This window comes from Gobio gobio (genome assembly GCF_949357685.1).
Source record: "Gobio gobio genome assembly, chromosome: 2".
NCBI lineage: Eukaryota > Metazoa > Chordata > Actinopteri > Cypriniformes > Gobionidae > Gobio > Gobio gobio.
Window position 1 is genome coordinate 65,166,675 of NC_137098.1, and position 144,179 is coordinate 65,310,853.

The following is a 144,179-nucleotide window of genomic DNA, read 5'->3' on the forward strand; positions in this document are numbered from 1 at the left end:
TTATTATTAAATAAATCAACAAAGATTATCACATCAAATCAGGCATTTAGAAACTTCCTTGTGAGAAGTAATTTCGGCAATACTGCGCGTCTCCCTTCTCTAGCTCTCAAAATTTGCAAATTGCTTCTGGCTTCAAAAGACATCGCACCTGCACTATAAAAGCGATCTGCACGCTCAAATTCAACTCTTTCGCTGTCGTTTCGGGAGAGCTGATGGAAATCCCTTGCCCACGTCTTTTCAAACCTTGCAAATGTGAACATGCAAGCAATTTTATCACGTAATACATGGGATGGGAGCTCTTTGAGAGAGAGTTTTCTTTGCGCTCATACCACCAAAACAAACACACAAGCCTAAAGAGCTCGCGCATTACAAATTAAGTTTGTTTTTCCTTAGTCAAATAAACACAAAATGATGTAAAAAATGTCCATCTTTAGTGAGTAGTCACATAAACACAGTCGGTTGTGTCCGGTCGGGTAGTATGCGTGCAAATATTATGAAATCTAAATGTCACTGGTTGAAATTGAAGGCTGGAGATTTTGTTATATTTAAACAATATGATCTTATGAACCTCGGATTCAGGAGGAACAGTGTGGTTTTCGTCCCGGTCGTGGAACACTGGACCAGCTCTATACCCTTTCCAGGGTGCTGGAGGGTTCATGGGAGTTTGCCCAACCAATCCACATGTGTTTTGTGGATTTGGAGAAGGCATTCGACTGTGTCCCTCGTGGCATCCTGTGGAGGGTGCTCTGGGAGTATGGGGTCGTCGGCCCCCTGCTTAGGGCTGTTCGGTCCCTGTACGACCGGAGCAAGAGCTTGGTCCGCGTTGCCGGCAGTAAGTCAGACTTGTTCCCGGTGCATGTTGGACTCCCGCAGGGCTGCCCTTTGTCACCGGTTCTGTTCATAATTTTTATGGACAGAATTTCTAGGTGCAGCCAAGGGCCAGAGAGTGTCCGGTTTTGGTATGCTGAAGCATTAAGAGTTCCTTGCAACTAAGGAACTAAGGGGCCAAGCCCAACCCCTGAAAAACAACCCCACACCATAATCCCCCCTCCGAAATCGGACCACGCGATTTCGACTAGGGCTGTGTTGAAAAAATCGATTCACCAATTCTGAATCGATTTTCATATTAATTTCTAAAGATCGATCCGTAACTCAGAGGATCGATTTAATAATAGGCTTACATTTTCCCCGTGAATTTTAATTTGCCGCGTCATTGAATTCACGTATTCGCGCGAGGTGGAAGGACATTAAAACAACGAACATGGCATCTTTGAAAACTCCAGAAACGCTAAAAGCTGCGATCTGGCAGATTGTGGTTTCTCTTGATTTCAGGCGTTTATCCTCCGAAGCCGTACAGGGTGCGTCCCTGCCGCTTCAGCGTGTACACAACATCCATGACGGTCTTTCTCTTGGCGTGCTCGGTGTAGGTCACGGCATCGCGGATCACGTTCTCCAGGAACACCTTCAACTCTCCGCGGGTCACCTCGTAGATCAGACCGGAGTTACGCTTGACACCGCCGCGGTGAGCCAGACGACGGATGGCGGGTTTGGTGATTCCCTGGATGTTATTGCTCAAAACTTTACGGTGACGCTTAGCGCCTCCTTTACCTTTGCGATCTTAATGTCAATTCTTAATGTCATTTTTAATAATATATCAGGTTCGCGTCTAAATAATTGGTCTACTGCTGCTGATATACCTCTGCGTCCTCTGTCGTCTACACCAGTGCAAGTTTGTGAAAGCAGTTGTACAACACTCTGGAAGGGGGATTGTTCTTTGCAACCATCCTCCATTAATTTGCAGTTGAATGTCTATAATAATAGTATCAATATGTTGCATAACTACAATCCTGTAATTCAGGTAACAGCTGGAAAAAAATGCTTTCTTAAAAAACACTTATCTAAATCTCGAAGATCGGATCAGATCGGATCGAATCGAATCGAATAATGATAATCGATTCAAGATCTTGAGAATCGGAATCGAATCGATTCTTGAAATTTGAATCGAAACCCAGCCCTAATTTCGACGCTGCTTTTTGCTGATGATGTTGTCGTGTTGGCCTCCAGGACCAGGACCTTCAGCGTGCACTGGGACAGTTTGCAGCCGAGTGTGAAGCGGCTGGGATGAGAATCAACACCTCCAAGTCCGAGGCCATGGTTCTCAGTAGGAAAAGGGTGGCTTGCCCACTTCAGGTTGGTGGAGAGTTCCTGCCTCAAGTGGAGGAGTTCAAGTATCTTGGGGTCTTGTTCACGAGTGAGTGAGGGAAGGATGGAACGGGAGATTGACAGACAGGATCTATCTGTCGTGGTGAAGAAGGAGCTGAGCTGTAAGGCGAAGCACTCGATTTACTGGTCGATATACGTTCCTACTATCACCTATGGTCATGAGCTGTAGGTCATGACCGAAAGGACGAGATCCTGGATACAGGCGGACGAAATGAGCTTTCTCCGCAGGGTGGCTGGGCGCTCCCTTAGAGATAGGGTGAGAAGCTCAGTCACTCGGGAGGAGCTCAGAGTAGAGCCGCTGCTCCTCCACATCGAGAGGGGTCAGCTGAGGTGGCTCGGGCATCTGTTTCGAATGCCTCCTGGATGCCTTCCCAGGGAGGTGTTTCGGGAAGAGACCCCAGGGAAGACCTAGGACACACTGGAGGGATTATGTCTCCCGGCTGGCCTGGGAATGGCCTCCCCCGGAAGAGCTGGAGGAAGTGGCTAGGGAGAGGGAAGTCTGGGCGTCTCTGCTTAGACTGTTGCCCCCGCGACCAGGCCCTGGATAAGTGATGGATAAAAGATGATGGATTGATGGATGGATTGATGGGGCTTATGTATGTGCGTTGATCAGTGTTAAAAGAAAATAAATGTCTAAATTAGATCGTTTGAATTATGCACTCACCTGTCGATCTCTTAATGTCTTGTACAAATTAGGAATGGCAAGTGACCGATGCTTCACAAGGTTTGATGGTTTTTCAGCAGTTTTATAATCAAAGTAATTCCAAATTCCACTTCTACTCCTCTCTTTATTATTAGTTTTGAGCGTTTTGAGTGAGATTCAACTGCTGTAAAACTGCTCATTTTGGTCTATGTTGCCACATTTGCTGGTTTTACGTCAGTTTGTGTAGCGCTCTTCGGAACAGCAGCATATACCGAAATGAGCAAAATCATGATATTGTACTGTTTTAAATAAAATATATACCGGTATTTTCCCAGTACCGGTATACCGTGCATCCCTACTATAGACAGTCTATACTCACTAGCCCCTTTCACACACACAGTTTTTACCGGTAAATTGCAGTTAAGAGTTTGAACAGGACCTGCTGCTGATTGGCTACAAGTTTGTTTGCTCGGTCCAATCCAAAAATCGCTTACTGCACCTTTAACTTGATATCCAAAAACAGAATTGGATATTCTGCTATGTATTCTCATGTCTGTGCAATAATATCTACAGTATGTGTAAAATAATCTTTACGTATTACCTTTGGACAAGCAGAAATATCTGATCACTGTCTATATGCATTTTCCACTATTTTTGGGACATTTTGTGTGCAACCGTTCCTGGAGACTGCCATGCCGCAATATAGATAGATTTTTTTTTTCACATCAGTCTATTATTGTGTTATCATTTATTTCAGATAAACGCAGATTTACATGTCGATCTTCCTGTCTAACCAGGCAGAATTGGCAACCAGACTCTTTATCGTCTATAGCACATTTTCTCCCTGCTAAGCAGATTTTTTTCTCATCTGGTTAGACAGTGTAAAGTATTACCATAGAAATATGAAACTGTGCGATTCTAATCTGTATTTATGAGCCATTTGTTTTTATAGATGATCATTAATAAATGTCAGGCAGTTGCAAAATATTATAAAAATTTTGTGAATTCTGAAAGGCTCAACAGGAGTGCAGGCATTGTGTGTGAGTGCTTCTCTCTCTTTATTTCTCTGCTGAAATATTCCCAATAATGAAGAAAAAAACATTATGACGTTAATGTATAATTTATTGTATTCATTTATTTATGGTGTGAGTGAGTTATGAATGCATGAGTCCATCGCTTTCACTTCCATCACTGAACCACTGGCAGTTTTGACTGGCAGCTTTTTTTCTGGGCAAAGAAAGGAGGAATTTAGAGACAGACAAAGAGCAGGGTTATCTGGCTTTAGAGGAGATTGTGGATGTACTGAGGGACCACTGGCACGGTGCATGTAAAGAATGGGCAAAATCGTGAAACCTTTAAAGAAAATGTCCAGGTAGTTTTTTCTTTCTAACTCAAAAGACAGAAATGAGAAAATATATTTTGTTTACATAAAATAAAGCCTATTTGTTATTATTTCCCACCTCAAATCCTCATCATTTTGATGCAAAATAATTCTAGTTCTCATATTATCATTACTGCAGGGCCGTGAACGCAACAGGCATTGAGACAGGTCCCCTCCAATAATTGGAAATCGCCAAATTGCCAAATATTTGATATTGCTGCTCTCCTTTACACATGTTTGTTATTAAGTCTGCCTCAGTGGTCTAATAGTGCTCATCAATGTCAAAATGATTTCGATGCCGGGGCTTAATAAGATGAGTGTGAATCCCAACGTGACGCTTTTAGTTTTTAAAGTGAAAGAGTGCATGCGTGGTAAGATATTAGTAGCCATATATTTTATATTTGACAACTGTTTTTTATGATGGATACCTTTAACAACCCACAGTAGCATACAGTGGTGCAAACTACTCAACTTTTATAATGTAATTTTGCTATTTTTAATTGAAAATATGTTATCATTTAACTCATGTAATTCATAACCGAATGTGATGAGACAAGAAAGGTGTTTTTTTTTTTTTTACATATTAGACATACTAACAAGAGGGAATGGGTGCATATTTTCAAATAAAATATGATTTGCAATGAGTTTAAATTGATTATTTCACAACCAGTGTTGGGCACGTTACTTTAAAAAAGTAATTAGTTATAGTTACTAGTTACTTCTTACAAATAGTAACTGAGTTAGTAACTGAGTTACATCATTATAAAAGTAACTAATTACCAGGGAAAGTAATTACTGCGTTACTTTTTTTTTTTTCCCCAAATGTTCAAATATGTCAAATAACTTGGATGCCCCCAATATTAAATATGTTAAATGAATGAATTGGACACTAAATAGAATAAATTATTATTATAAAACATTGTACATTAATGTACATTAATTAATTGATCATTAATGTACACTAATGAACACTCCAGAATAGCACTTATCATTCTATTCATTGTCTGTCTGTCTAATTTATTTAAAAAAAAAAAAATAATTGTATACTTCTGTGCTAGACTAACTGAGACTTGTTACAGCACTTACATATTGCTGATATTGTTGCCCTTCGACTGCTCTAGCTGCTTCTATTGCCCCCATTTGTAAGTCGCTTTGGATAAAAGCGTCTGCTAAATGACTAAATGTAAATGTAAATGTACACTATTGTAATGTTGCTGTGGGACAATGTAAGAGACACCTATCAAATTCAATGCATTATTGTAAATATTATCAGTAGGCCTACTATAGTGTAAATATTGTGTAAATATTATCAGTACTATACTTTCCTTTGGTAGTGGAGCTCACGTTATCACCTGGGTTTTTAGCCACTAATTTTAAGGCTTATGATGATGTGAGGCGCTTCAGAATCACTAGCCACCGATGTGGAGAGAGAGACTCTTTCTTCCTGGGCATAAGTTGCATGTTACATAAATATTCTTACCTTTCACCTCAACGAGGGAAAAGTAGCGCTTATACTTCCAGTTTGCGAAAGCTACCTTTGAAGTCGTTGGACCATCGCTGAATGTGCATATGCGTGTGCGACATTGGTGTGTGTGTGTGTGTGTGTGTGTGTGTGAACCATAGACCGTGAAAAAAATAGGTGTGAACTCAACCTATCAACTTCAACCTTGTCTCCCACCCACCAATCATCATCAGTTATGTGTACCACCGCACCCACCCCCAACACGCATGGCTGGTGCGCGCGCGCGCACACACACACACACACACACACATTGCAGGTCCGACTGACAGAGAGCCTGTTCGGATGAAAAGCGCTTCAGTGAGCTCAATTATAGTAACGCGACTAACGCCGCTTTTTTTTCCCTCAGTAACGCTAACGGCGTTGTAACGGGAGGAACAGTAATTCGTTTGATTACTCGTTACTGAAAAAAATAATTCCGTTAGTAACGCCGTTTATCTGTAACGCCGTTATTCCCATCACTGTTCACAACTATATAGGCTAAAATTAGATCTAGAACTTCTTTTACCATTCTTATTTTATTCCCTTTTAATCCTTTAAATATGCACTGGTAAAAATGATTGTGATTTTAATGGTAAAAGACTGTAAAAATGCTACGGTTAAAAGCAATTAACTGGTTAACAGAGAGTTTCCTTTCTATACACAGTGAATAACTGTAATAGAACGAACCTTACGTTTAATTTAATTTTATAGTAAAATACCATTCAATTTACAGTTTTTGGAGGTGAAAAAGAACAAGTCATTGTGTAATTTACAGTGAAAAACTGTAAATTGACATTCCCAGAATTCCCTGCGTGACACTTCACATTTGATGTATTTTCGTTGAAATAACTGTTTCTTCTAAGTTTTTCTTAGTTGTTTCTAATCAGTTATGTACATTAGGGTTTTATGTTACATTTAATGTTGTTAAATTAATGTTTATTGCATTTTTTAAATTTGTGTTTAGTGTTTGCGTGAATGACACTGTGTACCTTCTATATATTAGAATTGTCCTCCTAAAAGCGGTATATCGAAGGTACATAACAGATATTAGTATTCCAATAGGTTGGTAATTCAACATTATTTCAGTTAATGAAATACGGTTATTTACTGTAAATGTAACTTAATTCTGTAAAAGCTAAAATGTTGCTACTGTATTTTTTACAGTAAAGTTCTGGCAATCACAGCTGCCGTTTTTTACCGTAAATTTTATGGGGATTTTTTTGTACAGTGTGTAATTTCTTTGAATAAAAACACCACCCTCAAAAAAGAAAAAAGAAAAAACTAAAAAAAAACATTGCTCAAGACATTGTTACGGCCTTGCATTACTGTAATGTGAGAATGAAAGAAATTTAAAAGGAAATTATTTATAACCTCTTAACCTGCGCCCCTATTTTTGAGAATTCTTTGAAAACGATATACCCAAATGAAAATGTCAGCAGCTCTTAAACCCTATGGTCTATATTCATAAATCTGGTCTTATTTTAAACTAGACACTTGAAATGTTCCTACCCAAGAGTCATAATAACTCAAAGTAATATGGGAACAGAGTAATTTACATGTAAATATACATGTAAGTGACTCACGTTTTTTTTTTTTTTTTTCACTTAGGGAAAAAAATATTATAATTTAATGTTAAGAGCCTGAAAATAACTTAAATATAAAACTGAATGTCTAATCATGTATTAATACATATTATTAATACATCATGATAGTATTTGTTAGACTGCTTTAATTTAAATCTGGTCCCATTATGGTAATGAGAAACGTAAATGCAAAACAATCCTAATAGTCCATATCAATACAGTTCTGACTAGGGGTGTCATCCCGTCACGGTAGACGTCACGGTTCGGGGCATACAGTCAGACGATGAATACAGTCACAGGAGATCCTCGCTGCTCTCCAGAAGGGGGCGGTAATGCAACACTATTTGCTAACCGCCCAAACAGAAAAAATAGCAGATGAATAAGAGATGATCTGTGCACCAACCCAAAACAAAAAATCAGATGGCGTGCAAGAGCTTACTAGTAGCCTATACGCTGAGTTTCGATACATTTTTGTGACACGCTCCACAAACCTCAGGGAAACCAAGACGACAGAAAGCAGCATTCATGTTTTCTTTATTTTACAAAAGCACAATGTTTTGTTATTATTGTGGTTCACAAATCAAAATAGTCCCTTTCCAGTTTCTAATGATGTCTTACTCTTATCGTATGACCATAAATGATGGAGTATTTTAAGTCGTTTCCGCTGTTATAAAGAGATGAAATCATTTGGCATTGTGCCGATTTGTGTGGTGGAAGTCTTACTACAGTCCAGTGATGAAATATGTGTCTTGGAAATGGCTCAGGTGCTGCTTCACTCGCTGTCTCCTCGTGGAAAGGTGAAGTCGGCTCAGATGTAGACGGCACTTTTTCTCCTTCTCGCTCATCTTCCCGTGATTTCTTGAACTTCGTTGAACTTTGTACCGAATGTACTGAAGTACACACCGAAGCGTGACTTCTGTGTAGCGTTACACCCAGTTCTGACCCTTTGACTTTAGATCGAGACTCTAGATCCTCCACCTTTTTACACCAAACAGATGTAGCCTCGTATTCATCTTCATTTCATGCTTATCAGCACACACAGCTGATATCAGACAGATCTGATTCACCACGTTCGATTCGACTCAAACAGCCACAATCTGCAGCATCAAAATGAACTGTGGTGTATCATATTATTTGCATTTTTTAATCATGCTGCAAGGCAAGAAAGCAGAGAGTGAGAGGGAAAAGATTTGTTTGAGTGCATGAGCCACTGATGGCCTGAGTGCCGTGAAAGTGAAGAGAAAGAGGTGGGAAAGTTGTGCGCTGTGGGAGGAAACGCAGCGTGGGATCACAGGAAGTCACGCAACCGCTGAAGCATGATGCTGCACGGACACTCTCAGGGAAGCGGTCACACGGGGTCAGTCTCTCACATTGCGGAACAAAATGTGACAGTAATGCACAAAAGTTCAGAGGAGACGGAGAAAGACAGAGTCAGGATGTTAAGAGATGGTATTTATGGTTCAAACGCCATCTGTTAAACACAAAGGAGCCTGAATGTTAATTATTAATCATTAGCCATCCTCAGTTCCACCCACAGTCCTCTCATCTCAAAATAAAATAAAATGTATTTGATTTACTGAGTCACAGAATTTGCCATTTAAAACCCTTGAAGTTGGAGGTTTATAGGCAGATCTGTCTGTAAAAGTTTAGAAAGAAGTTTTAAATCCTTGAATTTTCATAGGCAGAAAACTATATCTATCTATTAAGGGTGTAACGATTCATGTATTCGCCCCACGGATCGGTGCATACAGTCAGACGTTGAATACAGTCAGTCCAAGCGGCAACCTCCCGCAGTTTCTCTTGAAGCCAATACGGAAGTGACTTAAACTGCAGTTCATCGACTGGCCACTAGAGACAGACTCCAGAAGAAGCAGAATCTCATTGAGCTCATGTTAAAATGCCCAACTTTACAGCAGAAGAACACATGTTTACAGTCTGGTACAAATTGTGGTTTTGGTCTATAAGGATTTTCCATCTATCTATCTATCTATCTATCTATCTATCTATCTATCTATCTATCTATCTATCTATCTATCTATCTATCTATCTATCTATCTATCTATCTATCTATCTATCTATCTATCTATCTATCTATCTATCTATCTATCTATCTATCTATCTATCTATCTATCTATCTATCTATCTATCTATCTATCTATCTATCTATCTATCTATCTATCTATCTATCTATCTGTCTATCTGTCTATCTATCCGTCTGTCTGTCTGTCTGACTGTCTGTCTGTCTGTCTGTCTGTCTAACTATCAAAGCCAATATTTAAAGTTTTTAAATTTACTATTGTAGTTTAGGTTAAAGGTTCTGTATGTAAGTTTTTTACTGTACTACTGCATAAAAATACCATAATATGTTTGCAGATATTTAGGAAAGAGGAGTCTGAGGAGGAGGGGGCGGGACAAACAATATTTTGAATTTGGACTGCAGTACCCATTTCAACCACTAGCTGTCATTCTTACATACAGCACCTTTAACAGTAATATGAATTTCTTCACAAATAATTGTATTTACTTTCTTCCATTCAAATTTGAACTGCATACATTCCCATTCAAATTCAGGAACTGAACTGAAATTTAAATGGCTTTCTCAATTCAGCTCTGAATGGCACATTACTTATACACCAAGCACATCTGTTCTCAAGCACATTGTGTGCTGGCATGTAGTGTTTAAATAAGTGCTTTGTGTGTGTGTGTGTGTGTGTGTGTGTGTGTGTGTGTGTGTGTGTGTGTGTGTGTGTGTGTGTGTGTGTGTGTGTGTGTGTGTGTGTGTGTGTGTGTGTGTGTGTGTGTGTGTGTGTGTGTGTGTGTGTGTGTGTGTGTGTGTGTGTGTGTGTGTGTGTGTGTGTGTTTTGTTTAGTGTGGAGTGTGTGTGCTTAAACACATGACGCCTTTACTTTTTTCGAAAGCCTTGATATTGCAGACAGACTGTGGCTGCCCCACTGGCATTTAGAGCACCTGTGGAGGTGTGTGTACGAGCGCTTGTGTGTTCTGTGTTCCATCATGCAGTGCTGGACTACAAATGCCCACTGTCACCCCTATTTCACCCCCCATTACCCTGGGCAGGAGGGCCAGTAGAGTGTGTGAGGGCACAGCAAATGAGAGCAAATGGAAAAGGGAGGCAGAGAGAAAGAGAAAGAGAGAAATAGAAAGCAAAGAGAAAGAGAGAAATAGAAAGCAAAGAGAAAGAGAGAAATAGAAAGCAGATGAATAAGAAAGAGATCCTAGCTTATTATTTTGGTTCAAATCTTATTCTGATGGAACAGTATACAGACCCATGAACACATCTCTGTGTATATGTGTGTGTGTGTGTGTGTGTGTGTGTGTGTGTGGGAACTGATATAAGATTCCTTCAGAGCCAGATAGTATCTGCTGCATGAAGAGACAACAGGTATAGTTTAGTTCAATTACGGTTATAACTCATGTTGTCCTCTTGCTTTTATGACATGCTATTGCATTTTTGTTCGTACTGTATTGCAATAAATGTGAAAATACAGATGTGACAGCTTGAGCAGACTCCCAAATGTGCTACAACAACTCTTCCTCTTCTCAACATTGCCTTTGTTGTGTGTTCGGGTTTATGTAAATTGTAGGGTTAGTGATGTCACTAACCCGGGAAGAAGCTTGTTGTAGTCCCTACAAGCCGTTTCTTGTAGTCCTTTTCTTTAAAAGAAAATATCTCCCTTTGCATTGAACTTTGAGCGTCGTAACTTTTCATATGTTATGCTCAAACAGCAACTTTACACACTAACTAAAGTTAAAAAAGTGAAATCGTAATCAACCATCACTTTAAAGGTTTTTGGAATCACAGATGCCAATAAAAATCCTTAGCTTTTAAGAGTGTAGGAGGCAAAATAAGGGTCATTCTTGTTATGCGGCATCTCTAACTCTTCAAAAACTTAATATTCTTGTGTTCTTGTGTCAAGGAGGAGTTTCTGTGAAAGGCTACAACAGACTTTTGGAAATATGCCCTGGTTAAGCTTCAGCCGCTTTATTCACTTTTTTTTTTACACCATTACAAGAAAAACTGCTGGATGCCTAACAGAATCTGACAGGATGAAAGTTAGACTTTGCTGTGTGAGTGATTGAGAGTTAGCTTACATAACGGTGCTGACTTGATATTTTTAACATCTTTTGAAATGTAGTCATACTGGTGTCTCTAGTTGTATCAAAAAGAATGGAGTGTTTAAGAGTTAACAAACCAAATGCCTGACAAGATGTTTTCCTTTCCTGGAGGGTGAACGGAACTGGCTTATTTAAAGGGAGATTACAAAAGACTAATGGAAAGTGACATTAAGTTATAAATTGAATAACAAAATGAAAAAGCCCAAGAAAACATTTCAATGAGGGAAAGGGGAAAATTAAGGAACATCTGTACATTTTATATTGTAGCACCCGAGGATATGGCAAATACAGAAACATCTGTTAAAAGTGTTACAACGATTTAAAGATTCACCCTGTGTTTATTTAAATATGATATTGTGGTAAAAAGAAATTTGAATATAGTGATTTGCGTCTCACATAAATGGTGAGTTTCTTTGATCAACTAATCATATACACTATATTGCCAAAAGTTTTGGGACGCCTGCCTTTACATGCACATACAAGCGCATTTGTGAGGTCAGGCACTGATGTTGGACGAGAAGGCCTGGCTCTCAGGCTCTAATTCATCCCAAAGCTGTTCTATCGGGTTGAGGTCAGGACTCTGTGCAGGCCAGTCAAGTTCCTCCACACCAAACTCACTCATCCATGACTTTATGGACCGAAGCTTTGGTCACTGGTGCACAGTCTTGTCGGTACAGGAAGAGGCCGTCCCCAAACTGTTCCCACAAAGTTGGGAGCATAAAATTGTCCAAAATGTCTTGGTATGCATTAAGAGTTCCTTTCACTGGAACTAAGGGGCCGAACCCAACCCCTGAAAAACAACCCCACTCTAAACAGTCAGGCAAGTCCCGTTCTCCTGGCAACCACCAAACTCAGACTCGTCCATCGGATTGCCAGACAGAGAAGCGTGATTGGTCACTCCAGAGAACACGTCTCCTCTGTTCTAGAGTCCAGTGGTGGCGCGCTTTACCCCACTGCATCCCACGCTTTGCATTGCTCTTGGTGATGTAAGGCTTGGATGAGCTGCTCGGCCATGGAAACCCATTCCATGAAGTTCCACACACTGTTCTTGAGCTCATCTGAAGGCCACACAAAGTTTGGAGGTCTGAAGCTGTTGACTCTTGACTTCTGCGCACTGTGACCCTCAGCATGTGCTGACCCCGCACTGTGATTTTACGTGTCCTACCACTTCGTGGCTGAGTTGCTGTTGTTCCCAATTGCTTCCACTTTGTTATAACACCACTAACAGTTGACAATACTTATGACAATATAGTGTAACTGATGATAACATGAACATTTACTGTAGGAATGACCCGTCAGTCAATAGGCAAGTCAGCTGGATTCCCATTCATTGGTTTCCAGAGCTGAAATCCAGACATTATTTTTTTCTGCTCAAGTCTAGGCATTTAGAAAATGAGCCACAAATGTCAAATGACAGAATAGGTATAATTTAACATTATGGTTATATAAAATAAATGGTTGTGCTGTATTGCAAAAGCAAATTATCTCTTTAAAGCCATTATAGGAAATGTCACCTAAGGTCTTCAGTGCGGTTCATCAGGTGTTGTGCACACACACATACACACACACACACACACACACACACACACACACAGAGAGAAGCACAAAAGCTAATCAGAAAAGTGGGATCTTATTTTCTTTTCCAATCCAAATTTCTGCTGAGGATTCTTTTAGAGTCAATTTTACAGAGTCGTTTAAATACTGATGGCAATGCACACACACACACACACACACACACACACACACACACACACACACACACACACACACACACACACACACACACACACACACACACACACACACACACACACACACACACACACACACACATATACAGACGGAGACAGACAGTTCTCCAGGATAATGTGGCTGACAGGACCTAGAAATAATGATAATGAAGATAAATCTAAAGCTGAAGATGTTAGGGGGTGAAATCTCAGTAATGACCGTGGTGGTTTTAATGGCTGCTCAAAGCTCAGGCCAAAAAACAATTTAACTTTGTTATTTTAAGGAGATCTGAGGCCAAAGGAAGAGTTTGAGCAAGAGGTTGCATTGTTCTAGCAAATCATTTGACTGCGGTGAGAAATCTACTAAAGGTGACGCAATGAATCTTAACAGCCGCGGATAATCTCATTTCCGTAACTGACGCTCTTTGATGTGGCGCTTTTGCACAGTCTATTTTGATGCTCTTTGAGGAATAATCCTAATATCTCTCTCCACATTCTGTGTGTGGATGTGGACTGCATGCTAACAGTGTATTGAGGGGCTGGAATTGATAAAAAATTGTCATAATAATGGTACAATTTGGAAGCGGTTCACTAGGAATGAATTGTGCCCCGCTGTTAGCAGCGTTTATTTCACTCAAACTGTTTATTTCACTGTTTGAGTTGTTTTAGCACCCAATTCACTAAAGAAATCATGTAAAAGAGCGTGATGGCTCCATCATTTGATCATGGACATGTTAACCTGGCACAAGGTTTTAGTGAATTCGCCCCTTATGCTTTCAATAAAAAGCGACAAGAATTTGACTAAATTGTTTCCAAGCCGTAAATTTCAAGGGCCTTTTTCATGAAGCATGAGCAAATTGATTTTATGTAAATGATACATAAAACAATTTTTATAGAAATTGTCAATGGAAAATTGTTAATATGAATGAATTTAAGAATGAGTTACAAAGACATTTGGGGTTGATGTAGGCCATGTTCACACAGCAGCCGGATACGGTTGTCAGTCCACACATACGGTCATTTACGGGAGTGAGAACCGTATTCTATATCCGAACTCACAGGCGTAAACTGAAAACACGTGATCTGTGAACAGAACGGGGAGAGCTGCGCTGCACAAACGCGTGTCTACTGTGTGTTGCAGGTTTTCATGTGTGGTTTTGGTACTTGCTGCTTGATTGGACTCTGTTACGTGTATCTGTGTGCTATGTCCATTTTAAGTCTAGGAGGCGTTGAGGGGGAATCCTCAATCTGTGGGATTAAATCAGTTCCGGATAAATAGGCGTTGGTGGCGGCATGGAGTTCTCTCTCCTTTCCCGTTGTTCTCACGGATGCCGCTCTCCTCGCCTCTTTGGAGCGATTCTCTTCTTTTTCATTATAGTTTAATTTGTGTTTCTTTGTGCTTTTCGTTAACTACTCTTTGTTCATTATTTCAGTGACTGGTAGTGGATTTATGTATTACTTCACGTTTTGGTTATTTATTTAGTCTTGCGAGTTAAGCAGAGACTCGAAAGTTTCACATGTCTTTGTTTTATCGAGAGCCAGGTAAGAACTGCTTCTGAGAGCAGGTGTAGGCAGGCGTTCTTTGTTTTTTATTGTTGTTTATTTCTTATTTATTTGATGTGTTTTCGTAGCCTGGTGTTGTCATACTCAGATTCTAGTCAGAATATGAGTCTGATGCTGCTCCATTGGGCTGTGATTATAGGGCGTGTTTCAACCGAACCAGGAAAGAAAATGCCTCAGCACTCAGTTGGTTAGACCTACAACCAATCAGAGCAACGCAGTAAGTGACGTGTTGAGCGACGCACAGTTGTCGACAGAACTCAACTGCACACACGCTGGAAGAAGTAGAAGAAGAAGAAGAGTGTAAACGATCTTTGCCGGTGTTGTAAAAATAATTTAAGGATACACGTTGTGCTTACCAACACGATCATCATTTCTGAGAGAAATAGTAAAGGTGAATGCATATATGAACAAGTTCTCCGTTTAGGATTAGAACAAATTCAACCCAATCGCTCTTTGGTGACGTGGATGATTACGTTACTGTTTATCATCTGCCCATCATCGTATAAAGCCCGCCCTGACAATTTGATTGGTCCGAACAGCTCTGGTTCAAGCATAGTTGCTCCACAACGGATCAAGTCCAGACTGAACTTCCCGACCTCAAATGCTGTGGGCGGGGCTAAGTTCGGCTGGCATCCAGGCTAGTGTTTTTTCGTCAACAGTTTGTGTGAATCATTATGTAACTATTGGTTGTTTAAGTTGTCTTTTTCGTTATTGAACTAGTAAATGAAGGCGTACATGGCGTCTTGAAACAAATGTCTGTGATTCACTCATAATTAATAATAATTAGTTACATTTATATAGCGCTTTTCTAGGCACTCAAAGCGCTTTACATGGAAGGGGGAATCTCCTCATCCACCACCGATGTGCAGCACCACCTGGATGATGTGACGGCAGCCATATTGCGCCAGAACGCCCACCACACACCAGCTGATGGTGGAGAGGAGACAGGGTGATGAAGCCAATCATATATATATGGGGATGATTAGGAGGACAGGGGCCAATGGGCAAATTTGGCCTTGATGCCGGGGTTACACCCCTACTCTTTATCGAAGGACATCCTGGGATTTTTAATGACCACAGAGGGTCAGGACCTCGGTTTAACGTCTCATCCGAAGGACGGTGCTTGATACAGTATCGTGTCCCCATCACTATACTGGGGCGTTAGGACCCACACAGACCAGAGGGTGAGCGCCCCCTGCTGTCCTCACTAACATCTCTACCAGCAGAAGCCTAGTTTTCCCAGTTGGTCTCCCATCCAGGTACTGACCAGACTCAGCCCTGCTTAGCTTCAGTGGGAAACCAGTCTTGGGCTACAGGGTGATATGGCTGCTCATGTGTTCGGTCTGTATCCATTTAATTTAGTTTAACGAGTCATATTATTTGGTTATGGCCGTAACAGACTCTTATCGTGTCAAAAGTAAAAAGACTTTTCAGTTTAATGGACATTCCCATCTTTGATAATACTTTAGTCACGGTCGCTGTAGTAAATGCGGATGTCAATACCAAAAACTGGCACTGTGAACTTAGCCTTTGACAGCTTGGATATCTTAAAGCGATCCTGAAAACATAAACATCTACCTGTAGCGCCAATACTGAAAAACATGGTGAAATATTGGGAATAAAATGTGTGTGTGTGTGTGTGTGTGCATGTGTGTTTATGGTCATTTTATGCACAGCAACCGATTATCATGCAAGTCACAGCTGTCACGCTGTGATAGATACATCTGATAGACAAAACTTTAACTGTCCTTCCACAAGCTCTCTTATCTCCTCAACCTCACTCTGTCACACATCACTTCTGAATTCAGGTAGTCTGATGATATTCACAGAAATCCAGCTGAAGGGTCTTAGGTGAGAAGAGTAAGAAGAGTTCTGTGCTCATGTATTTTTGAGAAGTGAGAATACAGCTGTCTGAAAGCTGAAAGACGCACTCTCACAGGCGGTGTGTGGATGTAGGAAGACATCAAGGCACCAGTTCAATATTTGCGTCCTTCATTGGGTCGGTACTTCTTTTCATTCTTTCTAGCCTATTATAAGACTGAAAAAAGCAGTAAATTAATACTATTATTAATTTTATATTATAATTTTATTTTATTCAGCAAGGACACATTCAATGGATCAAAAGTGACAGTAAAGACAGTGTTCTTTTGAACTTTTTACTCATCAAAGAATCCAGAAGATCATGTATCAGTTTGCACATTATGCAACGCTGTTTTCAACACTGATAATAATCATATCAGAGTGATTACTGAAGGATCATGTGACACTGAAGACTGGCGCAATGATGCTGAAAATTCAGCTTTGATCACGGGAATCAGGGTTTTAACACCCACACTTTTCCCGGTGAGAGGGTTCAACACCCACACTTTTTCTGCAGTTTTCCCGCAGTTTTGCACAAATGCTTTAGGGATGCCACAATTCTCATTATAATATTAAACCGTTCGGTACGGCATTCATGGTTGTGAATTGCGTAGTTTTTTTTGTTTTGGTTTTGCAGTGTGCCTGTGAGTCTACGCGCTGATATGAGCAAAATATCCAATCACTATACACAGTGCTAGACACGCTTGCAATGCTGGTGTCAGAGAGTTATACTCACGGAACTATAGTTATTCACAATCACGAAAGTTCATTATTTGCATGCGTTTTAAAGCATTGCCGGTTATTCGCGTGCTTATGCACCGAACGCGCTAAGCGCACGCACTAAAAGCCTGTCAAACACGTGATTACTGGACTAAGTAGTCTTACTGTGCTAATACTGTCAAATACACACAAGGTTAACATAAACACATTCGGTTATGTGTAAAGTGAAAGTAAATTCGCGTGTGTCTGTATTAGATGCGTGCAAGTCTTAAATTGACAGCAGCGCAGCCTAGTGAACACGCTGTCCTTAAAGGGACAGTTCACCTCTAAAATTCTGTCATTATTTACTCATCTAATGTTGTTCCAAACCTGTATTAATTTATTCTGTTGAACACAGACAGCTGATGGTAGCCACTGACTTCTATATTATTTCCTACTATGGGGACTTTAATGTTAATAAAACTACAAAAGACATAGAAAAGCACTCTCTGTTCTTGACTGAAAAACATTAATACAGTAGCTTTGATAAGAATCAATGTATATTTTATAGTGAAGTCTATGTATTGTTTTATTTTTACATTTATTCATTCAATTTCATACTTAAATGCTGCTGCAGCTTTGAGCTGCCAGTGTAAATATTTATATATATCTATTTTATATTATACTATACACTAGGAATGTGTACAAGATTTTTTTAAGTAAAGTTTTAAGTTTAAGGGTTTTCAAGTCTTTTAAGTAAAATAAAAAATTAGCATTTTTTTTTCTCCTTAACCTCTTTCTGTTCCCGTCGCCTAAGAATAGAATAGCAAAAAACTGATGTGACTAGCCATCAGAACCTAACCGAACACCGTGGTTAAAAAAAACATAGGTTGTATATATATATATTATATATCTTGTGTGTTATACCTTTTGTACCCTTCTGTCATTGTATTCATCGTTTTTATTGTTAAAAAACAAACCACATCCATCCCCCACACTTTTGAAAAGCTTGCTACGCCTCTGACGGGAATACATTACACTTTAACAAATGCAGCCTTGGTGAACATGTTTTCTTTCAAAAACATAAAAAATCTTACAGACCACAAACTTTAAATGTATTTATGTATGTATGTATGTATGTATTATTATTATTCCATTTATACTATGAAATAAGCTTTTTAGTCAATTAATAATTATTTCATAATGAATTTGCTTGTGATCATTATGATCTGTGGTAGATGCTAGTGAACGATTTATTTCAATTATATTAAGGTTTTGTATATGAGCTTGTAGTCAGTTAATGTTAGGCTAATTACTCACCATTTCTGACAATTATAATATCTGTCCAACTCAAAAATAGAAGCTTCTCAGGTGTGTTTAATGTACCATTATGGTTCCTTTGAAATCGCACTGCCTTCATTAGCTGTTTCCACCCACCTGTTTTTAATGCGCATTTTGGGATATTACATAAAAAACACTGGATGAAAACGGCAAGACGCATATCAATTCTAAAAATGTGCATAAAAAACATATGTGCTCAAATGAGGTGGATACATTTTTATCTGATAATAAAACGTGCATAAATAGAAACACATTTACCGAATAAATTCCTCGATGCGCTTCAAAAAAGACGTGACTTTGCTGTGGGACGGCATAACTGGACACAGCGTCTGAAATGCTGTTCCCATTGTTCTGGAATGCCTGAGCAAAGTCTGTCATCAAAGCGGTTCGGCATAATTACCTCGCAGAACTATATTACACGACTGCGCTCCCAAACAGCAGCATCCGCCTCCGAAAGCAAGATAACATGACCACGTTTATTGTGTTTTGTCTGCGCGCTCTGAGCCGCAAGTCATTGACTGACCTGGCACCAGTGCAACAATGCATTTGGTTTTGGACACTGCCATGTATGAGGCAGTTTGTTCCAGGCATTGTATTTCCAGTGGAATATTTTTACATGCACTCTGGAGATCATATCATACGCTTCTCTCTCTCTCTCTCTCTCTCTCTCTCTCTCTCTCGCTCTCTCTCTCTCTGTGTGTGTGTGTGTGTCAGACTTTGATCAGTAAAGTTCCTGGTGACTTGGAGGCAGATGAAACAGTTTTTCCAAATTAGAGCACCCACTCATTCTCTCTCTCTCTCTCTCTCTCTCTCTCTCTCTATCTCTCTCTCACACACTCTTTCGCTCTTCTTCTCTGTATTTTCTACTGCCTCACATAAACTCTCACCTCTATTCTTACACTGCTGTTATCAGCAAACATTTGACTAAATAAGATTAGTTGTTCATTGCCAAATCATATGTGGGGGTGGGGGTTCAGTCCAACATTTTTCATAATTTCTTCTCCTCTTCTTCACTGAGCTACTGTCCAGCAGTCCACTTCAGTTTTATAGATAGATGATTAACTGGTTGCACTTTATTTTACAGTATGTGCACTTGCGTGTACTTACAGTGTTACCTAAGAAAATACTGGGTAATATAAGGTAACTACAGTTATTACCCAGTTATTACAAGCTACTGGGCCATCTGACCAATCAGAGCAGGGTAGACCAATCACAACAGACTAGGCCATCTGACCAATCAGAGCAGGGTAGACCAATCACAACAGACTGGGCCACCTGACCAATCAGAGCAGAGTAGACCAATCACAACAGACTAGGCCATCTGACCAATCAGAGCAGGGTAGACCAATCACAACAGACTGGGCCACCTGACCAATCAGAGCAGAGTAGGCTTGTGGAAAGGAGAATCTTCAAACTAACCGTTTTCAGACTCTTTGAGAAATGAAGTGATGTGCATGTATATTATTAGAAAATTAAAGTGTTTATTGACCTTTGATGTTTGTAAACCTGTTGAAGGACACTAAAACAAAATTAGGAACCTTTAAAAAAAGCAAATCTGGTAAAGTTTTTCATATTTTGATTCTTTAAAAATTCTATATACATTTATAATGCTATACTTTTTGTGTTATATTGCCTTGGCAGTAAATGACACCAAAAAAAAAAAAGAATGAACGCTGCAAGAGGGTTTCTATAACGGCTGAGGGAGGGAGGGCAAATTTGACATCTTTCTCTCTTCTGACTGCTGTAATCAATCTCTATATTTTTCCCCTCTTTTGGAAAGTCGTGGAAACGCTGTCATGTATTTCTTATTTTGCTATTGGAGCAAGTGGGAATACAAAAATTATATTTGCGTTCGTCTCCAATTCACCGCTATAGAAGTTTAAACAACTATGAAGACACTTCTGAGAACCCTGGGAATGTGAAAAGGGTCCATATTTATTAATTTTTTTATACCAGCTGTATTGTAATGACTGGAAACGTTAATAGTTTTAGTTAACAATTACAACACTGCTCTGATCTGTATTTTTTCTTGACTGCAGGTTTCCTTAGCACTGGAGATCAGTCTGCCAAAGGGAACTATGGCCTTCTGGATCAAATCCAGGCCTTGCGTTGGCTGAATGAGAATATTGGACACTTCGGTGGCGACCCTGAACGGATCACTATCTTTGGCTCCGGGGCCGGAGCGTCTTGTGTCAACCTACTCATCCTGTCCCATCACTCTGAGGGTAAGAGAAAAAAAATGTGTGTGTGTGTGTGTGTGTGTGCGTACAATACATGCATGTTAGTGCTTTAACAGACTAATACTATGCCTATACTTTCCATCTCATGTTTAATGGTGTGTGTGTGTGTGTGTTTTACCTCACAAAATATCTCACCGTCCTGTCCAACTCTGTTCTTTGCAATGCTCGTCCACCTTCACCCACCCCATCTTCATCATCACTGTCATCCTCACCTAACATCAGTCCTACAGCCCTCAACTGTCAATCACATCGGGTAAGTCATGACAGTCGTTATCCCTGGAGACACCAGTCATGTCTTCTTAAGTCATTTCCCTGTAAGGAATCCAAGCCAACAGAAATAGGAAGAGAAAGAGGTTTGTGGGTAAGTGTTAAGATGAACACTTCAAAAAAATGCTTTTGTTGCTTAGTATTTTTGTCTTGTTTCCAGTCCAAATATCAAAACATTCTTAAATCAAGATGCTTTTACTAAGATTTGTTTTGTTTTTTCAAAATGAAGTGAGTTTTTGCTTAAAACAAGCTAAATGGGGTAAGAACAATTTGTTTCTGTTTGAGGCCCTAGAATGAAAAATGTAATTAACCTTGGCATAGTTAAATAACAATAGTACATGGACATCACATACAACCCCAAATCAGAAAAAGTTGGGACAGTATGGAAAACGCAAAAAAAAAAAGAAGTGATTTCTAAATTTACTTTGACTTGTATTTCATTGCAGACAATATGAACACAAAATATTTCATGTTTTGTCTGGTCAGCTTCATGTCATTTGTAAATATGCATCCTTTCCTGTCATTCAGACCTGCAACACATTTCAAAAAAAGTTGGGACAGTAAAGCATTTACCACTTTGTAATGTTGCCATTCCTTTTCACAACACTTAAAAGACGTTTAGGGACTGAAGACACCAAGTGATGAAGTGTTTCAGGTGTAATTTTGTCCCATTCTTCCTGCAAACAAGTCTTAAGGTGGGCAACAGTACGGGGTCTTCGTTGTCGCATTTTGCGATTCAAAATGCGCCACACATTCTCTATTGGAGACAGGTCGGGACTGCAGGCAGGCCAGTCAAGTACCCGTACCCTCTTCCTCCGCAGCCAGGACTTTGTAATGTGTGCAGAATGTGGTTTTGCATTGTCTTGTTGAAATATGCATGGACGTCCCTGGAAAAGATGTCTTCTTGAAGGCAGCATATTATGCTCCAAAATCTCTATGTACTTTTCAGCATTAATGGTGCCTTCACAGAAGTTCAAGTTACCTTTGCCAAGGGCACTGACACAACCCCATACCATGACAGACCCTGGCTTTTGGACTTGTTGCTGGTAACAGTCTGGATGATCCTTTTCTTCTTTGGTCCGGAGCACACGGCGTCCATTCCTCCCAAAAAATACCTGAAATACTGATTCATCTGACCACAGTACACGTTTCCACTGTGTGATGGTCCATCCCAGATGCCTCCGAGCCCAGAGAAGTCGACGGCGCTTCTGGACACTGTTAACATAGGGCTTCCTTTTGGCACAGTGCAGTTTTAACTGGCATTTGTGGATGTAACTACGTATTGTGATACTTGACAAAGGTTTGCCAAAGTAGTCCTGAGCCCATGTGGTGATATCGCTTATAGATGAATGACGATTCTTGATGCAGTGCCGCCTGAGGGATCGGAGATCACGGTTGTTCAGCTTAGGCTTGCGCCCTTGTCCTTTACGCACTGAAATTCCTCCAGATTCCTTGAATCTTTTAATTATGTTATGCACTGTTGAATGTGAAATATCCAAATCTCTTCCTATCTTTCTTTGAGGAACATTGTTTTTAAACATTTCAATAATTTTCTCACGTATTTGTTGGCAAACTGGTGATCCTCGGCCCATCTTTGCTCCTAAAGGATTAGACCTTTCTTGGATGCTGCTTTTGTACCAAATCATAATTACAATCACCTGTTGACATCACCTGTTTCAAATCACATCATTATTGAACCATTTTACCTCATTACTATCCCTAAATTGCTCCTGTCCCAACTTTTTTTGAAATGTGTTGCAGGTCTGAATGACAGGAAAGGATGCATATTTACAAATGACATGAAGTTGACCAGACAAAACATGAAATATTTTGTGTTCATATTGTCTGCAATGAAATACAAGTCAAAGTAAATTTAGAAATCACTTTTTTTGCGTTTTCCATACTGTCCCAACTTTTTCTGATTTGGGGTTGTACAATGAGTCTCAAACACCATTGCTTCCTCCTTCATATGTAAATCTCGTTTGTGAAAAACACTACGGAAAAACCGGCGAATCTCAACATAACACAGAACTGTCGGGATCATTAATATGTACGCCCCCAACAGCCAAAGTTGAGACTGCTGACATTATGAGTTAACGTGTAAAGTTAATGTTATATGCTAGTTCACATGTAGGCTGAAGTTATAGTAACTTTACTGACGTTACATTTTGCAGGTCTTAATGAAAATACTAAACTTACCACTCAGAGGCGTCCATTTACAATCTCAAAACAATTGGTTGTTCCTCAAAATCTTCGCCAGAAACAGGATCAAACATATAAAGTTGGATGCATAATCTCTCCATTTTCATGACGGACAGTGTAGATCTGTTTGTTGTCACTGAAGCTACTGAAAATAGCCGTGCAGTGAAACAGCCAATCAGAGCAGAACTCATTAATATTCATGACCCTTCCAAATAAGGCAAAAACAGACCATTTCATTCTAGGGACAATTTCTGGGGTTGTAAATAGACCTGTAAAACCGTATCTGGACAATGTTTGTTAAAATATTGTTTCAACTCATTCTAGGGCACCTTTAAGCAGAAACTCACTTCGCTTGGATTTTTTCCCCCTAGAAAACAAGAATAAATATCCTATGTCATTTTACTGATTTCTACTGATCTTAAGACTTTTTCGATATTTAGACTGGAAACAAGACAAAAATACTAAATAAGAAAAGCATTTTTTGCAGTGCAGATAAAGTTCACTGAAGTGGAGCAAAGAAAGAAATTAACAAAAATACTTTTTGAGCACCACTTAACTAAACATGTGTTTGTGTGCCTGTTTGAACAAGCCGGGTGAAGAGAAAAGCACAGGCGTGTTAGCAGAGACAAAGCTACAGTAGCTCCGTATTGATTTCTCTGGGAAAGGTAACATGCTTTTCAATAATTAAAAAGACAGAAAGAGAGGAAAGAGGGCAGAACAAGGAGAAGAAGAGCCCTTCGGTAATATGTTTCTACTCTTCTCTTGAGAGCAAGAAAACGGCTTTGTTTGTAAAGTGTTTGTAAGAGAAAAGACAACAAGAGAATAATAGATTTAGTGTTATTATTTCAATGCAAGATGGAATTTGCACAACTTTAGTTCAATAATAGCAAAAAAAGTCGTTTGAGCCAAACCAAGTCTTCATTTTCATTTTTCCCTTCTGTTTTTTCTTTGATGTAATTCCAGCTGACACTGTTCTGAGCACTATTGGAATTGACATCAAAATAATTCCATCCCATTAACAAGTCGGATATACTGAAAATACAACATAGCATTTGAATCACCACAGTACTACAGTACACCATCAGATCACTGTAAAATGGGTTGACATGAAATACTTTTGGAAAACTGACATGTCCTTCACTGTGACATTAACTCATTTTAAAACTAATTTAACTCCATTGACGTAATTTTCTGCCAATCCATGTTTTCACTGTTATACAGTAGGGGGTGCTGTTACGCATCTTCTGAAAGAGTACATAATATCGGGATCAAAACACCGGCAAAGAAGAAGCGAAAAACACACACATTTTTGTGTGTCCTCAGAGTGCCCCCAGATATAAGCGTGTCAAATATGGTGAAAATATCTAATTTCATTTAGGAGTTATAGAAATTCACATTTATGACCCAAACCCGACTTTGATTGCAGCTTTTTGCCACTTACTATCAAAATGTTGACATTTGGCCATTAGCTTTTAGTTAAACCCGCTAAGATTTCGATTTTCCTATGGCGGTTTCGTCTCGATCGGACTAACGGTTCCGAAGATATTCGCGAAAGTTGTTTAAACGCTAAATCCCAACATTGCACAAACCATAAGGCAAAACCTACCATGTTTGTTATCGTTAGACTCAACAAAGATCAGGAATCTAAGGAGATGACTCCTGTGAAAAAAAAAAGTTATAATGATTACCACTAGGTGGCGCTGGCTCGAAACTTCTCAAGCTTCTTCAGGGCATCGTGCCGATGACCCATACCAAGTTTCGTAACGATACTCTAATGCATTTATAAAATACAGCATTTTACTAAAGAGAAGCTAAAGAGACCAGTTTTCTGGCCAAATAGTTCAGAAGTTATGAGCAAAAATGTCAAAATCTCCTGAGCACTAGGTGGCACTGTGCTGAAACTGTGCATGTAGCCTCAGGTCATGGTTGCCATAACACACACCAAGTTTGGTCAGAATACGCTAAAGCGCCGCGGAGATACAGCCTCACGTTCATTTTGGGGTGTTCTTTGTCAAATTCGTTTGCGCGTTATTCGAGAATGGTTTGATGAATTAACTTGAATTTCTTAGCTTTTTGTCGGCGTGGTCTGAAGATGATCTGGTAAATTTTTTTGTGGAAATCGGAGTAACGGCCTAGGAGTTAGAAAAAGTAGGTTTTTCAGAAAATTCAAAATTGCAGTGAGAGGAAAGCGTTTCTGCAAAATAAAACCGAAGATAACGCAGATATGACGCAATCGACAGGCGACTCCCTCACACGTCCCGGTTCCTTGGTTAAAATAGCAATTTTCTCACGATTTACAAATAGTTGGAAACATTTGGGATATTGGTACTCAACTGCACAAAATATATAACACTAGCCTAGTGGTTTTTGGATATTTTACTTAAAAAATGTTACATAGTGCAGCTTTAAAACCAGATTAAAATAGTTTTTGTTTAAAAGCGGAGGTTCTTTCTGTTTCTGTTCTTTCTTTTGATATATTGCATGTTCATGTATTCATACAACTAAATATTCTGGGGGCCAAGAAAGTTCATAAAGGGAAATAATCTAGTCACTTATACTTAAAGAAATGTATTTTAGTATTAAATGTGCTTTTTTACCTACTAGCCTGTTATTCAGTTCATTATATTTAGCAGACTGAAAGGGTCCTGTAAAGTAAATTACATTGTATCAAACCTGCCCAAATCAAGTCACAATTAACACAGCATTGGTGATTTAAATCTTTATCATCCAATTATCAATCAGCAAAGGACACACAAAACCCTGACTGAATAACTTTTGTAACTTTATAAGGATTAATTAATAAGGATGTTTGATTCACAACAAAGACTATTTAGTGTTATTTTACATTTCTTTATTTTATTCAGTTTCTGTACCTGAAAACTACTGTCAGACCTACCTGAAAAGCACTGTTTATTATTTGTATCTTATTTATTTGTGCTTTTGCTTGCAATTTGATTATTAGTTAGGCTAGTAGTCTTAGTGGTGGTCTTGAAATTTGAATAGAGAATAGTGAGTCTTCACTGGTACCAAAAGCATCATGACCGTTAATATTTATGGCCGGTACATTTTTCTTAAGTCACCGGCCATTGGTAGGTGTGGCAAAAAGTTAGTTTTAGGCCCTGTTTGTACTATTAAAAATTCACACCCCAGTTGCAGGACACTTTCAAAATACATTTCAGACTAAAATGTTGACGTAAAAAGAAAACTGTAACGGACATGTTCAACATGCGTAACCCAGGTCTGTTATGCTTACAGGTTGTCTTGTATGTAGTTAACAGCTTGCTATTGCTCCCTCCCAACCCAGGCCTGTTCCAGAGAGCCATAGCTCAGAGCGGTTCAGCCATCTCCAGCTGGTCCATCAGCTACCAGCCCCTGAAGTACACCAAGATTCTGGCCCGTAAAGTGGGATGCACATATGGGGAGACAGCAGACCTGGTGGACTGTCTCCGCAGGAAAAATTTCAGAGAGTTGGTGGACCAGGACATCCAGCCGGCCCGCTACCATATTGCGTTTGGACCTGTGATGGACGGAGACGTCGTGCCAGACGACCCCGAGATCCTGATGCAGCAGGTGATTTTGAGATTACTGTCATTTGTGTTGGTGGGTTCAGTTTGAATTTAGCTTACACATTTTCCACAGTGAATTGCCACTTTCCAAGCAAAGGATTCGGTTGTTCAGTAAACCACCCAAACTACCTTTTAAACCAAATCTTAGGGAGGCTTCAAGCTCAGGATTGTAAATACAGTAACTGCAGACATATTCTGCGAAAATCATATGATTTTGATATGCAGAATGAGGTTATGCAGTGATGTCGCATATATAGGTGATTGAATTAAGGCCAATAAAATCTTAAAAAGTGATGTCATACATTGATATTGATATAAGTGTGCTAAGCTTATAAGATCAATTCACTTTACTATCATACAACTAAATATAAAATGGCCTTTTTAAAGTAATTTAAAAAAATATATATTTTCAACTTATAAAACTCATTCAAAACTTAAACTCACTCACTACTGCTCTGCATTTCCATCATATCCACATATAAACCTTGTTTTGGAATAAAATGTTTTCAAAAAGAAGAAGAGGAATTATTTGTATTTATTGACATTTTTCTTAAAGATCTTAGGAAAAAGTGACCATTCTCTGATGTTAACACTTTTTTATAAATGTTTTAAATTTAAAAAGTCTATGTAGGCAACAAGCCTGCATTTGAAATTTTGGCTAATGTTACATTTCAAAATAGTAATGAGTAATTAAAGATACAGGATGTAACATTTAAAGCTATTATAATCTACCCTTTAAAACAAATATGTTTTTCATTCTAGAAGATAGAAAGCTTCCTCATTTGGAGAAAGTGTGTGCGTGGGTGTGTTTGGCTATACTTCTGAGGGCCAAAAGTCCTCACTTATTGGGAAACATTATGACATGAATATTATTCTTTCTCCACTAGGGGGAGTTCTTGAACTACGACCTTCTGATTGGTGTAAATCAAGGGGAGGGGCTGAAGTTTGTGGATGATGGAGGCACTGAGAGTGAAGAGGGGATTTCAGCTGCAGCTTTTGACTACACCATCTCCAACTTTGTGGATAACCTCTATGGATACCCTAAAGGTAGGCTCTTTTCTGAGGTAATACTTAGGTTGTATATCAGTATATGCCATTGTATTAAATAGTGAAAATGTAATGTTTTGATAAAAAACATGAAATTAAAGCCTATAACAAGGGGCAATACAACAATAAAAGTGCTGTTACTGCTTGCTCTTTGATTTGGTGCTGTTCTTAACTTGTTCCACCAGAGGGCGATAAAAGACAAGCAATGTCAACCATGACTGTGCTTTGAATGTTTTTTATGTGACATGTCAAATGGAAGATTTTATGCCTGGTATTTGATGTACCTATGCGACATATGTTTTCAATGAAATGCATGGACATTTTCAAGTTTATTAGACAAGCATATGCATACACACACTCAAATAGGCCTATGTGAATTTGTCAAATGCTTCCACTTTATTCCTGTCTGTCCTCCCCTGATTTTCTCGTCTGCTTTTTCTTCAGTGTAATTACTCTCTGTCTTTTTGTAGGTAAAGACATCCTGAGGGAGACCATTAAGTTCATGTACACAGACTGGGCGGACCGAGACAATGGGGAAATGCGGCGCAAGACTCTCCTGGCATTATTCACTGATCACCAGTGGGTGGCGCCAGCCATCGCTACTGCCAAACTCCATGCGGAGTATCAGTCTCCCGTCTACTTCTACACGTTCTACCACCACTGCCAAACAGAGACTCGACCCGAATGGGCAGATGCGGCACACGGGGACGAGATACCGTATGTGTTTGGCGTGCCCATGATCGGAGCAACTGACCTCTTCCCTTGCAACTTTTCCAAAAATGATGTCATGCTTAGCGCTGTGGTCATGACCTACTGGACCAACTTTGCCAAGACCGGGTGGGTATACCTACTAACTACCTTCCTACCTACCTACCTACCTATCCATCTATCTGTCTGTCTATCATCTAGGTCGTATAGATGTAAGTTAAATATTGAAAATCACTCAAATTTTTCGAATAAATATCAGTTTATCACCCAGCCCTAAATCGAATTGCAATTATGTATCATGTTTTAAAAAATGCAATTTGATCCTGTTTCGAGATTTGCAAAAGCATTCACAATTCGGTTCTGAATGTCTCACATCCTCGGTGTGTAATTCATTAAAATAGCCTTTTGACAAATGATATCTGTTGTCTCTAGGGATCCCAACTTGCCTGTTCCCCAGGACACCAAGTTCATCCACACCAAGCCCAACCGCTTCGAGGAAGTGATCTGGACCAAGTTCAACTCTAAAGACAAGCAGTATCTCCACATTGGCCTGAAGCCTCGCATCCGGGACAACTACCGAGCAAATAAGGTCGCCTTCTGGCTGGAGCTGGTTCCTCATCTCCACAACCTTCACGAGGAGGTCTTCAGCACCGCTACAACCCGGCTGCCTCCGGGTACCGCCCGTACCCCACGTCCTAAGTTACGCCATCCCACCCCAACCTTCCCTGCCGAACCGGACCCAGATAGCTCTGAGCCCCCTCGTTTCACTCCCTTCCCAAGCGACACCCGGGACTACTCAACGGAGCTGAGCGTGACGGTAGCCGTTGGCGCATCGCTCCTCTTCCTCAACATCCTTGCCTTCGCCGCGCTTTACTACAAACGCGACAAGCGGCACGAGATGCGACGGCACCGGTTGTCCCCGCAACGAGGCGTACCCGCCAATGACTTGGCACACAGCCAAGAGGAAGAGATCATGTCCCTTCAAATGAAGCACTCGGAGCACGACCCCCACCACGATATGGAGCCATTGCGACCGCACGATATTTTACGTCCCGCATGTCCACCCGACTACACGTTGGCGCTGAGGCGGGCGCCCGACGATGTTCCGCTCATGACCCCGAATACTATCACCATGATTCCTAGCACCATCACCGGCATGCAACCCCTCCATGCCTTCAACACCTTCCCCACAACCACCGGGCACAACAACACCTTACCCCACCCTCACTCCACCACCCGTGTATAGTAGCGCCACCCAACGAGAGGACTAGCTCTCACACATATCCGGTTTTCTCTCTCCGTCCACCTTTTCAAGCTCCTGAACTTAAGATGCTTTCGGTTGCGCTGACAAGCGGACAAAATCAAAGATTTGGTAGAAGACTAGAGGAGCTTTGTTTATAGACTCTAATGTGAGACTCAACAGATTCGGCCGGAAGTGACAAGTCATCGGCCTCGTACTCGATTCAACTTGCTGTTTGTTTTTCCACAATGTCCTTAAAGAAGAGAGGCAATTTAGGGAGGCGTCGAGGATTGACTAAGCTGATCTGATGCCATGAGAGGAAATGAAGACATTTCCCACTAAAGTGCAGATTTCATCCATCCTCATCCTTTGTTATTCCACTACCAGCGAAACGCTCTGTCCGAATGTGATCTGTGTCCTTGGATTATGTTTTACACCAATCGTAGGGGCATTCGATACAAGACAGAAGCTGGATGTGTTGTGTCACGTATTAAATCATACCTTGTAACAAGAGACACAGGGAATGAGAGAAAATGACAGCGTCTGACAGAAGGCGGAAAACAAAAGTGCCAACCTCCTCTCTTTTTCTCTCGCTCTGCCCTGTTTGTGTCATTTTATCACATGTATTTGATTTGCCAATGTGTTGTTTCTTAGGGAGATTTTTGTATGTATAAATATAAAGACAAATATATAAAAGAATGATATAAATATATATTTACATGGATTGCTCTGGGGGATCTATGCATGAAATATTTTAAAGCACCAAGAAGGACACTTCCTGTAAACTCCCACAGCATTTTGCTTATTTGCATTTTTTTAAAGTTTGCTTGCTTAAAAATCGTTGCAAAAACCTTCTCCCCAGTGGTGTTTTCATCCGCATTACTCAAACTGTAACGTCCTCCTCAGTCTGACCACTCTTTAGGACACATCTAGAAACAGATCTATTGGCAATATTCTTCAACAAATTTTATTTTTTATTATTCATATGCAGTTGTTGGTGCTATTATTTAAACCATCAACCATGTAGTGCTCTACCAGAGCCATCTGTGATGGTCCGGACAGTTGCTAAAACACAAATGGCGAATGCATATGTAGCTTTGCATCTCTTTCATGGGCCTGTGACCCATATTCAGCTTTTATTGGCTTATTTTTCACAGAAACAATTACAAATGACGACCTCAGCCCATCTCTCTCTCTCTGGCTCGGCGTCTCTCGTTCTATCTCTGTCCTCTTTTGGTTCAACATCATTTGGTATTTGACAACCCAGCGTCTTTTCTGTATTGGTGTGTGTACACACACGAAGAGTGTGTTTTCTAGCCAATATGTCTCTTGCCAGGTGCCCTGTACATTTGTGTTAATGTGAATGTGTGAGGTAAAGAGTATTTGTGACAGAGGGCCTGTTTACACCTGGTGTTAAGATGCGTTTTGGTGGATCGGATCACAAGTGGACGAGGGAGACACATTCCCGTTTACACCTGGGGTTTTAATCCGTCTCTTTTGCCCCCTTTCAACCACTTTTGTCCTGATTTCTTCCAGGGGAGGGTCTATGGGCGGGTAAATGTATGGGCCTTTTCAGATCTTTCGATCTAATGGATGAAATAAGCTCACACAATTTACACATGAACACGACTCGAGACGACAGAAAAACACACGACAGACTCAAGGCCAGCCGAACGCTGTTGAGTTTGTGTTAGAAATCAGGAATGGAGAGAGAACATTGAGCTTGGGACATTTTTCATCTTCAAACCAAACTTGGGTCTTCCGCCGACAAAGTTTAAATCCCGTCTGGCTAGCGCTCTTCCCATAATGTTCACGCATTAGGTCAGTAGCGGAGAGTAGACGTCTTTTGTGGCTGTTTGAACACATTCAACCACATGACCACGATCCGGTCGAATGTGTTTTTGACTACCTCTGGAAGTGGTCGCAAAAGTGGACAAGCTCAAAACATTTTAGACGCTGTTTACACCTGTATTTAGCGTCGTCCACTTGTGATCTGATTGACCAAAACGCATCTTGATATCAGGTGTAAAATGGGCCAAAGTGGCACAAAGAGAGAGAGAAAGCTTCAATAGTCATGACACAAAAATCACAGACTCCCTTATCTGTCATTCCTTCATGAAAACCTACCTTTAGGCCATTTTACATACAAAATAGTTGTATGTTGTGCTATAGGAAGAGGCTGGAAGCACCTCATAATATCAGTTTGGTGTGTTTACGCACGTCTCTACATATCACACATCCGTCTGCGCTGCAGTGCACACTTGACCTTTTTTGGTTACGACAAGCACAGCAAATAGAGGTTGCGGCGATCCAGATCTATATAAACAAATGTGACATGATTGTCTCGTGTTCAGGTTAAAGAACGAACGGCTCAGAATCACTGGACAGTAACTGCGGGATTAACACGATCACTTCTCTTCTGTTCATGCCTTGTTAGTCTTATTTTTCCGCCACTGCTGTCTGCGTCACGGGAGGATGACGGCTTGTGTCAGGAAGTCACTGTTGGCTCGGCTTGCCAGCGTATTGAGTCTGAGAGGACCATCATCACGGAGCAAGAACTAACGCCAGTATGCTGTACTAAAACAGGAACTGGCCGAGTGAGCATACTGGCGGTTTAGTATGTCATAAAAACAGGACTGTATTCTGTGTTGTGGACTCACAGCCCAATGGACGCCAGCGACAACTGGACTCTAAACAAGGGAGACTGTCACGAGCTTCGGTTACTGAGAGTCTAGATTGGACCTGTGGATAATGTACCATCTGTGGACTTTTGTGTGGTTGTAGGTATATCTTAACTCCATTTTAAACAAACTACGAGGAGTTGACTAGAGCTGCGTACGACACAACCTCAATTCTAATAATCAATACTGTTTTAAGGGACGAGTCGAGACTCTTTTGTTATTTTTCTCGTTTGGTTTTGTACGCTCAACCACTAGAGTGTGATGTTGTGGTACATCCAGAATAAAGACTCTACATCCATTATGAGCCATTCATTGGGTCTTCGGTAGGCGTACAGTGAGAGGAGGATACATAGAGTTTAACTGTACATTTTTAAGTGTGAGAACAAATCAACTGAAAATATTTGTAAATATTCAGTTACTTGTTTAATGTTTTTTTTTTTCTTCCCCCTTTTTGTTTTTTTGTTTTCTGGTCGAATGAAATATAAAATACTTTGTGACCAGGACAACAGGTGCAAGTTGTAATTCAGCCACCAGCAAAATTGATGAATCCCATTCGTTGGAGGTTAAATTCACTTTCTGTTGCTTCATTTAGTTTTGGGATTTGTGGGTAGAGGTGATTTATCGCTCTTGTGTTTGAGCAGATTGTGTATCATGTAGCATATCAATGTCACTCATATTTCTGCACAACTGTTCGTTTCAGATGCAAAGCCTGCCTGTTTTCAGAAATCTTTAATGTGGAGACTGGGACTTCTAGTTTATTTAAGCACTGGAAACCATTATGAGGAGTATTTCATCTGCCATGAACTTGTAGCATTAAATTCTTACCAAAATGCAACCGAGACTTCATTAAACATCTAAAATAGAAGAAAAGTATTATTTTGTGGTCACATGTTTAGTATATACTATTGTTAATGACTTAAGCGTCTAGTAAAGCAATGCCAAAATAAAGATGGCATACGAGAGTCTCAATATGTCAAGCCTGATGATTACCGAATAAATGAAGCACATGTTATTTCTCTAACAAAATAAACATTTTACTGGGTCCTAAAGCAAATTTACACCTGTTGCCCTGTTTTACTATATGTTCAGAATCAGAACGCCACACATGATGAAGAATAAACATGTTAATAATGGTTCTTTAAAAAAAAAAAGGGTAAAATATATGAATAAGGTGATGATATTTCTCTTTATTTAGAAGTTATTACACACTGTATGCTGTGACTCTGATCTGGGGAACATTAAAGAAATTCATAGCCAGATATCAGACTCTGTTTCCTTTTAATCGAATTGCTACACTCTAAAAAGTGCTGGGTTAAAAACAACCCAAGTTGGATTGAAAATGGACAAACCCAGCGATTGTTTTAAGCAAACATTTAACCCAACCGCTAGGTCAAAACAACTCATTTACTTGAAACAGCCCAATCGCTGGGTTTGTCCATTTTCAACCCAACTTGGGTTGTTTTTAACCCAGCACTTTTTAGAGTGTAATCATCTCAACGATTTAATTGAAAGTAGTGCATCAATTAACTGCATTAAATTGCTTTGATGGACAACAGAATGGTCAACACACTATCAGGAGATCAACATGTTCAGCTTTTCGCCACACGTCACTGGTGAGTCGTTTGTGTCGCAAGTGCAAATGAGAAGCAAAGTTGACTGGAGAAGAGAAAGTTATTATAAAGTGTTGAATAATCAAAAGAAATTCATGAACACATATAAAACTCTGTTTAGTCAAACTATTAAAAAACTTTTAAATTGAGAGGCATGTGATTATAGAGCTGCATAATTCTCAAGCATTTTTGGCTTAGAATAGACATTTTGAACAAAAACGTTTATTTCAGTGATTTAAAAAACCTAAACACGAGGCCACGAAACAAAATAACGTAATTTACTGGAGGTTCTTTGGTTCAGTGTATTAAAAGGGTTAGTTCACCCAAAAATGAAAATGACCCCATAATTTACTCACCCTCAAGTCATCCTAGGTGTAAATGACTTTCTTCTTTCAGACAAATAAAATCAGAGTTATATTAAAACAGTCCTGGCTAATCCAAGCTTTATCATAGCAGTGACTTGTTGGGTCATTTTTGAAGTCCATAAAAGTGCATCTATCCATCATATAACTGCTCCACACGGCTCCGGGGGTTTAGTAAAGGCCTTCTGAAGCGAAGCGGCGCGTTTGTGTGAGAATAATATCCATATTTAAAACTTTATAGACTAAAATAACTAGCTTCCGGCGGTCAGCGGTACGCATGTCGAGTTATGGCGAAAGAGTAACCCTTGAACCCTTATAGAATTGAAAATAATCGAAGATATTTCATATTTGAAATTGAACAAAGAAATTTGCTTTACTGTTGTCAACCCCCATCTTTCTTATCAGAAGGGCCATTTGGAAGAGATGCTAAAGGCCTGTAGGCCAAATGTGTGTCACACCTTTTCTACAGTGGGGGAAGGTCTGATTGGTCAGTTAAAGGTTTACATTTATGTTTAGGTTTAGTCACATGGTCAAGAAAAGGCTAAAAGAGGATTGTAACTGTTGCTCTGGCTCTTTCTCTTCTTAGGGCCTTCTCTTTGGCTCTTCTCCTCTCTCTCTCTCCATTCTATTCATGCTGGGTACGATTAATGGTATAAGTTTATATCATCTCATACATCTATTTTGAAACTATTTTAAGTGTAACTATAAACAGATTGTCATTAAATCCTTTATTACAAATACTGTGCTAACTAGTTTTGATTTGGTATTGACTTTGAAGTGCTACCTCTATTGCAATACAATATCATCACACTATAGCAACGCTCTCCCACATATTTTGCTATTGGAACTACGCTTATTTCCGTTGTTGGTATAAGTTGCAGTGGGTGGTATTAGATGAGAAAAGTACACTTTCTTTGCTGATAACGTTTCTTTAATCATTCGGCAACCCTGCAGCCTGAACCACTGTAGGCGATCCAGCCTTGAACCCTTGACGCATGCGTATTGACGAATGCAGAAGCGCAGAGGATACAGCAAAACAAAACACCGGTCATGAATTACTAATTATTAATCATGAATTTTTAAAGAGAAATGGCGGAGGATTTCAATATAAGAGAAGACAGGTTTTAGTTTGTTGCCCAGCACTATCCACGAGAGGCGTCAAAGCGTGCAATGCTCCTGTACATCACGTCAGGGGTTACTCTTTTAGCGCAAGTCCACTTGTGTTCGGCTTTCCGCTGGAAGCTAGTTATTATAGTTATAACAAGTCACTGCCATTATAAAGCTTGGAAGAGCCTGGACTTTTTTAATATACTGTAACTGATTTAATTTGTCTGAAAGAAGGAAGTCATATACACCTAGGATGACTTGAGGGTGAATAAATCATGGGGTAATTTTCACTTTTGGGTGAACTAACCCTTTAAAGGTGCAGTGTGTAGATTTTAGCGGCATCTAGTGGTGAGGTTGTGAATTGCAACCGCTCACCCCTCCCTTTCAAAGCACAGAAGCTACGGTGGCTGACACAGGGCAAAAATATCGTCATCTGAGACAGCAGAGAGTAGCTAGCTAGTGTGCTGTAGTGAAGTTTGTCCGTTTAGGGCTACTGTAGAAACACGACGGCGTAAAATGACGATTTCACTGTAGGGGACCCGCGGTATGGAGATAGAAATGGCTCATTCTAAGGTAATAAAAACATAAAGGTTCATTATGTAGGGTCTTTATACTCCACTGAAAACATAGTTATGTATATTATATTGCATTTCTTTCAATAGATCCTCATAAATACTACACACTGCACCTTTAAAGCTTATTAAAATAAATTTACATAAAATGTTTAAATTGCATAATTCTAAGATAGCGTCCCATGCCTAAAAACATTATAAATAAACAAATCGGTTGAATGAATGATTCAATGACTCATTTCATTAAAAAAAACATCAGGTGCATCCCCATTCGCATAGTAATAGACTTTTCTATGCCGTTTTGAAGTATAAACCGAACGAGTTGTGTGTTCAACTGTTTCAGCTTTAACATAGCGGAGGGGCTATCAGACTTTGATGTTGAATGACAAAATAACCTTATAAAGTTCATACACAACACAGTTTAGTTCACAGTGCATAGTATGTAAGTGCATAGTGTCTAGTGCTTCAGTTGTTTACCCAACTTCAGTATTTTGAACAAATCGGTTGAATCGAGACTCATTAATGAAGTCCTTTCTCACCATCTACTGGTGTAATGATGTAACCTGCAGAAAGAGTCCCTGAAAAAAATATTTATTTAACAAGCATTTTATTCCAAAGCAGAGGTTTGTTTAATTGGTTACATTAGATTATTTTAACAAAAAAACAACAAGAAAATAAGATTTTCATCAAACAAACTACATGCAAAATTACATGCACAAAAACATTTCACCACTGTATGTTGATTTTGTATGTTGCACACTGCATACATCACGTTTTTCTTTCACCTAGTTAAACTGTGTTTCACCTTTTAAATGATTAACCCATATCCCCTCTCCCAAGTGTGAGAGTGCTGGCAACATACTGAATCTATGGTTGTGAAACAGTAATTGTTTATTTGATGCTGAAAGACTCTTTTAAACTGTTCTCTGCTTGTTTCTTTGTGATAGATTTCCACATCAAGGGTATATCAGCAGGGCGAGCATTGTACTCTTCAGCAAACTTATCATTGAACCGGGCCATCACATATTTCCAGTAATCTGAGGCCTGTATACTGGCATCTGCTGGGATGTGCCAGTCAGGAAAGATCTCTCTGTATCTTTTATAAGGATGAGACTCAAAATTAGTCTGGAAACACTTAAAACACTGTGCTTCACTGTGGACATTTGTTGAGCAGATGTTAGTCACTAATTTTTTTTTTTGTTCATTTATGTATCGACCGAGTCCCTGAGGTCTGTGAACTGAAGCACAGTGGTCAGTGTGAGCTTCTCCACCAGCCTCACAAGGAGCACTGCAGAATGGACACTGTTTCCCACATCCAAACACTCTCTTGAAGAGCTCATCCTGAGGTTTCATCTTGAGCTTGCAGAGTTTGCCCTGTATGTCGACTTTCTTCAGTTGTTCCTTCAGTGTCTGTTCCATCTCCTCTACAGATTTATTTAGCCAGTCAGCAAATGGCTCTTGAGATGCATTGTTTAGGACCATCACTGTTTCTAGAGCATCTTTGGGAATTATTAGCTTTTGTTCAAGCTTCTTGCATATGCAATGTATGAATCCTTTGATGCCATCTTCATGTGTCTCCTTCTGTGCCATTTTGACAGCTTCTAGCATCTCTTTGGTTATTCCTCGAAGGTGACCTGCCTCCAACTCAAACACTTCATGTCCGTTTGAAAACTGTTTGTTGATTTGATCCAATATCCAGCCCTTGACGAAAAGCTCATAGGAGCTGATGTATTTTACATACTGTTTGAAATCATCTTCAGTCACAAGTTCCTTTAAGAGGGAGTACTGGAAAAATGCACGAGTGCTGAACTGAAATGCATTTTTACCCTGAATCATTTTGTCAACAATGTCTGGACCCAAGGAGCTGTAGATGAAAGTCTCAACTGCAGGCATCAAGCACAGTTTGGTGAATTCTTCTGCCTTTCTCTGACACTGATCACGATCGTGGAACAGGTCCTTGAAATCATTCTGATATTTGTCTTTAAACTGATTAAGGCATCTGCGTGGGTCATTCTCCTTGATGAAACATTCGTGCATGTCTTGGAATGTTCTTGCAGAAAACCCACAAATGTGCAATTTCAGGGACAGTTCAAATTCCTCTGAAAACCCTATGTTCTTGTTGGACATTAATCTCTCATCAATTGTGTGAAGGATCTCCTCAATGTAGGTGCCATGGTAATCTAAACTTCTTTCTCCCTTGTCCTGGACAAACTGGTAGCATGTCTGAAAGATATTATCTGCTAACTGTTGTAGGTCCTCTGCAGAGTTGTCATGGATCATACGTTTAAACCACCTTTTGAAACAGAATTCTTTAGTGATTTTGAACACCTCTCTTCCATAATTCACCAGTTTTACATTCACTAATTGCTCAGCAACAGAACCGCTTTTCTGTTTCATGTTTTCTCGGAGTTGCTTGAAAACACAATCATATATATTTCTTTTCTTCAATCCAGTAAACGACAGCTCATTTATGGTTTCTTGCCATATTTTTTCAAAAAATCCATCAAGCTCTTTGTCAGTGATTTGTGCCTCGCTCTCTGAGCTGTTGTTTCTGCGTAACTCCTCCAGCAGACCCAGCACTTTTTTCTCCATTGTATCAGTGAATGTTTTCTTGATGTTGTCCAGATTATTCATTCCTCTCCTAATGTCCACTGTTGCCTCAAGCTGCATCAGCAAAGAGCTCTCGGTTTCCCTTCTGAGACATTTCACACTGTTCACAAAGTCTTGTTTGTACTTTTCCACAAGGTAGACATGACCCTCAGTTTGTTCAAAGTACTTGGAAAGATTTTCCATTGTGGTCTTTTCCAAGGTGTCAAGCTTTGTGACAGCTTCTTGCTTCAGTTTGCATAAAAGATCTTTCATATCTGATTTGTCAGATTTCAGTTTGAATGTCTCAAAATTTGACACTCTGGTTTCAGCTTGAGTTGACCAAGAGTGCATCTGCTTCTTGAAAGACCATTCCCATTTGTGGAATTCTGTGCACAGTCTCATGTATGCATCCGCCACCAAGCTATTCCTAAAGCTAAATATGAAGTTTTCAAATTTGACTGCATTCCACAAGCTTTTTATCCACTCCAAAAACTCTGTTATGTTGTTTCCAGATGTTTTGTTTTTGCATTTTCCAATTACTTCAATCATGTTCTTTTTAAGGTCATAGACGGCCTCGGAGTAGCCAGCGTTCACTGGTGCCATTGGAGGATTTCCATGCCAGAGCCCAGGGATATACCAGTTGCATGTCTCTGGATCATACTCAATCACATCAGTGAACTTTTTATACTCCTGCTTGTTCTCCATTTTAGCTGCTGCTTCTGTCATCTCATTCAGTTGCTCCAGCAGAAGCTTTCGATCTCTCATGTTCTTGTCATGGGCTGATACATCAGCAACATTTTGATGGACGAACAGACACTTTGGTTTTTTACCTACTTCCTTCATTCTGATGAAAGCATGGACTACAATCTGCAAAATGTCCTTCATCTCTGTGGAATTCTCCATTGCGATGTTGATGATTGTGATGTCACTCAATCCAACAACAAGTGTGGCTAATTCATTATCATGTTCATGACTATCATCTAGTTTTGCCAGTTCAGGGGATTTCAGGCCTTCAGTGTCAATTATCACCAAATAATCACAGCCAAGTTTTTTCTTGATGTCCTCTGTGACTTTGATCAGCTGCATAAAAGCTCCTCTGGTGCATCTTCCACTGCTGACGGCAAACTGAACTCCAAACATGGTGTTTAGCAAAGTGGACTTCCCTGTGCTCTGGACTCCTAAAACTGTGACCACCATGATTTTATTGTTGGGCTGCACCAAAGAGTTCAGATACAGAAGCACATCCCTCACCCATCTGAGAGGAATATTTGATGCATCTCCATCAACCAGTTCCAGAGGAAAGCCATCCAACATCAGCTCAGCACATAGCCGGGGTAGGTGTAGCATTTGTTGACGTGATTCTAAGTTTTCTGGAAGCAAAACTGCGGCTTCATAGAGTTGGCCCATTTCACGCAGGAAGTGCTCTATTCCTAAAGAACTGTTAGAGATCTGTTGGTCAAGCTTTGCGATTTCCTCTTTGTTTTCTGAAAATTTCTGACACTTTTCTTTGTACTGTTCACGGAGGCTTGAGAGGCTTTTTCGGGAGAGATTGTCAAGGTTCATCCGCATCCACTTCAAGAAGTAGGACCTCTCCTGGCTCGAACTTAGTGCACTAACAAAGCAGGACATTGCCTCTGAGATGTCATATTTACTTTGTTGTTTTCTGAGTTCAGTCTTTTTAATCTGAAGATCACTCTTGTATGTCTCTATGTTTTGATCACCAGCTTTCCGGAGTCTGCATTCCTCTTTTTCCAGTTTTGCTAAATCTTTCCAGATTTTGCCTTGAAGGGGAAGCTGATCTTCCTTGAACTGCAGTGTTTCCTGTATATTTTTCGTTAAGACATCTGCATTATTTTTTGCTTTCTGACATTCTTGAATGTCTTCATCAACTTGAAATCCGAGTTCATGTGCTATAGTGTCCATTCTCTCCAGACATGCTTTTTCTGGATGATTATTAATTATGTGATTTACTACAGAATGCAGATTTTTGACAAAATTTGCATCGTTTTGATTGGTCTTCAGAATTATGTTGTTCTTCTTTAAACTCATTTCAGATGCTGTCTTTTTCAGCTGCTCCAAATTAAATCCTTTGCTTTGCACGTTGCCCACTAAGAAAACCTGTGCTTTAGCATGTTGGTCGGTGAGTAACTTGTAGTTTGTGTCCAGATTGTCAAAGAACACAAAAACTGCAGTGGAGGTCTGGCATAAGAAGGAGTACTGTGTTTCAAAGGTCCTGATGTCACCTCTCAAGTTTGCAACAGCCACAGGTTCAGGAAAAACATCAATGTTTTTGTTTCCACAAGGTAGATACCAGCCCATCTCCACCAATCCATTTGATATCTTTCTTGGAACGTCTCCACAGTCCATGTCACAATGTACAAAAGTGTCATGATATTGTTGGGGGTTGCTGAGCAATTTGTTTAAGATCTGAGATTTAGAAATGCTGCAGTCACCAAGTCTAACAAAGGACACTAGGGGGAGCTCAGAGTGAACAATTCTGTCCTCCACAAAACCTCTTTGGTCTGACAAGGAATGAGGTCTAAATTTTTTCACAATATCTCTCATGGCCCAAAGCATGTAAGTGCACTGTTGCGTGTCACACTTTGGAAGAAGCAAAGGAACAGAGAACTGACACATTGACATTTTTGAGACCATTTCCTGTTGGAGGAAACAATCTGAGCAAAGGAAAAGGGTGGTCACTATGTCTAAAGGGTTCACACTGCTGTTCTGGTCTTTAAAAAAATCAAATGTATCATTGTAAATATCAACGTCTGACCAATCTTCACTTTCATTACATGAATATTTGACACTTCTTGCAGTCACATTCACCATCATCAGTTTCTTCAGGAACAGCCATGGCAAAGATGATAGCGACTGGGCTGGCTCATCTGTCACTGACCTTGAGTCAATCTGTAGCACATCGCTGAGTGACAGTTTGTTCGGGTAGTACTGCTCCAACCCCAAATCATGTAAGAGGCTCTGGATGTTTGTTTCTGTTGAAAAAGCAAGTGTTTTGTCATTTGTTTCATAATAGACAAGACGACAAAATGAAGACTGTAAAATGTCTTTAGTGAAAATTTGCTATATTATACTAACTGGTTTGAGCATATGTCACTGCTTCTTTACTTCGGCTGCCATTTGGAAGCACTGTTGTAATGTGAAAAGAGTACTTCTTCCCAGGACTTAGGTCACTGAAAACCACACTGCCTGATTCAGCCATCTCTTCTTGAATGATTCTTCCATTCTGGAAGCAGACTACTTGAAACTTCTTCTCTTTACAGCCAGATGCATCCCACATAAGAGTAACTGATGTGGTGCCCACATTCTCAACCTTGAATTTGTCAGGTGGGACTGGCCCTGTAATAAAAACATGAAAATACTTATTTAATGTTGCTACTTTGTTTAGTCACAAATGACACACCTTACACAAGTTAATATTGCATGAGTAGATTAAAATACAATTACTGGTGCATGCAGTCACTTCAACTCCCACACTCCGATCTCCATTTGCTGAAACTGACACAAGACTGAATGTGTACTCAGTCCCTGGACATAGATCTTCTACTTCTATGGCTGTGGCATTGGAGATAGAGGTCTTTGTAGTTGTAGGACTGAAGTAAGTCAACTCAAATGTAGATATGCTGTCTGGGCCATCCCAAGAAAGAGTAATAGAACTGGTCCCAATACGATGCACTAAAATTTCACCTGGTGCCGGGACATCTGTGGAAACAAAAATCATACATTTCCAGCATCTTGATAAATTATTGCCAGTACTCACTTATTTATTACAGTCAATATAGGGATACAGTCACCATTGCTTTCTATATGTGATTCAACCACATAGATGTTTTAGAAAGGCTACAAACAGTTACCTCTGCCTGGACAAGACATACGTTTTCTTTGTTATTACATGACCAGAGAATCATGCACAATAAGAACTTCTCAGGGAACAAGGGTTAAAGTCAAAACCTGAAACGTTCCCTTTCGAGGGAACTTGTGCTGCTTTGAAGACGACACTATGGGGAACGGATACGCATTGAGCCACACTGACTAATGCCTGCCCTGGTGTGAAGCTGTCCAGGCACAACTCAGGATGAAAGCACTTGTGATCCGGGTGTGTAGGGAAGCCCAGCCTGCCACGTCACAGACTTCCTGCAGGGAAACCCCAGACAAAAGAGCAGGCAGACCTCGTAAGCCAAAGAGATTGCCTCAACAAATAATTTGCTAAAAAGACTGCTTTTAGACCAGGGAACCCTTCCTAGGCGACCCAAAACACACTAGTAACTGATCTGACTTTCTCCAACGAAAGGATTTATGCACATAGGCCTCTAGGGAAACAAGTGAAGCTTTTCTTGGGACACCAACACATGAGGTGTTATAGAACAACCCACGTAAGTTGGAACCTTATATACATAGCCCAGTGTAGGGTGGCGAATGGCTTTCAACCTCCTGGAAGCGAACTCCAGACAGAAAGGAGAGACAAAAAGGGCCTGTAAGTCCCTCACTCTCTCAAGGAACATAATGTCCAGAAAGCTCTTTTGAAGGTTAAGAACTTCTCTGATACAGACTCTATGCATTCATAGGCTGCCAGGGATAACCTTTCTAGAACCAGAGCCAGCTCCCAAGCTGGAACCCTGACATGAGCTGCTGGCCTCTTAAATGCACCACAAAGGAAACCAAGTGGTGCCTCCCCAAAGGTCCATCACTTAATGGTCCGTGGAAGGCAGCTTTGGCCACCATATAGACCTTAAGTGTGGATGGGAAAAGACCACCAGAGAAAAGGTCTTAAAGCAACTCCAGCACTGAAGCCACTGGGCAGTTAACTGGGTCTAACTGACGCTCTCTGTACCATACAGTTTCCTAGCTCTAGAGTTTATGATGGTCTCAACAACCTCAACCTCAGCCTGGTCCAAGTTCAGTTTGAGATCTCTTATGCCGAACATAACCTGCTCCGGAGCAGGTTAGCTGTGGAGCTTAAGTTACTATGACGATGAACACAGCTAAAAGCCAAGCCACTTTCATGATACCTAAAACCCAGGATTGGCGCAATCTAAACTTACCTGGCCAGCCAGCGAAACTGGCTTCATGGTACAGGCCCCAGATTAACTCCACTGTCTCGGGATGGAGTCTCTATCCCCCAGGCCTCAGCCCCTGCCTCAACAGGAATTCTGGTCCCCAGGGATATACATTGCCTTGAGAGACAACAATTTGCTCTGGGACCACAGGAGGATCTGATGCACCAGTCTGAACAGAGGGCACAATCTCAGGTCCCCCTGATGATTTATATAGGAGACCACCAACATACACTCACCTAAAGGATTATTAGGAACACCATACTAATACTGTGTTTGACCCCCTTTCGCCTTCAGAACTGCCTTCATTCTACGTGGCATGGATTCAACAAGGTACTGAAAGCATTCTTTAGAAATGTTGGCCCATATTGATAGGATAGCATCTTGCAGTTGATGGAGATTTGTGGGATGCACATCCAGGGCACGAAGCTCCCGTTCCACCACATCCCAAAGATGCTCTACTGGGTTGAGATCTGGTGACTGTGGGGGCCATTTTAGTACAGTGAACTCATTGTCATGTTCAAGCAACCATTTGAAATGATTCGAGCTTCGTGACATGGTGCATTATCCTGTTTGTGAAATACTCAGCCTGGCCCGTCTGGCACCAACAACCATGCCACGCTCAAAATTGCTTATATCACCATTCTTTCCCATTCTGACATTCAGTTTGGAGTTCAGGAGATTGTCTTGACCAGGACCACACCCCTAAATGCATTGAAGCATTGAACAGGTGTTCCTAATAATCCTTTAGGTGAGTGTATTGTCTGTTCAACCTAGAACATGATGGCCCCTGAGGTCTGGGAGGAAGTACCTCAGTGCTAGAAATACAGCCATCATCTCCAAGCAATTTATGTGTCATGAAGTATGATGCTCTTTCCACAGACCCCTTGTGAAGCGGCCCTCCATGACCGCTCCCCAGCCCGTGAGGGACGCATCTGTTGTCACAATCTTGACAGGGCACCCTAAAAACTGGGCCTTGAAACAAGAAACATGGTTTCTTTCATATGACAAGGGTACGAATGCATCAGCGCCCGTGTTGCTACAGTTTCTTTGAAAAAGTAATCTGATTACTGATTACTCCTTTAAAAAGTAACTTAGTTACTTTACATATTACTTGATTTTAAAAGTAACTAAGTTTGATTACAAGTTACTTTATGAGTTACATTCAGCAACTGCCGACAACACCCCTGCCGCCTCAACATAAAAATGACAACCGTTTTAGCCAACGCTCACTTTATTGGAAGTGCATTTTTAACAGTAACGTCAACAATGTGTCTCCTGACATTTTAAGTTGTCAGTTGAAAAAAAAAAAACCTTTTTTAATAAAAAAAATTATAAATACAGTCTTTCTTGACTTCACTTAACATAAGTACTCTCCCAGAGATGCAAGAAGAAAAAAATTTACAAAAGAAAATGACAAAAATAGTAACACACAGTGACTTGGCTAAATTACTTTAATCTGATTACTGGTTTAGAAATAGCAACGCGTTAGATTACTCGTTACTGGAATAAGTATCATAATATCGAACTATTGATTGACATACCCCTTAATCGTACCGCAGAACTTTTTGAGGTATCAGAAAATATTGTATCAAATCATGATGAACCGTCCAATTTACACCCCTATAAATAACTGTACTGTGTGTGAACGTAACCGTATTAAGGACTCAAATACAGGACTGACAACCGTATTCTCCTGCTACCCCAAATCTTTATTTGTTATATAATATATGATATAACAGGCAGATATGAACAGTGTCACAATTTATTCCAAAAATATCACATTTTCCAAGTGTTCCAAGGCCAAACGATTGATTTGTGTACACTCTAAAAATGCCAATTAATAAAATTTTGGAAGAGCAAAAAAATATATGTTGAACTAATTTTCTTTCTTGTGCTTAGTTAAGAAGACTATTATATTAAGTCCGCAGAAATATATTTGAAAAACATTCAATTAATTGATATTTTCAAATCCAGTTAACATTTAGAATTGCAAATGTTGACTGGACTAAAAAAAACGCAAATCCAGTCAATATTTTATGAAAGTAGGCTATTAAGGCCAACACAATATTTTACACACAATATTTTACGATGGAAAATATATTTTTGTTTGTGCTGTTGAAATGGGCTGTTAGAAATATTTGATAATATATCAAAACAACATTTGTGAAATTAGATGTATTTTTGATGTTTTGTTTATGATGGTAGGCTTATCTGCATTATGATGAGAAGATGGATAACACTTTACACTTCTATATACATATTTAATATAAATATATAGTTCATTAACATATGTAGTTAATTTTTGAATTTAATCTGCCTAATTTTAATGAATAAATACGTACAAGAGTTCATTGGACTTCTCGGAAGGATCTGTATTGCTCGTTTGACTTCGCGGAAGGATCTGTATTGCTCGTTTGACTTCGCGGAAGGATTGTTACAGATCAAAGGACTTCGCACAGTTCGCGGGTTTCTTTCACCCAGGGCCGTTTAAAGAAATTTGGGGGCCCCAAGCAAAATGAACATGGAGGCCCCCCCAATACCCAAACACACCCCACCCGCACGCACGCAAAGCCTACAGGAACCACAGCATAGCCATACAGTTTAAGTTCACCCACACTTTATATAAATAAAAAGGTTTACAGTGCAAAATACTGTTGTTGCATATACTGTGCATAAAATTAGAAAACATTTGCAAAAAACACCACTGTATCATTAAAAAAAAAATTGTAAAATAGTTACTTTGTTAAATAGTTAATAAACAGTACCAGTAAAACGTGGGTTGTCCTGATACTGTACTTCAAAATGTAACAGTGTAAAAATTGCCACAGAATAAAGTAATTGTTCAAGATCCATTGGTAACTTATAAAAATAATGTCATATATGCAAACTGTCACTACCGTATATCCCGACACTAGCACATTAATATAAGCTATGAAAAAAGCATGTTCCTCTGCCTCTTTCTGGTTAAATAATGTTTATAATAATAGTTAATATAGCATGCTATATTATTAACTATTCCAGGTTATTTATGCATAGCATAAATAATAGTTAGTATAGCATGCTAAGCCACTTTCATCAAAACCTATTACAAAGCTATAGCAATGTCATGTCATTAAATACGATAAACAGTGATTCTGGAACAGATCTGCGTCTTCCTTATCCCGTTAAAAAAACATATTACAGTATGTAACCATATTCCGTCCGTTCTGAAAAAAAAAGTTGCACTAGTTCGTTACAAGCAGCATTTGCCCTCAGGCAGGTAATGATAGCTAAAATAAACATATTTTTGCTAGCCTAATGTTACCTGCTGCAAACTTACACCATTTTTGTACAAGACAAGTAGAGCTATTTTATCCAGTGTAATTTATCACTTAACACTATCTTGTTTTTTCTTCTTTTCTGGCTTCCTGAAGCATAAAATGCTGCTTCATGATAACTGCCGAGGAGGTTTTGTATTTTGCCGGCAGCAGAGATCGCGCGTAGTTGGCTGGCTGCTGTCAGCGACTACTAAGAGGGGCCCCCTTAAGGGGGATCCCGATAACAGTGTCATTGCTGCATTGACTATCAAAGGGGCGCTCACACAGTTTGTCGTTTCATTTTATTCTTAACCTGTCGTTGTCTTGGGGCGCCAGGTCAGCTCGGGGCCCCAAGCAATTGCTTGTTTTGCCTGCCTTGCCGCGACGGGCCTGCTTTCACCAGGAGACAGCATATCAGCAGCAATTTTGAGGGTGCACTTCACGCGTCAGGTAAGTGGTAATGATTAAATTGCAGACAAAATGGGCCCTATCTTGCACCCAGCGCAATTGACTTTGTACACCGACGCATGTGTCATTCCTATTTTGCACCCGCGCAAAGCGCGCTTTTCCCTCCACAGAAGCACGTCGCTAAACTAGTGAATGAACTTGCGCTCCCTGGGCGGTTCAGCGCAAAAAAGGAGGCGTGTTCCGGCGCAAACAATCCCTGGTGCTATTTTGCTGTTCCATTAAACAATTGCGCCACTGACCAGAAAAAACCTAGTCTAAAGTCAGTCGCGCGTTGCGCGTTGTTCATTATGCTATTTTAAGGGCGCATGCTTGACCATAATGTATAACGTGCACAACGCGCATACACTTTGCTCATGTAATCTACACAGATGCAACAGTTATTTTTGCAAATCATAAATTGTTACACTAAAAAAATATTAACACATGAGATGACGGAAATCATTGTGGTGTGCCACGAAGATGTGAAAAAATAGGCATAAATCTAGCTTACAAATGATTCAGGCTAATTGTAAAAATTAAGGATAAGACCTGTTTGCCCAATAGTGGCAAGACATATATGTATATAAGGACATCTGACAAATTGGTTTGTCCGTCAAGAACCAGGAAAAAAAAATCGACTGAAAAACTGAAAAAACTGAAAGACTGAAAAAAAAAAGACTGTGAAATCACCTTTACCATAATGTACAACATTACAACTTCACTTCTCTGTCTTTCACTGCTCTTACAAGAACATCAGTCTCCTCGGCTGTGAACCGCTCCTGGCGTGCGCCTGGTAAATACGCCATAATAATAGCAATCCATAATGGAACTTGCGCACCTGCTTTTAAAGGGAATGTTGGATGACGCTCGGATTGGTTTATTCACGTTACGCCCAAACCACACCTATGAATAATGAAGCTACTTCAGACCAACCCATTTTAGTATCATTTCCCGCCGGGAAAATAGCAACAGCGCCGAGACCCGCCCACAAAGTTACTTGCGCTTCGCGCTTTGACAGTTGCGTTTCAGATCGTTAAAATAGGGCCCAATGTGTTGATAAAAGCGTAAACTAAATTTAATGTTATTTGTGTAGATATTTAACATTAGAAGTGTTTTGTAAGTTATATATCCAAGGGAAATGGAGATATTTAAGTGATGTCTATGTCAAGTTCACTCGTCACCGAATAAATGCTCATATAAAACTAACGTTAATGTTAATTATTTTATGTAAAAACTTACAAAGTTGAACATATTCGATGTTTTAGTATTTATCAGCGTTTTATGAGGAATCATTAACGATATGTCCCATGTCAATGAGAGCGAACATTATTTAAGCCGCGTTTCCACCAGCAGTCCTACATCACCGGACTAATTTGCCTAATCTTCCCAGTACTTTAGACCGAGAGGGAGTAAAATCTTTGCGTGGCAGGGGGAGCTGCCGTAAAAACCTGCCAGGACTGAAGGCACCTGTCACAAAACCCGTCACTGATCAAGGCAGCTCCTCTTAAACCTGCCAGTGCTGGAGGCAGCTGCCAGTCTAGTAGATGCGTGTGAATGAGGACAACGCTGTTCTTTTTTTCACAATATGTAATTCCGCCGTTTTTACACAAACTACAGTACGCGAGAGCCACTACGGTACGCACAATAGGTCAATATTCACCACTAACCAAACGCTTTTCGCCTGCCTCAAGATCTCTCACTGTTTTAAAGCTGCCAGACACACAGACTGAAGCACGAAAGCAACGTACAGTGCTTTCATGCTCTTATTTTAGTTATTCGCGACCTTACCATGTATTTTATCCACTCATTTGTCTGTAATGGAGCCCGCGTCCCGTCACCTAAGCGGTGCGTCCGCCACAGCTTAACGTTGCGCCTTCCTCGAGATCAGCAGGCAGTGCAATCATGCACTTATTTATCTCTTTAATTAACATTTTATTCCATTATTTGTGTTTGTATAGAACGTGCGTCCTAAGTGTTGCGCCAGCCACAACTTAGCGTTGCGCCTGCCTCGAGATCTCTCCGTGTTTTACAGCTTCTTAGACCCAGATTGAGACAGGAGAGCAACAGACAGTAGAATCATGCACTTATTTACCACTTTAATTTATATTTTATTCCGTTATTTGTGTTTGTATAGAACGCGCGTCCTAAGCGTTGCGCCAGCCACAACTTAGCGTTGCGCCTGCCTCGAGATCTCTTCGTGTTTTACAGCTTCTAGACCCAGATTGAGACAGGAGAGCAACAGACAGTGCAATCATGCACTTATTTACCACTTTAATTTATATTTTATTCCGTTATTTGTGTTTATATAGAATGTGCGTCCTAAGCGTTGTGCCAGCCACAACTTAGCGTTGCGCCTGCCTCGAGATCTCTCCGTGTTTTACAGCTTCTTAGACCCAGATTGAGACAGGAGAGCAACAGACAGTAGAATCATGCACTTATTTACCACTTTAATTTATATTTTATTCCGTTATTTGTGTTTGTATAGAACGCGCGTCCTAAGCGTTGCGCCAGCCACAACTTAGCGTTGCGCCTGCCTCGAGATCTCTTCGTGTTTTACAGCTTCTAGACCCAGATTGAGACAGGAGAGCAACAGACAGTGCAATCATGCACTTATTTACCACTTTAATTTATATTTTATTCCGTTATTTGTGTTTATATAGAATGTGCGTCCTAAGCGTTGTGCCAGCCACAACTTAGCGTTGCGCCTGCCTCGAGATCTCTCCGTGTTTTACAGCTTCTAGACCCAGATTGAGACAGGAGAGCAACAGGTAGTGCAATCATGCACTTATTTACCACTTTAATTTATATTTTATTCTGTTGACAAATGAGTGGATAAAATACATGGTAAGGTCGCGAATAACTAAAATAAGAGCATGGAAGCACTGTACGTTGCTTTCGTGCTTCAGTCTGTGTGTCTGGCAGCTTTAAAACAGTTAGAGATCTTGAGGCAGGCGAAAAGCGTTTGGTTAGTGGTGAATATTGACCTATTGTGCGTACCGTAGTGGCTCTCGCGTACTGTAGTTTGTGTAAAAACGGCGGAATTACATATTGTGAAAAAAAGAACAGCGTCGTCCTCATTCACACGCATCTACTAGACTGGCAGCTGCCTCCAGCACTGGCAGGTTTAAGAGGAGCTGCCTTGATCAGTGACGGGTTATGTGACAGGTGCCTTCAGTCCTGGCAGGTTTTTGTGGCAGCTCCCCCTGCCACGCAAAGATTTTAGTCCTACTGTTTAGACCGCAGTGGAAACGCAGACAGTAGCAAGTCAGGGGGGAAAAAGTTCCTGTAAAAAAGTTCCTGGTACAAATTGTTCCGGGTAATTTCGGTGGAAACACGGCTCAAGTCTCACCACCAAAAGTTCCCTAACTTTGAAAAAGTACTAACGTTACCCCGGGAGCAGGGCCGTTCGGAGGGGGAAATATTTACCCGGAACTTAATTTAGACCCTGGTTCGTGCGGTCGAAACACACCGAGTAGGCTACCACCCCAAAGTTCCTAGTTCCTGGGGAAAGTTACTGCGGTGGAAACGCGGTTTTACGTTAACGTGGTCTTTAACCACTTTAAATAATAAAATTTATGTTAGTGTTAAAAAAACTGTAATACTATAATGTATTTTAGTCTTAATCTCAGCATGTTGTGTGCTATTAATTCTTCTTAAAGGGCTCCAATGGCGTTAAGACGTATTATTTACTTTTCACTTTAGATATAACCAACTGTGTTTATGTAAACCTTGCATGTATTTGACAGTATTAGCATGAATGATAACTAATGGTAAACATACTGTACTTTTTAATTGACCTGACAAACAGTACATTATTAATAAACATTTAGAACACAGAATTTCTCCCCCAGGGGATTCCGACTCCACCCGACCCCCACCCTAGTAAACATAATTTATGTAAAGTACCTTATTCACGAGAGAGAACCTGCATTTTATATTATATTTTAAATGGGTAAAATGACCATTTTGCTGATTCTTCAAGGTGCTTGTGAACACTTGACCACAACTATTTAAATTTGTGTTAACCTGTGTATTTCTATTTCTTTTATCTAACATGCTTCAAACCACAGAGGCCATGATATTGAAACACTGACCAGAGGGATGCAAATTGGTCTCCTTAAGACAGTGATTGAAGCTGGAGGCCTAGATTCAGCGTTGGATATGGCTGTAGTGGTGGAGGAAAAAGTGATCCTGAACAACCTGGTGGATATTCCGACTGCCTTTGGTGTTCTTTTTGGATTGATGTATGCCCAGTACATTGACTATCCCAAACAGTGGAAGTACCTGTTTGAAGCTGTGCAGAAAGTCTTTCTGGGCCTTGATTGTGAAGTATGTTCTGCTCGGGTGCAGTCACTGAGAACCAGATTGCTTCAGATGTTAAAAAAATTATTAGAATATTTATAATTATAATATTGTGGCGAACAGCGAGGCCGAGGGACCGTGAGGGCGGGACGAGGCGGCACTCATCAGGGAGGATGAGCGCCAGCTGCACGCCGCAGCGATCTCGGCCCTCACGGAGGAGTGAGGGACTATAAAGGAGGAGCGACGACAGTGAGGGACGAGAGAGGACCAGGCCTGGATTTTGTGTTATGTTTTGTTTTAGTTGTGGTATCCACTGCAGTCGTCCGTGAGGGGCTGCAGCCTTTATTTTCACTTTGTGTTTATTTGTGTTTGTGTGTAGGCGGCAGTCGGCCGCGAGGGGCTGCCGCCGCCATATTTATTTTGTCTTTATTTTTGATTAAATACATTGATTGTTCGCCGGTTCCCGCCTCCTTCTTCCCGTACAAACAACCTTTACTACAAATATGTTTAGAAGGCATAGGAAGTTTATGGATTGTTATAATGCCAAATAATAATCAGTTGTTTGTTTAATGTTGTTTTTGATTACTTTTGATAAAATAGTCGACATGTTTTTTTTTATTTTCATGTTTTTTAAATGTATTGCAATATCAAACTAACTTTCTACCATTTTACTAGAGTTTATTATTTAATATTTCATTTATTGTTCTCAGTTCATGAAATATTAGTAAATGTTTAGAGATGAATTGAATTGTAATGAAAATGAATTTTGGATGATAAATGTTATAAATGCAGATGATACAATGTGTTTTAATTTGTTTTTGTTGCCCTCGCTATAACATTTTTTAATATGTATTCATCAAACTAACCTCCTCGTTGAACTGCCACCTTAACGTGGTGGAGGGGTTTGAGTACCCGAATGAACCTAGGAGCTATGTTGTCCGGGGCTATATGCCCCTGGTAGGGTCTCCCAAGGCAAACAGGTCCTAGGTGACGGGTCAGACTAAGAGCAGTTAAAAAAAAACCTTATGATGACCAAAAAAAAGAGGACCGTGACGTCGCCCGGTACGGCGCAGCCGGGGCCCCACCCTGGAGCCAGGCCTGGGGTTGGGGCTTGTATGCGAGCGCCTGGTGGCCGGGCCTTCCCCCACGGGGTCCGGCCGGGCTCAGCCCAAAGGAGCGACGTGGGGACACCTTCCCGTGGGCCCACCACCCACAGGAGGGACCGTAAGGGGCCGGTGCAGAGAAGATCGGGCAGCAGTCGAAGGCAGGAGCCTAGACAACCCGATCCCTGGACACGGAAACTGGCTCTTGGGACATGGAATGTCACCTCACTGGCGGGGAAGGAGCCTGAGATTGTGCGTGAGGTTCAGAGGTTCCGACTAGAGATAGTCGGAATCACCTCTACGCACGGCTTGGGCTCTGGAACCACACTCCTCGACAGAGGATGGACTCTTCACCACTCCGGAGTTGCCCATGGTGAGAGGCGGCGGGCTGGTGTGGGTTTGCTTATAGTCCCCCAGCTCTGCCGCCATGTGTTGGAGTTCACCCCGGTGAACGAGAGGGTCGTTTCCCTGCGGCTTCGGCTCAGGGATAGGTCTCACTGTTGTTTGTGCCTACGGGCCGAACGGCAGTGCAGAGTACCCGGCCTTCTTGGTGTCCCTGGGAGGGGTGCTGGAAAGTGCTCCGACTGGGGACTCCGTCGTTCTACTGGGGGACTTCAACGCCCACGTGGGCAATGACAGTGACACCTGGAGGGGCGTGATTGGGAGGAACGGCCCCCCTGATCTGAACCCGAGTGGTGTTCAGTTATTGGACTTCTGTGCTAGTTACGGTTTGTCCATAACGAACACCATGTTCAGGCATAAGAGTGTCCATCAGTGCACATGGCACCAGGACACTCTAGGTCGTAGGTCAATGATCGACTTTGTGGTCGTTTCATCTGACCTGCGGCCGTATGTCTTGGACACTCGGGTGAAGAGAGGGGCGGAGCTGTCAACTGATCACCACCTGGTGGTGAGTTGGATCCGATGGCGGGGGAGGAAGCTGGACAGACCCGGCAGACCCAAACGTACTGTGAGGGTCTGCTGGGAACATTTGGCCGAGTCTCCTGTCAGAGAGATCTTCAACTCCTACCTCCAGCAGGACTTTGACCGGATCCCGAGAGAGGCTGGAGATATTGAGTCCGAATGGACCATGTTCTCCACCTCCATTGTCGCTGCGGCCGCTCGGAGCTGTGGCCGTAAGGTCTCCGGTGCATGTCGAGGCGGCAATCCCCGAACCCGGTGGTGGACACCGGAAGTAAGGGATGCCGTCAAGCTGAAGAAGGAGTCCTATCGGGCCTGGTTGGCTTGTGGGACTCCTGAGGCAGCTGACATGTACCGGCAGGCTAAGCGGACTGCAGCCCGGGTGGTTGTGGAGGCAAAAACTCGGGCCTGGGAGGAGTTCGGTGAGGCCATGGAAAAGGATTATCGGCTGGCCTCGAAGAGATTCTGGCAAACCGTCCGGTGCCTCAGGAGGGGGAAGCAGTGCCCTACCAACGCTGTTTACAGTGGCAATGGGCGGCTGTTGACCTCAACTGGGGATGTCGTCGGACGGTGGAAGGAATACTTCGAGGATCTCCTCAATCCCGCCATCACGCCTTCCATTGAGGAAGCAGAGGCTGAGGAGGACTCGTCCATCACCCAAGCTGAAGTCACCGAGGTGGTCAAGAAACTCCTCGGTGGCAAGGCACCGGGGGTGGATGAGATCCGCCCTGAGTACCTCAAGTCTCTGGATGTTGTGGGGCTGTCTTGGCTGACACGCCTCTGCAGCATCGCGTGACGGTCGGGGACAGTGCCTCTGGGATGGCAGACCGGGGTGGTGGTCCCTCTTTTTAAGAAGGGGGACCGGAGGGTGTGTTCCAACTACAGGGGGATCACACTTCTCAGCCTCCCCCGGGAAAGTCTATGCCAGGGTACTGGAGAGGAGAATACGGCCGATAGTAGAACCTCGGATTCAGGAGGAACAGTCTGGTTTTCGTCCCGGTCGTGGAACACTGGACCAGCTCTATACCCTCTACAGGGTGCTGGAGGGTTCATGGGAGTTTGCCCAACCAGTCCACATGTGTTTTGTGGATTTGGAGAAGGCATTCGACTGTGTTCCTCGCGGCATCCTGTGGAGGGTGCTCTGGGAGTATGGGGTCCGGGGTCCTTTGCTAAGGGCTGTCCGGTCCCTGTACGACCAAAGCAGGAGTTTGGTCCGCATTGCCGGCAGTAAGTCAGACTTGTTCCCGGTGCATGTTGGACTCCGGCAGGGCTGCCCTTTGTCGCCGGTTCTGTTCATAATTTTTATGGACAGAATTTCTAGGCGCAGCCAGGGGCCGGAGGGTGTCAGGTTTGGGGACCACGCGGTTTCGTCTCTGCTCTTTGCGGATGACGTTGTCGTGTTGGCCCCTTCTAACCAGGACCTTCAGCATGCACTGGGACGGTTTGCAGCCGAGTGTGAAGCGGCTGGGATGAGGATCAGCACCTCCAAATCCGAGGCCATGGTCCTCAGTCGGAAAAGGGTGGTTTGCCCTCTTCAGGTTGGTGGAGAGTTCCTGCCTCAAGTGGAGGAGTTCAAGTATCTAGGGGTCTTGTTCACGAGTGAGGGGAGGATGGAACGGGAGATTGACAGACGGATCGGTGCAGCTTCTGCAGTAATGCGGTCGATGTACCGGTCTGTTGTGATGAAGAAAGAGCTAAGCCGTAAGGCGAAGCTCTCGATTTACCGGTCAATCTACGTTCCTACTCTCACCTATGGTCATGAGCTTTGGGTCATGACCGAAAGGACAAGATCCCGGATACAGGCGGCCGAAATGAGTTTTCTCCGCAGGGTGGCTGGGCGCTCCCTTAGGGATAGGGTGAGAAGCTCAGTCACTCGGGAGGAACTCGGAGTAGAGCCGCTGCTCCTCCACATCGAGAGGGGTCAGCTGAGGTGGCTCGGGCATCTGTTCCGGATGCCTCCTGAATGCCTTCCCGGGAAGGTGTTTCGGGCATGTCCAACCGGGAGGAGGCCCCGGGGAAGACCTAGGACACGCTGGAGGGACTATGTCTTCCGGCTGGCCTGGGAACGCCTCGGTGTACCCCCGGAAGAGTTAGAGGAAGTGTCTAGGGAGAGGGAAGTCTGGGCATCTCTGCTTAGACTGCTGCCCCCGCGACCCGGCCCTGGATAAAGCGGAAGAAGATGGATGGATGGATGGCATCAAACTAACTTTCTACCATTTTACTATTTCATATTTAGGGCCCAAGCCCAAAGGGCGCAGAGCCCTATTGTTCTTCCTCAGATTATTCTTTGTTTTTTTTTTTGTTTTTTTTTTCGACTTCTCGGGTACTTTTGGGGCACTTAACATGCTCGAAAACTCTTGAAACTTCGCACGGGCGTCGGAATGCGCGGCCATCAGAGCCGGGCTGAAGCTGGTACCCGGGCGTGGCAGGGGGGCTCGACAGCGCCCCCTAAAGTGGGGTCTGAAAACTTGGTCCATATATCAAACACACTTGCACGTACGTATGAAACTCGGTACACATATAGACCTCATTGGGCCAAACAACTTTCGTGCTCTAAGTTATGCGTCAGCCCTACAGGAAGTGAGCTATAATGGGTTGTTCGGAAAACGCATGCTCTGGAATTTAATATACTCCTCCGAGGCCATTGTTTCGATCATTGCCAAACTCGGTCAGCATCAAGTGAACATATTCAGGATGCTAAATTGCGAGCGGATTTTTGATATCTCAAATGGTTTGGCCGTGGCGAAGCAACGAATTTATGGCGAGAAAAGGGAAACAGGAAGTGTGTTATAACTTGTGCAAACATTGACTGATTTGGATGAAACTTCAGCTGTGTGTTCGTTGTAAGAAGCCGATCACATGGATATGACTTTTGTGAGTCAAAGTTATAGCGCCACCAACTGGCAGCAGGAAGTGTGTCACTTTCAAAAATGCTTTAAATCACCATCTTATTTTGACCCGATTTATTTCAAACTTCATCAGTATAATGTGAAAACATGACAGATAGAGACTTATGAAATGGATTCCTGAAATTTCAAATACTGTTGCCATGGCAACGTGTCAAAGTTTAATAATCTTTTGGCTGTTCTGAGGCTCTTAGCATGCTTGAAATTGCTTGAAACTGCTTGAAACTCAACACACACATCAGAGATATCAGTCAGTACACAATGGCAAAGCCTCAGAAACGGGTGGGGAGGAGGGGCTCTCTAGCGCCACCTTTTGACAAAAGTGAAGGGCTTCGTTTCATCTACAATCACCAAACTCAGTATATATATTGACCTCATCGAGCCGGACAACTTTCTAATTTACAGTCATTAGCTCCGACCAACAGGAAGTCAGATATTTTTGTTTGAAGGTGAATTTTTGATTAAATCGGGGTCTGAGTTTTTACGTTCTCCTCGTAGGCGATTTATTCAATCTCCACCAAACTCGGTCAACATGAAACAATGATACTGAAGATGCTAAAATGTGAACGGATATTGGATATCTCAAACGGTGTTTCCATGGCAAGGAATTAAATAAGGACAAAAAAGGGGAACAGAAATTCTCTGTGTCTGCTGCTCTCCCCTCAATGAACACAAGATGGCAGCATTGTATTAGTTTTGAAGCAGGATAAAAAAAAACTTGTTTCTCTCTCTCTCTCTCTCTCTCTCTCTTGTTTGTGATTTATGAGGACACAAATTTGTATAATGACATGGGTATTAAACTGGTATTACAACGTGTATGTGTGTGTGTTTAAAAACATACTAAAACAATGTTTTATTCAAATGTAATCAAATAGCTTTAAAATAATCATACTATTTTTCAGATCAATATATTTATTTTATTTAATATATTTCTTCTGAATATTTATTCTCTGTCTGCCCTCCCCTCACTAAAAGGTAGCAGTGTTGTTATTTTTGAAACTCTCTCTCTCCGTGTGTGTGTGTGTGTGTGTGTGTGTGTGTGTGTGTGTGTGGGCATGTTTTTGTTAAATATCAGGACACAAATGTGTATAATGAGTGTGTATATATAGTGTGTGTGTGTGTGTGTGACTTTCTATTTATTTTTTATATTGGACCACACATATTGATTTCAAATATATTCAACATATTTTTTTCAGAGAGCGAAATAAAAAAAACTTTCTCCCACCATTTAGATTTTATTTCTTTTTGTTGTTAAAATCTTGTGAACCTTGTTCAATGTGCAGAGTGCATCTCTCTCAGTCCTTCCCCTCCCCCCTCACTCTCAGGCTCACCCTGGGTGTGTGTGTGTGTGTGTTTGAGTGTGTGCGCGCACGTGTGGTGTGTGTGTGTGTGTGTGTGGGGGGGGGGGGTGTGTCTCTCTCACCCTGTGAGTTTGTGTGTGTGCCTTTCTCTCTCGGAATGATAATTTACCCCTTTCGTATCATAGACTATTACAAAAAACTATCACTTTAGTGTGAATAAGTAAAAAAGAACTACAAACACCTTGAATTAAATACTGGCCTTCTGGACTTACAAAATTTTGAGCAGGAAAATATAACTTTTATTTATTTTATCCTATGACATTAAAATGAATCTAGATTTAAATTACATCATGGGTGTGGCTTGTGGTGATAGTGGCACCAGTTGCTGCGGTAAATGTGGCATATTCGAGCGATTCTAAAATATTCTCCTGTTTAAATGCATATTGCCTGCCGTGCACAGTTAAGCTGATGCCACCGGCGTGGCGGTGCCACCGGCTTGGGCCCGTCATCGCTGCTCGCAGCTTTAATTTATTTATTGTTCTCAGTTTATGAAAAATTGGTAAATGTTTAGAGATGAATTTTGTTGTTGTAATGAAAATGAATTGTTTGTATGATAAATGTTATAAATGCAGATGACACAATGTGTTTTCAATTGTTTTTGTTGCCCTCGCTATAACATTTTGTTACTAGTTCCACAGCAATTTCTAGTAATGATTAAAACAATTTAAAAATGACAAAACCCCTAATTAAAATGTTTTAGTTGAATTAATTATGAAACAATTTGAATAAACGTACATTTTAATGTTGAAGTCAAGTTTAAGCCAACTAAAAAATATTAATTCAAGTAACTTTAAAACTAATTGAGTAAACATACATTTTAATGTTGAAGTCAAGTTTGAGCCAATTAAAAATTATTAATTAAGGTAAGAATTTGTAACATGAAATTGAGTGAACATAAAAAATCGTTTCATAAATAACAGTTGTTGTTTTTTACTTTAATACTTAATTACATTAAAAATGTAGTACGTTCTTACTTTTACTCAAGTAAAAATAAAATTACTTGGAAAGTAAAAATACTTCACTACTGTCTTCTGCTGACTACTGAACTAGGGAGCTGATTGAGACACACCGATTGGTTTTCATGTGTCTTGTAAATGATTGCGTCATAAAATGCAGGCAGCCTATATCTTTTGAATGAGAGATATGTGTGTGTGCGCACACAGAGCAGGATCATTTTCAGCTATTAAAACCCTAAGTTTCACTCGTTTCATCATATAAACAATTATTTTCATTAAAACAGAAATGACAGAAATAAAGTCAGTCTGGTCAGTAATAAGTGAATCTGGTAATGCTCTTTGTGGAGTTGTTTAATCCTCCTCTGCTGAGATCTTGAGTTGAGAATTGAGAATTACAGCGCCACAAACTGGTCTGGCATGTATACTGAATCGTTTTGTGTCAGTATCAGTGGTTTCGTGTGTACGCAGATATTTCTGGAGATCGGATAGAGAGAGCTCTGGCTTTGTGTGGATGTGGCGTTAATGCCTTCTTTTATCTTCAATTGATTTCACCTAAAGCTGTGGCTGAACTCAGTTGTAGTTCTTTGCTGCGTCCCAATTCGCCTACTTATACTACGTCCTAAAAGTATGTACTCTTTTTGTGAAGAAAAAGTACATACTTTTGAGTGTGTAGCAGAAAAGTATGCAAGCTTTGGGACGTACTACTTCGTCATCTTTAACGGACTCTGTTGCTTAGTTACGTGAGTCCCGTCACCGTAAACTACCCTGTCAATCATCACCACAGTTCAAATCCTCCACATTCAATTTAATTTCCTACCGTATCGGAGAGAAATGTAGTAGCACGGTTGTCTGCCATTCGTGGGTCTTTAATGCAGAGACTCCTCTCATGTGTTTGCAAAGTTAATGGCCAAACGTATCATTACAAAAGTTCTCAATGCTGCTGCAGGTGAAATATAATGTGGCTAACATTGAATAAATATCTTTTCGTCAGGTTAAATACTAATAATTGCTCACTCAAACCACTTTATCTAATCCTCTCCACTTAACCGTCAGACTCGCGTAACCATCATGTTTGTAGTTTTTTTTAACACTTTTTAGCCGCGTTTGTATTTCTCGCAATGGGTTGTGGGCAATATCAGCCGTTAGAGTGCGCATCGATCTGCACTTCGAATTCTGACCGGAAATAGTAGACCATCCGGGAATCTTTGGAATACTCTTTTCAACATACTACGATTTGGGACATACTAATTCTTTTTTCGAATACTATTTAGTACGGATAGTATGCGAATTGGGACGCAGCACTTGTGTTTCTCTTTCCTTCAGTGATTCTGCTCATTATCATCAGGTGTTTGTCACTAATGCTCAATCATCACTTTATCTCATTGACATCAACACTGCTTCAATGGTACTTTAACTCAGATTCAATGATCTATGCTAAGCTATGCTAGAAGTGCTACTGCCAGACCCGGAGATCGGCTGAATGGATTCGAAAACTGTAAAACTCAACTGTTTAACTCTAGGGGAGCTGGGAAATGAGCCGATTTTCAAAAATAGTGGATTGTTCCTTTTAAGTTTATTCATTTGTTTATGTTAAAACTATGTAATCCAAATGCATGGAAAATTTATATGCAATTCAAATACATAAATATTATGTTTAGACATAAAAAAATGTTGAGTGATGTGAGTGCCATCAAAATAAAAGTCCTGCTTCTAACACAATGTCCAATCAGAAAAATGTATCAGCCGATGACGAGCATCAATATGTGACGAGTTGAGAATGAGAATGTAGAGATGATACAAGGGTAATTTTGTTACCTTGTAATTTGGCAACTTCTTTCTTTTGATGTGACTCAACAGAATGTGTACATGCTTGTTTGTCTTCAATGTCTTCACTTGCAGCTTCATTTGGAGTTTCCTTCATCTGAAAGTTTTTCAATTGTTAGTGGCATGCAAACTGTGCGTTGAGACTGCATTTGTTTAAATCTAAATATGTCTCTGAAACTCTAATTTTTTCACAAGGCTGTTTGGAAAATCTGCCTTGTGAAAAAAAGAAGCTTTAATGCTTACGTCTTCTTCACTGGGGCAATCCATTGCAACTGTTTGGGAATTGTCTAAGACTCCTAAGAAGAGAAAGCAGATGAAGTAATTACTTAAATAATTCATTCAATAACTGTTAAGTGAAGTAAAGTAATTTAAATGGTGGCTTGATTTCATGTTTACAATAAATAACCTCACTTTACAATCTGCAACACTCCCTGGGGTCATGGTTTAGTGTGGGAGAAAATAACTCCCATAGTTGATATAGTTACTCATTGTTAAAAAAAAAAAAAAAAATCTGTTCTGTGCTAGACTAACTGAGACTTGTTACAGCACTTGCATATTGTTGCCCTTGACTGTTCTAGTTACTTCTATTGCCCTCATTTGTAAGTCGCTTTGGATAAAAGCATCTGCTAAATGACTAAATGTAAATGTATTTAAGCTGTTGTGTAATGTTTTTTAAAAATTACACAAAAACGCCAGAAAACCTACCTTCGGATTATATACCTGATGAATAGTTTAAAGTGGCTGTAAAACATCAAACATACTCGGTTACTTATGTAACCTTGGTTCCCTGAGAATAACGGGAACGAGTATTGTGTCTTGTTAGAAGCATATGGGAAAACTCCTTTTCTCGAAAATATTGAGGCCTTTATTTTAAAACGTAGTGCTGCTGCACAGCCAACATAGTGCAGAGCTGTAAGAACGCTGATTGGTTGGGCTGTGAGAACTGCACAAAACCTATGGTGAGGCAGCATATCTGCGCCAACCAATCGAGGCGCGTCCTGCCAACAGAGAGCAGAGGCCGCCAAAATGGGCGAGGCCTCTGACTGTATTGGCCCATTCCGCCATAGGATTCAGGTTAATTTGACTGAAGCAACAATAGCTAGTCGTGAAGCTCACTGATTAAGCCGTCTAACAATACTCGCTCGTGTTATTCTCAGGCAACTGAGGTTACGTAAGTAACCGAGTACATTCCCTTTCAAAAACGGTTCACTCGTATTGAGTCTTGCTAGATGCATATGGGAACACAGTTCAATCACGTCGTGCTATTAAAGCTGAAAGACTTTGCTCTGAACTCCAGCCTGAGGTAGTAAGGCCTGAAGCATTAGAGTAGAACTTAGTCAGAACGGGGCCCAGACAAAGGTCTACTGGATTGGGCTCCTCAGAGGCCTACACTCACTTAAGGCGTTTTCACACCTAACTTGTTTGGTCCGGATTTTCGGACTTTTCAGTTTGGTCCTGTAGATCATTGTGATAAATGATCTGTACTTAAGTACAGTGCGATTTGTGTACTATAATATGTACTGGGCTCTTTAAGAACGACCTTCCCCCTTTGGTGCGCATGTACCAAGTTGACACGCGAGTCATGCGTGTGTGTGATGTGGATAACTCTGTTAATAAAAATACCATCGCGTTCACATGTTGCAGTTGTTATTATTGGGACGTACAACATGGTGTCAGAAGACGGAGCGGAGTTTTCGCCTGTGAGTGAACCAATTTTGTAGAAAACAGAGACTGAGCTACACGTGAAAGTTTTCTCAAGACCGCGCAGTATGGCGGACTGTTTTCGAAGACCGGACCCGCTCACTTTTGATGGGAATATCGCCGAAAATTGGCGAATCTTCGAACAAGAGTATGACATTTTCGTCGCCGCAGCGCACCATGATAAGCCTGCCAGGACAAGGGCGTACATCCTCCTCAATCTCGCAGGGCCGGAAGCCATTGAACGGGAGCGTTCATTTGTCTATGCAGCGGAGGTGCGTGAACCGGGCGAGAACGGCGCGATCTTAACTCCCGCCGAGTCAAAGGAAGATCCGGAGTGTCTGAAGAGGAAATTTCGTGAAATATGCAACCCACAGCAAAATAAAACAATGGAGAGACACAAGTTTCACTCTAGAAGCCAGAAACAAGGTGAGACAATTGAGGCATTCATCAGTGATCTCAGGATTAAAGCTAAAAGTTGTCATTTTGGAGAACTGACAGACGAGCTGATCTGTGATAGGATAGTATGTGGCATCAACAATGATGGGCTTAGGAAAGCACTGTTAAGAGACGGTGATTTAACTCTAACCAAAGCCATCTCAATTTGTCGCATACATGAAATGACAGAGGAGAATAACAAAACGTTGGCTACGCCACAGACTGCAACTAATGTGGATGCAATACAGCCATTTTCCAGTAGGAGGCGCCAACACACTAGACATAATCAAAGAACAGAACAAAATGATTCACCAACCATAACCAATTGTAGAAATTGTGGAAATAATCATGCAGCAAAGAAAGAGAAATGCCCAGCTTTCGGACAACAGTGTCATAACTGCAAGAAAATGAATCATTACAAGAAATGTTGCAAAGCGCGTAGTCAATTCAGTCAGAAGAAATTTAACTACAGGAAAGCAGTACATGAACTCGAAGTAGATAAACCCCCTGACCATGATGACACATTTTATGTTGATGGCATCGAATTTGACAAGTGCGTTAATGCTGTTAACCCACACATGCCAGAATTGGAAGAGGGATTTGTCACTTTACACATAAACAAAGCTTCAATTGAGGTAAAAGTTGACACCGGAGCAAAATGCAATGTAATGTCACAAAAGACTTTCGGACAAATTACTTGCAATGAATGGCCAATGAAGCAATCAAAGACACCCAACCTTGTAGCTTATGGTGGAAGTAAAATCGAAACGAAAGGCTTGGTCTCATTGCAGTGTGGCCTAAATGGGCAAAATCATTCACTTTCATTTTTCTTGGTGGATCAAGATGTCCAAACGCTGTTAGGATTTCGTGCATGCCTCGACATGGGAATTGTTACAATCAGCCCGGACGTGCATCATGTCAGTATGGAGGGCAGCACTGAAGACGTTCTTAACGAGTACAAAGACTTGTTTACAGACGAGCTCGGAGAACTCCCAATCACATACTCCATGACAGTAGACCCCAGTGTACAGCCAGTAGTTCGCCCTGCTCACCGTATTCCTCTGGCAATGCAAAACCGTGTCAAAGCAGAACTGGACCGCATGCAGAGCCTTGGAGTCATAACGACAGTCTCAGAGCCAACGGATTGGGTCTCGTCCATGGTGGTAACACACAAAAAGGACAGACAAGAAATCAGGCTGTGTATCAATCCAAAAGATCTTAACTCTGCCTTAAAAAGACCCCATCACCCTATGCGCAGCGTAGAGGAAGTAGCATCTCAGATGTCAGGAGCAACTGTATTTTCGGTGCTGGATGCAAAGAACTCTTTCTGGCAGATTCGTCACGACCACAAGTCCTCCATGATGACCACATTCAGCACTCCATTTGGGCGCTATAGATTTCTTCGTATGCCCTTCGGCATAAACTCTGCAAGTGAAGTTTTCCAGCGCTCAATGGAGCAGTTGTTTTCAGGGTACCCCTGTGCAATCATTGTCGACGACATCATCATCGGAGGTCGTAATGCTGCTGAACATGATATTAATCTGAAAAGGGTGTTGAACAGAGCATGCGAGATCAAGCTCAAGCTAAACCCTGTTAAATGCAAATTTCGCCTGGACCAAGTCAGCTATGTGGGCCATATCTTTACGAGCAAAGGCCTAAAAGCAGATCCTTCCAAAACAAAAGCAATCTCGGAGATGCCAGCCCCCAATGATGTCCCTGAATTACAGCGTTTCCAGGGAATGGCAAATTATCTGGGGAAATTTATCCCAAACTTCAGCGACATTGCTGCGCCCCTCAGAAAGCTGACACATAAAGAGACAGTATGGTGTTGGTACCAGCAGCACCAACAAGCATTTGACACCCTCAAGTCGTATTTGCTTGTACTAAGTTCAGAGACTATGTGTACGGGAAACCCACACTCATTGAGACGGACCACCAGCCCCTGGTGAGCATTCTGAAGAAACCAATCCACACAGCTCCTGCTCGACTACAGAGAATGATGCTCAGGTTACAGTGCTACGACATCACTCTGGTGTACAAGAAGGGTAAGCTCATGTATCTTGCAGACACCTTATCTCGAGCTCCAAACACAGAAGTCTCTCCAGACACTGAAAATGACTCATTTGAGGTCATGTCCGTCAATTACATTTCCACAGCTCGCCTTGAGGAACTTAGAAAGCATACGGCGGAGGATGAAGTGTTGCAGGCTCTTTGCGCAGTAATTCAACGAGGTTGGCCAGTTAAAGAACATAGCGTGTGGCCCACTGTACGTCCATACTTTCCATACAGAGATGAGCTGGCTGTGGAAAATGGAATAGTGATGAAAGGCCACAAAACAGTCATCCCTCGCTCATTGCAGAAAGAATATATCAGCATAGTCCACAGAGGTCACCCTGGGCTGGATGCTACCAAGCACAGAGCAAGAGGTATCGTCTTCTGGCCAACGATGACGGCTGATATTACAGCGGAACTCCTCTCATGCTCGGTCTGCAACAGCACAAAGCCACATCAACAGAAAGAACCACTAAAACCACACCCAGTTCCAGACCTGCCTTGGTCTACTGTGGCAACAGACATGTTTGAGTGGCGTGGCCAAAATTATCTAGTGCTTGTGGACTCATACTCGGGATGGTATGAGATCGACCTTCTCCGCGACATAACATCCTCAGCTGTAATCACGAAACTAAAGAGACATTTTGCTGCGCATGGCACACCTCACACACTAATTTCTGATAACGCTAGACAGTACACAAGTCAGCGATTCAGAGACTTTGCCAAACAGTGGGACTTCATCCATGTCACCAGTAGTCCAGAGTTCCCACAGTCGAATGGCCTGGCAGAAAGAGCGGTTCGCAGTGCAAAACAGCTGATGGAGAAATCTCACAGAGATGGCACGGACGTGTTCCTTAATCTCCTGAACTTGAGAAACATTCCCAGAGACCCAACTTTGGGCTCCCCTGCGCAACGCCTGTTGTCACGACAGACACGGTCAGCCATTCCTATTAATTCTAGACTGTTGGAGCCTGCCCCAAAACTTGCCCAGCAAGTCACTGCACAGCTGTTTAATAAGAGGATGACCCAAAAGCGATACTACGACACATCAAGTCGCCCACTGCAGCCATTGGTAGAGGGACAAGTTGTCAGGATGCAAACCCCGAAAGGATACGAGCACCTAGGTACAGTAAAGGAGGTGAACAAGGAGCCTCGCTCATACACCATCCAATGCAATGGGAGAACATACAGGAGGAACCGACGCCACATCCTTCCTGTTGCAGAGCCTCCTCCATCACGGCTCACCCCCCAGAACATTGACTCTCAAAGCACCATTGCACATACAGAGAACTTTGCTTCCCATACACCACACTCACCACAAATACACCTTCCACAACCAGAATCCACACCTACAGACCTTCCAAAGCACACAGTACACTCTCCCACTAAGGTCAGTAATGCACCTTACAGAACACGTTCAGGCCGCATTTGCAAGCCGAATCCAAGGTAGGAACAGTGAGTTCCAGCAATGGGAGATTCAGTGACACTTTGGTTCATAATTTGAATGCCTCCTAAATGTGTTTATTATGGTTCTTTTCATATTACTAATATCATTCTTTGTTTATGCGTTTTCTTCATTATACAGATATCATCTTGAGATTTGTATCTGTTGTCGTTCAGTTATTTACTGCAATGGATACATTGTTATAATGCAAGTCATTCTTTTTCTTGGTTGTCAAGTTGATGTCATTATCCCAATATTGATCACTTGAGTATGTTTACTTTCTTTGATAGGAAATTTCAGCTAAAGGAAGGGGATGTAGATCATTGTGATAAATGATCTGTACTTAAGTACAGTGCGATTTGTGTACTATAATATGTACTGGGCTCTTTAAGAACGACCTTCCCCCTTTGGTGCGCATGTACCAAGTTGACACGCGAGTCATGCGTGTGTGTGATATGCTCTGTGGATAACTCTGTTAATAAAAATACCATCGCGTTCACATGTTGCAGTTGTTATTATTGGGACGTACAACAGTCCGAATCAAAATTACAGGTGTGAAACCTCCCCCGTACCACGGTCTGGACCAAACAGACGAAATTTGGTCCGACGAAAAGAGGTAGTCTCGGTCCGGATCAAACTGAACAAAGGTTCGGTTCGTTTCTAGTGTGAAAGCATTTTCTGTATGGTTCGTACTTTCAGACCATTTACAGGAAGTTCCTGTTTATGTTTAAATATTATAATGTTATTTTTAAATTCAATCTAGGCTACATTGATTATGAAAAGTGAAAAGATGCGCAATATGTCAGAAGACAGAAGGTCAGAAATGATTTTGAACGAAATTTTGCATGATTTTGCTTATGAACCTTTCTTTAATGTGAATTTCGTTTTGTATAAATTGTATCTTCATTTTAATCAATGTTTCATCAGATAATTACCTGGATTTAATAAATAAGAAGCAAATAGTCTATAGCAGACAATAATCACGGGAGTGATCACATGCTTTACACATGAACTTGAGCGCGTCTCAAACCCAAACTCAGCAGCTACTTGTCTCACAAACATGAGACATATGTGGATATAAAGCTTGAAATGTCCACTTTTAAACGTGACGAAAAGAACATAGTCAAGCAATGCGCACTGTTCAATAGTGGCAACGATATGCGTCCATTCCACTGATCTATGGCATCCATACTTTATCTGAGAGTAGTGAGGATGTAACAGCTTTAGACACTGATTTGGATGCGAATAGCTTAGTGAACTCTGTACATTCTTCGGTTCCGGCTGCAGGGCCCTCGCAGCAGGGAAACTGGGTAACAGTGAGGCAGCATAGTCGCAGACCAAAGAACCGCTTTTCCGTTCCGGTTAGAACATCAAACAGGTTCTCCCCTCTCAGTGAAGCACCCACTGAGTATCCTGTTGAAAGTGCCCTAGTCATTGGCGATTCTATTACACGGAACGTGAAGATAGAGACACCAGCTACCATAGTCACTTGTTTAGCGGGAGCCAGAGCACCTGACATCAAAGCAAATTTAAAAGTGCTGGCTAAAGCTAATCGTAAATTCTCTAAGATTATTATTCACGTCGGCACTAATGATGTTCGACTTCGCCAGTCGGAGATCACCAAAATTAACATTAAAGAGGTGTGTGAACTCGCTAGTACGATGTCTGAGGCTGTTTTTTGTTCTGGACCGCTCCCGGTAAAAAGGAGTGATGAGATAGTTAGCAGACTATCATCACTCAATGGCTGGTTGTCTAAGTGGTGTCTGCAAAATAACATAGGGTTCATAGACAATTGGAAAAGTTTTTGGGGCAGACCTGACCTGTTGAAGAAGGATGGCATCCATCCCTCTTGGGGTGGTGCCGCTCTTCTCTCTAGTAATCTGGCACATAGTCTTAGAGCTAAACCTTGACTCACTAGGGCCCAGGTCAGGAAGCAGACAAACTGGCTAAACCGACCGTCTGCTAGCTGTCTCACGTTACCGGAGTCAGATAAATCCCAGCACATAGAGACTCTTTCACCTAGATATTATCATATAGAGACTGTGTCTGTTCCCCGAATTAGTAAATACAAAAAAACATCAAAACCATTCAACAGTAAAAATTTAATTGACGTCCAACAAATAAACAAAATATATAATACAGATGAACAATTGATAAAGCTTGGGTTGCTGAATATTAGATCCCTTTCCCCAAAAGCGCTTATTGTTAATGATATTATTACAGATAATAATCTAGATGTGCTCTGTTTGACAGAAACCTGGCTAAAACCTGACGACTACATTACCTTAAATGAGTCCACCCCCCAAGATTATTGTTATAAACATGAGCCGCGTCTGAAAGGTAAAGGGGGAGGGGTTGCTGTAATTTATAATAATATCTTCAGTATTACTCAGAAGTCTAGTTTCAAATATAATTCCTTCGAAGTTTTGGTGCTTTATGTAACGCTATGTAGTGTACATGATAAAACCCGTTCAACATTTGTGTTAGCTACTGTATACAGGCCACCTGGGCATAATACAGACTTTATCAAAGAATTTGCTGATTTTCTATCAGAGTTAGTACTGGCCGTAGATAAAGTACTAATTGTTGGTGATTTTAATATCCATGTTGACAACGGAAAAGACGTATTGGGATTAGCATTTAAAGACACACTAAACTCTATTGGAGTTAGGCAACACGTGTCAGGAGCCACTCATCGCCATAATCATACTTTAGACCTAATATTGTCACATGGAATAAATGTTGATACCGTTGAAATTCTGCAGCAGAGCGATGACATCTCAGATCATTACTTAGTATCATGTATACTTAATTTAGCTAAGGTTGCAAAGCCGCCCCCTCGCTTTAAAAATGGCAGGACAATCACTGCCGCTACTAAAGATTGCTTTTTAAATAATCTCCCTCATCAGTATCATCTGCTCAGCATCCCAGATAGTATAGAAGAACTCGATGTTGCAACAGAAACTATTGACTCTCTCTTTTGCAGTACTTTAGACACAGTTGCTCCTCTGCGCTTAAAGAAGATTAAAGAAAATAGTCCAACGCCGTGGTACAACGAGCACACCCGGGCCCTTAAAACAGCAGCCAGAAAAATGGAGCGCAGCTGGAAGAAAACAAAATTAGAGGTATTTCGTAATTCGTGGAAAGAGCACATGATCACATACAGAAAGGCTGTAAAAACTGCTAGATCTGCTTATTTCTCAACTCTCTTGGAAGAAAACAAACACAACCCAAGGTATTTATTCGATACAGTGGCTAAATTAACCAAAAATAAAGCTTCAACTTCTGATGATTGTAAACAGCACAGCAGTAATGACTTTATGAACTTCTTCACATGTAAGATTGATAATATTAGGAAAAATTTTTTAACCATGCAGCCGTCTAATACAGCATCACATCAGACAGAGCATTGTAGTGTCACTGAGGAAAAATTACACTCATTCACTGCTATAGGAGAAGAAGAATTGGCTAAACTCGTTAAATCATCAAAATCGACAACATGTATGCTCGACCCTATACCAACTAGGCTATTAAAAGAGATGCTACCAGAGGTCATAGATCCTCTTCTTAATATCATTAATTCATCTTTGTCATTAGGATATGTACCGAAAACTTTTAAGTTGGCAATTATTAAACCACTTATTAAAAAACCGCAACTTGATCCTACAGATTTAGTCAATTATAGACCAATCTCAAATCTACCCTTTCTGTCAAAAATACTTGAAAAGGCAGTGTCTTCACAATTATGTTCCTTTTTAGAAAGAAATGGTATCTGTGAGGATTTCCAGTCAGGATTTAGACCGTATCATAGCACTGAGACTGCTCTCGTGAGAGTTACAAATGATTTGCTCTTATCATCCGATCGTGGCTGTATCTCTCTATTAGTGTTACTCGATCTTAGCGCTGCATTTGATACTATCGACCACAACATTCTTTTGAATAGACTCGAAAATTATGTAGGTATTAGTGGAATTGCATTATCATGGTTTAAATCATACCTATGCGACCGTTATCAGTTTGTAGTAGTAAATGAAGATATGTCACACCGATCGCAAGTTCAGTATGGAGTACCGCAAGGCTCAGTGCTAGGACCGCTACTCTTCACCCTGTACATGCTACCACTGGGAGATATCATTAGGAAGCATGGCGTTAGTTTTCATTGTTATGCTGACGATACTCAGCTCTATATTTCTTCACGCCCTAAAGAAACTTACCAATTCACAAGATTAACGGAATGCATAGCTGATATAAAACATTGGATGACTGGTAATTTCCTGCAACTCAATTCAGAAAAAACTGAATTTTTAATTATTGGACAAAAAAGCTCCACAAGTAGTAACCTAGAATACTGTCTAACACTTGATGGCTGTTCTGTCAAGTCCTCGTCGTCAGTGAGGAACCTGGGTGTGCTCTTTGATACCAATCTTTCGTTTGAAAGCCACGTTTCTAGCATCTGTAAAACTGCTTTCTACCATCTTAAAAATATATCTAAATTACGGCACATGCTCTCAATGCAAAATGCTGAACAGTTAGTTCATGCGTTCATGACCTCAAGGTTAGATTATTGTAATGCTCTACTGGGTGGTTGCCCTGCTCGCTTAATAAATAAACTCCAGCTGGTCCAAAACGCAGCAGCTCGAGTTCTTACTAGAACCAGGAAGTATGACCATATTAGCCCAGTTCTGTCAACACTGCACTGGCTGCCTATTAAACATCGCATAAATTTTAAAATCTTACTTATTACTTACAAAGCACTAAATGGTTTAGCTCCCCAATACTTGAGCGAGCTCTTAACATATTATACTCCATCACGTCTACTGCGGTCTCAAAATTCTGGCCAGTTGATCATACCGAGAATATCCAAATCAACTGCAGGCGGTCGATCGTTTTCCTATTTAGCACCTAAACTCTGGAACAGTCTTCCTAACATTGTTCGGGAAGCAGACACACTCTGTCAGTTTAAATCTAGACTAAAAACACATCTCTTTACTGTGGCATACACATAAAACACTTTTTCAATGAAATGATTGTTAGGCTGCATTAACTAGGTCAGCCGGAACCGGGAACACTTCCCATAACACCTGATGTACTCGTTACATCATCAGAAGAATGGCATCTACGCTAATGTTAGTCTCTCTGTTTTATCCCGAGGTTTACTGCAGTCAGCTGGATCCGGGCCGTATCCAGATCAGATGGTGGACCTGCGCCCAGAGAAGACCAACACAGGACCCCGAAGTGTCTGGGAGACCGTGATTAGACTCCCCCTGCAACTGCCTCATCGACACGGCATCTCAATAAACCCGTCTCCTGCGTGTTGCCTCCGATCATTCGAATATTGCACTTTAATAATTATTTAATCAACATCATCCTCAATAAACCCGTCTCCAGCATGTTGCCCCCGGTCCCTCGAATATTCTGATCTATTATGACCTCCGAGCTGTAAAACTGCCAGAATAATAATAATAATACGCTGTTTGTTAATTGGCCAGAGGAGAACTGGCACCCCGACTGAGCCTGGTTTCTCCCAAGGTTTATTTTTCTCCATTAGGTCACCTAATGGGGTTTTGGTTTCCTTGCCACTGTTGCCTCTGGCTTGGCGTGCTCAGTTGGGGACACTAAATTTTTCAACTAAACATCGAAATACATCTAAATAATAAACTAAATTAACCATTTAAACTAAATTACTGATCAAATTATTGATCTAAAGCCCACACTGTCACTGTATGATACTTGAAATTTTTCCAGAATGGCTATACAGCTGAATAAAATTATGCTGCATTATTTTCCTGTTTAACACTGTAAAGCTGCTTTGAAACAATCTACATTGTTAAAAGCGCTATATAAATAAAGTTGACTTGACTTGACTTGACTATATCAGTGGTCCGTTCATTCACTGTTGTCAAAGACGCTGACGTCAGACGCACGTCCGTTTACAAACCAATCAATGTCAAGATGCAGCCCACATAGATGATGACGAGTGGACGCAAGTGTGTCACGTAAAGTTCTTTAGTGCGCTCGCATAATTGCAATGTGAAACCAAACCAAAACTAACCGAAAGTATCAAATGTATCAAAATGTGAACTTCGGTTCGGACCTTGGTGCGGACTTTCGGGTGTGAAAACGCCCTTAGACAGATAGGACTTGTGCCTGCAGTGCAGGTACTTTCAAATTGTAAAATCTAAAAAATGTGGACAGTAAGGACCAGCCAAGTGGTGCACAATGGGTTCTCCACTGGATCAGACTCTGAGAGCTCTGACAGAGCAGAGTAGGTTTAGCTCTCTGTCATCTTCCGGCGAGGGAAGGGCAGACAGTTAAATGACCTGGGCAATAAACGGAGTTTGAGAGCACTTCGGGTACATAGCCATGTCTTGGTTTGAGGAGCCATGGCCGCCACATATACATGGAGCGTGAAGGGGGTACGGCCCGCATCCAGAAGCTCTTGTAAGAAGGAAAGTACCAGTGGTACTTCACATGAAAAGGGGTCTTGGTTCCAAGCTGAGCACTAGCTGGTGAACACGGATCATTAAGGGCATAGAGGCGTCACATGGACGGAGCTCTAGCCTCAGTAATAGTGTTCAGGACTCTTTCTCGGAGGCCTCTTGGTACCAGTTGAGGGGACATATTCGGAGGGCCCACAAGTCGGGATGGGGGTGCCAGACTGTCCTGTTCGTCTGAGTGAGGAGGTCCTTCCTCAGGGGTATTGGCCAAGGAGCCTTGAAGAACTCAGGGAACTATGTTTGGGTCCGCTAGAGAGGGGCTATTAGGAGGACTGCACACTTGCTTTACCCGGATCCGTTTGATGACCTGAAGGAGCAACAAAACCAGAGGAAATGCATAGAGGGGAAGGCTGGCTCATTCGTGGGCCAGCACTTCCCTGTTCTTTGAAAAGAATATTGGGCTGTGAGAGTTGTCTTCTGAGGCAAGGAGGTCTACATCTGCCCTCACGAAGATACTCCAGATTTGTTGAACCGTTTGGGGGTGGAATGTTGTCTTGAGACAGCATGTCTGTCCTTTGGTTTAATTTGCCCAGCACATGTGCTGCTCTCAGCGAGCGCAGGTTGTTTTGTGCTCATAGCAGGAGGTGCTTGGCCATGGAGTATGAGGAGCCCGACCGGAGTCCGCCCAGGCGATTAATGTAGGACACCACTGCCATGTTGTCCGTCCAGACCAAGATGTGGTGTCCTGCCAAGTTTTGGAGGAAGGTATTTAGGGCTAGAGAAACTGCTCTCATATCGAGGCAGTTGATATGCAGCCGTTTCTCCGAGCTCGACCAGAGGCTGGAGGCTGGCCTGCCCTCATACAGAGCTCCCCATTCCAGGTTGGAGGTGTCCGTTGAAACAACCTTCCTCCTCAAGACTAGACCTATGCTTAAACCAGTCTGATACCAGCTGGGCTTTTTCCAAGGGGACAGGGCTTTGATACAGCTGCGGTTTACCCTGATGTGAAGGCGGTCGGACCAGGCATGAGTCGAGACTCGGGGCTTCAGCCAATGCTGCAGGGGTTGCATACGCAGTAGGCCAAATTGGAGTGAGAGCTCGTTCTGGCGTGAGCCAGGCTCTCATTTGAGCAAAGTCGAGAACTGTTCCCAGAAAATAAATCTGCTGGATGGGGAATAGTGCACTCTTGGATAGGTTGATCCTGAGCCCAAGGCATTCTAGATGGCTGAGGAGCCAGGATTTGTGAGTTTCTAACTCTGCCTCTGACTGCGCCAGAATCCACTAATCATCAAAGTAGTACAGGATGCACATTCCCCGCTGTCTCAGGGGGGAGAAGGCTGCATCCTTTCATTTCGTAAATGTATGAGGAAGCAGTGACAGTCTGAATAGGATTTGTTTGGATAATAGCATCCTGAATGGCCATCTCATGAGGGCCTTGTTCAGGTGCCTGAGGTCTCTGAGGCCGCCATGCTTTGGTACGAGGAAGTGTTAGCTGTAGAAGCTTGACTCGCTCTGGGAAGGGGGAACTGTCTCGACAGCTTCCTTTGCTAGCAAGTTCGCAACTTCAGTGTGGAGGACGTTAGCTACGTTGCTCTTTGCTGAAGTATTGACCACGGCATTGAAGCGTGGAGGACTACAAGCGAATTGGAGCGAGTAACCTCGTTTTGTTTTCAGCCCCCATTCAGACACATCAGGATGGCTTCTCAGACCTTGGCCCGAGTGGCTAGGGGCTAAATTAATTCTGGAGGCGGGCCGCCATAGAGAGGGGGCCCGGCCACAGTGATGTTTGTAAGAGGAAAAGTGCTCTTTCGTTGAGAATGTTTGTGTTTTATTTTGTTCGCTATAACAGCGTTTGGTTGCAAGGATGCATGAACTTTAACAGGCCTTTTGACTGCAAACAGGACATCTCCAGCCACCTGAACTGAAAAGGGAGGCTGGGAGAGAAACAAGCCTTTTTCGAGGCTGGTTCAGCCACGGCGAGACCTAACCCTCTCCTCCTTTGCGTGGGAGTGGCCCTGGCCACTCGCGAGAGCATCAGTCTTCAATGAACACGGCTTGCAGGGGCAGGGCCCGGCAAGTGATGTACTCAGATGTGAGGCGTTTCAAAACAAACGCCGGTGAAGATGCTCTTATAGAGAGATATGCTCTATGAGTCTCAACTGATAGTCACAGGGGAGAGAGTCATAGTCAGCGCTGTACTCGTTTGAGTAAAATCCCTTCGCTGCAGGGAGATGTCATGCGGGGAATAAACCGGTGTCAGCTCACTTAGTACCAATTCACTCAGCTTTGCAGCTCCGCTGTTTCTTTGTCTCATGCTTGAGAGAAAGAGAACAGCGGAGAATATGCAGGAGCTGCTTTATGAACGCAGCAAGACGAGGCCTGTAGAGAAAGTCTGTCTTCAATGAACGCGGCTTGTGGGGCGGAGCCCAGCAAGCGACACGCTCAGAGATATGGCATTTTGAAACAAACGAATATAGAATATATGCTCTTTTAGAGAAATAAGCTCTGTTATACTCACCTGGTAGTACAGGGGAGAAACGTCATTCTCAGCCACCGAGTGTCAGCAGAAGGCATTTGAATTCACCTGTAGTAATCACCGGAATGCCGAGCAAGGCTGCTTGTTGCTGTAGTCTGCTCGATTGCAGCGAAGATTCACCCGTTCTGCTGCTGAGCTTATTCGGCGCAGAGACGGCTTTCAAGCAGGAGAGTCAGTGAAGAGGTAGATCGTCGCTGAAGGAGAATAAATCTGAATCCTATGGCGAAATGGGCCGCTTATATAGCCAGAGGCCCCGCCCATTTTTGCGCGCTCTGCTCTCTGTTGGCGGGACGCGCCTTGATTGGTTCGTGCAGACACGCCGCCTCGCCATAGGTTCATGCAGTTCCCACAGCCCAGCCAATCAGCATGCTTATAGCTTTGCACTATGTTGGTTGTGCAGCTGCATTGCGTTTCAAAATAAAGGCCTCAATATTTTTGGGAAAAAAAGGAGTTTTCCCAAATGCACACAATAACGAGTTAACAGTTTTCAAAAGGGAACCAGATAGAATCTGCTGTGATCGCTCAGCCTCCATTAACACTTTTCTTCTGACGATACCAAAATCTATACACTCAAAATATTTGTTTCCATCTCTCTTTGTTGATGGCTCTGTTTTGGAGACTCAAAGTAAAATGAAGAACCTTGGAGTCATTTTTTTATGCCTGTCTAACATTTGGTTCTTTTGTACAGAGTGCTGTTAAAACATCCTTTTTTTTTAACCTCAGAATTATATCAAGATTGTGCCTTATGCTAAATTTCTCTGTAGCTGAAAAGCTGATAAACTCATTCGTTGAAAATTATGAAAATAATATGAAAATTAAAACGTTTCTTAGTTCTGTATTATCTGGACTCATTATAGTTAATGTTTTTTTCCTTCTGTTTACCTTTTACTGTTTTGCATTAAATCATACTGGGATGTTTGCTGAAATTGTTGGATTTGGCACAGCCTGAAAACTTTCTAGCCGCCACTGGCACCAACAACAGTTACTGGAAACAGGTTTAAAAAAAAAAAAAAAAAAAAATACACTTATATAACATTCTAACTCTCTAACTGAATTGAATTAACATTGCAAGATTAAAATACTATATGACAGTGTTTTTCATCTGGGAAAGCTTATGTTGAAATCACAATTAAGACAGGATAAAACACTAATAATTTCCAGTTTATCTAATAATTTATCTACTAATACTTTTCTATTTCTAATTTTCTATTTCAAGATGAACAAGGGAAACAAGTATGTCGAATTCTAGTTTAGAATTAAATTCTTTTAGCCTAAAATTCTTATTTAGAAAAATCACCAAGTCTTGTCAATGTAAATAATTCTCAAATGCTATACTTACAACTGATATATCACATGCAGACAGTAAAGGAAAACCTCTGCATTTCAAAGTCGTAAAAGGATCTTCTAACGCAGCTTGCCTGCGTGGGTCACATTATGAACAAGCAGACTAAACCATGCTGTAGCTATGCAAGTCTATTTGAAATACATGCCGTTAGGGTTTACACTGTTGGTTTAAGTGCTTTACAAAAGCATTTATTTACATTTGTATTGTCTCCGAATTGATGTAGGGTTTAAAACCTTATGTTTGTCCAAATAAGTAACAACATTTTTTTTCAGTGGTTTGGTCCGAACGCAAAAACGAAACTATCATTTACAAGTTAAACGAAACGTATCAGTTCCTGGTAAATCGCAGCCCCACCCTGAATACTGGACAGCTGAAACAAGGATATTATTATTATAGGGCGAATTCCAATCGGCGTTTGTCTACTTGACGCGTGCTCCCGTATCCCTCCGCGATATGGGCCCTTCCACAAGTCCATTTGCGAAGGGAAATCACGCGTGGCCACTTCAAGGATGTAGATCAATCATTTATGGTCATATTCTGCCCTTCGTAGCTTGGGCATAGATGCTCGCTTCCGATAGGAATTAGGCCCATACGCGTCATCGTGTAGACACGGGCTGAATCCGAAATCGCCCCCTAAACCATCATTCACTATTCCCTAAGTTATCAATACAGTTCACTTAAGGAGTGAATGAAAACGAGTGAGTGAATTCGGACAGCCGTCTTGTGTACATCGGCTGTATGGGGTACACTCGTTATTGCAGTGCGTGGGATAGAATGAGTGCACTTAATAACGTCCACTATGGTTTCGTAAACCACATCTACTTTCTCTGTGTAGTCGGTGAGGTGGCTACTGATAGAATTAATGGGCGTGGCCAGGTTTTTTTAAGCAGGCACCTGAAGGGAGATTTGAAACGGGGTCCGATTTGTTGTGTGGTCTGGTAGCACTTCCGGGTTTTGTGCGGACGCGGTCTGGGTGAGCAGGTAGGCTAAAGTGAACCTCGATTTGTTTTGTCACTTTTATTAAATATTTTTTTTTTTTTTAAATTTAATCAGGTGTTCTTAACGTAGACACAAACATTGTGCTTTTCGGCAGTACCGCTGTGTCTAAGTGTGCGCGGACATGGTCTACTGAGCAGGTAGGATGAGTAAACATTAATCGATGGGATGCATATTCATAAAGCCTTGTTTTACTAAAATAGGGTATCATGGTTTTTTTTACAGTCTATGGTTTTAGTGCACTGCAGATGCAAAGAGCGTGGGTCTGCATGCCGTTGGTCACGCCCGTTCTCGTGTGATCGTGGACGTTAGTCCGGAGTTGGTAGCCGTGTGGCAGGTAACTGTAGAAGTTTTTTATATAGCGTCTGTAAATGTTTTTATTCTTCTTAGGATTAAAAAGTAAAATTAATTGTGTGGGTTTTTTTTTTTGTTTTTTGGTGTAACGTTATAGTAACTTGTGTTTTTGTTCATTTATTAGGCTTAGTTGATCGCTTTTCCTCCTGTGTTTGTTTTTGTTTTATTTTCCTCAGCTAAGCCAGTCCCTGGGTCTGCCTCCAGCGCAGTGAGAAATTATGGTTGTGATGTACTGGGGTCCGTTCTTCGTACCTCGCTTAATACATCTGAGATAATTAGACAGATCCCAGATCTTTTGTGATAACTGATGGCTGGCTAATTTGGTTCTTCAAACGAATTTGCGGATTGGATTTAAATATCTGGATTAAATGATCTAAATTCACTGCGCGTTCTTGTGTTCCCTGAAGAGGGCAGATGCATCGATACGATACGTGATTGTCCGGTTCGCGAACGAATCGTTCTTTTGAACCGGTTCTTTTTAGTGAACCGGTCGAACCAGTTCACCAAATCGGACTGAATCGTTGCAGCGGTTCTCGGATCACCGTACGCGGACCGGTCTGTCACAGTTCTCGTTCTCGAGTCAAGAATCGGTTGCAGCGGTTTTCAGATCACCAGTCCACTAACCGAGAACTGTTTATTTCGGACATGTCCGATTTGAGAACCGATGAGCTGATGCTGACTGAGCATTTTTTTTTATTTTTATTTTTTATTTTCTTCAAGTGAACGAAAAGCAAATTTTGTTGAACATCGAGACCGACTGATCTCATGAAATAATATATGTATGACACGCCAATTCGCTATACCATTTTGGTGTGCTATCAAAACGCATAATCGCTTTTTAGCGTGTTTATCAACGCCGTTTCATTCTATCCCCCTACACTGCCCCTACCCCTAAACCTACCCATCACACACACACACACACACACTGCGCCTGCCCCTAAACCTACCCATCACACACACACACACACACACTGCGCCTGCCCCTAAACCTACCCATCACACACACACACACACACACACTGCGCCTGCCCCTGCCCCTAAACCTACCCATCACAAGAAACATTCTGCATTTTTACATTTTCAAAAAAACATAATTTAGTATGTTTATAAATCCATTTACATTCACGCGGAATCACACGGCGTACGCACACACGCGGAATCCATATATATATATATATTATTATATTTATATTATATATATATATATATATATATATATATATATAATATATATATAATAATATAAATATATATATATATATATAATATATATATAATAATATAAATATAATAATATATATATAATATATAATAATATATATATATATAAATATAATAATATATATATAAATATAATATATATATTTCGATTATTTACAGATATTTATTTAAATGTTTTACAGACTGTAGTTTGTTGTTTCACTGACGGAAGTAGGCCTACTAAAATAAACACGCATGTTTGAGATATATATATATATATATATATATAGCTCAAACATGCGTGTTTATTTTAGTAGGCCTACTTCCGTCAGTGAAACAACAAACTACAGTCTGTAAAACATTTAAATAAATATCTGTAAATAATCGAAATATATATATATATATATATATATATATATATAGGCTACCTCAATTAAATAGCCTACATTTTGAAAATAAAAAATATAAACGAATAATATATTTAACGAATATACACGGGTTTCCTGTTTACAAACATTACAGGGTGCGTGCGCATCCTGGAGGCAGAAAGACAGATCGCTCAGCTGGTCCGCTACTGCAACAACCTTAAGTATTGAAGCTTTCCTTATTGTTTGTATATAACTGCTGACTCAATAAAACGTGATTTTAGTTGGATCTGTTTGTCTGTCTTTAATTTTGCAGTGTTGCTGTGATGCATGTATGAATGATCATGTTAGGCTAGTAATGTAACGTTACTAGCCGCATACAGCGCGAATTTGTTTTTATTTACGTTAAGCTTGTTTACGTTACTTTACGACCTGCCACATTTCATGACTGCACATATATACACAAAATACTAAACTGTAAATAAAATATTTGACAATGGATTACGTGGGAAGCCTTAGTACCTCCGACCGTGCCGATTATATAAAAAAAAACTTACTCTCAGCAATGGTGAGATCTTGCCAGATCCTTACGCTATACATGACGATCTGTGGATTGTGGATGACAAAAAATGGCCAGCAATTGAATGGCCTGATATATACAATTATCTAATTCAGACACCAAGTGTGTATACTAGAGAAACAGAGCGTACAAATCCCTCAATGCATACAACTACGTGCGGTCATGTGCAGCTTGTTAAATACTTTGATGCTGCACCGGATTTTTGCGTGTTTAGGTCAGGTGTGCTTCCTAGTCAAAGGCAAGGGATTAAAGCCAAGCCTTATGATGCCTGGGTGTATGTCCACAAGGCCCTTGGGTACATCCTCACAGCTAACTGCAAATGCATGGCAGGGTACGTCAACCTATCAAAATGTACCTGCAATAACAAAAATATTTTTTTGGCAAACGCATGCTTCCCCCTAGGTATGTTAAACATCAGGCACCCAGCACTGGCTCTGTTGGTACAATTAACCACGCAGCAACTCCTTGGCATTTTGACTTACAAACACGCCGCTACCAACCTACAACACGAGAGGTTTCTTCTTTCTGCCTCTCGGGTGCGTGCGCAAGCAGTGATGACGTCGCCGAGAAATCCATGTATACAACGAATTTATATATATAATATAGGCTATATATAAAAAAAAATATATAGGCGTGCGTGTATAGCCGCCACTCCAACCACCGCGGCACTGCACAGTTGCACTGCTGTTATATTTCGTTCTCCCTTCTCTTTCTTTAATATGAAATGCTGTTTGAATTTCCAAGATAGAAACGATTTCTTGCCCTGGCTCTGTTGTTCAGTTCTGGCTCCATCTCTACCTCCAGCTCCAGCTGCTCCTCTCCGACTCCATTGTGACTGATCACGCAAACCATGCATTTTTTCGTTTTCATATTGGGGCGTTCTGAGAAATGCATTGAGTTGCCTTAATTTATTTAGAGAGTAAATAAACTCATTAAACAGAGAAGTATGGTTAATGTCATCCATTGATTTCAACAATGTAACTGTATTCTAAATATCAACTATTTAAATTGTAACTGTAATGGAATACAGTTACTCATATGTATTCTGAATACGTAATGCCGGTACGTGTATTCCGTTACTGCCCAACACTGAACACGACCTATTAAAGCACTAAGACATGGAAACAGTATAGCTAACATTCACATTTGAATATTTATCGCAAGTTGTGCAAAAGGCTCAAGTGATGTGAATCGGTACGGAGCATGTACAGCGAGTGTTCGCCCAGACCACGCCCCCTTTCCGACATGTTGCGACATGTCCTGGCTTGCAGAGAACGGCCGTCAGTTTAGTTTCACTTTATAAGTTAAGCTTCAGGTTGTGTTCGTGTGCGTCAGTGACCACAAGTAAGTTATAATTATATCACATATATAGATAAGTTAATATAAGTAATTTATGGTTGAGTTTACAGTCAGTGACAGCCTTTATCTCTGTTGTACTGTATGTGTAGCTTGTATGCTATTCTTATTGTAGTTTACATTTCAGGACATGTTTAGCACTGTTTATTTAAGTAGCTAAGGAGAGTTATTAGCCTCAATTGTGCTTGTGATAGTTAATATCTATGTTTATTCCTTTCCTTTAGAACCATACTTACACTGTAAAGCACCAAAGAGAATAGTGCCTGTGCATCTGTATTTCAAATGATATATATTAAACCCTTCAATGAATATCCCTGCCTTCCGTGTCCTGACTAGACACCCCATATTGGTGACTAATTTTCATAACCAGTAGATCCCCATTACAATTTATGGTCCTTCGAGCCGGATAGAGTCAATGATATGGCAACCAGAAAGGAAGGAATCAGCCTACCTGTTTCACCTGTGCGCCCCAAACGCTCAGTGCAACGCCCAAGATATCTGGATGATTTTTTAGTTGAATATACAGATCAGAATAGCTTAGCACAGATGCACAGGCACGAAGAGGAGAGGGAGCTACTCAGTCCTGCTAAAAGCATATCCTCAATGCCACCAATGCAGACTGCAAATGAAGCCATTGTTCATCAGGCTTTGGAGACAGCGCGGCAACAGAGTGAAACGGCCAAGAAACAAACAGAGCTTCTGGAGCTTTTCCTGCAGCACCATTCCCCTCAGACCTCAGCTCAGTGGTCAAGGAGGTCATCACGGCATCAGACCCCTGTACGCCAACTCTATACAGACAGAGGAGGTGAACCACAGCCTTTCCCAGTCCTTACTCCTCCTCAACACCACAGAACTGAGGATCACCCAAGTGTAGCTGCAGAGTTAACCCACCAGCTAGAACAAATGACACTTCCTCCACCTCTCAGCCGAGTCATTCAACCCCCTCCGCACACGCTCGATCCACGCTATGATGTTCAAGCTATCAAGCAAGATACTGAACATGAACCACACAAAGGGCCATCCCAGGGCCTACAGCAGTCAGCAGGTGCCTCATCATATGGCTCACTCTCATCCTACCCCATATCAGGTATTTTTAAGCCCAACGCAGCCACACTCGGCAACCAACATGAGAAAGTTAGGGAATCTCAGTTGGGAAATACACATCTGGTGCTACCTGAGCCTCAAATCTATCTTCCACATGTTGCCCCTCCCAGATCGCTACATGTAAATCCAGCTCTCGATCAGATTATGCCTTCACCTGTGCACCAGTCCATACATCAGCCTCCTTATGTACCCCAATCCTTCTACCAAGGGAACCCAGCCATGTTGGCCCATTATCCCTCCTACGGGTATCAGCATGTACCCCCCAACATAGAAGGCCCAACATTTCCTGACTTCAACAAGGAGGATAGAGCTCAATATGTGGAGCTACGCCTTTCCCTTAGCACACTCCTTCATCCTTCTCAGTCCGAGCATTACAAGTATGCCATCTTGCTGAAGCATGTCAAGGTGCCACCTGCACATCGCCTTGTGCTAGCTCATGCAGAATCTAATATGCCCTACTCTGAAGCTCTAAAATCACTGGATGAACGCTATGGACGACCATATCAGTTTGTGCTGAAGGAGATAGAGGACATGGAATGCCTACCCCCCATCCGTGATGATAGAGCTCTTGATGAGTTCTCCATCAGAGTGCAGTCGCTTGTTGGGATGCTGAAAGCTCTCAGAGGCGAAGGCCATGAGGAACTCCACTGCGGATCCAACGTGAAGCGCCTTCTAAGCAGGCTCCCCAAACACCAGCAAGACAGATTTCGTCGTCAACAGTATAGGAAGGACCCGGATAAACTGAAGCTAACGCTCACTGACTTTTCAGAGTGGCTGAAGGCAGAGGTCAGATGCCTGGACATTGAGCCTTCACTTCAAGCTCACAGTGAGAAGGATAAGAGAGAATTCAAGCAGCAGAAATCCAAGGTTAAGATTACTACTGTTATGCATGGGACAGGTAGTTCCAGTAACCATCCATTCGACACACCCTCCCAAGCAACTCATTCTAACCGAATCCAAGGGAAGGGTAAGATATACTGCCCTTACTGCGAGGCAGAACACTACCTCAGCCAATGTGAGAGTTTCGCTAAGCTTACTAAAGCAGAGATGGTGGACTGGATTAAAGTCAAGAGAAGGTGCTGGAGATGCGGACGATCTCACCTAGCCTCTGCCTGTGACCTCAAGAAGCCGTGTCGCCTTTGTAAGTCGAAACACCTTTCCATTCTTCACGAGGTCAACCAGAGGAGTGAGAACGAGCCCACCATCACATCGGCAGCAGAGACTCACTACCTGGATCAGCCAAATAGAGATAGCCATGTGCTGTTAAAGATTGTAAGAGTCAATTTGCAATACCAGGATAAAGTGCTCGACACGTATGCAGTGCTGGACGATGGCTCTGAGAGAACCATCCTGCTTTCGTCTGCAGCACGCCGCCTGGGAGTACAGGGCCAAGCAGAAGACCTCACACTCCGTACTATCCGACAAGACATCAAGATACTGTCAGGCTCACGTGTGTCCTTTACGATCACTCCAGCTTCCCAACCAACAAAGAGGTTCTCCATTCAAGGCGCATTCACAGGTGAACACCTAGGCCTCTCACAGTACAGCTACCCAGTTACCCAGCTCCAGAGAAGATATCGACATCTACGAGGTCTGGCAATCCCAGCTATCGATGGAGCTCAACCAACCCTCCTGATTGGATCGGATAATGCTGATCTGATCGTTCCGATTGAGCCAGTGCATCTCGGTCCCCCTGGTGGTCCTGCAGCAGTCAAGACTAAGCTCGGATGGACACTTCAGGGTCCAGCAAAATACCTACAGCAACAGCTTCCCTCCACACGGTGCTTGTTCACCACAGTTTCCTCCCCTTCTGTTGAGCTGTTCAGTCAAGTTGAACGGTTGTGGCAGTTAGATACACTGCCTTTCAAAAGTGAGAGATTGGTGACTAGATCCAGACAGGACAAGTACTCAGTGGACCTTTTAGAGTCTGAGACCATCCGTGTAGAGGTAAACGGAGTGCATCGGTACGCTACACCCCTTCTACGAGTACCAAACATGCCCAAGCTGCAAGTTTCAAAGGAAGTTGTGATGAAGAACCTGCGAAACACAGAGAAGAGGTTAGTACAAGACCCACTGCGTGCATCTACCTACCAAGAGGAGATCAAGAAACTGGAAATTGCTGGGTACGCCACCAAGATTGACCCCTGCGAGGCGGACTCATCAGAGGAGTCATGGTTTCTGCCCCACCACATGGTCAGACACAATGGGAAGGAACGGATTGTTTTCAACTGCAGCTTCCAGCTTGGCAGACAAAGTCTGAATGATTACCTACTTCCTGGTCCAGCCTTAGGTCCCTCACTCCTGGGAGTCCTCCTGCGCTTCAGAGAGCATCGAGTCGCAGTAAGTGGAGACATTAAAGGGATGTTTCACCAGGTCCGCCTGCTGGATAGAGACAAGCCCTTGTTGAGGTTCCTTTGGAGAGATCTAAAGACGGACGAACAACCATCAGTTTACCAGTGGGAGGTCCTGCCATTCGGGACGACGTGCAGTCCCTGCTGCGCGATCTTTGCGCTTCAGAAACACGTCAATGAGATGAGTCAACCAGGGGAAAATGTCCACCACAGTGTAGAACAGTGTTTCTATGTCGATAATTGCCTGCAGAGTCTACCCACCGTAGTAGAAGCCAGGAACCTTGTGACGAGACTTAGAACCCTTCTAGCTGCAGGTGGCTTCGATATTCGTCAGTGGGCCAGTAACCAGCCAGAGGTGATTCGCAACCTTCCTAAGGAGGCCAAGTCTGACAGCAGCGAAAGATGGGTTTCTCAGACGCATGGTGAAGCTCAAGAGATGACTCTAGGACTCAGTTGGCACTTTATGCAGGACACACTCCATTACAGGCATCGCCCGGTTGCCCCAAGCAAGACGACCATGCGAAATATCTATAAGATATTAGCGAGCCAGTATGATCCCCTAGGTCATATCCTGCCCTTCACCACAAGGGCCAAAGTTTTGGTCCAGAGACTGTGGACCAAAGACCGCGACTGGGATGACCCAAACTTACCGGTCGACCTCCTGCAAGCTTGGACTACATGGGAAGAAGAGCTCCCTCAGCTCCCGATGGTCAGTCTCTCCCGGAGTTACTTCCCACTGGCCGTGGATGTAAGTGCCATCACCCTCGAGCTTCACGTCTTTTGTGATGCATCAGAGTCTGCTTATGGGTCAGTTGCTTACCTACGAGGTGAGGATCCTCATGGCCAAGTCCAAGTAGCCTTTGTGCTGGCACGCTCAAGAGTGGCACCGAAGAAACAGCAGTCAATACCACGCCTTGAGCTCTGTGCTGCCCTTACCGGAGCTCAGCTTGCCCAGATGATCCAGAGAGAGCTCACCCTTCAGTTGAGAGACACAGTGTTGTGGTCTGACTCCACCACAGTACTTACCTGGATACAGTCAGAGTCCTGCAGATACAAGGTGTTTGTAGGGACTCGGGTATCTGAGATTCAGGAGCTGACGGATCACCGATCATGGAGGTATGTGGACACACAGAATAACCCTGCCGACGCTATCACCAGAGGGATGACACTCTCCAACCTAGCCAAGCCGAACCAATTCAGCCAAGGTCCTGCCTTCCTTCGGTTACCATGTGAGAGTTGGCCAGCCACAACTTCTTTCGTGGAGGTTCAAGATGAGACAGAAGTTAAGAGGTCTGCGTTCTGTGGCATTATGTCAGTCATTACTGCTTCAGAGATCCCAGCCGCTGAAGACCACTCTACCTTTGAAGATCTCCTTGAAGCAACGAGTAGGTCACTGCATGGGGCGGCCTCCCAGTCAAGCGCCCTCAGTGCAGATGACTATGCAGAAGCAGAACTCCGAATCCTTCAGAGAGCACAGTATGATAGCTTTCCAGACGAAGTCAAGTGCTTAAAAACAGGGAAAGCACTTCCATCCAGCAGTCGGCTCTTGTCACTTGCTCCAGAGTACGACATCTCTAGGGGCCTTATACGAGTAGGTGGTAGATTGCGCCGTTCTACCAGTCTGGAAGAAGATGTTGTACACCCAATTGTGCTAGAACCTAAGCACCATATTACCAAACTTATCATACGACAGTATGACAACAAGTTACTCCATTCTGGATCTGAGAGGGTCTTTGCAGAGCTCAGACGCAAGTTTTGGATCCTCCAAGGCCGCGAAGCTGTGCGTCGTCATCAGAGATCCTGCCCGGAGTGCCAGAAATGGAGAGCAAAGCCTGTTATTCCCAAGATGGCAGATCTGCCCCCTTGTCGCCTCCGCCTCCTGAAGCCTCCATTTTATTCAACAGGAGTAGATTGCTTTGGCCCGTTCCAGGTCAAGCGAGGTCGGAGTACCGAAAAGAGATGGGGAATAGTTTTTAAGTGTATGACCACCAGGTGCATTCACTTGGATGTGCTGCCCAACATGGATACCGACTCGTTCCTTATGTCACTCAGAAGGTTCATAGCTAGACGGGGAACTCCCTTCGAGCTTCTCTCTGACTGTGGGACCAACTTCCGTGGAGGGGAGCGTGAGCTCAAAGCAAGTTTTGAGGTCATGTGCAAAGAGCTGCAGACCAAGTTGTCTAAGCACCAGATCCGTTTCCAGTTCAACCCACCAAATGCATCTCACTTTGGTGGAGCCTGGGAGCGGGAAGTCAGATCCATTAAGGCTGCACTCTACGTTACTCTTGGAGCACAGACAGTGACCGAAGAAGTCTTGCAGACAGTTCTGATTGAGGTAGAGGGAATCCTCAACTCCAAGCCACTGGGCTATGTGTCAACAGATGTAGCCGATGCGGATCCCGTAACCCCTAACTACCTCCTCATGGGGCGGCCCGACTCTTCACTTCCTCAAGTGGTGTACCCTGAGTCTGAGATTCTCAGTCGGAGAAGATGGCGGCACAGTCAGGTGTTAGCTGACCAGTTTTGGACCCATTTCATACGGAACTACTTACCTTTCTTGCAGTCAAGGCAGAAATGGGTAAAGGATACAGAGAACCTCACTGTTGGTACAGTGGTGATGGTAATTGACCAAAGGTTACCTCGTGCGTTGTGGCCCGTGGGACGGGTCACCAAGACCATTAGGAGTGTTGATGGTAAAGTTAGGACTGCTGAGGTGCAGGTGGACAAGAGGACCTACACCAGACCAGTGGCCAAGCTCATTGAGCTGCCGGCCATCCCGGATGATGCCTCGACAACAGTTCCGGTGGATAGTTGAGCCTTTCTAGAAGATAATTCACATCGTGAATTATGGGGCGGCTGTGCAAAAGGCTCAAGTGATGTGAATCGGTACGGAGCATGTACAGCGAGTGTTCGCCCAGACCACGCCCCCTTTCCGACATGTTGCGACATGTCCTGGCTTGCAGAGAACGGCCGTCAGTTTAGTTTCACTTTATAAGTTAAGCTTCAGGTTGTGTTCGTGTGCGTCAGTGACCACAAGTAAGTTATAATTATATCACATATATAGATAAGTTAATATAAGTAATTTATGGTTGAGTTTACAGTCAGTGACAGCCTTTATCTCTGTTGTACTGTATGTGTAGCTTGTATGCTATTCTTATTGTAGTTTACATTTCAGGACATGTTTAGCACTGTTTATTTAAGTAGCTAAGGAGAGTTATTAGCCTCAATTGTGCTTGTGATAGTTAATATCTATGTTTATTCCTTTCCTTTAGAACCATACTTACACTGTAAAGCACCAAAGAGAATAGTGCCTGTGCATCTGTATTTCAAATGATATATATTAAACCCTTCAATGAATATCCCTGCCTTCCGTGTCCTGACTAGACACCCCATATTGGTGACTAATTTTCATAACCAGTAGATCCCCATTACAATTTATGCTCCGGGCAGGATCTCTGCTGCTTGTCCGCGCCGCCGAAACGCCGAGCCGACAATGGCACAACTGGTGGGACCTCTCCGCAAAGACCTCGCCGACTCCCTCTCCTCATGCCGGGTGTTGGTGGTCGGGGCGGGAGGCATCGGTTGCGAGCTGCTGAAAAACTTGGTGCTCACCGGCTTTAAGAATATTGAAGTGATTGACCTGGACACCATTGATGTCAGCAACCTCAACAGACAGTTCCTGTTTCAGAAGAAACATGTTGGGAAGTCCAAATCTCAGGTTGCCAAGGAGAGCGTGCTTCGATTTTGCCCATCTGCGAGCATCACTGCCTACCATGACAGCATCATGAACCCCGACTACAATGTGGAATTCTTCAGGAATTTCCAGCTTGTCATGAACGCTTTGGACAACAGAGCGGCCAGGAATCACGTCAACCGAATGTGTTTGGCTGCAGACATTCCCCTCATTGAGAGCGGCACGGCTGGCTATCTGGGACAAGTTACAGTTATCAAGAAGGGTCAGACGGAATGCTACGAGTGCCAGCCTAAACCTACACAGAAAACTTTCCCAGGTTGCACCATTCGCAACACGCCCTCCGAACCCATTCACTGCATTGTGTGGGCCAAATATCTCTTCAATCAGCTTTTTGGCGAAGAGGATGCGGATCAGGAGGTATCGCCTGACACGGCTGACCCTGAGGCTGCCTGGAACCTTGCAGATGCAGCAGCCCGAGCTACGGCCTCAGATCAGGATGGCGATATCAAGCGGGTGTCCACTAAAGACTGGGCTCGTTCAACAGGCTACGATCCCGTCAAACTCTTCAACAAGCTTTTTAAAGATGACATCATGTATCTGTTGACCATGGATAAGTTGTGGAAAAAGAGGAAAGCCCCATTACCTCTAGACTGGGCGGAAATCCAGCAGCATGCATGTTCTCAGGAGGAGGCTTGTGGCACAGGTCTGAAGGACCAGCAGGTGTTGGGTGTTCAGGGTTACGCTCAGCTCTTTCAACGCAGTGTAGAAACACTCCGATCTCAGCTGACAGAGAAGGGAGATGGTGCAGAGCTAGTCTGGGACAAGGATGATCCTCCAGCCATGGACTTCGTAACAGCAGCTGCAAACCTGCGCATGAACGTCTTCAGCATGGACATGAAAAGCCGCTTTGATGTCAAATCCATGGCAGGGAACATCATTCCAGCAATAGCCACCACTAATGCCGTCATTGCCGGTCTCATTGTCCTGGAGGGGCTGAAAATTCTCAACTCAGACTTCGAACAGTGTCGCACGATCTTTCTGAACAAGCAGCCGAACCCCAGGAAAAAGCTTCTCGTACCGTGTGCGCTGGACCCTCCCAATCCCAACTGTTACGTGTGTGCTAGCAAACCTGAGGTCACAGTCAAACTTAATGTGCACAAAACCTTTGTGCTAGCTCTTCAGGACAAGATACTAAAGGAGAAGTTTGGCATGGTGGCACCAGATGTGCAAATTGAGGATGGAAAGGGAACAATCCTCATCTCCTCGGAGGAAGGAGAGACTGAAGCAAACAATAACAAGTTTTTGTCCGACTTTGGGATTCGGAATGGGAGCCGTCTTCAAGTAGATGACTTCCTACAGGATTACACTCTTTTGGTCAATGTAATTCACACAAGTCATATCGTCATCGCAATATTGAACAATGTTATCGCACATCGCAGCTTTTCCTCATATCGTGCAGCCCTAAATCACACGGCGTAGACATACACGCGGAATCACACGGCGTAGACATACACGCGGAATCACACGGCGTAGACATACACGCGGAATCACACGGCGTAGACATACACGCGGAATCACACGGCGTAGACATACACGCGGAATCACGCCGTAGACATACACGCGGAATCACACGCCGTAGACATACACGCGGAGATGGTTCGTTTCGGCGTACGCATACACACGGAATCACACGGCGTACGCATACACACGGAATCACACGGCATAGGCATACACGCGGAATCACACGCCGTAGACATACACGCGGAATCACACGCCGTAGACATACACGCGGAGATGGTTCGTTTCGGCGTACGCATACACACGGAATCACACGGCGTACGCATACACACGGAATCACATGGCGTACGCATACACGCGGAATCACACGGCGTACGCATACACGCGGAATCACACGGCGTACGCATACACGCGGAATCACACGGCGTACGCATACACGCGGAATCACACGGCGTACGCATACACGCGGAATCACACGGCGTACGCATACACGCGGAATCACACGCCGTGCGCATACACGCGGAATCACACGCCGTGCGCATACACGCGGAATCACACGCCGTGCGCATACACGCGGAATCACACGGCGCGCGCATACACGCGGAATCACACGCCGTAGACATACATGCCGAATCACAAGGCGTAGACATACACGCTGAGATGATGGTTCATTTAGGCGTACGCATACACACGGAATCACATGGCGTAGACATACACACGGAATCGCGCGGCGTACGCACACACGCGGAATGACACGGCGTAGACATACACGCGGAATCACACGCCGTACACACACTCGCGGAATCACACGGCGTACGCACACACGCGGAATCACACGGCGTACGCACACCCGCGGAATCACGCGGCGTACGCATTCACGCGGCGTACGCATACACGCGGAATCACGCGGCGTACGCATACACGCGGAATCACGCGGCGTACGCATACACGCGGAATCACGCGGCGTACGCATACACGCGGAATCACGCGGCGTACGCACACCTGCGGAATAACGCGGCGTACGCATACACGCGGAATCACGCGCCGTACGCATAAAAAATAAAAATAAAAAATTATCTGCATCTCCTGCGCTGCATCAAGCCACTCCTATAATATCCGTCATCACTTCAATTAATGCACGGCTCAGATTAACTGTACAGCATGTGTGTAAACCTCCAATAAAATTATAAAGTAATTATTCCATCACAAATAAATCACTCAATCAAGTGGCTGTGTCTATTAGGGATGCAACAATACAGTTAGTCCACGGTTCAATACATACCTCGGTTTTTAACCACGGTTTTCGGTTCGGTTCGGTTCTGATGGCTTGTCACGTCAGTTTTTTGCTATTCTATTCTTAAAGGGGCTATATGCGTTTTTCTGAAATTTAAACTCGCGACTGACACCTTTGGCCAAAAAATAGAACTGCTCTTATTTTCTGCTCGCTCTCGCAGCGGTGGTGACGTCACATCCGCAGACAGCGCGGGAAAAAACGACCAGCCAGAAAATAGGAAAAATAGGATACAGGCTTATAGGTGCACCCACTGTGAGCGGACAAGGTGTCAGTAAGCTCATCAGGAGATGTTTGAGTCATAAATGGTAAAATAAAAAGGCTATTGTTACGTTTATTTTTGGGAAAAAGTTGCATATAGCCCCTTTAAGCGACAGGAACAGCGAGAGGTTAAGGAGAAAATACTTTTTCTTTATTTAACTGAAAAGAATTGAAAAACCTTACTTAAACTTAAAACTTTACTTAAAAAAACCCTTGTACACATTCCTAGTGTATTGTAAAATATATATATACACTGATTCTTATTAAAGCTACTGTATTACAGCTGTTCAGTCAAGAGCAGTGAGTGATTTTCTTTGTCTTTTTGTTGTTGTATTAACATTAATGGGATCGTTCACTCAAAAATGAGAAATGAATACAGGTTTGGAACAACATTAGAGTGAGTAAATAATGACATAATTTTAGAGGTGAACTGTCCCTTTAAGGACAGCGTGTTCACTACTGCCCTGCTGTCAATGTAAGACCTGCGTGCATCTAATATACAGACACACGCCGATTTTACTTTCACTTTAGACATAACCGACTGTGTTTATTTAAACCTTGTGTGTATTTGACAGTATTAACGCAGTAAGACGACTTAGTCCTGTAATCACGTGTTTGACAAGCGTTTAGTGCGCGCGCTCGGAAAAAGCGCATGTTTAAACCGCGCACACGCCGGCAAGGCTTTAAAACGCATTCAATTAATGAACTTTCGTGATTGTGAATAACTATAGTGTTCTGTGAGTAGGCTATAACTCTACCACTAATGTGTGATGTGAATGTATGTCGCGTTGTTCAGTATATTGGGATGGAGGCAAATTATAGAATTTGTAGAAAAATACTTAATTAAATACAAAACTGAAAAACTGCAATTCACAGGCGCGTATTGAACCGTGAAGGCCGTACCGAACGGTTCAATATTATATTGAGAATTGTGGCATCCCTAGTGTCTATAGTATTATACACAACATTATAATATTATATACATTCTCATATACATATACAATATAACATTTTTATATTATTATTATTATTGCCCCTGGGGCCTATACCATGAAGCCGGTTTAGCTGGCTAGCCAGATATGTTTAAGCTTAGTTTGTGCCAATCCTGGGTTTTATGTACCATTAAAGAGGTTTGGCTTTTAGCAGTGTTCATCTCCATAGTAACTTGCGCTCCACGGCTAACCTGCTCCAGGGCAGGTCATGTTCTGGATAAGAGATCTCAAACTGAAATTGGACCAATCAGCTGTGGGCAAAGTGACACACCTCTGATGCAATAAAGTCACTCCCCCTTTTTCTAATTAAAGGTCACTACATAGCAAATGGTTTTAAAGACTAAAGTGTCTGGCTTTTAACAATGCTTATTTATTATAATAATAATTTTGAATGACTTAGATATCATTTATGTAATTATTATACCCGTAATCAATTACACATGTATCATTTTAGTTAATCAATCATTAATAGGCACATAGTTAAAATTAATATAAATAGCCTATATAAAGGTCATACAAATAAGCTTTAAAATCAATAAATAAAGCTATAAAAAATTACATGTGAGCTTAAATGTTCAATTCTCTCTATATATCAACTAAACTAACGTCATAACGTTTACTTGCACTGACTAAGTACGATTTTTCTTAAAGTTGTCCACTTTCATAGGCAGCTCTTTTCTTCTTCCTGTGTAAATTTGTTTAAATTCTTAATATTTTCAATCATGTAATATTCTGCAGAAGAGAGAAATCAATTTCGCTGCTTCTCTCGTGAGATGTCAGTTTCACTGATCCACAGCCTGTGATTGGCTGTTCACTACTGATGTCACAGCTAAAATCCTAAACTCAGGATCAAAGCCTGAGTTGACAGAGAAAGCTGATGATCAGCATCATGGGACCAACAAAGCCTGAATAGATTGGTTTGGTTTTGTCAACTCGAAACTAAGTAACCCTGAGTTTGTTAAACTACCATCATGGTACAGGCCTCTGGTTCAGTAATGAACTCTTGTAATATAGTGGCTGGGACAGATTTTAAGTATCACCTCAAGATAGGGCTGTGCAATTAATCGAATTTCGATTTCGATTTCGATTTTGCCTCCCAACGATCACCAAAATAGTACAATCGAGAAAAAACGATTATTTTGCCTTGCGTTCTGAATGAAACGCGCACGCGCTCATCCGCCCCTCCCGAAGCCATAAACTTTCTCAGATCGTGAGTCTCGTGTGCATATCATCCGCTGGAATTTAAAAACTCGGCGCGAGTAAAGATGGCAGAAGGAGGGCAGTTACAGCAGCGTTTGGTGAGCAAAAAAGGCAAAACCAACTCCGTTGTCTGGGAACAGTTTGGCTTCGAGGAATCAGACGACGAGCAGAAACATGCTAAGATTTTCTACATGGTAGTGGCTGCAACGCAAGCGGGAACACCACGAATTTGTTTAACAACTTGAAAATTAAACAGAGTGACCTATGACAATCTAATAAAGAAACAAAAACTGACGAGAGCAGGGGAGCCGTGTAAACGTCCTTTTTTCCCCTTATATTTTTCAAATAATTCTCTCTTTGTAAACTTTGTTCAATGCATGCGAGTGCTGCCGTATGTTTGAATATGACCAGTCGTTTTCACCGTCGTCACCCGGGTTTTGTGCCAGAAGACGCGAATGAGAAGCCGCGCGCGCTGTGAGGAAATGTATCTCTGTGCCCTCATCCGAGAGCGCGCACATGTCTCTCAGCGCGCAAATATTGAGTTCTCTTTCAAGTCTTGCTCTTGAACGGACAAACTCACACAAAACGTATGTCAACATGTCCATCTTGATGAGTATCCTAGCAGACATAGTCTGTATATGCCTTAAGTGAACTTTATACAGTCGATAAAGACGACGCATATCCGATCCGGATTGAATAGCTTTTGTAAGTTTAATAGGATTCATCTTTAATTTATGCACTCAAATATGCAATGTTATTTTACATTTGAGACATTTCTGTACCTGAAAACTAATGTTAGACGTACCTGAAAAGCATATCTAGCCGAACCATATTGTTGATCTTATTTATTTGTGATTATCATTTTTACATGAATGCTTTTATACTTTGATTTGAATATGTTATATTATTTATTTTAATAGTTAAAAAAGTACAACAAATGTTACAATTTCAATTGAATTGTTGAAAGGTGTATTTTTAATAAATACAACACATTCCCAAAGTCATGTGAAATAATCGTGTTACATAATCGTGATTTCAATATTGACCAAAATAATCGTGATTATGATTTTTTCCATAATCGAGCAGCCCTACCTCAAGATAGGGCTGTAACGATTTGACCAAAAATAAAAACCTCGATTGTTTTTTTTGTTTTCGTGCGTGCATGCGTGCGCGGGGACTGGTAATCCCTACGTTGTGGGGACATTTTTAGGTCCCTATGAGGAAAATATCTTATAAATCAGACTAAGTGATGTTTTTTGAAAATGTAAAAATGCAGAATGTCTCATGTGATGGGTAGGTTTAGGGGCAGGGGCAGTGTGTGTGTGTGTGTGTGTGTGTGATGGGTAGGTTTAGGGGCAGTGTAGGGGGATAGAATATACGGAATGTACGGTATAAAAAACATTATGCCTATGGAAAGTCCCCATAAAACATGAAAACCCAAGTGTGTGTGTGTGTGAGCACGTAGGCTATAAGAACAGCAATTAACTGACCTAAACTGTGTTAAACATACAGTTACTATAGTGATTCTGGGCATCTATAAACACAGATAACTGCTCCTGAATCTCTGTGTACCTGCAAACTGCACTTGATGTGACTGACGGGGCGGAGTCACGTGAAAACCGAAATAACCGACATGGGAAAAATACGTCGGTTAGTGGTTCTGAATGTCGGTTTCGGTTATTTTTCGATTAATCGTACAGCCCTACCTCAAGATGTAATCTTATCCTGTTTAAATGAAATAAGCCGGTTTAAGTTTACGGACCTGTTGCTATGACAAGTCCAGGATGAGCGTCGAAGAACCAAAGAATCCAAGATCATGCCAAATCGTCAACAATCAAATCCGGTCAACTGAGTTGGCGACGTACGAAGAACTGGCCCCTGGACTGGCTAACGAGGTGCTTTTTTTGTGTTGTTGTTTGTTTTGTTTTTTGTCTTTATTTGTTTTTGTTTGTATGCCATTTCCCAGCCAACCTTTTATACCCTTGTTACCATATTAATGCTTTGAAACCACATTAATTCATTTTCATGAGATTTATGGTTGCCGTGGAGTGTACGTTTTCCTGGTTTGATTTATAGTTTTTTTTTTTTTGTGTATTTTTCTTTTGGTGTAATATGATTTTTGGGAACGCTTATGTAATTTAGTTTTTCTCTTTATTTTGAATTTATTTGTGATTTTAAGCTGGGATTGTGTTGGGGTTCATGGAAGGTTGGCTGGTCATTGACATCTTTGGAGGGGGAATTTAACTTTTTGTTATTTATTGTATTTTTTTGTGTTGATCAAATTCAGTTTGTTATAATTGTTTCTGTATTAATAAAATAAGTTATTTTTGTGAGATTCGTTGTTGTTGTTTTTTGGTCAGGAAAGTGGTCACCCTTGGTTACATCTGTCATGATTTTAAACAGTCCTAGACATGGCCGTACAGGACGATAACTATAGGCTAGTTCTAAAAATCATTCTCAATATTAAATAGCAGAGTTCACACCAGGGGTTTTCAAACTGGGGTCCGGGGAAAGTTCTAAGGGGTCCCCCGTCCCCTTCAAAGACGAAACAAAAATGGATAAAGTCTACCAAATATTCTTACGGTTTAATTTCTAAACATTTCTCTTCTTTCTTGCCGTATACTTTCCAGAATTGTATATGTTTGCTTCGTTTAGTGAGTTTGTCTCACTATACCTAGTCCCCTTTACCTTGCTCACACTGGGGTTGTAAGGTTCTTAAAGCAGCACTAGGTAACTTTTCAACCTTTATAATATATTTTCAAACCTCTTGTGGTGATACATCGACTTACAATAGGTTGAATGACATGTCTGCCATAGCCTGACGGGGTCTGTATCGTTTTTAATCGTACTTTTAAACTTCGGGTTTCGGGTAGTAACCCGAGAAAAAAAAGAACTACAAAATTCGACTGCTTTACGGCATATACGTCACTTCCACTTCCTTAAATTCGGACGTGCGAGCCAAACTATCATTTGTTTGCCGAATGTTATAGTCATGGCCGAAGCAGCACAGAAAAATAAGAAAGCAAAGGTTTTGTCGGATGAAAGCAAAAAGAGGAAAGGAGAAAGTGATGGGATTAAAGGCAGGGCGAGGATCAACATTGGGCCAGCGTTTGCTCATTGGCGTGAGCTGGAGGAGGAGGGGCTACATTCTTGCAAGAAAATACGTAAGACGTACAAAATCATATTTTAGGATACCTAACATGTCTGTGATATTGGTTTATTTGTCTTTCCTCAAGCTATAATGCAAATCGATTTTTCAAATTTGCAGATTCATCTATGGTAGCTTGATATTATAATATTGACGATATGGTTATTACCTACCACTCAAACATTGAATTGAAGTATCATATAGATTCCGTAAAACGGTAACCAATAGACTAGGCTACTATAATAACGCTGGCTTGTAAACGTGAGCATCGCGATCATTTGGCGTTTGAAAAAAAATAAAACCCATGAAATGATATTCATGACATGCTGAAACATATGCCACTGTACCTGGGATGAAGACATTTCACACGCGACGCCAGCAGAACTCCTGCATGTGAACTCCCGCAGTGTTCAGGGCTATCATGGTTGTCATGTCAACAAATGCACGTGCGATGCATCCCCTGATGTAGAATGACAGTTTACGACAGTAGTAGAGGACAATACTGTTTCACAACTGTAGGGGGAGCCCGAGAGCAAACCTACCTAGTGCCACTTTAACGTAGATGATTACATACATTTATTGTGAAAGTTGCTTATACAAACACTATTTTTTTTAATTAGGGGCCAAGCACCGAAGGTGCGAAGGCACCTATTGAAACCGTTCCCGTTCTTATTATTAGGGGCCAAGCACCGAAGGTGCGAAGGCACCTATTGAAACCGTTCCCGTTCTTATTATTATTATTAGGGGCCAAGCACCGAAGGTGCGAAGGCACCTATTGAAACCGTTCCCGTTCTTATTATTATTATTCATCTTCTTCTTCTTCTTCTTCTTCTTCTTCCGCCACGAAGTCTATGGCAGCCCATAGAACCGTATGGTAAAAAGTTGTGAAATTTGGCACACTAATAGAGGACAGTCTGAAATGTCACCGTAGCAAATTTGGAGTCTCAAACTCAATCCATCTAGCGCCACCATCAGTCCAAAATTTGACTCATGTTTATGCTAATAACTTTTGAACCATAAGGGCTAGAAACAAAATTCCCTTTCCCTCTGATTCCTTGGCTCAAGACGATTCGATTGCACCCTATGACGTCATTTTCCGTCATAAAAATTTTCCCGCCATTTTGAATTTTCCGAAAAACCTACTTTTACGAACTCGTCCTAGACGGTTCATCCGATTTGCACGAAAATTGAACCAGATCATCTTCAGACCATGCTGACAAAAAATCTTGCAAATCAAGTTGATTCGTCAAATCATTTGCGATAAACGCGCAAACAAATTTTACGTAGCGGTTGCAAAAACACTCTTAAGGCAATATATCCGCAACGCTTTATCGTATTCAAACCAAACTTGGTACATGTCATCACAAGCATGACTTGAGGCAACATACAGCGTTTCGGCGCAGCGCCACCTACTGGTCCGGAGATACGAAAAATTGCTATTTTTGCTTATAACTTCTGAACTGTTTGTCCAAAAATCATAAAAGTGGTCTCGTTACATTCAGGACGGCATGCCGAGTCGTCTGATATTCAATTTTACCATATCGGCCATTTTGCTTGTCGGCCATTTTGAATTTTGTCAAAAAATGCTATATTTTACAAATGCATTAGTGTATTGTTACTAAACTCGGTATGTGACTTCCATGCCATGCCCTGAAGGTACTCAAAAAGTTTTAGGGCAGTGCCACCTTGTGGTCAAAAGATATAACAAACTTGACAAAAATGCTAATAACTTTTGATTAAATTAGCCTAGTATATTGAAACTGGTCATAATAGAGTCATTGGCTCATGCCGATTCAATTGCAACCTATGATGTCATTTTCGGTCATGATAATTTCCCCGCCATTTTTAATTTTCCAAAAAACCTACTTTTACGAACTCGTCCTAGACGGTTTGTCCGATTTGCACGAAAATTGAACCAGATCATCTTCAGACCATGCTGACAAAAAATCTTGCAAATCAAGTTCATTTGTCAAATCGTTTTCGATAAACGCGCACACAAATTTTGCGTAGCGGTTGCAAAAACACTCATAAGCCTATATCTCCACAACGCTTTATCGTATTCAAACCAATCTTGGTATATGTCATCACAAGCATGACCTGAAGCAACATGCAGCGTTTCGGCGCAGCGCCACCTACTGGTCCGGAGATACAAAAAATGGCTATTTTTGCTTATAACTTTTGAACTGTTTGTCCAAAAATCATGTCTTCCGCACCATGCTTTGAAGGTACTCAAAACGTTTTGGGGCAGTGCCACCTTGTGGTCAGAGGTTATAACAAAATTTACAAACATGCTAATAACTTTTGATTAAATTAGCCTAGTTTAATGAAACTGGTCATAATACAGTCATTGGCTCATGCCGAGAACAGAGATACTAATTTTTCCATATTTGGTCAAACATCCTGTCCTCAATGTTCTTATTTGATCAAAACCTACTTTTTCAAACTCATCCTAGACCGTTTGTCCAATTTCCACCAAAATCGAATCGTATCATCTTCAGACTGTGTCAACAAAAAGTTAGGGATTTTGCATCAATAGATGAAACCGTTTTTGTAAACCGCAGTGACGAAGTTGAGCCATTATGCCAAAATTACTCTTGAGGCTGTATCTCTGCAATGCTTTGACATATTGGCATCAAACTTTGCATGTGTCATTGTTCCCTTATTCTGACCACACCACATCAATTTCGTATCTGTGCCACCTATTGGTCAAAAGTGATAAACCATTAACTTACATTATCAGTGACTCAATATATGATATTTCAGCCATTTTGCCTAATCTTCTTAAACTGTATAATTGTTCATTGTTGCAGTTGGTCTGACACTCTCAGACTACAATGCATTTTCAGCCTTTTGCTTAAAATCATCTTAAAACGTGATTAATTGCTCATTGCTCCAGTTGATCTGACACTGCCAGCCATTTTGGCATGTCTTGTCTTCTTCTTTGCGCTTGGCCCCGGTATTGCTGCTTGCAGCTATATTTCATCTTCTTCTTCTTCTTCCGCCGCGAAGTCTATGGCAGCCCATAGAACCGTATGGTAAAAAGTTGTGAAATTTGGCACACTAATAGAGGACAGTCTGAAATGTCACCGTAGCAAATTTGGAGTCTCAAACTCAATCCCTCTAGCGCCACCATCAGTCCAAAATTTGACTCATGTTTATGCTTATAACTTTTGAACCATAAGGGCTAGAAACAAAATTATTTTTTCCTCTGATTCCTTGGCTCAAGACGAATCGATTGCACCCTATGACGTCATTTTCCGTCATAAAAATTTCCCCGCCATTTTGAATTTTCCGAAAAACCTACTTTTACGAACTCGTCCTAGACGGTTCATCCGATTTGCACGAAAATTGAACCAGATCATCTTCAGACCATGCTGACAAAAAATCTTGCAAATCAAGTTGATTCGTCAAATCATTTTTGATAAACGCGCAAACAAATTTTACGTAGCGGTTGCAAAAACACACTTAAGGCAATATCTCCGCAACGCTTTATCGTATTCAAACCAAACTTGGTACTTGTCATCACAAGCATGACTTGAGGCAACATACAGCGTTTCGGCGCAGCACCACCTACTGGTCCGGAGATACGAAAAATTGCTATTTTTGCTTATAACTTCTGAACTGTTTGTCCAAAAATCATAAAAGTGGTCTCGTTACATTCAGGACGGCATGCCGAGTCGTCTGATATTCAATTTTACCATATCGGCCATTTTGGCTGTCGGCCATTTTGAATTTTGTCAAAAAATGCTATATTTTACAAATGCATTAGTATATTGTTACTAAACTCGGTATGTGACTTCCATGCTATGCCCTGAAGGTACTCAAAAAGTTTTAGGGCAGTGCCACCTTGTGGTCAAAAGATATAACAAACTTGACAAAAATGCTAATAACTTTTGATTAAATTAGCCTAGTATATTGAAACTGGTCATAATAGAGTCATTCGCTCATGCCGATTCAATTGCAACCTATGATGTCATTTTCGGTCATGATAATTTCCCCGCCATTTTGAATTTTCCGAAAAACCTACTTTTACGAACTCGTCCTAGACGGTTCATCCGATTTGCACGAAAATTGAACCAGATCATCTTCAGACCATGCTGACAAAAAATCTTGCAAATCAAGTTGATTCGTCAAATCATTTTTGATAAACGCGCAAACAAATTTTACGTAGCGGTTGCAAAAACACACTTAAGGCAATATCTCCGCAACGCTTTATCGTATTCAAACCAAACTTGGTACATGTCATCACAAGCATGACTTGAGGCAACATACAGCGTTTCGGCGCAGCACCACCTACTGGTCCGGAGATACGAAAAATTGCTATTTTTGCTTATAACTTCTGAACTGTTTGTCCAAAAATCATAAAAGTGGTCTCGTTACATTCAGGACGGCATGCCGAGTCGTCTGATATTCAATTTTACCATATCGGCCATTTTGGCTGTCGGCCATTTTGAATTTTGTCAAAAAATGCTATATTTTACAAATGCATTAGTATATTGTTACTAAACTCGGTATGTGACTTCCATGCTATGCCCTGAAGGTACTCAAAAAGTTTTAGGGCAGTGCCACCTTGTGGTCAAAAGATATAACAAACTTGACAAAAATGCTAATAACTTTTGATTAAATTAGCCTAGTATATTGAAACTGGTCATAATAGAGTCATTGGCTCATGCCGATTCAATTGCAACCTATGATGTCATTTTCGGTCATGATAATTTCCCCGCCATTTTTAATTTTCCAAAAAACCTACTTTTGCGAACTCGTCCTAGACGGTTTGTCCGATTTGCACAGAAATTGAACCATATCATCTTCAGACCATGCTGACAAAAAATCTTGCAAATCAAGTTGATTTGTCAAATCGTTTTCGATAAACGCGCACACAAATTTTGCGTAGCGGTTGCAAAAACACTCATAAGCCTATATCTCCACAACGCTTTATCGTATTCAAACCAATCTTGGTAGATGTCATCACAAGCATGACCTGAGGCAAAATGCAGCGTTTAGGCGCAGCGCCACCTACTGGTCCGGAGATACAAAAAATGGCTATTTTTGCTTATAACTTTTGAACTGTTTGTCCAAAAATCATGTCTTCCGCACCATGCTTTGAAGGTACTCAAAACGTTTTGGGGCAGTGCCACCTTGTGGTCAGAGGTTATAACAAAATTTACAAACATGCTAATTACTTTTGATTAAATTAGCCTAGTTTAATGAAACTGGTCATAATACAGTCAATGGCTCATGCCGAGAACAGAGATACTAATTTTTCCATATTTGGTCAAACATCCTGTCCTCAATGTTCTTATTTGATCAAAACCTACTTTTTCAAACTCATCCTAGACCATTTGTCCAATTTCCACCAAAATCGAATCGTATCATCTTCAGACTGTGTCAACAAAAAGTTAAGGATTTTGCATCAATAGATGAAACCGTTTTTGTAAACCGCAACGACGAAGTTGAGCCATTATGCCAAAATGACTCTTGAGGCTGTATCTCTGCAATGCTTTGACATATTGGCATCAAACTTTGCATGTGTCATTGTTCCCTTATTCTGACCACACCACATCAATTTCGTATCTGTGCCACCTATTGGTCAAAAGTGATAAACCATTAACTTACATTATCAGTGACTCAATATATGATATTTCAGCCATTTTGCCTAATCTTCTTAAACTGTATAATTGTTAATTGTTGCAGTTGGTCTGACACTCTCAGACTACAATGCATTTTCAGCCTTTTGCTTCAAATCATCTTAAAACGTGATTAATTGCTCATTGCTCCAGTTGATCTGACACTGCCAGCCATTTTGGCATGTCTTCTTCTTTGCGCTTGGCCCCGGTATTGCTGCTTGCAGCTATATTTATTATTCATCTTCTTCTTCTTCTTCCGCCACGAAGTCTATGGCAGCCCATAGAACCGTATGGTAAAAAGTTGTGAAATTTGGCACACTAATAGAGGACAGTCTGAAATGTCACCGTAGCAAATTTGGAGTCTCAAACTCAATCCCTCTAGCGCCACCATCAGTCCAAAATTTGACTCATGTTTATGCTAATAACTTTTGAACCATAAGGGCTAGAAACAAAATTCTTTTTTCCTCTGATTCCTTGGCTCAAGGCGATTCGATTGCACCTTATGACGTCATTTTCCGTCATAAAAATTTTCCCGCCATTTTTAATTTTCCGAAAAACCTACTTTTACGAACTCGTCCTAGACGGTTCATCCGATTTGCACGAAAATTGATCCAGATCATCTTCAGACCATGCTGACAAAAAATCTTGCAAATCAAGTTGATTCGTCAAATCATTTGCGATAAACGCGCAAACAAATTTTACGTAGCGGTTGCAAAAACACTCTTAAGGCAATATCTCCGCAACGCTTTATCGTATTTAAACCAAACTTGGTACATGTCATCACAAGCATGACTTGAGGCAACATACAGCGTTTCGGCGCAGCGCCACCTACTGGTCCGGAGATACGAAAAATTTCTATTTTTGCTTATAACTTCTGAACTGTTTGTCCAAAAATCATAAAAGTGGTCTCGTTACATTCAGGACGGCATGCCGAGTCGTCTGATATTCAATTTTACCATATCGGCCATTTTGGCTGTCGGCCATTTTGAATTTTGTCAAAAAATGCGATATTTTACAAATGCATTAGTATATTGTTACTAAACTCGGTATGTGACTTCCTTGCTATGCCCTGAAGGTACTCAAAAAGTTTTAGGGCAGTGCCACCTTGTGGTCAAAAGATATAACAAACTTGACAAAAATGCTAATAACTTTTGAATAAATTAGCCTAGTATATTGAAACTGGTCATAATAGAGTCATTGGCTCATGCCGATTCAATTGCAACCTATGATGTCATTTTCGGTCATGATAATTTCCCCGCCATTTTTAATTTTCCAAAAAACCTACTTTTACGAACTCGTCCTAGACGGTTTGTCCGATTTGCACGAAAATTGAACCAGATCATCTTCAGACCATGCTGAAAAAAAAATCTTGCAAATCAAGTTGATTTGTCAAATCGTTTTCGATAAACGCGCACACAAATTTTGCGTAGCGGTTGCAAAAACACTCATAAGCCTATATCTCCACAACGCTTTATCGTATTCAAACCAATCTTGGTATATGTCATCACAAGCATGACCTGAAGCAACATGCAGCGTTTCGGCGCAGCGCCACCTACTGGTCCGGAGATACAAAAAATGGCTATTTTTGCTTATAACTTTTGAACTGTTTGTCCAAAAATCATGTCTTCCGCACCATGCTTTGAAGGTACTCAAAACGTTTTGGGGCAGTGCCACCTTGTGGTCAGAGGTTATAACAAAATTTACAAACATGCTAATAACTTTTGATTAAATTAGCCTAGTTTAATGAAACTGGTCATAATACAGTCATTGGCTCATGCCGAGAACAGAGATACTAATTTTTCCATATTTGGTCAAACATCCTGTCCTCAATGTTCTTATTTGATCAAAACCTACTTTTTCAAACTCATCCTAGACCGTTTGTCCAATTTCCACCAAAATCGAATCGTATCATCTTCAGACTGTGTCAACAAAAAGTTAGGGATTTTGCATCAATAGATGAAACCGTTTTTGTAAACCGCAGCGACGAAGTTGAGCCATTATGCCAAAATGACTCTTGAGGCTGTATCTCTGCAATGCTTTGACATATTGGCATCAAACTTTGCATGTGTCATTGTTCCCTTATTCTGACCACACCACATCAATTTCGTATCTGTGCCACCTATTGGTCAAAAGTGATAAACCATTAACTTACATTATCAGTGACTCAATATATGATATTTCAGCCATTTTGCCTAATCTTCTTAAACTGTATAATTGTTAATTGTTGCAGTTGGTCTGACACTCTCAGACTACAATGCGTTTTTCAGCCTTTTGCCTAAAATCATCTTAAAATGTGATTAATTGCTCATTGCTCCAGTTGATCTGACACTGCCAGCCATTTTGGCATGTCTTGTCTTCTTCTTTGCGCTTGGCCCCGGTATTGCTGCTTGCAGCTATATTTCATCTTCTTCTTCTTCTTCCGCCACAAAGTCTATGGCAGCCCATAGAACCGTATGGTAAAAAGTTGTGAAATTTGGCACACTCATAGAGGACAGTCTGAAATGTCACCATAGCAAATTAGGAGTCGTTAACTCAATCGCTCTAGCGCCACCATCAGTCCAAAATTGAACTCATGTTTATGTTAATAACTTTTGAACCGTAAGGGCTAGAAACAAAATTCTTTTTTCCTCTGATTCCTTGGCTCAAGACAATTTGAATACACCCTAGGACGTCATTTTCCGTCAAAATAATTTTCCCGCCATTTTTAATTAACTGAAAAACCTACTTTTGCGAACTCGTCCTAGACGGTTCATCCGATTTGCACGAAAATTTAACCAGATCATCTTCAGACTATGTTGACAAAAAATCTTGCAAATCAAGTTGATTCGTTTAATTGTTTTCGATAAACGCGCAAAAAATGTTTACGTAGTGGTTGCAAAAACACACTTAAGGCTATATCTCCGAAACGCTTCGTTGTATTCAAACTAATCTTGGTACGTGTCATCACAAGCATGACCTGAGGCAACATGCAGTGTTTCGGCGCAGCGCCACCTACTGGTCCGGAGATACACAAAATGGCTATTTTTGCTTATAACTTTTGAACCGTTTGTCCAAAAATCATAAAAGTGGTCTCGTTAGATTCAGGACGGCATGACGAGTTGTTTAATATTCAATTTTACCATATCGCCAATTTTGGCTCTCGGCCATTTTGAATTATGTGCTAAAATGCTATATTTTACAAACTCATTAGTATATCGTTACGAAACTTGGTATGTTACTTCCGCACCATGCTTTGAAGGTACTCAAAAAGTTTTGGGGCAGTGCCACCTTGTGGTCAAAGGTTATAACAAAATTTACAAAAATGCTAATAACTTTTGATTAAATTAGCTTAGTTTAATGAAACGGGTCATAATACATTCATTGGCTCATCCCGATTCAATTGCACCCTATGACGTCATTTTCGGTCATGACAATTTCCCCGCCATTTTTAATTTTCCAAAAAACCTACTTTTGCCAACTCGTCCTAGACGGTTTGTCCGATTTGCAGGAAAATTGAACCAGATCATCTTCAGACCATGCTGACAAAAAATCTTGCAAATCAAGTTGATTTGTCAAATCGTTTTCGATAAACGCGCACACAAATTTTGCGTAGCGGTTGCAAAAACACTCATAAGGCAATATCTCCGCAACGCTTTATCGTATTCAAACCAATCTTGGTACATGTCATCACAAGCATGACCTGAGACAACATGCAGTGTTTCGGCGTAGCGCCACCTACTGGTCCGGAGATACAAAGAATGGCTATTTTTGCTTATAACTTTTGAACCGTTTGTCCAAAAATCATGTCTTCCGCACCATGCTTTGAAGGTACTCAAAAAGTTTTGGGGCAGTGCCACCTTGTGGTCAGAGGTTATAACAAAATTTATAAACATGCTAATAACTTTTGATTAAATTAGCCTAGTTTAATGAAACTGGTCATAATACATTTATTGGCTCATGCCGAGAACATAGATACTAATTTTGCCATATTTGGTCAAACATCCTGTCCTCAATGTTCTTATTTGATCAAAACCTACTTTTTCAAACTCATCCTAGACCGTTTATCCAATTTCCACCAAAATCGAATCGTATCATCTTCAGACTGTGTCAACAAAAAGTTAGGGATTTTGCATCAATAGATGAAACCGTTTTTGTAAACCGCAGCGACGAAATTGAGCCATGATGCCAAAATGACTCTTGAGGCTGTATCTCTGCAATGCTTTGACATATTGGCATCAAACTTTGCATGTGTCATTGTTCCCTTATTCTGACCACAGCACATCAATTTCGTAACTGTGCCACCTATTGGTCAAAAGTGATAAACAATTAACTTATATTATCAGTGACTCTATATATGATATTTCAGCCATTTTGCCTAATCTTCTTAAACTGTATAATTGTTAATTGTTGCAGTTGGTCTGACACTCTCAGACTACAATGCATTTATTAGCCTTTTGCCTAAAATCATCTTAAAACGTGATTAATTGCTCATTGCTGCAGTTGATCTGACACTGCCAGCCATTTTGGCATGTCTTGTCTTCTTCTTTGCGCTTGGCCCCGGTATTGCTGCTTGCAGCTATATTTGAAAATGTTCTTCTTCAGGTTTACATCCAACATTAAGTATAGTTTGGAAACAATATGTTGTATGTATAATGTCACTTGCTATTTATCTAACGGATTAATTGGGTGTTTTTTTCATACATTTTTCTAACGTTTGAAAAACCCTGCTATAGCCCAGTGGCATAGCCAAAATTTTATTTTTGAGGGGTCCCTTCTAAAAATAAGGGTGCCACCAGGTGCGGACAGGCACGGAAGCATATAAAATTATTATTATGATTGGGCTACTTTTAGCTGATTATTAAATTAATATTAGCTACTACAATTCATATGCCCCGCAATATTTCACAGCGCATCAATGCATAACCGACTGCGAGGATTAGTTAGCCACTCCTCACTTCAAAAACAACTTGTTTAAAACAAAATACTTCTCGATTATCAAAAAATAGAATTTTTCCCACAAATAGACCACGAGTGAAATATTAAAAAATAAATTGTATTAATCTCTCATCATCTCTAATAGAATAGGCTATGCGCCCTTAAAGGAGAACTCCTGTGAATGTTTAAGTTAATCTTGATCGTTATACCTTTTGAGTACTGTCTATAGAAAAAAAAATGAACCGGATTGGTGCTTGCAACACGGAGCTGTTACAGTTAATGCCCAGAGCTCCCACTCAGCTAACACGGCAGCTATGGGGGCATATACATAAAGAGTGTCTTTGTGCCTCTTAACAGACACAAAATGCAATTAAAATGTCTGTCCAACATGAACAGGGCCCTTACATGACAACGAGATGCGTTTAGCAACTTAGCCATTGTTTAAACTCACCGAAATAGTGTTTTAGACGGCAAGCTGTAGTTTCGCGCTGAAGTGCCGTGGGAACTCAGTTGTAGCCGGTAAAATGTAAATAGTCCAGGGGGGAGGAGCGTTGTGTGTGTGATGAATGATGATTGGCTAACAAGTGAAGAAATGGTTCGTAACGCTCCTCCCCCCTGGACTATTTAGATTTTTACCGGCTGCAACTGAGTTCCCACGGGACTTCAGCGCGAGACCACAGCTAGCCGTCTTAAACACTATTTCGTGAGTTTGAACAATGGCTAAATTGCTAAACGCATCTTTTTTCTGTCGTCCTTTAGCTAACATTACATTTATATGATTATTATAGATTAACTGTGAAATTATTATAAAATTATATAGTGTTTTTGGTGATTAATCACAGAAAGAAATTTGTGAATTAATCTAGTAATTTTTTTAATCGATTGACAGCACTTATAAAAATAAATAAAAAACGTTTGTCTTAAACTTCTTTTTACCTATTTTTAAAAAAAATCTTTTTATTGTAATTAAAAATTATGTATTCTTTTGATATCTATGGGGCGTGTTTCAACCGAACCAGGAAAGACATCAATTAGATAGACCTTCAACCAATCAGAGCAACGGAGCGACGCATAACGTTAGTTGTCAAATGTCAACAGAACTCAACTGCACTGTGTTGCCATGTCCGCGGGTTGAAGCGACCCCAATTATGTGATATACAGACCCAGGAATGCGATTTTTAGCTGCCAGCCCTGCCAAAATAACTGATATTTTACCCCCCAAATGCCTTTTTTTCCCGGAGAACCCCCCTGGAAAGCTATTGGGCTTGTTTTTGGCTAGTTTTGATGAACGTTAGCAATTGGGCGGGTTTTGTTGTAAAAACTTGGCAACCCTGTCTGCACGCACGCTGGAATAAGTAGCCTAACGTTAGAAGAACAAGATTAGTGTAAACGATCTTTGCCGGTGTTGTAAAAAAATAATTTAAGGATACACAGAGTTTACTTACCAACACAATCATCATTTCTGAGAGAAATAGTAAAGGTGAATGCATATACGAACAAGTTCTCCGTTTAGGATTAGAACAAATTCAACCCAAGCGCCTTTGATGACGTGGATGATTACGTTACTGTTGATCATCTGTCCATCATCGTCTAAAGCCCACCCTGACAATTTCATTGGTCCGAACAGTTTCTGTTCGGGGATAATTACTTCTCTACCGATCAATTCCAGACCGAACTGCCCGAGTAAAAATGTTGTGGGCGGGGCTAAGTTCGGCTGGCATCCAGGCTACTAATTCCATTCAAAAAGTGAAACTTGTATATTATATTCATTCATTACACACAGACTGATATATTTCAAATGTTATTTCTTTTAATTTTGATGATTATATCTGACAACTAAGGAAAATCCCAAATTCAGATCTCAGAAAATTTGAATATTACTTAAAGACCAATACAAAGAAAGGATTTTTAGAAATCTTGGCCAACAGAAAAGTATGAACATGAAAAGTATGAGCATGTACAGCACTCAATAATTAGTTGGAGCTCCTTTTGCCTGAATTACTGCAGCAATGCGGCGTGGCATGAGGACATCAGTCTGTGGCACTGCTCAGGTGTTATGAGAGCCCAGGTTGCTCTGATAGTGGCCTTCAGCTCTTCTGCATTGTTGGGTCTGGCATATCGCCTCTTCCTCTTCACAATACCCCATAGATTTTCTATGGGGTTAAGGTCAGGCGAGTTTGCTGGCCAATTAAGAACAGGGATACCATGGTCCTTAAACCAGGTACTGGTTGCTTTGGCACTGTGTGCAGGTGCCAAGTCCTGTTGGAAAATTAAATCTGCATCTCCATAAAGTTGGTCAGCAGCAGAAAGCATGAAGTGCTCTAAAACTTCCTGGTATACGGCTGCATTGACCTTGGACCTCAGAAAACACAGCGGACCAACACCAGCAGATGACATGGCACCCCAAACCATCACTGACTGTGGAAACTTTACACTGGACCTCAAGCAACGTGGATTGTGTGCCTCTCCTCTCTTCCTCCAGACTCTGGGACCCTGATTTCCAAAGGAAATACAAAATTTACTTTCATCAGAGAACATAACTTTGGACCACTCAGCAGCAGTCCAGTCCTTTTTGTCTTTAGCCCAGGCGAGACGCTTCTGACGCTGTCTGTTGTTCAAGAGTGGCTTGACACAAGGAATGCGACAGCTGAAACCCATGTCTTGCATACGTCTGTGTGTTGTGGCTCTTGAAGCACTGACTCCAGCTGCAGTCCACTCTTTGTGAATCTCCCCCACATTTTTTAATGGGTTTTGTTTCACAATCCTCTCCAGGGTGCGGTTATCCCTATTGCTTGTACACTTTTTTTTCTACCACATCTTTTCCTTCCCTTCGCCTCTCTATTAATGTGCTTGGACATAGAGCTCTGTGAACAGCCAGCCTTTTTTGCAATGACCTTTTGTGTCTTGCCCTCCTTGAGCAAGGTGTCAATGGTCGTCTTTTAGACAACTGTCAAGTCAGCAGTCTTCCCCATGATTGTGTAGCCTACAGAACTAGACTGAGAGACCATTTAAAGGCCTTTGCAGGCCTTAACTTGCTTTTGAGTAAATTAGCTGATTAGAGTGTGGCATCAGGTGTCTTCAATATTTAACCTTTTCACAATATTCAAATTTTCTGAGATACTGAATTTGGGATTTTCCTTAAGCCTAGTTCACACTGCTCGATTTTGACTCGCCGACAGGTTTTGCGAAATCATAGACAAATCGGTGCTCGTGCATGTGAGTGGCAATCACACAGTGTGAATGATCAAAGACGCGATCAGAGAGAATCGCAGATGAGTCGCCGACGCCCGTGAGATATTTGGCATGCTAAATATCTGGACCTGTCTGCGATTCAAACTCCTGCTGTGTGAAATGTGTTCTGACTGAAAAATACATTGGCTATTACCTACAGCCAATGAGAGAGCAAGATGCAGGACAGAGGGAGGTTCGGGGAGGAGTTATAGACCATAATATAAGTATTTTAATAGATATATGTACAGTTATATCAAACAGAAACAAAGCACAAACATTTGCTTGATCAGCCGCAACAATAGCACATTGCAATATTATTAATTTACCTCAAACTCTCTTTTCAGAACACAATCCTGGCTCCCTGTGTCTCCCCAACCATTTCCTCCACCATAATCTTTTTTTTATTTTTCTCCCTTTTGCTGCAAATCAGCGCACAGACAATTTGGACCACAAGTTTCTGCACTGCAGTCTATATTTTAAATAACAATTCCAGTCTTGCGCGAGAACTCCAGTCTGACGCACGTGTGATCTTGCGTTGTTTCTTTCTCACTTCTCGCGTGTGCTTTGTTGTGAAACATAATTTGCGGACGGGACAGAGCTGTCTGCGATTATTCCTCTTGTACAGTCATGCAGTGTGAAACCCCCCTGTCGCCGATCCATCGGTCAGTGTGAACACAGCAGTGACTGAATGCTGGCCCAGATAGACATGCAGTGTGAAAAGAGCAGTGATCCGACGAGTTTGAAAATCGTGCAGTCTGAACTAGACATTAGTTGTCAGTTATAATCATCAAAATTAAAAGAAATAAACATTTTAAATATATCAGTCTGTGTGTAATGAATGAATATAATATACAAGTTTCACTTTTTGAATGGAATTAGTGAAATAAAATAACTTTTGTTGATATTCTAATTATATGACCAGCACCTGTACATTCTTCAAAATAACATCTATCATTGTTTTTGTCTAATTTAATTTACCTATTTATTTATTCAATGGCCCTAACCCCAACAAAAAATCCCCAGGTAAATGTATGGTCCAGGTGGGCTGGATTTGTCCAGGGCTGAAGTTTAGCCCCAGTCCAGCTCTGATGTATGGCAGAGGTCTAGTGTCCTTGCGTGGTTTATCCTGAGGGTGGCGCTCTAATGTTGCTTGGCAGGACGAATGCTCTTTTAAATATTACAAGTTGTGGAGGAATTCCAGTGAAGAAAAGAAAGTCATGTCTATTCACAAACCTGAAACAAACACAACAGAACTATAGCTTACAAAATGTTTATCATAAATTGGCACTAAGACTCAGAATCTGCCTTCCCTAAATTTACGGTCAGGAGCTGCTACTGGACAGCAATAATACATTGATTGTCATATATGAGGCAATGTTATCGTTTCCTGATTAAATATTGTCAGCCGTTGGTAAATTATGCATGGGATATGTGTTTATTGTATTAAAATATACATACCATTTCATTAAGCCAAATGACTTAATACGCTGTTATCATCCGTTCTCTTTTTCCTCTCAGTGTTCTATTGGTTAAGTATGGCAGGCCTAAGAGAGGTGATGCTTTGCATATGGTGACTTTCACTCTTCCGGGTTATCAGTCTGGCTTGGAACACCATGGAAGAACAGATGGATCGGCCTGTCTTTGCATTTAAAAAACTGGAAGTTTTGTTATAGACACTGATAAGTTATCAACTTCTCAATCTCTGATGGCACTTTGTAAGGTTTTTATCATCAGACTTCTTCTGTTGACAGGTTTGCGTCTGGCAGGCGGCACAGTCTCTGACAGCTTTAAAGAATGCAGTCAGTTCTTCTATATGCACACAGCACCCACAGGTATCCGAGGGGGGAATCTGAAGAGGATATGCCAACGCTACGGGGATAAGCTACGGTATGCCACGCTGTACGACGGCAGTCGCCGGCTGGCACTTTATTCAGCGTACACCTTCAAAAAGTCAGATGGACAGAGGAGGATGGACACACCCTGGATGTATGAACCTCAGGTACAGATACCCTTAGTTTTATATCATATTTTATTTGGTTACACTTTCTTTTGATGGTCCACTTTAGACGTTCTACTAACCATATGTAACTTTGCGACTGCATGTCAGCCAGCAGTCATTAGAGTATTAGTAGACTGTTAGGTTATGGTTAGGTTTTTCGGTTTAGTAGAATAAATTGACATGCAGTTGCAAAGTTATTAATAGTCAGTAGAATGTCTGTTGGGGAGCATCAAAATAAAGTGTTAGCAGATAATAAGCAGACAGTCTTGATAGTTAGTTGAATGTCTAAAGTGGACAGTTTAAATAAAGTTTGACCTTTTATTTAAGAAAATGTCAATACAAAAGGAAAAACTAGAGTAAAAAAAATGGTTTATTTCAGATACACTATATTGCCAAATGTATTGGGACACTCCTCCGAATCATTGAATTCAGTTTTGCTCACTTCTAAATATTCCACGCTCAACTGTTAGTGGTATTATAACAAAGTTGAAGCAATTGGGAACAACAGCAACTCAGCCATGAAGTGGTAGGCCACGTAAAATCACAGAGCGGGGTCAGCGCATGCTGAGGGTCACAGTGCGCAGATGTCGGCAACTTTCTGCAGAGTCAACAGCTACAGACTACAGCACAGACAACAGCTTCAGATGAGCTCAAGATCAGTGTGTAGAGCTTCATGGAATGGGTTTCCATGGCCGAGCAGCTCATCCAAGCCTTACATCACCAAGTGCAATGCAAAGCGTAGGATGCAGTGGGGTAAAGTGCGCCACCACTGGACTCTAGAGCAGTGGAGACGTGTTCTCTGGAGTGACCAATCCCGCTTCTCTGTCTGGCAATCCGATGGACGAGTCTGGGTTTGGCGGTTGCCAGGAGAATGGGACTTGCCTGACTGCATTGTGCCATGTGTAAAGTTTGGTGGAGGGGGGATTATGGGATGGGGTTGTTTTTCAGGGGTTCGGCTGGCCCCTTAGTTCCAGTGAAAGGAACTGTTAATGCTTCAGCAGACCAAGACATATTGGACAATTTTATGCTCCCAACTTTGTGGGAACAGTTTGTGGATGACCCCTTCCTGTCCCATCATGATTGCACACCAGTGCACAAAGCGTCGGTGCATAAAGACAACGACCTGACCTCAACCCGATAGAACACCTTTGGGATGAATTAGAGCAGAGAATGGTCAAAAATTCCCATAAACACACCTTTAAACAACCTTGTGGAAAGCCTTCCCAGAAGAGTTGAAGCTGTTAGAGCTGCAAAGGGTGGGCCAACTCCATATTAAAACCTACGGATTAAGAATGGGGTGTCATAAAAGTTCATGTGCATGTAAAGACGGGCGTCCCAAAACTTTTGACAATATTGGGTATTTTGAACCAGTTTACACTGTGTATAAAAATGTCATACACTATAGCCTTTATTTTGTCAATAGAGAAATAAGACCAAATGACAATGTCCATATATATTTGAAGGTTCTATATAGTTTATGATTTCTTGTTCTTTTGCCTTCCATAGCTGGTTTCTGCTGATGAAAGCGGGAACATGAAAGTCTTGCCCTCTAGTGGTGAAACCGACCAGCTGCTCGAGGAGAGCCAGGCTGTGCTAGCAGATTATGATGATGCAGTGGAGTACGAGCGAGGTCCACTTAACCCTGACCAGCACCAGGCCGACAACCAGGACAAAGCAGCTACCTATACACTCACAAATGTGGTACCTCAGATCACAGACTTGTTTGAGGGCTCGTGGGCCACATACATTGATATGGTGCGCCGCCGCCTGAATAACTTCTGCCGTGGGTCTGCTTTTGTGGTGACCGGGGTGACTGTATCGGGGGTGACCATCCGAAGAGGAAGTGAGGAACGCATGGCTGTCCCAAAGCACTTGTGGTCAGCGTATTGCTGCCCGCGCTTTGACCGAAACTCTCCCTATGACGTACGGTACATGTTTCCCACTTACGCCGCGTATGCTCTGAATGAGATAGCGGGACACAGTGTTACAGAAGTGCCTCTGAAGGCTTTAGAGACCTTTCTGAAAAATCAGACTGGCATGGACAAAAGCGTGAGCATCTTTTTCAAGGACTGTGTCTCAGAAAATACGCACACCAATGGGAAGTGAACGAAAGCGACTTTGTGAACTCTGGATTTGTGTGTGCAAGCATGTAGATAATGAATGTAAGAACCTGTCTAGGAAATTCTATATTTAAACTAATAAAGAAACAAGTCCAGTGAATGTGGCTTACAGGAAGTTATGCTAAGAGAGCTGAGCAAAGACAGCTAAAGGTTTAACAATTGCTGTAATATTTTGGACTACAAAATAGTTAGTCAGCCATTACAAACCCAGCTAACAGGGAACGTTCCCATAAGTTTCTTTCAAAGTTATGTAAATGTTAGGACAAAACATTCTTAAAATAATGTTTATGGAACGTTCTTATAATGTTATTTATACATTCTCATAATGTTGAAAGAAAATGTTCTAAGAATGACATATCTAGAAATTTCTTGTGATCATGTCATGTGCTTCCCTAGTTTCATGTGTCTTCTTCTGTTTGGTTCCCTTGTCTATGTGTCATGTTCTCATTGGTTGGGCTAGTCATGTGTCCATAGTTCTCATTGGTTCATTGTCTCGTCATGTGGTTGAGTTCTGGTTGTTCAGTGGTTGTCATAGTCACGTTTGCCCCTAGTCTCTGTATAGTCCTCATGTCTGACTTGTCAGTTTGTCAAGTATTATCCCCTGTAACATTGTTGGTGAGTTTATGTTTCATGTCTATTCTATGCTAATCTATGCCATGCCAAGTCAAGTCTATTCATAGGAACGCTCTCCTCCATTGCCCGCCAGTCATTTTTACCAGGTTTGTAGTCAGTATTAATGCAGTAAGTATATATACACCTTATTGATGTTGCATCATGTACAGGAAAGCAGATGAACACAGAATATTAATGCAACACAAGGACAAGCACACAAACTGAATTTGATCTTTTAATATCACCGTTTTAGTACATTAGGCTCTTTAAGGGTGGGTTGCACTAAGGATTCTTTAGTCTGTCGTCAGTTCACTCTCCGTCTGCTGCTTGAGCAGCTCTAAAACGGTTTTACTGTGCAATTAATCTACGTTTAAAATTAAGTGGTGCAACAACTTGATTTAAAATAAAACCCATATCAACAAATCCTAGCGTTAAACTTTGCTTAATTGAATCTTTATTGCTCCAACTTGCCATATAGTTTTTTTATACGTTAAAGGATTAGTTCACTTCAAAATGAACATTTCTTGATATTTTACTCACCCCCATCTCATCCAAGATGTTCATGTCTTTCTTTCTTCAGTTGAAAAGAAATTAAGGTTTTGAGGAAAAACATTCCAGGATTTTTCTTCACACAATGGACTTCAATGACAACCAACGGTTGAAGGTCCAAATCAATGCAGTTTCAAAGGAAGGGCTTCAGAGGCTCTACACGATCCAAGACGAGGAATAGGGTCTAATCTAGCCAAACCATCGGCCATAAAAATGAATATACTTTTTAACCTAAATTGCTCATCTTGCGCTGCTCTGCGGAAAGGTCACTCTAGACGTAGGCAGAAGCACCGCCCCCGTGTTTACAAAGCGCACATGCAAAGACTAATACAAATGTTCTTTAGCAAAAAAAAGGTAAAACAACGATGTCGGACGATTTTGAATTCGAAAATGGTGTTTTTGGTAAAGGGCGTTTGTATTAGTCTTCGCACGTTCGCTCGGGGCGGCACTTCTGCCTACGTCTAGTGTGACGTTTTCGACGTGATTGCGCAATCTCTGGTGCACCACCAGCGCAAAATGAGCAATTTTGGTTCAAAAGTATATTCATTTTTATTTTTTTAAAGGGATCCCCTGGTGTTAAGACTTGTATGGCTTAATATAACAAATGATATCTCTTACTGAAATATGTAGCAGAAAACCCATGAAAGATTTGCGTTATTAAAAAAAAAACATTATATATTTGGACAATTGGCGGCGCCATTTTGTTTGCGTTCTAGGTCGATGACGTAGAATGGTTGCACTCTGCAATCAACTGGCGCTACCCGTAGCTATTTTTACCACAACACAACTAAAAATGTTTTTATAAAATTTTCAGAGTTAAACAAATGAATGGCTTTGTAATTGCATTTAAAACACACTCAAACACATGTGCACCAATAGATCGGCACGCGCACACACACACACACATCTGACAGACTGCTGTCTCAATCGAGATGTGTTATGGGCTGCCCTCATCAGTCTCCACGACAGGGGCTGAATCCGAAATCACCCCCTATACCCTTAAATAGGGCACTACAGCCATTTGTAGTGGTGTCCGAAACCTAGTGGACATTATTGAGTGCACTTATTCAATCCTACATTGCACATTGGGGTGTGTGTGTGCGCGCCCATCTGTTGGTGTTTGTTTGAGTGTGTTTTGAATGCAATTACAAAGCAATTAATTGGTTTTGTTTAACTCTGAAAAAAATTTCGAGTTGTGTTGTGGTAAAAAATAGCTACGGGTAGCGCCAGTTGATTGCCGAATGCAACCATTCTACGTCGTTGACATAGAACACAAACAAAATGGTGCTGCCCATTGTCCAAATGTAATGGATTTTTTAAATAACGTATATCTTTCATGGGTTTTCTACTACATATTTCAGTAAGAGGCATCATTTGTTATATTAAGCCATACAAGTCTTAACACCAGGGAATCCCTATGCATTATGGAAAACATTTATCTAGATTTTTTTTTAATTCTTTTTATTACTGCAATATGATGCTAAAATTGAAATCCATTTTAATTTTTACAAAATTCCGTTTTATTTAAAAATTATTTAACTGTCCACGTATGTGGACACCATGCAACAAAGGCGTAAAATGGGACAAAAAGCCACAGATGACAATATGGAATATTGTGCTTTTATTATGTCATTTTATGCTATGCATAACAGCTCAGATATTTAAAACATTAATATTACAATATAACAACGATAAAACACAGAGTGTAGGAACTATAACGTTAGTTACATATATGTGGAAACCTAATAGCAATATGGGCTGGGCTTTGCTGGCACACACTCCTCATCAGTGCGGTCACTGTCACACACACTGTCCTCTGGGATATTCTCTGTTATTCTGAACTGAGTGCTTGACCTGTGCTGTCCCTGTTTGGTAGGCAAAATGCAAATTTGTCTCGGTATGTATGTGTAAAGTTGCCATTTAATGCCATAATATGTCACTTTTAATGGTTATTTATGTTGATATATTTGTTAAATGTCTGCTTTATTACAATATAAGACAATTCAAAACATATTTGCAAAAACAGAACACATATACTAGCAGGTTACAGAAATCAGACTTTATGCAATCTGACTCCACTGTTGCATGACGTCCACATACGTGGACAGTTAGTTTTTGGTGTATAAAAACGACATTTTACTCTAAATTTTAGTTTTTAAAATACTAATATATTCATCATACTTTACTGTACATACTAATATTTTTTTTTAGCTCAATTTACCTCCTTATGTAAAAGTTTTTCACAGATATGCCTGGGGCATTTGGCACATGGCTGTCGCTGTCAGCCATCTTGGATTAAAGATGTCATCAAGCAATGAATATTTGGGTTACAAGACAGTAGCCATTGTTAAAATATTGCTGTCAATCTACTGACAGTGCCCTCAAGTGGTTTGGAGAGAATTACCAAGATAAATGAACCCTAAATGGAGTTAAATTAACTGTCCCCAAATGTGGACACCATGCATGAAAGGGCTAAATGGCCGATGGTTTGGCTAGATAAGACCCTATTCCTCAGCTGGGATCGTGCAGAGCCTCTGAAGTCCTCGATTTGGACTCAAGGGTCAAGCCAAACATCACTTGTCTCTTCATCAGACACATATCCTTCAAGACTGATTTTATGTTCAATATTAAAATAAGAATTAATGATAATCAAGTTATAACCATTTCCTACATTTGATAAATCAGTTCTCTATATTCAAGGAGTGATTTTGGATATTGTAGTGTTTTAGTTGCTGTGTGCTTTTGAATCCACATTCTTCAGGTGCTGCTCTGAGTCTGTGTCAAGACGTGCTGACAGGCGAATGTCCTGGGTGTTTGACACTCCAGGGAGTAAAGAGGGCTCAGCATGTGTTAACTGTATGTCTTACTAAGGTGACCCCTGGGGTCATCTATGTCACAGCTATGGGACTCTTTGGGGACTCTTTCTGTTGAGGTACAGAAATGTACCTCTTTGATATTCTTTTCTTTCTTACTAAATAAAATAAATTCACTTCTGAACTAGAGTTAGTATCAGCATGTTTTGGAGAAGTGCTTTGTCAGTTAGTCAGTTAGTTAAGATGCTCCCGACCTTGATGGAAACTGTTATTCTGTGGAGCTTTGTGTGTGCGTCTCATGATTCTGTGCAGATCCAGTATTGGAGATGGTCCTTTCGGCTGACGATTCTAGACTTGGAGGCGTCTTTTCTGTGACCTCCGAGGTCATTGGGGACTAATCTGGGCCTGGGCGACATCAAATCTACGCATTTTTAGTGATATATGCTCCTATCTGTCTACGTGTGGAAAGTTGCTTACATTGCATGTTGTTAGAACCAATCAGAATCATTCCACATGGCAGTAATGACGTGTCTGAACCTTGAAAACAGTATAACTGTTCAGAAAATTGTATGTACGTTAGACGGAGGCGGGGAGACTGTTAGAGGGAACGCGGCCTACGAACTCCTCTTGAAGCTGGCTTCTGCTGATGAAACTGCAAACTATTCTTCAGTAAAATTTTTCTTTAATTAATCTGACTCCTGACTCCTGGTCTTCATTTTTTTTCCACTACTGGTCCTGGGTCCTAAGCTGTTACCCCAACAGGACCTTCAACATTTTGGTTGTCATGGAACTCAATTGTGTGAAGAAAAATCCTGGAATATTTTCCTCAAACTTATTTTCTTTTCGACTGAAGAAAGAAATACATGAACATCTTGGATGAGATGGGGGTGAGTAAATGATCAGGAAATTGTCATTGTGAAGTGAACCTTTAAGCGTTTTAAAAACGTCCCGCTGTTTTTAGTGATTGAAATACTGCAGCAGGTGCTGTATATGGATCATAAGTGCCCAAAACGTGCATCTTGTTGTTCACATATTTTTGTTTTAAGATGGAAATTTGACAGGCTTGTGCTGCAGTTCTATGGCGGTTTTGCCCTCCAAGGCTCCAAAACAGTCACGTGACTGAAAACTATGAATGTTCATCGTATTCCTGTTCACGTTCTGAATCTACTAAATGCTGCACTTGGGTTCAACTACAACTTGCCTCCAGTGGACTATCATTACAGGAACATGAAACAAACAAAACCCAAAACCAACTGTGACAGTCCTTATAATGTTATTTTTATTCATATATCATAAAACGTTCTGAGCACATACTTTTGTACTTAATGAATGTTTTAGTAATGTAGAGAGAGAATGTTGAGAACAACGTTCATGAAACGTACTTACAATGTTATTTTACATGATGAAGATTCTCATGACATTGAGATAAAACGTTTCAAAACAGAATTTTTTTTCAGAAACATTCAGAAAACTTTCAGAAATACCATTTTCATAACATTTTTTTAAATTATAGAATGGAATGTTCCTTTAACATTCACATAAAGCAAAAAAAAAAATGGAACGTTTAAAAAAAACATCCAGAAATAACATTTTCATAACTTAATCAAAATGTTAGCAAGACATTCTAAGAACATATTTTTGTCAGCTGGGAAGACACTACCTGAGAAGTGAATAAAGTCACCTATCAGATTTTGTCACCTTTATGGATAATTTCCATTCTTATCATGCCACACTTCAGAGCAGACTGTGTTCTTTGTCTTCACATAGCATGTTTTAACTGCTCAAATTGTTGGAGTTTTTACACAATTCACAGATGAGTACTCATATAGTTAAAGTCTATTGTTATTGTTTGACGGTATTTGTGAGAGCAACTGTTGACATTTTGTACTGAATTGACTCGCACTCAAATGGTGAAAGAAGAAAATAAAAGTACAGTTTATTGTTCTCACTGTGCATGCGTAGGGTTTCATTAAAGGGATAGTTCACCCAAAAATTTAAATTCTGTCATTTACTCATACATTTTCACAAGTTTTTCCAAGCCTGTATGAGTTTCTTTGTTCTGCTGAACACAAATGAAGATATATTGAAGAACAGGGCCGTGCAGAGAGTTCTTCAGGGGCAGGGGCTCAAATGTAAAAAAGGGGCAATATATATATGCTCATCAAGCCTGCATTTATTTAATAAAAAATACAGAAAAAACAGTAGCCTACTATTGTGAAATATTATTACATTATGTTCTTTTTAACTTTGTATTAATCCAACAATCTTGAAAAGAGTATCACAGTTTCCAGCATTGACATTAAATCCTCATATCAGAATGATTTCTGAATGATCATGTGACACTGAAGAGTGGAGTAATGCTGAAAATCCAGCTGTGATCACAGGAATAAATTATATTTTAAATTATTTTAAAATAGAAAACCATTATTTTAATAATATTTCACAATATTGCTGTTTTTTTATCAAATAAATGCAGGCTTGATGAACATAAGAGACTTCTTTCATAATGCTGCATAATATTCAAAAATGGTAATATAATAAAGTCCTTTCACGTAACCATTTCGCCGGCCTACACTTCACATAATAGGCCTGTGGCACTTGGGTTTTGATAGTTTCATTAAATAGTAAAACGTGTATCAATATACACAAATACAAGTGAATTTAACACTACTTACCATTAATGCGACTTTTGCTGCTGTGGTTTTGTACAGTGATTTGTTTGTTGTCAGTTAAAATCCATTTTGTCAGTGATGCAATTTATAAAATGAGACAAAACGCAGGAAATCGTTCCACAAACGTTAGTTCGTCTTTCCATGTCATTTTCTACCGATTTATGAATAAGAACAGAAAATTACCGTTTCACATCGCCCAATGGAATTTGAACTTGCTTTGCCAGATCACGATTGGTTGGTGTATATACATGACAAACGGGCATTGGTGAATTGTGTAATACTTTAAAATATATAATATATAGATTTGTAATTAAATCAACACATTAGCTCTGATTATGGATGAAAAAAAAAAATATTGGTTTACCTTTTTCCCGCGAGGCCACACGCTCTCTGAAAGGACCATATTTGGCTCGAGAGCCGTTTCCGAACAGTGGAAAATCAGCTGTCAATCAAAACGCACGCGACCTATAGCAACGCGTTATGGCAACGCCTCAACAGAAATTGTCCGACTTTTGAGCCGTTCGTTACTATTGTATACATTGTCATGTTATAACAATCACATTTATTTCGTTTTATTGACCACGATATTATCCTTGATATTTGTCTGAGAGGGGCACTTTTGATTCATTTTGAAAAAGGGCAGGGGCTCGAGCACCCAAAGCCCCCCCCTCTGCACGTGCCTGTTGAAGAATGTTTGTAACAAAGCAGATAGAGCAACCATTGACTAGGCTACCATAGTATTTTTTCCCTACTATGGTAGTCAATGGTTGCTCTACTGCTGTGAATTTTGTCTTAAAGTAGATGTCTTCAGTTAAATTTCTTCTCTACCACATCATATTCAGGCTCAGGGTGTGCTGGCTGACTCATTCGCCATTGAACATTAGGCCAGCAGTGAGCAAATTTACCTTCCTGATTTGCATGTAGATGAGGATAACGGCACGCTGAAGTTTGTCTTATCAATATGCTTTACATTCAAGTTTTATTGTAGACCAGACTCTCTGAACATGGTTTTGCATGGGCTTTGTACTCTGTATTAGCATTTTCAATGGCTCTCATATTATTCTCCACCAACCAGTGAAGAGTCATTCGATTTGAAATTAGATAAAGACAGTCGAAAGGAGAGCGTGAATATAAGCCAGTCACAGAAAAAGGAGCGACGTTTTTCTCTGAAAATCTTGCTGTGTTACTGTCCTACTTAGATCAGTCCAAAGAGCATTTCACAGGGAAGGAAGACAACTCTTTAGGACAACATGAAGCTCACAGTCAGTTACTGGTTCTGGTTTGGAAACTTGCTTATCCTGCTGACGTGCTTGATATTGAGATCACAGGCTGGAGTGGTGGAAGACTTCTCCCGTGTCGAGCGCTGTAAGGACTTTCTTTTCATGGGCACTCCACCACGAGGTTTCCTCAGTACTTCCCAAAAAATGATCTGCCAGCGGTTTGTGGACGAGCCTCGCTTCATCACCCTCTACAACCCCCAACAACACATCCCCATCTATTCAGCGTACATCTTCAAGAAATCAGATGGGGAGAAACGGGTAGACGTTCCCTGGATGTTTGAACCACAGGTGAGTTTGTGCTAAGAAGAACATAGTCAGTAACCTCAACACTATGAACACTTGTGAGCACATCAACTTTTACATTGTTCCAAAAAATAAATAAATGTCAGTTTCAAATAAATGCTGTTCTTTGGACTTTCCATGTTTCATGTAATAAATGAAAATATTAAGCCGCACAATTGTTTTCAACAATTCAGCTTTGATCACAGGAATAAATTACATTTTAAAGACTATTAAAATAAAATGCAGTGTGTATGGTCCTGGTAAACCCATGTTATGGGAACAAAATGTCCCCACAAAGATGGCAATATCCAAAATCCTTGTCCTTGTGGGGACATCTTTGGGTCACCATGAGGAAATCCGCTTATAAATCCTACAAAATTATGTTTTTGGAAAATGTAAAAATGCAGAATGTTTTCTGTAATGGCTAGGTTTAGGTGATAGAATCTACACTTTGTACAGTATAAAACAATCATTATGTCTATGGAAAGTCCCCATAAAACATGAAAACCCAGCATTTTTGCATTCTCTTGCAAAGGTTCCCCCAAGAAAGTTTGCGTTCCCTCTCAAAGAACTCGAGGAAATGCGAAACTTTTGCGAAAGAACGCGAAAGCATCGAAATATATATTTCCCTTCCATCTCATATCATATCACCATGTCCCTTTAGGAGCTCAATATGAATGTGATCTGGGTATTCGTTTACAGTAATCATTACATTTGGCAAAGGGGTTTGGTCTTCTTTCTCTTCATGCCTCTGGGTCTCTAAATCTAGAATCGTTAGAGACTGCGGTCTAGTGTGTCCACCTCCCATGCCAGTTTGAGTCCCGCTCGAAGCGGGTCAAGTAGGACGGGAGGGGTTACATATGTTAGCCTCATCTTCATCTCCTGCGTTTCTTATTTTCCACAGCTGGCGACTGATAAAGGAAGCAGTAACATGGAACCCTTCCCCCAGTCCTCCTTCATGCACAAAAACTTTGAAGACACGCAAGCTGTGTTAGAAGACTACGCCGACGTGGTCCAATATGAACGTGGCCAACTGAACCCAGACGAGCATCAGGCCAACCCGCAGGACAAGGCCGCCACCTACACCTTGACCAATGTGGTTCCCCTGATAAGGGAGTTCAGTTTTGGTCCCTGGAAAGCTCAGGTAGACGTTATCCGCAAACGCCTCAACAACTATTGCCACGGAAAGGCTCATCTCATCACCGGGGTCACAACATCAGGTAATATGATTCGACGTGATAACCAAGATCGCATCGCCATCCCAGAGTTCGTGTGGACGGCCTATTGCTGCACAGATTACGATCACAACGCTCCCTACTCAGAGCGCTACAAGTTCCCGGCGTTTGGTGCCTATGGTCTCAATGATCGTGTGAACAACCACATAGTGGAGGTCCCCATCAAGAATCTGGAGAAGTTTCTCAAGGGCAAACTGGAGGTGGACAAGAACTTCCAGATGTTTTACAACGACTGTGTGTCAGACTTGTAAGGAGTCATTGAATGAAGGCCCCAAGTTAAATCACTACATAATATTATCCAGGGTTTCTGCAGGTTTTATGAAGGTAAATTTAAGACTTATTTTAGGATCAAGTAAAGAATATTTAAGGGATAAATGGAAGGGAACACAATACATTAATATGTTCTCTAAATGTAACTGTCTAGGGAAAAACACAATGAGCTGTATTTGAAACAGATATCCATTACTTTTTAATTAATTTTACTTCAATATGGAAATAACTTTTACTGTACCTTCTGATCACACTGCAAAAAAAGTAATGTTTTTATTTCCAGTACAAATATCTAAAGATTCCTAAATCAAGATGCATTTACTTCAAAATGACATAAAATATGAACTCATGTTTTCTGTTAAATTTATAAAAATGAAGTTTATGACTAAAACAAGAACAAATATCTGCCAATGGGATCAGAAAAATCAAATGTTTTGACAGATTTTTTCTTGTTTTAAGCATAAACTCACTTCATTTGGTTCAATTTTTCAAGACTGCATTTTATATTTGCATCTCAAGTATCATCTCTTCATCAAAAATACTGAGGAAGATATTCATTTTTTCATCTTTATGAATTGAATTTATGAATTTAAGACTCTCTGCTCTGATTTAAGGCCTTAATTTGTGTAAAAACCTGCAGAAACCCTGTTATATACACACATTACAACATTAAAATATTATGATGATGATATACTTATCTATTCCTTGGGGACAAAGTAGTTCAAACTGCTTTTTTAAAATATTAACAATACTACATGCTAAACATTTAAGCAAGGCAACTGAGCCTCATTTATGTTTTGATCTGTTTCTTTTAAAGCTGTATGTTAGTATGTTTTATTACATGCTTTATACCCTAACTGTGAAACGAAGTCACATTTTGGAAAAATTAATAAGAATAAATGACTAAATGTAAGGAAAACAGCAAGTGTTTAAAACTGTCTCAGCTGATGTGAGAAAAAATATTGAAATAAAATGTAGTGTCACATATGGTTCATTTATCAGTTCGTTGTCATGGTTTGATATTCAAATCATTTTGAGGTACATGTTAATGCTAGAAAAAGAAATTATCATGGAAGTCAACTGCATTTTCATTTAGTTATTTTATTCATGTGTTGAAGTGAAACAAATGACAATATGACATCTATAAAAATCCTCACAAACAGGTTACAACAGACAATGGGAATTTTATTTAAAAGTATAAAATAAAACAAGAAACAGTCACTTAGCACTGAGGCAGGCAAAGATTATAGAAAGAACACTGATCCATAGAATCAACTGGTTTCCATGAAACCCAACCTTGCATTTGCAAAGAGGTTTTATCTAAGGGACAGCCGGAGTAGTGAGGGTCCATAACAAGGAGATAACTCCCCTGTTTACCGGTGCACACACCCAAGATCCCCTTAGAGGAATTGTCCCTGTCTCCTCCCATCATAACAGGTGACCCACGGGTAAGAAAGTGCTTATGAAGATCCTCTACGGCTTGATCGAGCTCCTTTCCGTACCGCACATGCACTATACGACAGGGGACATCATAAAGCTGGTCAAGAACAAGACTTGCCTCAAATGTCCCTATCCACTCCCTGGAACCCAGGAATGAATATGGTTTGTCCCCTATTTCCACCAAAGTTTGTTGTATTTCAGAAAGACTAGGTGGGTGTCTGCGGCTCACACTCTGAGGTTGATTAAGACACAACCATGAAGACATGGTCTGAATAGTCCTGTATCCGCAACCCCAGCCTCTGTCATCCTTGCCATCACAGCCATAATGATAATAGAGACACTCTCCTGATATCACAGAGCATCTGTCACAGTCTGGAGACGGCTGAGGAAGTCCATCATGGGCGTTCTTTACTAATACATCCTTCCACGTTTCGTTGTTGGCAGTTATTTGTCCACAAACATGTCCACCCCAATCTATACACTCAGTTTTCGGACGTGTCCCTCTTTTCTCCGCCTCTTCCATGTCAGTACGTGTATATCAGCTACGATAGTCACCATTTATATACTAAATAAGACGAATGAACGTTACATGATGGCATCTCGTTACAAACGTCCATCTCCGATAGTCTTCCCTGTGATGCTTGAGCTCGGTCGTAAACAGTTCCGCCTCAAATTCGCGCTCTTCGCGAATCTTTTCTGTTTTATACACAATAAAGGGTAATATTAACATTAAATAAATAGCGTATATAAATAAAATACTGAGTATTGTAACAAAAAAGAAAAAAAAGAAAAAGAAAGTAGGCTACTGTTGCCGTTGTAAGCAAGACAGCCCTGACAGTGAATTAGATTTACGAAACTACAGTTTCATAACAACTACGAAACAATAACGTATGGAGCAGGGGTTTTCAAACTTTATGATGCCAAGGACCCCCAAATATGATGAACCTTTATGAGGGACCCCCTTCCTAAAATCCATCTATTTTTATGTAGGCTACGAAAAAACATTTAAACTGTTTGATAAATAGTAAGTGTGACATTATTAATTCATATTGTTTCTCAAATTAAATTGGCTATTAATGTTGAATGTATAAACCCGAAGAAGAACATTTTCAATTCAAAATTATTTGTATAAGCACCTTTCACAATAAATGTAAGCAGCACTGTGTTAAGAAAACTGTCTTACACTCCCAGTGAGTGAGATAAAGGGGAGTATGGTGAGAAAAACTCACTAGAAAGATACAAAGCAAACATATACAATTCTGGAATGTATACGGCAAGAAAGGAGAGAAACAGTTAGAAATGAAACCGTTAGAATATTCGGTAGACTTTATCCATTTTTGCTTTGTCTTTTATTCTCTGAAATTTTCTGGGGACCCCTTAGAATCTTCTGGAGGACCCATGGTCCCCGGACCCCAGTTTGAAAACCCCTGGTATAGAGTATGCTTTACCTTATGTTTAACGGATTTATTTATGACGAAGGCTTTGGTGGCCTTCACAAACGGCACAGGTAAACTTCAGATGAATAAAAAACTATTTGTCAAAGCAGTGAATCTTTTTGAACGATTCATTCATTTGTACGTGATTCGATTTTCTCTTGTGTGGTTGTTTTTGCATAGAAATACAAGTACAAGTTTATTTTATTATCATCCAGATTGTAAGTTTGCACAACTCACAACTCTGCTAAAACATTGTTTCTTCTGCTCTGGTAGTTCAACGGATCGCAGATATCTAGATATTATTTTTCTATTATAAGTCTTTGATGCACTCTATGACATTTAGCTATTATGTAGTTGCTGATAAATAATAACAAATAAATAAAAAGGTAAAAGGAAAAAGTTGTTTCCTGTTTGTACGTTTAACAAAAGGCTAGGCCTACTGATTGACATTTGTTCACATTTTCAGGTTTCTCTGAAGCAGAAGTCGTCATAAAAGTTGGGTAAACTATATCGGTCAATGAGAGACTACATTAAGTATTGTTTTTTGTGTTACCATTTGCTCAAATAGCAAAATCAAAAATCAACAAGTGTTTCCACAACTTTCAAAAGAGGAAAAAAATAGAGAGAGCTTGATGGCAGGCCGCAGGCATGAAAAACCCTCACAGCAGCGTTAACTAGTTTTGGTAACTAGTTTTTGTAATTTGATGAAGAGGTAATATAATACAGTATAGGCTATACATTTAAAAAAAAAAAAAAAAAAAAAAAAAATATTGAAAACTTTGCAGGATAGGCTATGATGGTCTGTGAAAAGGCAAGCATTTGGCGCGCTAACCGTCAGTCCATCAGCAGAGGGAGCCAGTGTTCCTGAAGTGGGTATACCTTTAGACCCATTCAAGTTTGGACGTGGTGGAGAGAACTGCAAATTTTGGCCAAGGCTATGAATAAGGTAAGCTATAGTTTATTAATTAATGAGAACGTTTGGCATTAAATGCCAACCTAGAGGTTGAGCTGCATCTGTTTTTGTTGTAATCCATCGTGATTGTTTATAGATCCTGTGTCTTGAATAATGTGGTGGAAAACAATGTATTTGACATCGTATCTGTTCCCCGTGTTGTGTGGTTTATCTTCATAATCTTTTGATTGGAGGTTACAGTCTTTTTGTTTCTCTCAGTCGTTTCCAAATGGACAGAAATAGAGTCATCCTCAACTGTCCATTTCCCATACACGTGAAGATAAACAAAACCCTTTTTCTAACCAAAGAAACAACACTGGCAGAAAGAGTATTATTAGGCATAGCTCTGTCAATAACGCTTCCAAAGCAGGAACAGACCCCAAAATATCTCTGGATAGACTGGATGCCATTGTCAAGGGAAAGAAAACAACCTGTATGAGTATAAACACATGGTGTGGTAAACACGGTTGTTTTTGACCTATTATGTAGGATTAGTCTTTGCATAATTCTGTATGAGGCACTGTATGCATGAGATTGCCCTTTGTTCATTTAATCATTTAATTAAATGACTTGTTTTACATAGAAATGAATCTAGAAGCTGTACAATTCAGCAATTAAATATTGGTCCAAAATGCCAGAAATTAAGGAAAAACCTGATACTTGAATAATACATCAATCATATAGTTTGCAGTAAGCATTTTCTGCTTGGAAAAGGATTGATATAAGATTCAAACCATTACTAAAACAAGGTCAAGACTTTGCAGGTAGATAGCATGCATGGAAACAGATCACAAGGTCAAAGGATAGACTACGATAAACAATGCATGATAAGAGAAATGTTAACGCTGGCCTGAAATTGAATGTTTTGACTTGAAATAGACTAAAGATGAACACTTAAGATCAGACACAAATCTGGAGATGGAAGACATTTCAAAACTAATTTGTATGTCAAGTCCCTGACGCAAAATACTGTGGTTAGGATGGAAAAAAATAAAACCCTGTACTTAAAGAGGTCAAACTGTTTGTGGGTGTGTAGTTATGATTCAAGCTGGACACAAGACTGTACGGATAACTGTAGGTGAGTGGAGGCTGGCAAAGTCATTGCATTCAACTTTTCTGAGATTTCATTGACATGTGTGTATGTTTTAAATGCTTAGCATGCAAATAGTCTAATGAAAAAGCATATAGAAATCACTCTTTTAAGTGTTGCCAAAACGTTTTTTTGAAACAGTTTGTTGCCAAAACCTTATAATCTCACAGGTTTATCATTTGTGCTGATGTGTATTAAGAACATTTATGTAATGTTATGTAAGACACTGGTTTCTCTAGCTTCGGCAGTTGTTTAAGTACTGCGGTCTTCATTCATGAAATGACCTCGGGATTTCTTTTTGTCCGTTGGCTGACTGTCGGTAATTCTCTGAATGGTTGAACTGTGGATTTGGCATGGTGACATGATCTGCTGTTGAAGGATGTGCAACAGCCAGAACAAGAATTACTTTACTATGTTAGTGGTAGTGCATTACACACAGGGCTATCAGCTAATTTTAAAATGTTCTTAACCTATGTTTATTGGTGTTGAAGGAAGTGCACGCTGTGTGATTTAATGCACAGTGTGTTTTTGACTAATGCTGAACTGGAAGCTTATTAAAAAAAAAAAAAAAAAAATTCAATGGCTGTTTGGCAATTGCTGGAGCAAAACGAACTTATAGCATTTTAATTGTAACCAGTTGTACAAATCACATGCATTGGGAGAGGTTGGAGATTGTTTGAAATTACAAGTGTAAAAGGTAACAAAGATTTTTATTTCTTTCTGCTGGAGAGAGCAAAGGCCAAAGCTAGAAATATCCCCATACGCTTTAGCCAGTAAAAGCTGGCCGTCTTATTCTTGTAAAGTGCAGATTTTATCAGTAGATGAAGCTCTTTCCAGTCTATTAAAATCCCCACACCTCCGAAAAAGCATGTGATATTTATAGCTGAAGATGAAGGGGTGGGTAGCAGGGTCCAGGGCGAGAGCAAGGGGTCTTCCTGAAACAATCCGTCAGGTTGTTTAGAGCAGCGGAGCCACCAGCAGGCTGTGTGTGGGAGAACGCTGCCAAATAAACTGCAGCTTTCCTCTTTTGGCCTGCAGACCCTTATCCTGAAACAAAGAAAGAGCGTTACATTTTTGTCTACCCCATCACGGCAATACATTAACATAACTATGCTTTTTGGAGTGATGCACTAAAGTTGGGATATAAAATGGAATGGTGTGTGTCTAATATATATACACATACTATATTGCCAAAAGTTTTGGGACGCCTGCCTTTTCATGCACATGAACTTTTATGACATCCATTCTTAATCCGTAGGGTTTAATATGGAGTTGGCCCACCCTTTGCAGCCATAGCAGCTTCAACTCTTCTGGGAAGGCTTTCCTCAGGTTTAGGAGTGTGTTTATGGGAATTTTTGCCCATTCTTCTAGAAGCGCATTTGTGAGGTCAGGCACTGATGTTGGACGAGAAGGCCTGGCTCTCAGTCTCCTCTCTAATTCATCCCAAAGCTGTTCTATCGGGTTGAGGTCAGGACTCTGTGCAGGCCAGTCAAGTTTCTCCACACCAAACTTGCTCATCCATGACTTTATGGATCTTTGCTTTGTGCACTGGTGCGCAGTCATGCTGGGACAGGAAGGAGTCGTCCCCAAACTGTTCCCACAAAGTTGGGAGCATGAAATTGTCCAAAATGTCTTGGTATGCTGAAGCATTAAGAGTTCCTTTCACTGGAACTAAGGGGCCAATCCCAACCCCTGTAAAACAACCCCACACCATAATCCCCCCTCCACCAAACTTTACACTTGTCACAATGCAGTCAGGCAAGTACACTGTTTTTGAGCTAATCTGAAGGCCAAACGAAGTTTGGAGGTCTGTAGCTATTGACAGAAAGTGGGTGACTTCTGTGCGCATCAGCATGCACTGACCGCACTCTGTGATTTTATGTGGCCTATCACTTCGTGGCTGAGTTGCTGTTGTTCCCAATCGCTTCCACTTTGTTATAACACCACTAACAGTTGAGCGTGGAATATTTAGTAGTGAGGAAATTTCACGAATGGACTTATTGCACAGGAGGCAACCGATCACAGCACCACGCTTGAGTTCTCTGAGCTCCTGAGAGCCACACATTCTTTCACAAAAGTTTGTAGAAGCGTCTGCATGACTAGTGCTTGATTTATACACCTGTGGACATGGAAGTGATTGAACGCCTGAATTCAATGATTTTGAGAGGTGTACCAATACTTTTGGTAATATAGTGTATATATGTATTGTCTGTGTGTGTCTGTGTGTCTGTCTGTGTCACTACTGTTAAGAAAATGGGTTTGTAAGACTTTGTTTTAAAAAATAATCTTATGCTCACCAAAGATTTGATTTAATCAAAAATGCAGTAAAAATGTGACTATTTAAAATTGTCTTCTATTTTAAAATGTAATGTAATGCTAGTTTGGTGCTCAAGAGTTATTATTATCAATGTTGTATTTTGTTGGGACCATTTTTTTTTCTTCTTAGGATTCTTTGATTAATAGAAAGTTCAAAAGAGCAGCATTTATTTGAAAATAAATCTTTCGTAGCATTATATATTTATTTATTGTCACCTGATCAAATTAATGCATCCTTGCTGAATAAAGGTATTAAACTATTTCCAAAAAGAGAGTGTGTGTGTCTGTGTGTGTACCTGGTATTCCCTACATTATGGGGAGCAAATGTCCCCACAAAGATAGTTTTTTTTTTTGGTCCACATGAGGAAAGCTTGGAAAGATGGGTAGCTTTAGGGGTAGGGTTAGTATAAGGGGATAAAAGATACAGTTTGTACAGTATAAGAATCATAACGCCTACGGGAAGTCCCCATAAAACATGGAAACCAGTGAGTTTGTGGGGGGGTTGTCAAACAATTTGTCTTGTAACAAACAAAACGGTATCCAATGAACTCACCATTATTCTGGATGCTTCTTGTTCAGAAACAATAACTTCCGACAGGCCACCTTAGTGGCTCCGACCTCCCCGTCCCCCATTCTTTCATGTGAGTTTCCTGTCTTGTGGCGCGCCACTGGACCTTAAACAAGGAGCCTGACCTGGCTCTCTTCCCATTCAGGAATCAAGACAGTGGACGCATAGTCATTCTCTATTTACTATGCAGATCTCCCTCTTATTCTCACACTCTCTCTCTCTCTTTCTCCCTTCATCTTTGCATTGCCAATTTATGGCTGTCTTTGTTTACTAGTAAAGGGGGGATGGGGTGTCCTTGGGTCTTCCTCCCACACATAACCCCCCTCTCTTTTTGAGCCATCCCAAAATCAATGGCAGGGTCCAAGCCTCGGAGTCACTATGCCGAGACTCTCCCACCCTCACCCCCTCCTCATCCATGACACATGTTCCGCAGCACGTACCTTGTCTCTCCCTGCTCACAGTTTGGCTCAGGCAGAGCAAACAGTAGTTTGATCAAACAAGACGGCAAGTGATTCTGAAAGATTCCTGGCTATGACAACAAACACAATGTCTGTAGACAATACAGAACTTGTCTATGTGTATCCAAACACTTTATTATTGTGACGTTAACTAAAATAGAGGAAATAATATACAGCGATATCCAAATAGTTTTTACAGTTTTGTGAACTGCAGAGCTATGACCGCAAACACAATGAAGGGTGTACTCACACTAGGCGATCTGAACCGTGCCCGGGCGCGTTTGACCCCCACAGTCTGGTTCAGTTAAATAGAGTGAGTGCTTTGCACTGTGCCCAGACGCGGCTCGTTTAGCCAGCCCTGTCCCGCTTGGAAGAGGTGGGCCAGAGCGCGGTTCAGTTGGATCTATCTATCTATCATTCGTGAACACTAAGCACTAGCGTTTTAAAGCAGATGCCTATCAGTACCGTCTTGGTTATTGGACACGCAGTCCACCCCTGACTGTTGATTCCGGACCCGCACCTGCATCGCAAAGACAACGTCAATATTATTCTAGCTGTTACATCAAATATTAGCGATTCACTTGTCGGGTACCCGCCCGCATACAGGACTCTGATTTGATGACCCCTGTCCACAGTCGAAAGCACCTACAATGGGCAAGCAAGTATGCGAACTGGACCTTGGATCAGTGGAAGATGGTCACCTGGTCCGATGAATCCTCTTTCTTTTACATCATGTAGATGGCTGTAAATGTGTTCGCCATTTACCATGGGAATGAAGGCACCAGGATGTAGGATTACAACAAGCCAGTGGAAGGAGTGTGATGGTCTTGGCAATGTTCTACTGGGAAACCCAGGGTCGTGTGGATGTAAATTTGACTCGTGCCACCTACCTAAACATTGTTGCAGAACAGGTACACCCCTTCACGACAACGGTGTTCCCTGGTGGCAGTGTCCTCTTTCAGCAGGGTAATGACCCTGCCACACTGCACAAATTGTTCAGGGATGGTTTGAGGAACATGATGAAGAGTTCAAGGTGTTGCCCTGGCTTCCAAATTCCCCATATCTCAATCCAATTGAGCCTTAGCAAGTTCGATCCAAGGGATACCACAGATTTTTTTTTTGTTGAGTCCATGACTCTGCTGGTTAGTGCTGTTTTGGCAGCACGTGGAGGACCAACAGCATACTGGTCATAATGTTTTGGCTCATCGCCATATAGAGTCATGGTCAGAATTATTGCCACTCTTGGTAAATATGTACAAAGAAGATTGTAAATATTAATCCGCATTGTTAATCCTTTTGGTCTTTAATAAAATAAAATAAAATAAAAACTCAAATCTTAAATTGAAAACGGTTGAAAAATCAGTTTTTCTCCAATACACATTGCCACAATTAATGGCACCCTTTTATATTTAATAATTTTTTGCAACCTTCATTGGGCAAGATAACAGCTCTCTGAGTAATCTCCTATAATGCCTGATGAGATTGGAGAACACCTGACAAGAGATCAGAGACCATTCCTCCATACGGATCCTCTCTCCAGATCATTCAAATCCCAAGGTCCACATTGGTGATGCTTCTCTTCAGTTCACCCCACTCGTCTTCTATCTATAGGGTTCAGGTCAGGGGACTGGGATGGCCATGGCAGAAGCTTCACTTTGTGCTCAGTGCTTGTGTTGATTTTGATGTTTGTTTTGGCCCATTGTCCTGATGGAAGATCCAACTATGGCCCATTATATTATTTTTAGCAGAGGCGGTCAAGTTTTTTATTTATTTTTATCTGTTGGTATTTGGTAGAATCCTTGATGCCATGTATCTGAACAAGATCCAAGGACCAAGGACCTCCGGCAGAAAAATAGGCCCACAACATTAAAGATCCAGTGCTATATTTAACCATGGGCATGGGATATTTACTCTTCTTTGCACCAACCCCATCTTTTGTGTTTGCTGCCAAAGAGCTCTTTTTTCAGTTTCATCTGACCATAGAACCCGGTCCCTTTTGAAGTTCCAGTAGTGTCTGGGGTTTATTTTTCTTGAAACCCTCCCAAACAGCATTTGTTGATGTAGGTGCTGTTTGATTAGTTTTTTACTTTAGGCTTTCTAACTCCAAGACTCAACTAATCTCTACAGTTCTCCAGCTGTGATCCTTGGAGAGTCTTCATCCGCTCAAACTGTGCATTAGGACAATATAGACACACGTCAGGTAGATTTGTAGCATCTTTAGTTGATTGGAACTTCTTAATTATTGCCCTGATGTTTGAAATGGGACATTTCAATGCTTTAGCTATTTTCTTACAGCTGCTCTATATTTTGTGAAGCTCAACAATCTTTTGCTGCACATCAGAACTATCTGCATGATTACCCTTACGAAAAATACGTTCATTTAAGTGTGCTATTAGTATACTAGCCTGGCTCCGCCCTCCTACGTACTTCCGCTCAATTTTCATTTTCCTTCAGTACTCCGTCTGGGACTGTGGTATATTCTCTGGTTTTCTCCGAACAAATTTTTACCGGTCCAATCAGCAAACAGAGGGAGTGGCTGAGAACGATGACGTTGATGTCGTGCGCTAGTTTGAGTTGTAGTTCAGTAATGGGGGCGGAGAAAAGATGCGAGCGAAGCCATTCGGTCCGTTGTGGCACCGCTGCCGAATATCCAGAAGTTAAAGCCGGAGCAAAAGCTGTTAAAGCTGAGTTCTGTTGGTGGCCATGATGTTGTGGCCCTCCTCCACACAGGGTTCGGGAAAAGTTTAATTTTCCAGCTCGCTCTGTTAGTGGTGAAGGAGTTGCTGAAGCCGTATTCGGATGGTAATTGTTTCTCATGGGGCCGGAAGGTATTGTCATTTTTTTACAGGGGCTAGTCAGTGATTTTATTGCCATCCGTCTCCCACCACCCGCGTAAAAATCCCCAGCCGAATTACCTCCTGTTTTAGACAAACACCAAGGTCGTGTGGTCATTTAATTGAGTTTTCAAGAATAAATCACTTGAAAATTCACTGTTTATATACTTTTTGACCCCTGCAGAGCACTGTATGGTTGCGCTTCGCTGTAATTTGGATGCATTTCTAGACTTGTATTTCTTTAAATGCTGGCAAGTATTTACAAGAGCAATATATTTCATCACCGCTCAAAAAATAAAAAGAAGAAAAGCACGTAAACATTTGAATTGGCCCGTTATTTACCGCAGCATTTATTCTTATCATACCAAGCATATGACATTTTATTTACAGTGTACAATCATGTTATGGACCACGTGAGCAGCGCGTTCCCGATCACAAAACTCTCCCCTCCACTGTGAATAAATCACAATCCGAATGATCAAGGTTTTATCACTGAGGTGGCTGCACATTTATTTTCACGGACTTCCATGTGAGAAACAGAGGCGAACGGCGCATGACATGCGTCATGACCAAACGTTAGCGATTGGTTATGGCAGATCTAGAGTGGCTCTGGGCAGATCCAATAGTTTTAAACTTCATCAGACTTCCCGCCTTCAAGGAAGTAAACGCTTGTCAATGGAGAGTGGCCAGACCCTCTGTACAAATGAAATGTATGAGAGTCTGGTAGGACCAGGCTATTAGTATACTTCTTTTAAACCAAAAAGAAGAATATACTTCCGATCTAGTCTACTTTTTATGTACTTCTCAGAAATATACTTCAAATTGACAGAAAAATGTACATTCCAAGTTTTCTTGACTTGTGATTGACAAAAATTTACATTTAAATGAGGCAATTTCACATGCTTCAGTAATTTATTTGCATTAAATTAATTAACACGATAATGTTGACAGCCCTAATATATATATATATACACCGATCAGGCATAACATTATGAGGTGAAGTGAATAACACAGATTATCTCTTCATCCTGGTACCTGTTAGTGGGTGGGATATATTAGGCAGCAAGTGAAAATTTTGTCCTCAAAGTTGATGTGTTAGAAGCAGGAAAAATGGGCAAGCGTAAGGATTTGAGCGAGTTTGACAAGGGCCAAATTGTGCTGGCTAGACGACTGGGTCAGAGCATCTCCAAAACTGCAGCTCTTGTGGGATGTTCCCGGTCTGCAGTGGTCAGTGTCTATCAAAAGTGGTCCAAGGAAGGAACAGTGGAGAACCGGCCACAGGGTCATGGATGGCCGAGGCTCATTGATGCACGTGTGGAGCGAAGGCTGGCCCGTGTGATGATCAAACAGACGAGCTACTGGAGCTCAAACTGCTGAAGAAGTTAATGCTGGTTCTGATAGAAAGGTGTCAGAATACACAGAGCATCTCAGTTTGTTGCGTATGGGGCGGCACAGCCGCAGACCAGTCAAGGTGCCCATGCTGACCCCTGTCCACCGCCGAAAGCTCCAACAGTGGCACGTGAGCATCAGAACTGGACCACGGAGCAATGGAAGAAGGGCCTGGTCTGATGAATAATATGTAAGAGAGAGAGAGAGAGAGAGAGATTGTTATGAACTGCAAACAGGCAAAGATGTCAGCAAAGACGTTTGGGGTAGTTGTATTTTGTTAACCAAAACATATTTTTGTATACATATACATCGTCATGCTCCACTACAGGAAGAGGAGAACAGTTCTGTAGTGTGAAGTGCAATTCCTCCTTGCCCCGCGAAGAGAGGGAAGTTTAGCCAACTTAGCTTGGCGATCCACACTCACTTGGGGAAGTCAATCACTCTCTAGGCAAAGAAAAGAAACACAGAGGTTAGTCACGCACCCGGTGAGAGTCCAGACTGCCCTCCTCTGTTCGTCCTGGCTGGAGCTTATAGGTGTGTTGGACATCGGCTGCGGCTGGATGCAACCGATCGGCGAGAGTAGCCGCGTGCAGGCGGGAGGAGCTGAAAACGGAGACGTGAAGTCGGACACTTTCTGCTTCCCGCAGTGACGCTCATGCTGTTTGCATACTTTATCACAGCTGAAGTTAAATAAATGCAATATTTGTCAAATACACACGTTTCAGATACCTTTTTACTGCCTCAAGTCGAACATATAGAGATATTTTCATATTGATTATCCTTAGAACTGAGCGAAGCTGGGCCTCAAATACTACTTGGAATATATACATTAACTGTTGCCACAACCTCTATCCTGCCCTATGACCCTTCCACAAACAGACCTGGTTGGAAGAGCATGCAAGATAAAAGTAAACAATTAAACTATGGAGACACTAAAAGGGAACTGCCAATTTTCTCAACATAAACATCATTTTAGCCAATTTTGGGCTGTAAGTAGTCTAGCAAAAAGACACAAAAAGACCCTCTAGAGATGTAAAGATAAACTTTATTGACTCCTGAGGATAAAATCAGGAGCTTTGAACTCAATACACTCTTTCTCTGTGTCTTCCCAGTGGCCTAATATGTTTTCCTGGATACACGCATATATTCCTGGATTACAGTTTTCTGTTCCAAATACTAAACACGCTTGAAGTTTAATATTTATCTCTGTCGGAGCCAATAGCCTCGTGGGCAGAGCTCCGTCATGTGGAACGGTTGTGCTTTGGGTGACGAGTTCCAGTCCCAGCTTGTGGACATTTCCTGATCCCGCTCCCACTACATGTCTATCTATGCTATCCTATCCCAAACTGCCAAAAATAAATTGTGTGTGTCTATATATATACTGTTTGTCCATTTACCAGAAAATAATAAAATAGTTCTGATAATTTTTTTTCTTGATCTTAGATTATAGAAAACTTTTCACACTAACAAACCTTGTAGGATTTACTAGAAGGCTTTATAATGTTCTTCCGTTCATGTTAAACTCCAAATGGCATCTGGAACAACTTCCAGAAAATCAAAATTCGGTCTGCAAATTAGATCGGCTTCATCAGCATAGATTTTATTGATGCTCCGAAAGCCTAATCCTGGAGAGTGATTTTGCTGTTCACAATGGAGGGTGATGTTTAAGTTCTCCTGGCTCTTAATTAATATAAATGAAGAAATATGGGTGTTGATGTGGTGAAGGGATGCTGGAAGAACAGTCCCACAGGTGAGGTAAGTGACCGCTAATATACATCCTTGTAATATGATCAAAAGGATTAGGTGAACTTTAATTTATAGCTTTAAAAAAAAAAAAAAAAAAAATATATATATATATATATGTGTGTATAGTTGCAAAACAACCTTATCGGAATTTTACCTATTCTTGAGTTTTAAACATGAAGATAGTTGCAAAAACCAAAGTTTCAGTCATTTGTTTGACTTACCACCTTGTTGGCAGGAAATCTCCAAGGCAGACAACCAATTTATAGGGGTGATGAATTGAGAAATCAACTTTTCATTCAGCCTTTGATATATAAAAGGTCATGGTAATATAAGAATATCCTGTAAGTTTCAGAGCTGAAAACTTCCTTGTTAGTCAAAGAAAAGCTTTTATTGACACCAGGCCCAGCAAACGCTCGATCTCAGAATATGCCAACCCTTGACGTCAGCGTGTGGTAAAGCAATAAACATACAGAAGATAGCAAGATATTGCGCTGTGTCTGGTTGTGGAAGAACACAGTCGCTGCATAAATTTCCTTCGGATTCTAATATTAGGAATGTGTGGTTGAACTTTATTTTTATTGAAGTTTAATCTCACGTGGGGAAGACATTTGCACGTTTGCTCGCTTCATTTCACAGCGGAAATCGATTGTGGACAAAACACAGGTCGAGACTGGATTTGCAGACATATTGAGATTAAAACACAATGCTGTGCCTTCTATATTGGATCCGACAGGAATGGTGCAACGTGAGTAAAACATGTTTTTTATTTGTGTTAGTATTGCATTGTGACAGGTCGTTTGATATCTATTGATTATGTTAGGGACATTTTGAACATGCTGATTTGTCTGCAGTGAAGTTTTGCTGATGCACGTACTTGGCTTGTGTGTGTTAGTGATGCCCGGTTCATGGATATATCCACCGATCGGGCAGGCCAAGTAATAAAAAATTATATTCATATTAATTGCGGGAGGATGAGAGATAAATCATTGTGTTTGTTTGATAAAGACATTTTGTGAACCCTGTGGGCGGATTCCGGTTGCCGTTTCTCCACATTGGAAGTTTTCAAAACAATTCCCCACATTTACTCACTGGGTAGCCGAAACTCATTATTATGCGAAACTGTTATCCAATCATAGCAGTGGGCGTTTACTTCCACGTCTTCAATGCGGCACCCCCATTAAAACAGAGCGTTCCATGAGAGAGGCTCAAAACCAAGGCAGAAAATAGCCTATTACTTATTCATTGTGATGTTTTTGAATGTAAAAACAACGCAAACGTAATAAGTTGACCTCAGAAAACAGTATAACATTTTTTAAAAAGCCAGTTCATGACCCTTTTAAACTTCATATACACTGCCCTTCAAAAGTTTGGGATCGTTAGGCATGTCACAATAATCAATATATCGCACAATATGTACGCGACCTCACAAATTTTTGGTGATGCAATATATCGCCCATTATGTTTACATGATAATGAATGTCACCAACATTTTACTCGATTGTGCTGTCATCTTTTATGTTTTCCGTGACGGAGGCGGAAGTGGTTTTCGGGCAGTTCCTTCATACACAGAGCGGTTATCGAGTTTGGAAGAATAAGCCCAAATGGACTCAATTTCAAAGCCGCAATCCCCTGTTCTGGTGCACATCTAAATTTCAACGCAGAATGACGAGTGTTAAAGCCGTTTCACAAGGGAAAATGTTTATTTACTATTTATTACATTTTAAAAAATGTGTTTTTAGTGTGTAGGTCTACTTGCATGATTATGCTGTTATATTAGGATTATATATTCAGTGGCATAAAATAGTCTTAAAATGACAATAATATAGTTTATCGCAATTATTTCTGGGACGATATATATCGCGAAACAAAAAGTAGTTATCGTGACAGGCCCAGGGATCATAAGATTTTATTGTTTTTTTTCTGTTTGCCAATGCTGCACTTTTAAAAAATATACATAATTACAATTTAAAATAATAGTTTAAATAAATATATGTTATTTATTTCTGTTTTGGCAAAGCTGAATTTTCATCATAATTCATCCAGTCTGCAGTGTCACATGATCCTTCAGAAATCATTTTGATACCATGATTCTTATTCTTAACATTATTGCCGTTCAGAAATTTTGGAAAGTAATACCTTTTTTTTCAGCTAGGATGCATTAAATAGATCAAAAGTAACAGACATTTATAATGCGGCAGTGTATATGGACAGGACCTGCTTCTTATATGAATATGAAGAACTGCCTCCCTGGACCCTGAACAAACCTGTGATAAAACGCATAAATGGATACATAATTGTGAGTATTATTTCATTTCTTAAAGTATTAGCACCTTACCTAGAACTAAGTATGCCAAGTGGAAAATGCAGTTAAAAGATCATTGTAGAAAATACATTGTGAGGAAGCCCTTTTTAGTGCACTGTTTACTTTTCTAGACTACTTTAAGAAACCAGATATTATGTGAGTAACAATGAAAGACTAATTCATTCCAAAACAGGAAGTTGATCTGATAACTATCACGAGACTGTTATATTTAATTTTGATTTTCAAAGTCATGGATTGAAAATAAATAAATAGCTAAGCACTACGGAACCGATGAGTGCTGACAATACCTTTAAAAAGCTTTGGTTGCAATTAACGGGCTATAGACGGAGCTATGGACAAAACGGAGAGGATCCTGTGAGGACTAGATTCTGAGATGCAGATAACCAGTGAGTAAATTAAACCACCTCAGTCTCTCTCTCTCTCTCTCTCTTTTTCCCCCTACTTGAGCTTCAACATTTTGTAGCTGTCTCGTGGATGACAGGTCCATTCTCCACCTCTTACTGGACATTACTGAGAGCATTCCACCTTTTCTGCGTAATCGCTTTCGTGGAGTGAGGGGGGATTTACATTCATTGAAAGCTTGCCAATAGGGTGATGCAAAGCCGAACGGATTTGAGTACGTGCCTCCTGGGAAGGGACTCCTAGCTGTCATTGTATTTGATCGCGTGTGCGTCTCCCAGAGTACGTGGAAGCAGCGCGCAGGGCTGGATGCGTCTGTGCTCCAGTCTCTCCATGTCTTTTGCGCCACCAGTTGAGCTGTCTTTGCGCGATATTTGTCATTTTTAATCATGTGTTTGAAAAATGCCAAGTTGCTTTGCGAATGTTTCACGGTTCAGGTAAGACCCTTACTTTTTTATAAATGTATAAAATAGCTTGTTACTGTCTTAACATGTGCGCTTTGCACCAAGTGGCAATTTGTGTTTTTGTTGTTTTGGCGCGTTCATTTCATATCGAATGCAATGAGTAGCAAGCAACAGGACAAAAGGCAAAATATAAATGGCCACAAATCACTTTTTTTTTTACTGGTATTATTATTATTATTATTTTGGAACTACGAAAGCATATAAGTGAAAATCACTGGAATTGTAATACAAGTAATATATTCATTTAAAAGCTCAGCTTCCCCTACACACAGAGAAAAGGGTGTCAACATTGTTCCTTTAGGGGTACAACAGCTTAAAATGATATATTTGTACCTTTTTTTTATACCACAAAAAGGTTCATAGTAGTACCTTGGTATGTATTTGTACTCTAAGGTACTAAATCGCAACTTTTAGGAGTAAAAACTGTACAAAGATGTCCTTTTAAGCTGTTGCCCTTAAGGTACAATTTTGGCATTGTGTAGTGATCAATCAAATCACATTTTAATTGGAAAACAAAGAAAGGTTTTATTCATAAAGAGGGATTTTTATGAGCTCTCAGTATTTCTTGTAATCAATTTGTGTTGTAATTTCCCAAGCATGACCTGGCATCTTTATAAGCATGAGCTTTTACATTACAATGAGAGCTGAGTCACTCAGTGTCAAACTGCTGCATCATCAGAAGTTCACAATAGACTAGCACATTGTCCTCTGAAAATGAGAGTGACTTTGCAGAAATAAGGTTATGCAGATCATGGGAAGTTCAGAAATGGCTTCTCTAGGGATTTCCCCTGCAATAAGAAAGAAAAACTTATCACAATGTACAAAAAAGAGTAAGTTTGTGATTAGGTTTAATTGTGCTTTCCTATACAATTCCATCAATGAATTCCATAAATATTATCCTTTTAATGATGTAGTAAATTTGTGTTCGCATAGTCAATGTATATGATAAATAAAAGTCTAACTGATATATCTAGGTCAAGGTGCTTGGTTTTATCAAGGGTAAATCTTGCCACTTTGACAGTGCTCTCTCATGATAGGCAAAAAATAGACTGCGGTTGTTGGCATTTAGTGTTGGCACTTTCGCTGTTACCTTTAACATTGGCTAAGATCCTAACTTTAAGCTCGTAGACTCATGGACACTGGCGGTTGCCTCTGCTGGAGAGTAAAAGGCATGGGATATAGTCTCTCCCCCTGTCCTTTAGCCATTCAGTCATGTGTTTGCGCAAGGATATGGAGAGTTAGCACATTCTCCATTGAGTGATTCTCTTTAAATCAAACTCTTGCCTCTGGCTGTTCAAATCTGAGGCCCTATGAACAAGTGAATAATTATGTTTATTGTCTTTTCATGGCTTAATTGTTGTAATTCAAGAAGCCCCTTGAAAACATAATCATCTTCCTCCATTCCTCCTAAAATTCTCTAGTATAGGCTATTGATTTCACTCTTTTTGCCAATTATTGATACTTTTTTATTATATTTTATAACCCTCTATAATTGTATTTGATAACCTACTAATAGTAGTATATAATAGTTTATATAGTGTAAAAAGCGCTATATAAATAAAGTTGACTTGAATAGTACACTACCGTTCAAAAGTTGGGGTCAGTAAGGATGCATAAAATTGATCAAAAAGGACAGTAACGACTTTTACATTGTTAAAAAAAATCATAGAATGATTTCTGAAGGATCATGTGACACTGAAGACTGGAGTAATGATGCTGAAAATTCAGCTTTGATCACAGGAATAAATTACATTTTAAAC

At 41.0% G+C, this 144,179-nt stretch overlaps 6 protein-coding genes across 9 annotated transcripts in view; 4 read left to right on the plus strand and 2 right to left on the minus strand.

Moving 5' to 3' along the window:
• Window positions 1–33,863, plus strand: part of nlgn2a (neuroligin 2a) — a gene marked incomplete at its 5' end in the record, with an annotated part of 200,344 nt that extends 166,481 nt beyond the window's left edge. For both annotated transcript variants that reach the window (XM_079811033.1, XM_079811034.1), the window contains 5 exons: window positions 20,698–20,883; window positions 26,672–26,937; window positions 27,821–27,980; window positions 28,451–28,817; window positions 29,121–33,863. In XM_079811033.1, the coding sequence (XP_079667159.1) occupies window positions 20,698–20,883; window positions 26,672–26,937; window positions 27,821–27,980; window positions 28,451–28,817; window positions 29,121–29,934 (1,793 nt within the window). In that variant the 3' untranslated portion in view covers window positions 29,935–33,863. The remainder of the gene's footprint in view (window positions 1–20,697; window positions 20,884–26,671; window positions 26,938–27,820; window positions 27,981–28,450; window positions 28,818–29,120) is intronic.
• Window positions 33,864–37,046: 3,183 nt separating this feature from the next.
• On the minus strand, window positions 37,047–77,056 carry LOC307122809 (up-regulator of cell proliferation). Of its 2 annotated transcripts, XM_079811032.1 has the most exons (5): window positions 76,985–77,056; window positions 61,284–61,336; window positions 42,315–42,569; window positions 41,946–42,206; window positions 37,047–41,842 (listed from the first exon to the last, which is right to left on the minus strand). In XM_079811032.1, exons 4-5 carry the CDS (start codon window positions 42,145–42,147, stop codon window positions 37,152–37,154), a joined length of 4,893 nt encoding a protein of 1,630 aa, XP_079667158.1. In that variant the 5' UTR covers window positions 42,148–42,206; window positions 42,315–42,569; window positions 61,284–61,336; window positions 76,985–77,056; the 3' UTR covers window positions 37,047–37,151. The 2 variants fall into 2 exon arrangements, with proteins under 2 accessions (XP_079667158.1, XP_079667157.1); XM_079811031.1 differs by lacking the exons at window positions 61,284–61,336; window positions 76,985–77,056 and having other exon boundaries at window positions 37,053–41,842; window positions 42,315–42,633.
• Window positions 77,057–88,757: 11,701 nt separating this feature from the next.
• On the plus strand, window positions 88,758–115,277 carry LOC307118574 (SUMO-activating enzyme subunit 2-like; the record flags this gene model as incomplete). Its single annotated transcript, XM_079804229.1, has 3 exons — window positions 88,758–90,383; window positions 112,924–113,171; window positions 114,678–115,277. The coding sequence occupies exons 1-3, from the start codon at window positions 88,790–88,792 to the stop codon at window positions 115,275–115,277; spliced, it is 2,442 nt and encodes an 813-aa protein (XP_079660355.1). The 5' UTR covers window positions 88,758–88,789.
• Window positions 115,278–123,078: 7,801 nt separating this feature from the next.
• LOC307122814 (endonuclease domain-containing 1 protein) lies at window positions 123,079–125,988 on the plus strand. The gene is made up of 2 exons (XM_079811038.1): window positions 123,079–123,505; window positions 124,404–125,988. Exons 1-2 carry the CDS (start codon window positions 123,188–123,190, stop codon window positions 124,983–124,985), a joined length of 900 nt encoding a protein of 299 aa, XP_079667164.1. The 5' UTR covers window positions 123,079–123,187; the 3' UTR covers window positions 124,986–125,988.
• Window positions 125,989–126,192: 204 nt separating this feature from the next.
• Window positions 126,193–127,048, minus strand: ufsp1 (UFM1-specific peptidase 1). Its single transcript, XM_079811040.1, has one exon. It carries the CDS (start codon window positions 126,965–126,967, stop codon window positions 126,227–126,229), a length of 741 nt encoding a protein of 246 aa, XP_079667166.1. The 5' UTR covers window positions 126,968–127,048; the 3' UTR covers window positions 126,193–126,226.
• A 14,668-nt stretch (window positions 127,049–141,716) lies between these two features.
• Window positions 141,717–144,179, plus strand: part of epoa (erythropoietin a) — an 18,943-nt gene continuing 16,480 nt past the window's right edge. The window contains exon 1 of one of the 2 annotated variants that reach the window (XM_079811043.1): window positions 141,717–141,942. In XM_079811043.1, the coding sequence (XP_079667169.1) occupies window positions 141,930–141,942 (13 nt within the window). In that variant the 5' untranslated portion in view covers window positions 141,717–141,929. Of the gene's footprint in view, window positions 142,393–144,179 lie in introns of both variants that reach the window. The other variant, XM_079811042.1, reaches the window with a different exon arrangement.

Excerpts from the sequence above, each read along its gene's own strand:
- LOC307122809 (XM_079811031.1), bottom strand. The coding sequence starts at position 42,588 with ATGATTTTTGTTTCCACAGATGTCCCGGCACCAGGTGAAATTTTAGTG. Across the intron at positions 42,207-42,314 it reads TGAAGTGACTGCATGCACCA|GGCCAGTCCCACCTGACAAA; the intron begins GTAATTGTATTT and ends TTTTTATTACAG. Across the intron at positions 41,843-41,945 it reads AGTGACATATGCTCAAACCA|AAACAAACATCCAGAGCCTC; the intron begins GTTAGTATAATA and ends CTTTTTCAACAG.
- LOC307122814 (XM_079811038.1), top strand. The coding sequence starts at position 123,188 with ATGAAGCTCACAGTCAGTTACTGGTTCTGGTTTGGAAACTTGCTTATC. Across the intron at positions 123,506-124,403 it reads CCTGGATGTTTGAACCACAG|CTGGCGACTGATAAAGGAAG; the intron begins GTGAGTTTGTGC and ends TATTTTCCACAG.
- ufsp1 (XM_079811040.1), bottom strand. The coding sequence starts at position 126,967 with ATGGAAGAGGCGGAGAAAAGAGGGACACGTCCGAAAACTGAGTGTATA.